Source organism: Salvelinus sp. IW2-2015, linkage group LG7 (genome assembly GCF_002910315.2).
Source record: "Salvelinus sp. IW2-2015 linkage group LG7, ASM291031v2, whole genome shotgun sequence".
Taxonomy (NCBI): domain Eukaryota; kingdom Metazoa; phylum Chordata; class Actinopteri; order Salmoniformes; family Salmonidae; genus Salvelinus; species Salvelinus sp. IW2-2015.
In genome coordinates this window covers 24,404,173-24,546,865 of record NC_036847.1, presented here as the reverse complement: position 1 = coordinate 24,546,865, position 142,693 = coordinate 24,404,173, and the positions used below count along the sequence as shown (strand labels likewise).

Genomic DNA, 142,693 nt, shown 5'->3' with positions numbered 1-142,693 from the left:
ATGGTCAAAGCATAGATCCAATGGTTGTAAAAATGGGGAGAGGTCTGTCCRTAATAAAGAGACGCTCTGATTTTTGGACACCACACTCCACAAAGCAAGTCTTGCAGGCTGTAGTTTTATCTTATCTTGATTATTGTCCAGTCATATAGTCAAATGCTGCAAAGAAAGACCTAGTTAAGATGTAGCTGGCCCAGAACAGAGCCACTTTTGCTCTTTATTGTAATCAGACATGCCACCAGAGGTGTTGAGAACAAATTCAAGGAAACATACAGTATTATACAGAGCCATGAGTGTATGGAACTCCCTTCCATCTTATATAGCGCAAGTGAACAGCAAATCTGGTTTAAAAAAACGAATAAAGCGACACCTCGCGACATGTATGTGTAACTGAACGATACCCTCACACACACACTACATGTTAATGTTTTTAAATGTATATCAATTGTATAGTCTTTAGTCTGTAATGTCTTGTTCGTTATGTGTCGGACCCCAGTAACACTAGCTGTCACCATTGGCGTCGGCTAATGCGGATCGTAATAAATTAAATACAATCAAATCTTCAGCAGCCTATTCAATCGTCCTCAGGGACGAAATCGTAATTTGAGAAATGTCTCAATCTTTCTCTCCTCTTTCTCTATCTCTCTCTCTCTCTCTCTTCTCAGGATGAAAGTTCGGTGAGCAGTGAGGACATGGATATGGCTGAGCCCACGTGGGTCTCTGCTGAGCGTCCCCCTGTCCCTGAGCTCAGTCCCCCCAATGGAGGGATGGTACACAGCCCACAAGCCGCATTGAAAGAGGAAGACGGTAAGCCTTTTCGTGTGTTTGTGTGTGAGAGTGTGTGTGTTTTTGCGTACTGTATGTTTGTTTGTTTACAGTATGTCCCTGTTTCYATTGGTTGAGTGGGATTTGGGATGTACAGTCGTGGCCAAAAGTTTTGAGAATGACACAAATATACATTTTCACAAAGTCTGCTGTCTCAGTTTGTATGATGGCAATTTGCATATACTCCAGAATGTTATGAAGAGTGATCAGATGAATTGCAATTAATTGCAAAGTCCCTCTTTGCCATGCAAATTAACTGAATCCCCCAAAAACATTTCCACTGCATTTCAGCCCTGCCACAAAAGGACCAGCTGACATCAGTTGAGTTGTAGCAGGGAGTTGCGTTCCCTCTTCTCAGAGGCGTGCGTAACAGTCAGTGATTCTCTCGTTAACACAGGTGTGAGTGTTGACGAGGACAAGGCGGAGATCACTCTGTCATGCTGATTGAGTTCGAATAACAAACTGGAAGCTTCAAAAGGAGGGTGGTGTTTGGAATCATTGTTTTTCCTCTGTCAGCCATGGTTACCTGCAAGGAAACACGTGCCGTCATCATTGCTTTGCACAAAAAGGGCTTCACAGGCAAGGATATTGCTGCCAGTAAGATTGCACCTAAATCAACCATTTATCGGATCATCAAGAACTTCAAGGAGAGCGGTTCAATTGTTTTGAAGAAGGCTTCAGGAAGCCCAAGAAAGTCCAGCAAGTGCCAGGACCGTCTCCAAAAGTTGATTCAGCTGCGGGATCGGGGCACCACCAGTACAGAGTATGCCAGTATGCCTGCTGCCATCAGGAATGGCAGCAGGCATGTGTGAGTGCATCTGCACGCACAGTGAGGCGAAGACTTTTGGAGGATGGTCTGGTGTCAAGAAGGGCAGCAAAGAAGCCACTTCTCTCTTGGAAAAACATCAGGGACAGACGGATATTCTGCAAAAGGTACAGGGATTGGACTGCTGAGGACTGGGGTAAAGTCATTTTCTCTGATGAATCCCCTTTCCGATTGTTTGGGGCATTCGGAAAAAAGCTTGTCCGGAGAAGGCAAGGTGAGCGCTACCATCAGTCCTGTGTCATGTAAACAGTAAAGCATCCTGAGACCATTCATGTGTGGGGTTGCTTCTCAGCCAAGGGAGTGGGCTCACTCACAATTTTGCCTAAGAACACAACAATGAATAAAGAATGGTGCCAACACATCCTCCAGTTTGGTGACGAACAATGCCTTTTCCAGCATGATGGAGCACCTTGCCATAAGGCAAAAGTGATAACTACGTGGCTCGGGGAACAAAACATCGATATTTTGGGTCCATGGCCAGGAAACTCCCCAGACCTTAATCCCATTGAGAACTTGTGGTCAATCCTCAAGAGGTGGGTGGACAAACAAAAACCCACAAATTCTGACAAACTCCAAGCATTGATTATGCAAGAATGGGCTGCCATCAGTCAGGTTGTGGCTCAGAAGTTAATTGACAGCATGCCAGGGGGCGGATTGCAGAGGTCTTGAAAAAGAAGGGTCAACACTGCAAATATTGACTCTTTGCATCAACTTCATGTAATTGTCAATAAAAGCCTTTGACACTTATGAAATGCTTGTAATTATACTTCAGTATTCCATAGTAACATCTGACAAAAATATCTAAAGATACTGAAGCAGCAAACTTTGTGAAAATTAATATTTGTGTCATTCTCAAAACTTTTGGCCACGACTGTACGTTAAGCAGGTGTGGGAGAACCATGTACTAGTAGTATAGGATAGGGAGCACTTTGTGCTTCTATTAATGTACTAATCCAACCAAATCCATCATTATGTGTTGTGTTTCACTACCCCACCCCAACCTCAATCATCCCTAATGTCTGAGGGTTCTCCAGCCACCCCCACCTCCATCCATGACTAACTCATGATGGGAAAGTGGACATCCACTAAGAAACTACAGATATTAAAAACTCTAGACAACCAGACACTCTGGTTACCAGTTTGTATTGAATAGTATATTCAAAGTAAAAGTCACAGATTTTGCACTGGCTGGATTCTAGCTAGTCAACACAATAGAAAAAAGCCATATTTACATTTACATTTAAGTCATTTAGCAGACGCTCTTATCCAGAGCGACTTACAAATTGTGCTGAGCCCTCACAGGCTCAGCACAACAATGGAAATGCCTGTGAGAGGGGCCTTTTAGATTTGGATGGGGGAAAGGGAGACTTTGATGGCTTCCCCTGCCTCAAGGAAAAGTTGATGGTAGAAATGAGTCGTCTTCGTGGTTTAACAGCATAACCCCACATTAGTGTTATTTTGACAGATTATTACTGTTCACTTGTACTTTGCATGCCACCCTGTGAGGTTCTGTTTCCCCCTTAGCTTCTCCCCCATTACATCCTCCTCTACCATCCATTCACATCCTCCCCTACCATCCCTTCACATGCTCCCCTACCATCCCATCACATCCTCCCCTACCATCCCATCACATCCTCCCCTACCATCCTAATAGCATCCTCCCCTACATCCACACATTCCTGCCTTACCCATGCCCATCACATCCTGCCCTAGTCATCCTCCCTCACATCCTGCCGATTACCAATGCAGAGTAAACGCGCCAGATTCACTATCCTCCCCTCACCATCCGCTATCACATCTCGCTGCCCGTAGCAACTCGCCATCTCACAGCTCTGCCCTAGCCATCCCACCATGTACACATCCACTCTGGGGCACCCTTCTACATTCCTATCCATCACTGCCTTACATCCATCACATCCTCCCTACCATCCTATCACATCCTGCCTTAACATTCCAATCTACAGCTTTCTGCCCTACCTCCATCACATCCTCCCTACCTCTCCATATCACATCCTGCCTTACCAATCCCATTCACATCCTGCCTAAATAGCCATTCACATCAACAATCCTGCTTACCATCCCATCACATCCTGCCCTACCATCCCGCCTACACCTCCACATCCTCACATCCTTGCTACCATCCCTACTCACATCCTGCCTTACATCCACTACATCCTGCCTTACCCATCCCTCACATCCTCCTTACCATCCATCACATCTCCCCCTACATCCATCCACTCCTGCCCTACCCATCCATCACCTCCTCCCTGCCTTACATCCCAGCGCCATCACCTCATGCCTTACATCCCATCACATCCTCCCCTTACATTCATCATCATCCTGCCCTACATCCCATCACAGTCCTGCCTTACCATCCATCACATCCTGCCTTAACCGCATCCGCTTATCACATCCCTCTCCTACGCACTCCCATCCAACATCCTGGCCTACCCATCCCATTCACATCCTCCCCTAATCCATCACATCTCCCTACCATCCTATCACATCCTCCCCTACCATCCCATCACATCCTGCTTACCCATCCCATCACACATCCTCCCCCTACATCCCATCACATCCTCCCCTACCCATCCTATCACACCTCCCCCTACCATCCATCATACATCTGCTTACCATCAATCACATCCTGCCCTACATCCTATCACATCCTGCTTACCATCTCCTCACACATCTCTCCACATCTTCCACACCATCCATCACATCCTGCCTTACCATCCCATCTATCTCCTGCCATCACTCTTCCAATCCATCACATCCTGCCTACCATCCTATCACATCTCCTTACCACCCATCACAATCCTGCCCTCCCCAATCCCATCACATCCTGCCTTACCATCCCATCACATCCTCCCTACCATCCCATCACATCCTCCCTACCAATCCTATCACATCCTCCCTACCATCCTATCACATCCTGCCTTACCATCCATCACATCCTGCCCTACCATCCATCCAACATCTCCTCTACCATCCCATCACATCCTCCTACCTCATCAATCCTCCCCTACCATCCTATCACATCCTCCCCCTACCATCCTAATCCATATCCTGCTTACCATCCATACAATCTCCTACTCCCATCAATCCTCCTACATCCCATCACATCTCCCCTACCATCCCATCACTTCCTGCCCTACCATCATCCATCCTCTTACATCATCAATCGCCTTACTCCCATCACATCCTGCCCTACATCCCATACATCCTGCTTACATCCATCACATCCTCCCCTACCATCCCATCACATCCTGCCCTACCATCCCATCCATCCTGCTACCATCCCCATCAATCTGCCTTAACCATCCATCACATCCTCCCCTACCATCCCATCACATCCTGCCTTACCATCCTATCACATCCTCCCTACTCCATCCCATACATCCTGCCTTACCATCCCATCACATCCTGCTTACATCCTATCACATCCCCCTACCATCCCACACATCCTCTTACCATCCATCACATCCTGCTTACCATCCCATCACATCCTGCCTTACCATCCCATCACATCCTCCCTACCATCCCCACATCCTGCCTACCATCCTCACATCCCTCCCTCTACTACATCCCATACTCCTCCCCATCCATCATCTGCCTTACCATCCCATCACATCCTCCTACCATCCTCATCTGCTTACCATCCCATCACATCTCAGCCTACCATCCTATCACATCCTGCCTTACCATCCCATCATGTCCTCCTCCTCCTTTCCTCTCTCATCATCTCCATCCCTCTCTCCCCCATTAGAAACACAGCCCTCCACAGTGGCAGACACCCTATTTAGTTTGACAGTTGACCCCAATACCTCCCTCTTCCTATACAAACACTGAGAGCAACAACATATAGGCATGTAATCCACCCCAGCCCTCAACACACACACACACACACAAATAGAGTGATTGCTAAGGATAGAAATGGTTGAGTAAATAAATAAAACACACATTTACTCTTACAAAAACAACTACATTGCACATCCTCACAACACACAAGTCATCTTACTTAATGACAGTTAGCAAAAACCTCAATTTGTAGGATTTGGCAATTCACTATTTTCAAATGGGGGCCGGGAAAAGGAAAATTTTATGAATATAATATCTGGATTTATTGAGACTAATTATGTATTATATCATGCCTCTCTTCTCTCTCTCTCTCTCTCTCTCTCTCTCTCCTTCTCTCTCTCTCTCTCTCTCTCTCTCTCTCTCTCTCTTCTCCTCTCTCTCTCTCTCTCTCTCTCTCTCTCTCTCTCTCCCCGCCTCCCCTCTCTGCTCGCTTTCGCTCCTCTCTTCTCTCTCTATCTCTCTCTCTCTCTCCCCGCCCTCTCTCCCTCTCACGCTCGCTCGCGCTCTCTCTCTCCCTCTTTCTCTTTCAGATGACGACTCTGAGAGTGCCAACGGACTGCCATCCCTGACCCCCCCGGAGGCAATGGTTGTGGGCAGTGTCCCTTCAGATGGTGTGGCTCCATACAGGGAGGTGACTGAGAACGGGGTGAGTGCTCCYCTGGACTTTAGCACCACCACCTCCTCCTCTTCCTCATCAGAGGACCAGCAACCCATCAATCTGACTGACAGACTGCTGCCTGTGGGGAGCCCTGTTGGGATGCCCTACTCAGCTGACCCTACGAGGAAGTCCCCTGGGAAACCAGACTACGGCAACAAGGTAAGAACAGAAAATACATTTGAATATGGCGTGTTGGTGATAGCCACACCAGATGTTTTATTACAACTTGAATGCTGTTTTGTGTCCTTATCTGTGGCAATAGTAACAGTGTTTGTTTCTTTGTGGGTGTTTACAGTCTCCTCAGCACAGCTCCGGAAGCTATGACTCGTTGAAGACAGAACTGAGCATGAGTGCTGAGGACCTGACCTCTGGGCATGCTCAGATCATCGATGATGATGATGACGATCATGACGACCACGATGACAGTGACAAGATCACTGACGCTGAGGGAATGGACCCAGAGAGGCTGAAAGCATTTAATGTAAGAGTATCATCGCAGCTGTCACAACTAAATATATACTTCAAGAAATTGAAGAAATTGTCCTTTATGCAACACAATTTGTCTTCATGCAACCCAAATATCTACAAAGAAGTTAAGTTAGCACTTTTTCAAAATAATATAAATGTCAGAGGGAAAATGTTAAATGGCACTCCTCAACCTTAAGACCATTGTCATGTTATTGTGCATTTTAAATGTTTTTTTGCATTCACTATATCTTCTCATCTCTCCCCCCTCTTTATTTAATCTCGCTCCTTTTCTTTGCACCCTCTTTCATGCTCTACCTCCATGTTTACTCCCCCACTTCTGCTGTTGCTATTTTTGTCTGTTTACACATACCCCTCCCTCTTCCCCCTACTCTACACCCCCTCCTCCTCTCTCCCCTCTACACCTCCCATCATCTCGTCTCCCTTCTAAACCTATCTCCCCCCTCTCCTCCCTTATACACCCCATCCTCCTCTCTCTCCTCCCTTCCCCCCTCTATCTCTACCCTCTCAGATGTTTGTTCGTCTGTTTGTGGATGAGAACCTGGACCGCATGGTGCCCATCTCCAAGCAGCCCAAGGAGAAGATCCAGGCCATCATCGAGTCGTGCAGCCGACAGTTCCCTGAGTTCCAGGAGCGCTCCCGCAAGCGCATCCGCACCTACCTCAAGTCCTGCCGCCGTTTGAAGAAGGTTGGTTTTGAGGTAGGCACTGTTCCCCTCAGTATCCTCCCCATAGTCCCTAACCCCCCTCCCCCTATTTAGTACGAAGGGGGGTTGATTGTAGAGTGGACTTTATTAGTTGCCATATATGACAATGACTTCAAGTGAAATCCCAAGTTCAAGAACATTGGAAAACAGCAGCACACGAACATGCCCAGAGCATCACTTCTAGCTCAGAAGCCCCAAAAGGACAGSACGTCATGGCTGTGCTTCATAACAGACTTCAATCATTGTTAAAAAAAATAATCCTGAAACATTGGCCTATTCTACAAATAGAGCTGATGCTCCAGCCTGGTGTGTTCTCATACAGACGATCAGAGATACGCTGGTCCATTCTTTCCAAAAGCCTTACTATTCAAACTGGGAACTATAAGTGTGGAAGATGTGCTCAATGCAGTGGGGATTTTAGCATGTAAATCTTGATGGGGCAAACAAAATAAAACAATTGGGGATGCCCAATGCYTCCAAAGCCACTACACAACACTGAAACAATACATGAATTGCACTATAACGGTGACAAACTCTGCCCACAAACTGTTAGGGCCTACATAAAGCTGTCCTAACAGCAGAGTCCCAACAGCAGTCCCAACACCTTACCACTGTTACACCTGGCTATCTTGTCTGGCAGTGAAACAGTTCATTCAGCCTAATTTACTGCCTTTTAAAAAAACATAGCTGATATGGCTGACTTGCTTAAACAAATGTGGTTCCTACTGACAATTGAGATACACAAACTATGGCATAAGGGGACGACAAGCGGATAAGAGGCAATCCGTAATTTCGATTAAGACATTAATGAGCGAGCTAGGACGGACGTTGTCAATAAAACTATTTGTTCAACACTTTTGAAATGTACAGCTATAGAATTCAGAACATGGCCGTTCTTACAGTGTTCTCCCTGTACACCAAGTCAGAACCGTAGGATAAATAAAAGGGGGCATATAAGCAGACAATGAAAGCTCTTACAATATTTAATGATTACATTTCTCTAAAACAGGTTATAGGTTAGCTCGTTTTTCCCCAAATTCCCAGTTGTCTTGAACTCACTGAAGTCAGATTTCCCAGTTCCGAGTTAACAGTTGTTTTGAGCGTGGCAGAAATCATGCTGGATTGACAGCATGGCCAATGTTGAATGTTTATCATTTTAAGCTTGGAAAAGAGACCCTTAAACCCAGAATTAGGACCACACATCCTCTCCACTGAATAGCAGGCTAGTGATTGCTTTGCAATGCTTGCAGTTAGCCACGGATTACTTCCGAACCACTCATTGTTGAATTTGCGATTTCCAACTTGTGTAATGTTTATGTTCAATGGTCGATGAGCACGATACGTTTTATCTATAATTTCTCTTAATTATTTCTCTTCATATAACAAGGATTAAAAGGATTTGCCAGTAGATTGTTGACTTAATTCATGATGATGACTGCTAGCTAAGATTTAGAAAGTATGATGTTGATCATAAGTATGATCTTGATCGTAAGATCATTTAGAAAGTATGTCCAATCAAAGCTACTGTAGATATAACGTGATTTGACGTCATTTTATCTGTGGCCAATAACCTTGAGACTTCTTAGATGGGCACTTCTAATGTAACTATATGGCAGCACCCAATGGGCTTGAATTTTGGAGCTCTACCCTTAGATTTTGCTGTGACGTAGAGTCCCAAAGAATGACAGAACACTGAGCCAGTCACGGCGCAACTAGAGAACATTACCAACMCCTACGCTCCGTATTTTCCCCTGGCTGTCCCACCACCACAGAAAGCATTGAGCTAGGCTGAAACACCTGCATTTTGGAGCTGCTTACTCAAGAAAGCAAAAAAGAGACCATGTTTGTATGCAGCTTTATTAACTTAATGATTAAAGATTTTTTTTTTTTACATTGTTTGCAAAGTGATATGTGACACGTATTAATGCCAAAATAACATGCAAAGCCCACCCCCCAAACCCACCCCCCAAAATATATATATTATAGTTTTTKGGGGGGTTGGGTTTGCCTGTTTTGCATGTTATTTTGGCATTAATACGTGTATATATATTTTGGCATTAATACGTGTATATATATTTTCAGTTTGTTTTAGTTTTTTGTAGCTAAAAATGTGGTGCTCAAAACAGAATGACGTGTCACCACTGGTTCAATGTAACAACACTGCAACCTGTAAATACGTCCCACACCCTCTTACTGGCCGAAAGTTCTACTACAGACTGTGCATCAACTGTAACTCTAAGATGCTCTTGATTCTCTAATTTAGAAACATTTTGGAGTGCCGCAGTTTCCCAGTGTTCTTGAACTTGGAATTTCATTTGAAGGGGGTTGATTGTTTGTAGAGACTGGGATGGCCAGGATTTGTAGAAAGCTATCATTTTGTATCTGCCCATGTACAATTTCAAGTTTCATGAACATGCATAAATATACACTAAATTCACTCACACATGAATATTATACTGCACACCCTTAACACTATTGTCTGTGCTGTCAGACACGGCCCACACCCCCACACCTCACCTCTGCCATGGCTGAGAACATTCTCGCTGCTGCTTGTGAAAGTGAGACACGCAACGCTGCCAAGAGGATGCGACTAGATGTCTATCAAGGCCCTGTGAGTGTACATGTATTTGTCACGCCCTGACCTTAGTTCCTTTGTTATGTCTCTATTTTGGTTTGGTCAGGGCGTGAGTTGAGGTGGGCATTCTATGTTTTTGTTCTATGTTTTATATTTCTATGTGTTTGGCCAAGTGTGGTTCTCAATCAGAGGCAGCTGTCTATCGTTGTCTCTGATTGAGAACCATACTTAGGTAGCCTCATCCCACCTGTGTTTTGTGGGTAGTTGTTTCCTGTTTTGTGTTTGCACCTTTCAGAACTGTTTCAGTCGTTCTCTTTGTTATTTTTGTTATTTCAGTGTTCATTAAATAAATATGGACACGTACAACGCTGCACCTTGGTCCTCTCCTTCCAACAGCCGTTACAGTATTTGTGTGTTCACAGCATGTGTGTATTTGTTAATTAATGTTATTTTGGAGTGTGTTCATTTGTGTGTTTGTTTATCCATGACAGTAAATGAAGTCCATGTTCTTCTGTCGGTAACATCATTACCAGTATGTACATACAGTATGTAGCTACAGTAGATTCAAATACTGTATATCTTGCTAAAAATGTACATGTTCTTATTACTATGTGATTTTTCCAATAAGTACAGTGTAATAACTATTGTAGCTACTCCTGTAGGAGGAACCTGCTACTGCTGATAAGAACGGCTCCAGGGACCCAGCCTCAGTTGCCCCCTCAGGCTTCTCCCTGGCTGCCTCAGCCTACTCCCAGTCCCAGGACCCAGCATACACCAACGGCACCAACAGGGGCCTCAACTACAGCTTCCGCAGTTACGGAGCAATGAGCAACAACCTGCCGACCACTGGTGCCACCACCACACAGACCAATGGTAATTAGCTTCTACCTAAGTCCTAGACTGAGATTCAGTTAGAATGTGTTTTTGTACTGTATGTACCTCTATCTATATTAGTGTGATTATTGATTGCCTATATTGTATATCAATAATGTAACATTTTATRTAGGCCTTCTGTATATAAATAATCGGTAACACTTTATTTGGATAGTCCATCTGAAGATGCTCAACAGGGTATCGACAGACTATCAGTCATTTTTTAACGAACTATCTACTAGCCTAACCTTAACCCTTATGCTAACCCTAAACTTAACCCTTACCCTAACCCTAGCCCTAACTCTAACTTTAACCCTTACCCTAATGTTTTTCTCAACCTTACCCTAACCCTAACCTTAGGAAGCAGTTGCTTAGCAACAGCTAGTTTGTTGACAGTATGAGCATCTACAGATGGACTAATCTAATAAATTGTGACCCAGTAATCTTGTGCTTTATTTACTTTATGGGGTTATCACACTTAAAGTACACTATCATTTCTCTCTCCAGGTCCCACTGATCTCAGTATGAAGTCTGTGGCTCCCACATCCTCTTCCTCCAGTTCTAACAGTCACAGTGGTCAGGGTGGAGGTGGGGGAGGTGCCTCGGCTCAGCTCAGCCCCCCTGAGGTCACAGCGGTGAGGCAGCTCATCGCCGGGTACCGAGAGTCTGCTGCCTTCCTGCTCCGATCTGCAGACGAGCTGGAGAACCTGATCCTGCAGCAGAACTGAACCATAACCAGGCCAGACCGGACGAACTATGCCGTGCCAAGACCCGTCTCCCCAGGCTGTCTGTCTGTACTATCACCCTCAGTCAAACACATTCAGACAGACAGACACTTAAGAGTTTAACTGAGTAAAGTGTCAAAGTAAAAACTAGGAGTCAAACTACATCGCGCAATTGGGCCATGTAGATAGTAGATATATGGTCACAGGAACACAAACAATTTACAGAAATATAAAATCCATACATTCACACTAATCTTAGTGCCCAGTTAGCTTTTACATTCCCATAACAAACCTACTCCTCACCCACTTAATTTATACCCCCAGAAACACCGCCAAGTCACCTCCTTCCACGGATTTTCTTTCTAAACTGAGGAGGTATTTGTCAAACATGAATTGCTGCTTCAGATTTGGCATTATGCCACTGCTCTGTTAACCTCAACATTAGTTTTTAAAGTTTGAAGGTTTAGGTATGCAAAGTGTGATCATAGAAAAGGGGGATGTTAAACCTGTAGGGTAAAGTACTGTAATGTGTCCAAACCTACAGGCTTTGGATTGCAGGCAAAAGGTTAATGCTTCTGGGAAAAGTGTGTAACAGGGTGCAACATGGAAGATAATCAGTAAATGCAAGCCAATTTCCACATACTCAGTCTTTTTGTGGGACTTTGTGCAAAGGGAGGTCTTCTTAGCGTACCTCTACCTCCTCCTCATGCTTTTAGTCTCAGCATGATGAGCTAACATGTAAAACATTCCCCAGAGATAGCAGATTTACCACAAACATCCCATAATATTTTGTAAGGCTCCGCTGGGAGCAGTAACGTAATTTGTCAATCAGGAATGCTGTGTAAAAAGAAASTATGTCTCATGGCAGCACTGTAGCTTCATTGTTGTCTGTTCTGAAAGATGCTCTTCTTTATCTGGAACCTCATAACTGAGGCCTTTCATTGACTGGCACCAATCAGACAGATGTGAATAGGACAGAGGACCTGATATACAATGATAGTAGACTTGAGGTCAAATAACCTTTGTTAAGTCATTTGAGATTATTTCAGAGACTAACAGTTTGTGTTGGTTTAAGTCAGTCAGATATGAACAGCATATGGTTGTGTCATAAACTTTGTCTCGTGAACGTCACATGTTCGTCTCATGGAAATGTATGGTGAATGCATTGTGCTCCTTGTAACAGATGTTGGTYTGCTATAGAAAACGATTTCCCTCAAAATCCCACCATATTCTCTCCACCTCAACTCCTTTTTCTTACCGGTCTTTGCATTTCTCATTAGCAGAAATTATGACATAAAACACACTGTTTAAAAAAGAAGCAAAAGACAATCTTGATCATGTGTGATGGCATCACAGTTTACTCAACAGTTCCTTGCTATGGTGTGGGTACTGTATGTGAGAGCAGCACAGAGTACTGTAGCCGTAACATCCTCTATCAACATACTTTGACAGGCCAGTCATTTGAGCACTCTGTCCTAAGTGGTCGTTTTATTGTTGGTAAACGTTGGCATTATTTCTGTTTGTTGTGTAAGTGAAGTGGAGTTGCCCTTTCAAAGCTCTTTAGTAAAAAAAATTGCTCGGTACACTTAAACATTCCAAACAAAGACTAAATATTATTTTAAGTAGTCAACCTGGTCAGCACCTTAAACAGTGCATTAGGAAAGTATTCGGACCCCTTGACTTTTCCACATTTTGTTGCGTTACAGCCTTATTCTAAAATTGATTACATCGTTTCCCCCCCTCAATCTACACTCAATACCTCATAATGGCAAAGTAAAAAACATTTAATTTATTACATATTAAAAACTGAAATATACATTTACATAAGTATTCAGACCCTTTACTCAGTACTTTGTTGAAACACCTTTGGCAGCGATTACAGCCTCAAGTCTTCTTGGGTATGACGCTACAAGCTTGGCACACCTATATTTGGGGAGTTTCTCCCATTCTTCTCTGCAGATCCTCTCAAGCTCGGTCAGGTTGGATGGGGAGCGTTGTTGCACAGCTTTTTTCAGGTCTCTCCAGAGATGTTCAATCGGGTTCAAGTCCGGGCTCTGGCCACTCAAGGACATTCAGAGACTTGTCTCGAAGCCACTCCTGTGTTGTCTTGGCTGTGTGCTGAAGGTCGTTGTCCTGTTGGAACGTGAAACGTCGCCCCAGTCTGAGGTCCTGAGCGTTCTGGAGCAGGTTTTCATCAAGGATCTCTCTGTAATTTTCTCTGTTTATATTTCCTTCGATCCTGACTAGTCTCCCAGTCCCTGCCGCTGAAAAACATCTCCACAGCATCATGCTGCCACYACCATGCTTCACCGGAGGGATTGTGCCAGGTTTCATCCAGATGTGACGCTTGGAATACAGGCCAAAGAGTTAAATCTAGGTTTCATCAGACCAGAGAATCTTGTTTCCAATGGTCAGAGTCCTTTAGGTGCCTTTTGGCAAACTCCAAGTGGGCTGTCATGTGCCTTTTATTGAGGAGTGGTTACCATAAAGGCTTGATTGGTGGAGTGTTGCAGAGATGGATTTCCTTCTGGAAGGTTCTCCCATCTCCACAGAGGAACTCTGGAGCTCTGTCAGAGTGACCATCGAGTTCTTGGTCACCTACCTGACCAAGGCCTTTCTCCCCCGATTGCTCAGTTTGGCTGGGCGGCCAGCTCTAGGAAGAGTCTTGGTGGTTTCAAACTTCTTCCATTTAAGAATGATGGAGGCCACTGTGTTCTTGGGGACCTTCAATGCTGTAAAAAAAATGTTGGTACCCTTCCCCAGATCTGTGCCTCGACACAATCCTGTCTCGGAGCTTTACAGACAATTCCTTCGACCTCATGGCTTTGTTTTTGCTCTGACATGCACTGTCAACTGTGGGACCTTATACAGACAGGTGTGTGCCTTTCCAAATCATGTCCAATCAATTGAATTTACCACAGGTGGACTCCAATCAAGTTGTAGAAACATCTCAAGGATGATCAATGGAAACAGGATACACCTGAGCTCAATTTCTAGTCTCATAGCAAAGGGTCTGAATACTTATGTAAATATATATATTTTTTTTTTTATGTGCTAAAATGTCAAAATACCTGTTTTCGCTTTGTCATTATATAGTATTATGTGTAGACTGATGAGGAACATGTTTTATTTAATCAATTTTAGAATAAGGCTGTAACGTAACAAAATGTGGAAAAAGGGAAAGAGTATGAATACTTTCCGAATGTACTGTAGATTTGTCAGATAATTCATATAAGAGAGGAATACATTTCAGTGTAATTAATAATAAATGATGTCAGCAGCACATATCTACTACATTGCTGTGATGATGATCATTCCAAGAACAGGTCAGTCTAAAATGACATACACAAAATAATCTGTAATTTATTTATGGTCACCATCCATGACAAAATTTGACTTCTTTATCATATTTCAAATGTATAATCTATTGCAAGTTTGGAAGCACTTTACAGCTCAGGATAAAATTACATGGTATATATTTGTAACCGGACATTGTTACAGAACAATCATACTTGATTCACATATTCAATTTACATATTTAAGATACTCATGCCTCACAATGGGTTGATCATGGTGTTCTATGATGAGAGCTGATCTGAGTGTGTGTTTAACTTTTTAGTTTGGATGTCTGTATTGATTTAAATGTACATGATTTTTGTCCACTAAACTGATCATCTTATGGATAACTTATTGTGGAAATCATTATTAAAATGCACAATATTGGGTTTTAAAGTACATGGCAAGGCTCATGCAAGAATCAGCCAATCTCACAGTCTTAACTAAATAACTTCAATCTGAATTTTTACTAGCAACACAAGAAAAGACTGTTTTAAAAGAGAAGTATATTTTGCACGCATCAGACTTCAGACATTTTATTTTAGCTAGACTAGTCAGGCTTTAGAAACTGTTATTTTGAAAAATCATGGGGGCTCAGGCATGTGTACACATTTGAATGCATTTAAAAAGTTAATTTGAATAGACTCATTTGGATTAATCAACTTGATAGCACCTTTTTTCCAAAGAGTGTAGGTATAGCTATCTAGAACATACTGTACGAGAATCCTTTGAAGAATAATTTGTGGTTCCAGGGTAGAACCCGGGTTCTATGTAGAACCTTTTCCCCAGAGGTTTCTACATGGAACCCCAAAAAGTTCTACCTGGAATCAAAAAAGTTTCTCCTATGGGGACAGCCGAAGAACCATTTTAGAACCCTTTTTTCTAAGAGTGTACCCGCTGGGGGACACACTGGCTGAATCAATGTTGTTTCCATGTCATTTCAATGAAATTACGTTKAACCAACGTGGAATAGACGTTGAATTGACATCTGTGCCCAGTGGGTAGGGCTCTGTCCTGATACACTCAAATGTCTTCCATGTCTCCTTCACCTTGCCCCTATTTTACTTTTGGCCAGCCATAAGCTCCAACAGCCATCAGTAAACTGCCATCTACACTTAAATTTACATTTTAGTGATTTAGCAGACGCTCTTATCCAGAACGACTTACAATTAGTGCATTCATCTTAAGATAGCTAGGTTAGACAACAACATATCACAATGCAGATACACATTATGTTATTGATGCTGGGTTGATCTAAATTCACGTTTCTAACGCATCACTTTTCTTTGTGTGTCCAGAAAAGGGTCTCTTCTTAATTTGTCTTAAGACTACAAGCTACATTTCATGTGTGTGCTGCAGTTACTGTGACCAATGAAACGCAACCATTTGTAGACATATTTTATTCCAGTGGATTTCTCGTTGCATTGGCAGGACAATTTAATGTATAGATGTTTTATAAAAATGTAGCGTAAAAGCCCTAGTAACTTGTGGATTGCTGATGTGGTCAGATATATGTATAGCTGTACAAAAGGTTGTAAAAGAAACATTTTAAACCTAAATAATTTTTCTGTGGTGTACAGCACGGTTCCAGAAAATGTATGTGGTTTCAAGTTCAACCCTTGCCTGTTTTAACAGTTGGTGGTGCTCTGTAAAACTTCTATTGTTCTTGATATTATTTTACTTGTTACTTCTCTTGCATTGGCCAGAGACTGTAGTTCTGTGCAGGGGGTTGTAATGTACTGTATACCAATGTGAAGCTTTGTATTTTTTCTTTCTGTTTTTTTGGACTCAGTGAAAGTGTGATGTTTACATGTACAGATTTTTCCAAATACTTTACATTTTTGTCCATGATATTTTCTCACCTACCCTTCCTGTTTATATTTGCTCAGACATTTCTTTAGTGCATTATATCAAATGCAGACAGATGTGACTGCTTTGAAAGGTGGTCAGATGACATTCACATGGTCGAAGTGAGGCTAGACTAAGACAACCAGGTTGGGGTTGGTATCTGGTGATGGCTGATAGCATCAGACTCTTTAGGGATTCAGGAGTGAGAGTGAGCTTCATGCCAGTTCAAAGTGCACCATGAATAGCCTACCTCTGTCTGAGATTTATCAGTAGCATAATGATACACAGATTCCTATTGAACGATTGCAGATAACCCAGCCACCTTTTCCCTTCTGAATAGCCGTGTTTTAACAAGCTTCTGGCGGGTGGAGTCAAAAGGATTCATTAGCATGTAACTCAATCACTGAGCAACATAATATAATGGTAGGAGGATTACAGTAGTTAAAACGTAATGGTAGCCACTCATTCTATGATGATTCTATTGTGATCACATTCCCTGGTTGTTATAAGGTACACTTTGACCTCTCGTAACAGCTCCTCAGTGATGTGATGTAAAAGCCATTCCCCTCTCCTGGTCCTCAAGGGGAAACACAAGAACCTCAGGAAACGCTGAATCTCTGAGTTTATTTTTGTTCCATTATGATATTTACTGATGACAGTAAAGTCTCTCTACCTGTTACCATAACATTTATATGAAACGTTTATCATTGTTTTGTACATTTATCATTGTGATTTAAAAGTGGAGCTTTTTCCAGTACATGTGACTGAATATTTAGATTTTTTTGAAAAGTGTTTATAGGTATAAATATGAATTAATATATGTGAAGCGACTAAAAAGACAAAAGAAAAGGCAGAAACATTTTCATCTGTTTGTTTCATGCAAAGCCGCCCAGGCAGGATATTCTCTGCCTCTTACATATCACTAATGATGAGGGACTTGTTCTTGTTTTGAAATAGCGCTTTTTCAGTGTAACGTCAACGCTACGGTAAAAAATGTTGGTTACCAACAGCAGAATTGCAAGCTTCTCTTCAGAGATGTCAGTAACTGAATAAAACTGAAACTTGGCTACTTTGATTAATTTCTTGGATTGGGAATGTAGTGCAGACAATGTTTGAGAGAGATGGAGAGACAGATATGGAGAGATAGAGTTGGAAAGATGGAGTAACCTTGTGGATAGATGTGCTCTGTTGCCATGGTGAGGCCTTCATTCTCTTTATATAGATACTGTATATAATAACCACAGAATGACCAGGTTACGGATGCAGCTGTACATAATACTTTTCGATGTCACTATCTGAGCTGCTGCACCTCCTGAATGTGCCTATATCCACTGACTCCAACACAGTTATAAAGATTTGTCCATACTCTGTCACATTTACCTTTGCCTTGCCAATCACTTTTTTAAAAATGAGTTGAAGTACATAACTATTCACTGTCTCCTTCCAAGGCCTCAAATACGTTTAAAATGTGTATACTTAATCTGTCGTGTAGAGATAATTATGCAGCATTTCCAGTCCATCCAGCTCTGGAAGCCAGTAGAATGATGATGTCATAAGATGCAAAACATCAAACAACACCTGAGAACGAGGGAACAGAGTAAATGTCTCTCTGCTTTGGGGAAGGTTTTCTGACCGTGTACCACTATGCAAAGAACCGTAGTGACAGCCTAAGTCCACAGGAGTTCAGCAACGAGACAGAATGCAGCAGCAGGGAGACTGAAAGTCCAGTCCATYTAAACTTCAGCAAACCAATAACAGCCACGAGGGCACAGCATAGAACAATGGCMAATTGACAGTAACAGCACTGACTGCAGATTTGTGGGATTTTTTGAGCTTCACAGATGCTTTAAGTGTGCCCATACATACAGCATCTGCTAATAGCCTGTGTGTTTGAGTGAATTACCTCAGTCCAAGTGGACAATCTCTTTGCAATTGACTAAGTTAGTGTGTGTAAAGTTATTATCAGGTGTATCCATTCCAAAGAACTGAGAGTATTCTGCATCATGTGAAGAAATAATGTCAATACTATTTCCCTAAAATGCAATCCTTCATTTAAATTAGAAAATTACTTCATTTCACAGGCCTCTTCAGTTCAAATGGGGTCCTGAGCAATGGCCTAATAAAATAAAGTATTTCAAATCAAATCAAATGTATTTATATAGCCCTTCTTACATCAGCTGATATCTCAAAGTGCTGTACAGAAACCCAGCCTAAAACCCCAAACAGCAAGCAATGCAGGTGTAGAAGCACGGTGGCTAGGAAAAAACTCCCTAGAAAGGCCAAAACCTAGGAAGAAACCTAGAGAGGAACCAGGCTATGAGGGGTGGCCAGTCCTCTTCTGGCTGTGCCGGGTGGAGATTATAACAGAACATGGCCAAGATGTTCAAATGTTCATAAATGACCAGCATGGTCAAATAATAATAATCACAGTAGTTGTCGAGAGTGCAACAAGTCAGCACCTCAGGAGTAAATGTCAGTTGGCTTTTCATAGCCGATCATTAAGAGTATCTCAACCGCTCCTGCTGCTCTAGAGAGTTGAAAACAGCAGGTCTGGGACAGGTAGCACGTCCGTGAACAGGTCAGGGTTCCATAGCCGCGAGCAGAACAGTTGAAACTGGAGCAGCAGCACGGCCAGGTGGACTGGGGACAGCAAGAAGTCATTATGCCAGGTAGTCCTGAGGCATGGTCCTAGGGCTCAGGTCCTCCGAGAGAGAGAAAGAAAGAGAGAGAGAGAGAATTAGAGAGAGCATACTAAATTCACCCAGTACACCGGATAAGACAGGAGAAGTACTCCAGATATAACAGACTGACCCTAGCCCCCCGACACATAAACTACTGCAGCATAAATACTGGAGGCTGAGACAGGAGGGGTCAGGAGACACCGTGGCACCATCCGATGATACCCCGGACAGGGCCAAACAGGCAGGATATAACCCCACCCACTTTGCAAAAGCACAGCCCCCACACCACTAGAGGGATATCTTCAACCACCAACTTACCATCCTGAGACAAGGCCGAGTATAGCCCACAAAGATCTCCGCCACGGCACAACCCAAGGGGGGGGGGGGCGCCAACCCAGACAGGAAGATCACGTCAGTGACTCAACCCACTCAAGTGACGCACCCCTCCTAGGGACGGCATGGAAGAGCACCAGTAAGCCAGTGACTCAGCCCCTGTAATAGGGTTAGAGACAGAGAATCCCAGTGGAGAGAGGGGAACCGGCCAGGCAGAGACAGCARGGGCGGTTCGTTGCTCCAGAGCCTTTCCGTTCACCTTCACACTCCTGGGCCAGACTACACTCAATAATATGACCCACTGAAGAGATGAGTCTTCAGTAAAGACTTAAAGGTTGAGACCGAGTCTGCATCTCTCACATGGGTAGGCAGACCATTCCATAAAAATTGAGCTCTATAGGAGAAAGCCCTGCCTCCAGCTGTTTGCTCAGAAATTCTAGGGACAATTATATTTACATTTAATGGCGACTGAGTAGAGGTTTTGAACGAATAGGTTACATGTTTCTGGCTGCCTACGGTTACATGTCTGGCTAGGATCAAAAAGCAAAAGCAATATCACAATCAGGGCACGGAAATGGACCAAGCATCCAGTTGGAGGGAGAACTTAGTCCTGTCTTGACCTGCCGAGAAGGTACCAGAAGCATGGGCTGGATTTCCCTCTACCATGTTTCACATGCAGCAATGTATCAGACCTCTGATGCTGATTGGGGTTGCGTTATAACTGAATCATAACAGTAACTTGCTTATTCTTAGAAACATATTCTTAGAAACATATTCTTAGAAACATATTATTATAGCGTTATAACACTAACTTACTATTTGTATTACACAACTTATTCTTCAGAGTTTATTCTTTATCACTTTATGCCTCTGAGTTTCCCAGAAACATGTGGAGGTGACCTGAGTGGTAGTTTACTGCCAGGAGCCCTCTGTTGTTGTTGCGTAAAGACGTAACTGAGCTTATCAATCATCAATCACTTCCGGGATCTCTGTGTTTATGTTGAAATTTCACATTGGGACACGTGCAAATACTCAATACATGATCCCAGTGTGTACACATTCTCCCTGCGTTCAGAGATTGGTGGCCCTAGCCACAAACCAACTGAGACAGTGATACAAACAATGTGTTCTTTCCCACTCATAATACTTATAGGTTAGGGGTTTATTCTGTTTAAAGGGTTAAAGGGGAGAACATCCTGACCTTGGCCTTAGCTTTAGCCTTAAACCTAACCCTAACCCCTACCCTAGCTTCATGTCCACATCCCAGTTCCATCCTAACACTAACCTCAAACCTAACTCTAACCCTAGCTTCGTCTCCACATCACAGTTCAACCCTAACACTAACCTCAAGTCTAAGTCTAACCCTAGCTTCGTCTCCACATCCCAGTTCAACCCTAACACTAACCTCAAGTCTAAGTCTAACCCTAGCTTCATGTCTACATCCCAGTTCAACCTAACACTAATCTCAACCCTAACTCTAACCCTAGCTTCGTCTCCACATCCCAGTTCAACCCTAACACTAACCTCAAGTCTAAGTCTAACCCTAGCTTCATGTCTACATCCCAGTTCAACCTAACACTAATCTCAACCCTAACTCTAACCCTAGCTTCATCTCCACATCCCAGTTCAACCCTAACACTAACCTCAAGTCTAAGTCTAACCCTAGCTTCATGTCTACATCCCAGTTCAACCTAACACTAATCTCAACCCTAACTCTAACCCTAGCTTCATGTCTACATCCCAGTTCAACTTTAACCCTCAACCTTAAACCTAACCCTAACAAATCATATCAACATTTATTTGTTACATACACAGTTTAGCAGATATTATAGCGGGTGTAGCAAAATGCTTATGTTACTAGCTTCTAAATATGCAGTAAAATGTCAAACAAGTACACAAATAATTAATACAAAATACAAAAAACACCCAACCAGAGTAATATTAACGCTGTGTCCCACGCCTAATAGACTCCATGTTACTGTAATATTCTGTGTGATGTGGAGAACCCCGACATCCCACATCCCCTCCATTCCTCCACCTCCCAACTCTACTGTGAAAGTTTGGAGGCTGCATTCTAGCTCAGTAGATCTAGTGAGTCACAGCTCAGACTCGGCCAGGCAGCTGCTATAGGTTTGCCCCAGATTCCCCTTATATCACTGAGCCCATGATGAGGGACTGTCTATCCGGGACTACCGGGCCTGCTGCCACACAAGGCCCAACCTGAGACCACATATAAAAATGATATCTGAACCGACTCACCTCTTACCCACTTTACGTAATGTCTGTTTCTCTGTCTGTTTGTCTTTACCTCTCGCCCTTTCATACGGTAGTGAAAGTGATATTTGTGTCTCTCTATCTCTCGACCCCCCCTCTCTCTCTTTCTCACATACTGTGCTCCCCTAAACTTTGAGCAGGGTAACCTACAATATCCTCTGTCCTCTGAGGTAAAATAAGGAGTGCCAGTCACAGCGCATGCTCGGACCATGCGTGTGCTGGATGCGAGATTCCCATGTCTGTAGGTGTGACAGATTTAGAGACTGGAATATAATTAGAAATGCTAAGTCAGGAATAGCAACAGGGAGGGCAGGGGGGAGGAGGGGGCATTGAGTGTATTTGTTGAAGGTTATGGTGTTTGTTGAGGCAATGGTATTTAGGTGCTTAATCTTTAAATCACACATTGACACAGGTCAGGTGCTCTGAACAATCTTTGTCAGTCACATGTTTAGTTTTGTTCCAGGTTATTGTTTTGTTTGAACCCGTTTTAAACTGTTAATAAGGATTGCTCCTACCGTTTTTCTGGCTTGTTATGTTAATTTCCTATGTTCCAGTGGCTGAGTAAGATAAGTTCAAGATTCTGTTCTTAAAGCTCTCCCGGTTGTACAGTGGCTTCTCAAACCTTATTTTTTTCTGTTTAGTTTCACGGTCAGTCTGCAAAACAAAACAGCTACTGTTTTTTGGAGATTGTATATATTTTTACACCGATTTGGTGTTTGGTTAGTCTGGTTCAAGACACATGCACCTGCTCTAATAACTCCGATGTTGACAGATTGTTGATTCCTCTCCAGTTACAGATCTGTCAGCATGGCAAGAACGTGAAAGTGTATTGTGCATGCGCACAGAATATCTTCCATGCATAAATGAAACGCTTAAGCGACCGCAATAACTATTTGGTGCTATACATATCACACTGTGCATCACAACATGTACTGTAGGCTATGTCACAACATGTACTGTAGGCTATGTCACAACATGTACTGTAGGCTATGTCACAACATGTAACATGTACGTACAGTTGAAGTCCGAAGTTTACATACACTTAGGTTGGAGTCGTCAAAACTCGTTTTTCAACCACTCCACAAATTTCTTGTTAACAAACTATAGTTTTGGTAAGTCGGTTAGGACATCTACTTTGTGCATGACACAAGTCATTTTTCCAACAATTGGTTACAGACAGATTATTTCACTTATAATTCACTGTATCACAATTCCAGTTGGCCAGAAGTTTACATATACTAAGTTGACTGTGCCTTTAATCAGCTTGAAAAATTCCAGAAAATGATGTCATGGCTTTAGAAGCTTCTGATAGGCTAATTGATATAATTTGAGTCAATCGTTGGTGTACCTGTGGATGTATTTCAAGGCCTACCTTCAAACTCAGTGTCTCTTTGCTTGACACCATGGGAAAATCAAAAAAAGAAATCAGCCAAGACCTCAGAAAAAAAATTGTAGACCTCCACAAGTCTGGTTCAWCCTTGGGAGCAATTTCCAATCGCCTGAAGGTACCACGTGCATCTGTACAAACAATAGTACGCAAGTATAAACACTTGCGTACTATTGGTGATCCTAACTGACCTAAGACATGGAATTTTTACTAGGATTAAATGTCAGGAACTGTAAAAAACTGAGTTTAAATGTATTTGGCTAAAGTGTATGTAAACTTCTGACTTCAACTATATGTAGCCTGTATGTCACGGCCGTCAAAAGAACTGGACCAAGGTGCAGCGTGGTGAGCATACATATTCCTTTTTATTAGGATGACGCCGACAAAAACAATAAACAATACAAAACAACCGTGAAGCTTAAGGCTAAGTGCCACAAACAACGTTAACTTCCCACAAAGAAAGGAGGGAAAAGGGCTACCTAAGTATGGTTCCCAATCAGAGACAACGATAGACAGCTGTCCCTGATTGAGAACCATACCCGGCCAAAACATAGAAATACAAAATCATAGAAAACAAAAACATAGAATGCCCACCCCAAATCACACCCTGACCAAACCAAATAGAGACATAAAAAGAGGTCAGGGCGTGACACTGTATGTAAGAGCCATGTCTACAGGTCTCTTTTGCTAAATAGATTTTATCTCAATGAGAATAACTTGTATAACTATACAGTAGGTTCAATTAAATGTAACTGGAGTAAACATTGTTGATGACTTCAGTCAGTGTAAAACTAGTAAACTCTTCCCATTAACTCCATGCTTTAATGAACAATCCTGAAAGTGTATTTTATTGGATCCTTGTTGATATAACTAGGTGTTGACTCCACCATGCCAATATGTTGAGATCATAGAAAGACTGTATCAAAAATATAGTTGACATTCACTTTTAACCCCAAGAGGTTGTGCGAAACAATGTTAATGACTGCAATAACGCAGAATGTTCCACAGATGGTTGATCTATATTTCAGAACAGAACAGGTGTAATGTATTATATAAGCCATCGTCTTTATCAATTAGCTGTTGCTAATCACATTGCAGCCTAACCGTGTTAATTCCATTCAGCAAGTACATCAACACTGGCTAGCAGCATGTTGTAATACAGATTCTACACATCAGTAATGACATGAACAAACCTGACAATGGAGTTCTCAGGATTGTTATCAGGTTACATATTGTGGATGCCAGAACTGCTCCTTCTAAAGTCTGTCTATCCCCTTTCATCAGAGCCATGGACACTTCACATGTTCAATATAGTGGCTATGAGTTATAGGAATATTCACGCTTGTTATAGAAAGTAAGTTATTATAAACTACACTTTCTCACTAACTAGGCTAATCAGGTGAAATAACTAGAGAGCAATTTCTGCCCTAAACTTTTCTGTGTGTAAAGTTTATATAAACAAAAATATTAACAAAAAATATATAAAATAAAATATTTAGGGACTTATTTAATATAATTCAAGAAAAAAGTATGAAATACTTTGATTTATTTAACAGCAAAAAGCATGATATCAGACAGACACTGGGGGGGGGRRAAATTGTTTGGCTTTTTTAGTCTTTAATTATAAAAAGATAGAATATATTACTTATAAACAAAGAGGGAGGAAAAGCAGCCCCCATCACTAAAAGGTAAAAAAAAGTAGTCTCCGCTGCCTCCATCTCCATGGGGTGGTGAGGAGTGGGATGTTGGGTGTTGAGGAGAAGGAATTAGGAGGGTGGTGGCCTCCCATGTTCCATCTTCCCAGAGTCGCTGCTTTCACTGAGCTGCCTCTTCAACACCATCTCCCTGGCAATACAAGTCACCCGACCGTTGTTCACCGTGTATGTTCCACTCCTGCAACAAGAGGGAAATATTGTTTAGACAGAGGTACATGGCTACAATTAGGCCTAACAACTGGTTACTCAAAATTAGACATTTTACAAAGAAAGGAGAAATCAAGCACAACATTTAAACCATGCATGGATTTGATTAATTTATGTGACTCTTAGGTTAGTGAACTCACTTCTGTTCAGATCCAACCATGCTGCCAGGCTGGTTCTGTTTGTTTGCAAAGAAGAAAGAAGACCACCAGTGACCAGAGTCCTGTCTCTGCAGACCTAAGAAAAATAATACAAAAGGAAGATTAGGAACCTGGTCAGATCAAGTTGCACAGAGAGATATAGGATATGTTCCTAATTAAAGGCATTTGTCAGAGTGAGAGTTGTCTGAAATGGCACCCTTTTCCTTACATAGTGCACTACATTTGACCAGGGCCCTTGGTAGTGCACTATATAGAGAATAGGGTGCCATTTCAGAGGCACCGTTGCAGTTATCTGATCATCTGTACCTGGGGGGTGTGGAATGACTTCGCCAGCGTACTCAGAACTGCCACAAGAGCTATTGCTAGAGGTGGATCCTATGCGCCTTCTGTAGTAATCATGGGTGGCGATGAGAGAGCCGGTAGATGGAATTGCTGCCATTTTCTTCAACCTTTCCTTCAAAAACGCTCAAAGATGGAAGATGGGAAACCTTAGGGAGAGAGAGGAAAGGAGAGAGAAGAATGGGTTATTACGAGTGTGGAAACAGGAACCTTGCAAGTAGAGGCAAGTGATACTGGGATGAGCCAAATAATATTGTCTATGAATGCTGCATGCTAGATCTCACTGAATGGGCCATAACACAACATCCTGAACATAGACAAAAAGCTGTGCAAAAGCCTTTGCGCAAATTGACGACCTATTTCATGATTACTAGCATTATCCATTAACAGAAGCATATCATTAGCCTATTATAGGCAGGTCTCAATGTTGGCTTAGAGAGGTCAACAGTTGAGAGTCTGATTTCAACACCATGTTCTGAAAATAACTGGACAGTGCGGGGCTGGGGTTTGCAGGTATAATGTCCCAACTTCCGGGAACCTAGCCAGGAAACAGAGTGCTGTGTACCGGCTAGGTGCGTGGCAGGGCTCAACACTGGGGCTAGCCGCTACAGGACCTCTAAGGTACTGACTAAGCCACTCGAAAAACAGAATATAGCGGTAAGCAGGACTATACAGGAATCAAAAACCTTTTTCTAAGAGAAAGGTTGCCAACAGTTCAACTGTGGTAATCACTCACACTGACATCTCAAACACTGCAGTGGAATGAAACATGCCAAAAATGTGATTTTACTCCCCAACCAAACTACATTACTATAAGCAAAAGTGAATAGTTTACTGAGAAGCAACCTCATGATTACATGTTCGATGCTAAGTCAGTTCTATCATGTCCGAACCGGTCCAAACAGGACAGAAGCTCTTGTCCAGATGGCTGGGGATTGCCAGCCTAATTCTCGTCTGTGCTACATAGGCAGTTGCAAATAAAACATCTCAAGGATAAACCAATTCCCTTCGCACAGTGGAAAAATAAAGTTTAAATAAATGTTTACTGCTGTGGGGCACATTAGATGTGTGTGAATATGCATCCGCATTACACATTATATTCATACTGTTTTACTGTATTCTAGTCAAGGCTCAACCTTTATAACTACTGCTGTACACACCTTTTATATTCATGTACTGTCCAAACTGTATATACATATATATTTATATTCCGGACTCTGACATTGCTCATTCTGATATTTTTTTATGTGTGTATATTGTTAGGTATTAGTGCACTGTTGAAGATAGAAGCATAAGCGTTTCGCTGCACCTGTGATTACATCTGCAAAGTATATGTACAGACCAATAAAATTAGATTTAATTCATGCCAACAGGGTCTGTGCTATCCCAGGTTCCTTGGGATGTCCCTACCCTATTGAAGTTGAAATGTAAAATGGTTAAAGTAAGGGTTAAGGTTAGGTTATGGTTAAGGTTAGGGTAGGGGTTAGGGTTTAGAGTAGGGAGGTCCCAAGGATCCTAGGGAGCAAAGACAATGCCAGCAGGGGACCAATACAATATAACCTCACGTGCAGTACAATAAATGACAGTGGCACTGGCAGGTGCATAATAAACAACAGACTATCCAGATAAAATGTAGATGCAAAGAGACTAAAACATCAGCAGTCAAAATCCACATACCACATACCTATTACATTATTAAAGACAATGTGAAATGTGAATTTGTAATGATTTGTGCCAGGACAATAAATACAATATCATTTAGTACCATAGCTCTTTCTTTAATAGGTTAATATATAGGATTGGAAATACATTGTCCATTAATAGAAATAATAGGTTATACAATTGACATTGAAGATGGCATAGTCAGAGGCCCATATTGTTTGCCTTAATCTAAAAGCAATCAAATCAATCTTACCTTTTTACTGGGCGTTTGGTGATGCTGAAAAACAACAAAGGATTGAGGATGAGGGTCGGTTGGCAAAGATCAGTGAATTACACTAAAGGACTATTATTGCCCATTTGTGGGTATATTCTCTGAAAGGACCCTTCAAGGTCTTTATGGTGTCGTTATTGTAGGAATAGGCAGGCTACTGAAGAGCGAAAGGCAGGTAGCTTTATACAGTGCAGAATATGACGCCTACTGGACGAGCTGCTCATGGGCGTGGACAGGGCACTTTTATACAGCGTTTGCACTAGGCAAGGCAAGCACAAACATGCGTTGCAATCAATGAAATCACAATCATTTGGTTGCAATGCCCTTGCCACGTCAATTCTGTGGAAACAATAAACAACACGAAGAACTGATTATAAGTCAGCGAACTTTAACCCAGTGAATGTTCTGATTCATTGTTTTAATTTGGTTTTCTAGCTATGGCGTGGAATGAATCATAACTCTAGCAGAACATATGCCATGATGTCATTATCAGAATKTATTATTTTCAGTGCTTGTAAGTTGTTTGGAATCAGACAAGTGTAACAATTGTTCCTAAAAGAACTGTATAATATCTTCGGAATTTCAAGGTTAAAAACTATATTGTAATCAATTATTTTAACCTTCCCTGGTGGTCTAGTGGTTAGGATTCGGCGCTCTCACCGCCGCGGCCCGGGTTCGATTCCCGGTCAGGGAACACATTTTTCTTTGACACAAATGTTCACTTATTGCTGTGAAACAGCAATAATCATGTTTATGTATCTCGTTATGCTAACCGTAAGTTATGTTATCCAAAATCATTACACATGAGACCAGACCACATATAATACGTTTTAATAAAAAATTCTCAAAGTACAAAAATACTTCACTGTACATTTGGGATTGTTATGTTCTTAGAATGCAGTAGCAGGATATAAGCTAACAATAATATTTTCCTTCAATCAACAGGACAATATAAATAGCTGGATATTGGAAATACTATTTACCATTTTAAATTAATGAATGGTTGGAACCAACACTGACAAAGCTATACAAAATGCATTACTCCTATCTCACAAGTGAAGCTACATCCTATAAAATTGTAGAAAAACATTTGTACCTTGATGACATTCAATTCACAGTATGACATTTTAAATCTCTCCCACATCAACAAAAAAGTTAAATATCTCTGCATAGCCCACATGGAATCGATAGAAACTGTATTTGGTAATTTATTCATTCATCAACATCCTACAAATGTTTAATGTCTGATGGGATAGTGTGGACAATGACATCAGGTGAAAGTGATTAAGGGAGTATACTGTAATAAGATTACAGATGGAAGAGGGAAAATTAGGTGGATTATGTTAGAAGGAACCACTGTTCTGAGATGGGCTTCTACCAAACCCAGAGACATTTCCGTCATTCCCTCGACTCCCGGACACCTTGTTCTATGTGAGAGACAGGAAACAGTAGAGAGATGAGGAATTGAATATCAAAGACGAGACAATACAATATTTTCTGTTCTTTGTGTTTGTTTGTGATTGTGAGAGAACACAGACACTAACCTTCACGCTTCCCACCATGTCTTCAAAGGACTTGAATGTATTGGAATGTCTAAGGCAGAAAGAATGATCTCTAAAACAATGGAAATCACTTTGAGGTACAGTACCATTTCAGGTTAAACGATTCACTGAAAGATAAATCAAACTAAATTTAACTTTAAATTAAACTTTTTTTACTTGCAGCATTAATGTAATTCTAATCTCGTTCACCAGAGTCTTCCTCCCCAAGCGCTGTTCGCAATTAGCCTGGGGACGAGGTTAATATCATTCAAATGTCATTCACCGCCTATGGAGGTACTGCAGGAAGTAGTAGTAGGGCAGAATTTCAGGGATGTCAGAGAGTGAAACAGGCGTGCACAGTGTCTTACCTCATACTCATAGCAGGCACACTGATGGAGTGGCCCAAGGAGGGGCTGGTGTTTAAGAGAGCAGAAAGAGAGACAAAGAGAGATGAGTAAGAGCAGTACAGCATGTAGTAGGGCAGGCCTACAGCAGTACAGCATGTAGTAGAGCAGGCCTACAGCAGTACAACGTGTAGTAGGGTAGGCCTACAGCAGTACAGCATGTAGTGGGGCAGGTCTACAGCAGTACAGCATGTAGTGGGGGCAGGTCTACAGCAGTACAGCATGTAGTGGGGCAGGTCTACAGCAGTACAACATGTAGTGGGGCAGACCTACAGCAGTACAGCATGTAGTAGGGCAGGTCTACAGCATGTAGTAGGGCAGGTCTACAGCAGTACAGCATGTAGTAGGGCAGGTCTACAGCAGTACAGCATGTAGTAGGGAAGGCCTACAGCGGTACAGCATGAAGTAGGGCAGGCCTACAATAGTACAGCATGTGAGCAAGAACAATAGATAATATCAGTAGCAGCTTAATTAGGTGAAGGGTGAAAGGTCAGCAACATTAACGTGCTTCTATCAGCAGTTCACTCAGGTCTAAACGAATGCAACACTTCACTCAGTAGTTAGTTAGTTATAGTTAACTAGTTAGTTAGTTAGTTTAGGTAGTTCACTCAGGTCTAAGGTAATATAGTATTGCAGGGCCGAGGAGCCTGGATCCCGAGGCTAAAGCTAATGCAACAGTTTGAGAATACATCACATCGAAATCAAGATGTTTCATCATCACAAAGCTTCAGAGGTGAGACAATCTGGTGCAGTAGGCTGGAGGCCAAGGCACTCCTACTATCCTTACCGAGGTGGGCTTGGCAAAGGCAGTGCTCTATCCGGTAAGTGTGCAGCGTCACAGGAAAGAGATGGGGATAGAGAGATGGGTCAGATACAGTAATCAAGAGGCCACATGGAGGTGTAAATTGGCAGTGCGCTGTATGAGTGTGTGTGTGTGNGTGTGTGTGTGTGTGTGTGTGTGTGTGTGTGTGTGTGTGTGTGTGTGTGTGTGTGTGTGTTTGTGTATGTCTGTCTGTGGGTTTGTGTGTGCTTGCCATTAATGGAAAGCAAAAATGCATGACATCGGTAGCTACCCTTTACACAGGCTCCATTTAAAGGCCTTGTAGGAACAGTACAGTAGATAAACAGATATTGTTGCCAACTAAAACAGGCTGATCTGATTGGATTAAGGCTGTTGTTTTCTCCCTGGCATTCATAAACAAGTCCAAAAGAAGAAACCTTTGTCCTCAACAAATGTGTCCTGTGAAGATGAACTGCATGAAAATAGCTGAATATACAGTATTTAGCTGGATTAAAAAGATGGATGGATAATTCAACGGATTAAGAAAAGAGATTACGAATATGAAGGGTGGCCCCAATGGTGGACGGATGAGTTTTAGAGGGGGTAAAGGAAGATGGAAAGAATGGGAGGATGTATGGGAGGATAATAAAAGAGTCAAGGGAAGGCTGAAAGGTACCTCATTTCTCCCAGTCTCTTTGTGATGGCCACACCCATTGTGGACATGGCAGCAGTGCTGATCTGTCCTGCATGAGAAATAGTGTCATGGGTCATCTTATACCTAGAGACACAGAGAGGGAGAGAGTGTTGACTATATGAAGTGACAGGAGTTTTTTTTATTGTTGAAAAGGGCAATTCACAATCTCTATGTCACTGAGGTACTGTGTTCAATTACCCAATAAGTGGTATTCTATTCATATTTGTATATCGACCACATCCTCACATTCCACTTTTGTGTCTCCTCCCATTCCTTAAAGTAGATTTAGAATTGGAACAACAAAAAGGGAAATCTCTGAGACAACGTCACAGTGACGAGCTCCGTGTAGCAAACAGCAGCAGCAGGACAAAGGGAGTGAACATGGATGGACATTTACATTTTAGTTATTTAGCAGACGCTCTTATCCGGAGTGACTTACAGTAGTGAGTGCATACATTTTTCGTACATCATCTTCACCCCCGTCCTAGTGCATATAGCCAGATATCCCCACCCCCTCTGTTTTCACCAAATGAAGTGCTTCCTCCCTGGCCAGGCTAGCCTGTTGTGTTAATGCTACTGCCAGTGTTAAGACAGGCTATTAGACAGGCTATTAACAGGCATCTGATCCTAGTTGACCTTAAAATCCCATCAGCTGTCCCCACATATTACTTGTTAGTTGACATGTGAGAACAACAACACTTTCGGAAAACCCCATCTTGGTTAAATCAACATATAGTATATAATGCATATGAAGGATGTAAACATAGTAACCACTCACGCGTTAGATTGGCTGATGTCCTCCAGAGTAGCTGAGGCGGTCAGATATCTGTAAAAATAGAGGTAGATTATCATCACGGCTCCATCTTGGAGAACACTAAGTACCAAACATGAGTGTGCCTTTCAGGAGTACCCAGCAACTATCACATCAGGCTAAAACAGGGTGCTGACGTTGCATGCTTTTCCACAACATTCTGCCAGAAATAATAATAGCTACAATAGCTGCTTTGGCAGGCATGGTTGTTGTTTGACCTTTGCCCAACTTTTACTCACATTAGGTCAGAGTCAAAACCTCCCTGGTTCATTTGCAAAGGCTCTTCATTAGTTTTAAATCTATTCACAGTTTTGGAATGCCTTCAATTCTGATACTATTCTGATGCTATATCTGATGTACTATTGTCAAGCTCTTTCTAATACCTCAGGTTACTTTAAGAAATGTTTCTGGTGGTGGTGATGGTGTATAGGTGGTTGAAACAACGTGACATCATGATGGCATCTCACAGGAAGTACTTACATGTTGGAGGTTTGGACTTCATGCCAGCCTTTGGACATGTTCTGTTTAATCTCACTGAAGGGGCCCATACCCAGCTGCCTCTTGATGTCCACCGCATATTTCTCTTTGGCCAAGAGCACCTGCCGCAATGTCTGCATCTCATCCTCTGTCTGAGCAGAACAAAATGACAGAAAAGTTTACCTTCAAGGAACCAGAGGTAATAATAATTGTATTGGAAATTAATCTATGACTTGTCTTTTTCCATTCATTTGGGTACGGTGCTAAATCAAATCTTTACAAAGTATTATCCTAAGAGACACATTCATCATACATGAGTATGACAATGTTTGACAACATGAAGAATGGGACAAAATGGCAACGTTGGACAGACACAGAGGGAATATTACCTTTGCTAGCTCCATCTTTAAATCATCCTCATCCTCCTCTGATAAACCGTTAGTCAGACCATTTCTTGATATTCCAATGGAAATGTTCCTTGGTGAAACATTCCCCCCACTGCAACCTTTTAAAGGAGTATAGATGTTACTGTCTGAGATGCAAACCATAGATGCTTGGGCATACATTTTCGATCAGTTGTTGACATTAATTACAGTAGCTACTGGCCATTCAAACATACAGTTCATCTTCATGAAGTAAATCATCTTCATGAAGTAAATAATACATTCATGTAGTCTAGTCAAGGACAGGCTGAAAATGTCCTGAACAAATGTGTAGCTACATCATGTAGGGCAGCCACTGTGTTGACCCAGTACGTTGTACTCATTTTCGTCCAGTGCGCTGTCCATGTTAAGGAATTATATGGCTACCTGTAGATCTAACAATAACATTGCGTGTGGCCAATCACGCATAGCAGTAGAGGCTAGGTAGTCTAATATAAAGTATTGTATCTACCCGCGTGATTCTGAGTAGTATGTCAGTTGGTAATTAAACAATTGAACAATCTAGACTTAGTAAATGAAATGCAACCGACTTACCTTGCCTATTCATGATCAGCAGACGTATGAAAAACTCAGTTTCACCCGGTACGTRTTTTCCGTGTTCAAGCTAACGTTGCTCTTGCTAAATGGAGTCCAATCCCTACTCGTCGATACTAGATCTCTCAAATGCTTCTCTATGCTCAAATTCAGTCTCACGCAATGGTTTACATGTCTAAGCCATTTACAGAAAAGCGAAGAAAACACTATAATGTAGTCTTATTGGAAAAGTAATGTTGTTTATTCAAGAGGAAAAAGCAACCTGTAATTATGAGAATGAGAGTTAATCTTCCGCACGTGAGAGTGTGTGATAATGGGGAGTGCGCTCCGGTTAGGTAAACAAATAATAGGTATTTGTATACAGAAGATGCGCCACATTGATCATCGATGCTATTTTACAGTATAAGCTACTTTCCCAATTCATGTTGTAAGAACGTTGCTGCTAATGCGGATCTTTGCTAAAACTGCTAAAACGCAATTTTGGCACCTGTGCAGACTGCTGGATCTTTGGGAAAATATCCATCAGGTGGTAAAATGAGTGAGGGCGCGAAACAGAGGATTCCACAGCACGGGCTCTGTCTCCATCTACTGGCAAAATTAATGCACCAAGCCGCCTTTCATGTTCTAGTGTAGGCTTATTTGAAGGTCCCGGTAGGCCTACGAGAATATTATATTTGCAGCATACTTGTAGAAGCATGAGAATTTAAATGATAAAGAAAACAACAGTACATGTTCAGGAACATTTATTTAACAACAGCAGATCAATGACCCACTTTGTTTTCTTTCACACACACATTACCATGCTACAACATAAAGGTCCAGATTTATACGTAATATTTAAGTGTATGTACAACAGACCTTAACCATTAAACCATGCGTTGCAAAATTTAATGGCCACATCAACAACAAAAAACATACCATTTATAACTATAGCCGTTCATCATCAAAACATGACAAAATAAGTTAACTTAAATAAAATGAATTTCACAAAATTACTATATCACTATCATTATACTATATACTATGTCGTCTGTATCGATACATTTTTATGGAACTATTTCCTGATCATTGGTTCAGTAGTTTTTTGAACTCACATTGCATTCAGCTCATTTAACAATTAGCATTTTCCAACATCTCAATAAATAAGCGATAACAGGTAGGTATATCTATGGGGCGGTTTCTGAGGAGGGCACAGCAAACACTGTAAAAGGACCACACATGTCAAACAACCATACCATCAAAAGCAGAGGGCAGATGAGAGGAGCTCAGACATCCATTGTAAACCATTGAAACATAATTGGCATTAATGAAACAAACAAATTATGATAATGGCARGTTATGCATTAGTTACACTTTACATATATTTAGTTGTATATATTTATATTAAAAACATAAATCTATTCTGGTTATAGGATAARAGCTGCCTGTGGTAGTGCTAGCCCACTGATGAAATTACTTATGACCTAAGAAAGTACCAATATCGACACTCAAAATTCAATGATGGTAAAAAGAAATTAACACAGCATTGGACAATTACAACACTTCTGAATTCCCTTCAACAGAATTATAAAAAACAAGATGATAATATTCTTCAAATGCTCCCAACTTTTCCCTACACCCATACAGTAGTCTTTTTCATCACATCTAAACATAAATTAACAGTGCCTGGAATGAAAATATGTCCCCCTCTAAATTGGATCAGGTCATGGTCCTTGGCTTAGACAGTGTGGGGTAACACTCTGAACCACAAGAAAATTACGCACAGGTAAAACATAAAATAACTGGATATTGAGAACAACCACTCAAATGTGCAGAGAAGTGTTGCTCAGAGATGTCTGGGTCACATCCCAACAATCCAACGGGACTGCGGGTGGCACAGTGGCAAGTAAAACTAAACAAAATATACATGACTACATATGTTAACAAACCTATGTATGATATTTATCTTCTGGTGTTAGTCAGTTCTTCGATGCAGGGAAGTCAGGGGCAAGATTACAAGCATTCAATTCGGATTTTAGGGGCAGGACAAAGCAATGCTTCCTTCACACAAGAACAGACCAAACCAAGCCAATTAAATTCAAGACCCACCAAATGTTAAGAAAGCAATGTCACCATCAGTATTTCATGATATTGCTGTCATAAAATGCAGCTTGTGTGCCCTGCCCTCCCTTTCCACCCTTCTACACGCACAGATCTCAGCACAATATAACCACAATGCAATGGGAAGGGCACAAACACAGGTAAACAGGAGTCCAAATCTATGGGTTTAAGTGGCTAAAGGAAAGGAGCTATATGTTTATAACTGGCATCAGCTGATGGCAATTCTAAACTGAGAATTGTGTAGCTCTATTTTGAATGTTTAATGATGACGTCATGCAGCAAAGACAATGAACAGAAACACCTCACTATCCACAACCTCCCTGAGCCGAACCTCTCTTATCAGTGAGCAAAAACATAAAGTAAACTGTACCCCAAATGAATCACACTCACATGTGCAGCAACAGTATGATTTTTTCTCTCTCAAATGAAGACAATKATTTATTTATCTCAAAACAGTGCATGCTACACAATGACATGAAATATGGATAGGGGACTGTGGGGTTGGAGGATTGTGAGGTCAAAGGCCAAAGAATATGAAAGAACAAACGGAAGGGAAGCAAACGTTTTCTTTCTCTTTCTTCCTACATTGAGGCGGGAGTGGACCACTCTGGAGCGGGTGGAAAGGGGAGGTGTATCTTAAAGAGTTCTGTATGTGGGCCACGCTCACTCCTCCATCTCCTCTCCAGGACTTGGCTCTCTTAGTGAAGTTTAAACAGATTGCCCTTCTCGTTCATCCTTTTAAGGTGGAGCAGGGTAGCAGGCAGGGCCACAGGCCAGGACAGGGGTGGGGTTTAGTTGAAGCCCATGTCGGTCTGATAGGTAGAATGGTGACCATCTGACGTCAACTGGGTGGTCTCTGTCGCTGATGGCTGCACCAAGATTGCTTCACCACCAGCCTCTGTCAGAGAGAGAGCGACACACACACACACAAGGTAAGATATACATGGTCAGTAATGATGGCACTCCATAGTAAATGACCATGCAATTGAAACAAGTCAATGGTCAGTGATGAAGTGATTTGTGTTCATGCAGAAACATGTTTCTTACACAATAAGCAGTCGATCTCACCTCTCTCATCAGACTGCATCTGGGCCTCCAGGTCCTCAGGGGACACATAGAAGTCAGGCTCCTGGCCCTCTGGAGGCCGCGGTTTACACTTCCCACAGCAGCAGTTACAGCAGCAACACAGGCAACAGCAGAAGTAGCAGCCAGTRGCCAGGCCACAGAACACAAACAAGGCCTGCAGAGAGAAAACAAGGCAGTGTGTGAGTGTTGTGAGTGTGAGAGAGAGGTGTAAGAGTGATCAAGAGACTGTGGCAAGATAAAACAATAACAATCAAGGAAAACAGTGTTAGAGAGGCTTTGTTTTGTTTTTACAGGGTTTGTGTTATAAAATATGCCATTTAATCTTTAACACAAAGTCAATTCTACATGTCGACCCCCCCACCTCCCTATGGCACCTCGCAGTCTCACCTTAGCCCACCAGCTGGACAGGACAAAGTAGGTGTTCACGTTCTCCTCGCCAAACTGCTCAGCCACGTACAGTCCCAGGGAGCCGTACTTGTCATAGATGTTCCGCTTGGTGGGGTCATTCAGAATGGCATGGGCATTGTTGATCTCCTTAAACTTGTCAGAAGCTTCCGGGTTATCTGGGTTCTTATCAGGGTGGAATTTCAATGCAAGTTTTCTAAGAACACATAAGAGTGAGAATCAGATAGTACCAATTAACAAAACATAAGACTATATTTATATGTGGCACAACTCTAGAAAATAATGTGGCTATATTTTTATTGATGAGTATTACAGTTTTTCCCAATTGCTAAAACACAATTTTGCAAACTAGGCTGGTTTTATCAAAATACTTAACACAATTCACAAAACCACACACCCAAACGGCAAAATACCTCATATATCCTGCAAAATGAAGCACTGCAACCAAAACTACATATAGCATTATCAAAATCAAACGTTTGCACGAAATGGCACACACTTCATTCATATTACCAGATTTTTGTCTAACCAACTACACACTGTTGGGCATAATGAAAAGCCCTCTCATCTTTAGTATGCTTTGCCATAATACTAAAATAGTTCAAATTGTAGAAAATTCTTCAGATGCACAGAAATATTTGCAGATACACACACATGCTGTTGAAACATTTAWTTTTTTTATTTTTCACCAAACAAGTCCGTGCAAAACATATGCACAGCAGATATATTTACATTGGACTGAACAAAAATATGCTCACAAAAAAACAGTAAACTGAAAAAGAAAATTGCAGAAAAAATGTGCAGAAAAAATATATAGAAAAAAAGAGGCAAGAAAAATAATTAGGCAGCATCTTGCCGCACAGCTGGGTCTGGCCACAACGCCTCGTCCACATCACAGGCAATATCTTCCCTTGCCAGACATCGAGGGAAGAAGCGCCTTGAGTGCCTTATCCATCCCTGAATCGCACCCACATCAATCTCATCACATGCCTCTTCCATAGCCTGCACAAGAGGCATGCGCACAAAGGGCTGCCGGTCGTATACCTTCCACCGCCATGCCGAAAATAACTCTTCTATGGGGTTCAGAAATGGTGAGTATGGTGGGAGGTATTGCACGAGAAATGGTGGGTGGTCAGCAAACCAGTTTTGGACTGGGGCTGCACGATGAAAGCTTACGTTGTCCCATACTACAACGTACCSGGTTCTTTGATGGTCTGCATCATTCATACGCTCTGGTGGTATGAGAATGTTGTGGAGTATGTCCAGAAATGTGAGAATATGGGCTGTGTTGTATGGTCCAAGGTTGGCATGACGGTGGAGGACACCATGCGTATTGGAGATGGCAGCGCACATTGTGATGTTCCCACCACGTTGGCCAGGAACATCTATAATGGCTCTGTGGCCAATGACGTTTCTCCCGTCTTCTGGTCTTTGCTAGGTTGAACCCAGCCTCATCTATAAAGATGAACTCATGTGGGATTGCATGAGCATCCATTTCCAGTACTCCCTGAAAACAAAGAACAAAAGCAGTCAATATGGTGTTATCCAGTACACTGGGAAACAATGTTGCGTGTAGTGTACTGCAGTCAATATTGTACTTACATCCACATATGCTCGTCTGACCTCTTTGTTTCTTTGAGAGTTTCTCTCAAACGGCACCTTATAAAGTTGTTTCATTCTGATTTGGTTTCGCTTGAGAATGCGAGCCAATGTGGACAGACTGACTCGTTGAATGWTGTTGAATATGGTGTTGTCTTGGATGATGTGGCTTTGAATTTCTCATAATCTGATTTCATTATTTTCCAAAACCAAGTTTACAATGGCAGCTTCCTGTACCCCGGTGAACATTTGGCCCCTTCCTCCACCATGGTTGCGTCTCTCAGTCCTTTAGAAAAACAAAAAAACTAAAATATAGGGCTTGGACAATGCAGCCTAAAGATATATCCCCCACAGTAGAGTAAATTCTACAGGAAATTTGTGCAGTTAGTGTATGACATCAGCCATTCATGAAGTAAACAGGTGTCACCCAACTGATACACTATGACATGGGGTGTACTACATAGTGTGAAAGAAATTTTGGTTACATACCTGTACTCCAGTCTAAATGTCCGGATGACACAGGCGACAGTAAAACGTCTCAAGTTGGGCTGCAGCCTCTCGCATTGTCAGCCCATGGTTGATGACATGATCAACTAAGGTTGCTCTGATTTCATTTGAAAGTTGTTGTCTTCTTTGGCCATGAACTCCTCTACCAGCTCTACCCCTACCCCTACCTCTCACTCTTCCTCCCCCCTCTCATTCTCACCCTCCCTCTTCCTCTTCCTCTCTCTGCAATGGCTTCCATTGTTGTTGTAAAACAAAAGGTGCTCAACTGTGGTCTTTTCATAGTGCTTACTTCCTGATTGAAGTGGTAACAATTAACCATTGGGGTGTTTGGCCAGGTGGCACATGTATTGGCCAATTAGCTCATGTAGTGTCATTTTGAATGGCAGTGTTTTACAAATACAAAAAGGAACTCGCACATCTGAGCAATCTTATTTGCAGGTGCATGGCATCAATTGAACAACAAGTGTTTTGAAATGGCAAACATGTGACTTTATGTCAGATTGTTGTGTCTTATGCAGAGAACTGTGTGCAGTGCATTTAAAAAGTGCCATTTTGAATTGCAAAATGTGTATAAAGCAGAAAATGTGTTTAGACTTTTGGAGACTTGAGAAGAGGTTTTGCTCTCTGTGCGTCAGTTTAAATAATTGTGCTGTGCATGTCATTTTAGTGTGTAGTATAACTGCTACAGTAAGTGGCTGCGMCTCTCTGACTGACCTGTAGGATTTCTTGATATCGTCGGGAGTGGCTAGCTTGTCAATGCCAAGCACAATGTAGAGTGATTCACCAGAGGTGGAGAGTGAGCGCTGCCTCGCCTGTTCTTGTGCTGCCATGATGCCTCACGTCCTTCACAATCTGAACACATAGAAAAGGAAGAATTGCACATGTTTATTTACCAATGAGTCATCATTACACTATTATTCAGCCTATAGCACCCTGTGTGTTGACTGAAGCAGTGTATTTTTCATTCTCACAAATATGTGGTTCTGCCCCAAATTCACTAAATACTCCCACACTCCAGGAATCTATTGCACACCTTATATCCCTACCGCCACTCCAAAATGGTGCACTCTCAGCAGGGTTCCTACCCTGTAAGAGGAAAGAGTAGAGTAAATCATCTCGCTGTGAGCCTAGATGCCCTCTCCCTTTCGACAACAGATCAGACAACCTAGTCACATATTCTTACTGTATATCTATTGGGTTTCTACTTAGAATAGGCCTACAAATGTCAGGATCCTGTAGCTATAACTAAATCAATAACAAATTCACTTACATGAGATATGAGTGTTGTCATTCTCAGTCACTCAGTGTCTAATTGAGAACTGAGGTCTCACACAATTCACTGATATTAATTGCAATGTGTACCCTTCGGGGGTCTCTTTTCAAAGTAGCTACTCTGTCAACTCTCTCACTGTCAATTGTTTGGATTGTTGATAGGAAATCTGTAAGAAGTTAACGACAAATCACAAACATCAAGATGCTACAGCTTCAGACTGCACAAGGGCATACAGCATTCAGAGAACCCCAAGGGCCTACAGCATTCAGAAAACGTCAAGGACCTTCTGCAGTGATGGTAAGGCCAAAATGCTTAATTTTGAGCATTTTCCATCATAGGCCTGTCCCTGAATAAAAAAATYGGATCCTACATTTAATTGGATCCTACATTTCAAGTAATTAGTGTAAATGGTGAGACTTTATGTGATGTGGTCCTGGGGAGGAGAATCGTTATTGACTTCCAAGGAAGCAGCTGACCATAGATAGGCTAGATTTATTGAGATGGCGCACTAGCCGTAAAATACCCTTTCTTTAACCTCCAGACAAACTATTACATTTTTTAGTCAATGACACTAATGACTGACCAAACAACAAATTGTCACAAAAATCGACTTTTGCAAAATGTCAAAACCCGTAAGCTCTGAGGCTGTTAAAATCCGTACACTATAACGCTGTTCAAATAAATGGAATACATGATCATCATTCATGGAATGTCCGTTTGCTATAAGGACAACTAGAATATTATGATATATATTCTGGATTATTTTTGAATCTGTAGCCTAAATGCGATGCTTGGAGCGATTAGTCTATGTAGCTGCATCAGCAGCAGCACTGCGCAGCATCCATGTTGGTTTGTTGCTGGCCTTCTCTAAATGCAAGACAGGACTCGTTCAAATCAGCAGTAATTTTCAAGGGCAAGGGAGAATAGGTTTAAAAAATAAACAATCCACATCAATGCTTACCTCTTGAAGTCGGCTTTGATGCGCTGTATATGGAAATGATCCAGAGAGATATAATAACGGTGTCTGATTATGGTTTCATCCCAGAGAACCGCGCGTACCCACCAAACCCAACCATGGACAGCTGCAGCAGTATATTGGCCCCGCCCCCGACCACCTTCCAATCGACCTGCGCGCCGCACGATCATTGATTGGGATGCCCCTCAGCCTTATTACTGCATTATAAACTAATGTTTACTAAACATAAATAAACATAGCTACAACGGGATGAAGTCATTTGCTTTTGAAGGAATTTTGTAGAGATGTAATACAGTAAAGTAGGCCTAGGTGATTCTCAACCAGATACCCCCTCAGAGAAAACCCTAGTATGCCTACTTTTGCAAAAAAAATAGAAGTGTTGAAACTGCAGTAAAAGTGCAGCAACTGTAGTCGACTGTGGTATTTTGAATGCAGTAATTGCAGAATAATTGCAGATATACTGCACTCTAACTGCAGTTATATACATCTGACTGCAATCTTTTTTCGTCAAAGTACCCTAAGAAGTAATACCTGTCTTTGCTTAACTTCATTTTCACATTGCGTTAATTCCACAGAACATACTTTCGAGTTACACCAAGGTATATACAATGAGGTGAAACGTTTAGAACCTTGCAGCCCAATTCTACAAGACATAAAATATCTGTTCCACAAAATACATTTCTATTTGAAAGTTTTTGCAACGTTGAACTCTTCTGAACAGACCCCATCACTGCTACTGTTCCTTGGTAACCATGACATCATTCCACTGGCCAATCGTAGTTATGTTTCCCCAAATCACGTTCAGTTGTCGTGATTCACGCGAGAGAGCTTGAAGCAACTACACATCCGTAGTCGATTGTTACAGGTATATTTAATTGAACAATAAAGCTGACTACTATATTTGATAGCGATAATATATATTATTATGTATCGTATTGTACTCTTCGCTCATGTTAAAATTACATGTTGGTGGGTGATGCACCAACAAGCTAACGTTAGCTAGCCATCTAGCTAGTATCAACACAACAAATAACGATAGTTAGCGAGCTAATTTCAGACTAAATGTTTTGGTGTGTGAGACCAGAATATTCGCTCTGTTCCTCGCAAAAATGGTAGATATGATATCATTGTTAATAGCCAGCTAACCTTTCGAAATTAAAGGATTTAGTTAGCTACATAGCAAACGTTGTTTTGTTCTTCTAACACCACTCGACCACACCGAGGTAAAGTTGGTTTTATATTCACACATTCGGACATTCATCATAAGCCATTTAACGTTACACATGTAAAAATCAATAACTAATTCACCGTTTGTCACAGAAACATCAAACTAGGTATGATTTATTCTATAAATGTATAGCATACTTTTACAACCTTTTTTTTTTTGTCGTTGAAAAATTCCAGTTTTGATTTGATAGAAATACATAAAATCTATAAAATGTAATTTAAAGAAGTATAAATCAATAAGTAATTCACCGTTTGTCACAGAATCATCAAACTAGGTATGATTTTTTTCTATAAATGTCTAGTATACTTTTACAACCTTTGATTTGAATAAACATTCCAGTTCTGATTTGACAGAAATACATTAACATCTATAAAATGCCATTTAAAGCTATATAAATCAATAACGTTTWCACTGATTATGACAGAATCATCAAGCAAAGTATGATATTTTCTATAAATGTCTAGCATACTTTTACAACYTTTGTTTTGAGGAGAAATTCCAGTTTTGATTTGATATAAATACATAAAATCTATAAAATTATATTTAAAACTGTATAAATCAATAACTAATTCACCATTTGTCACAGAAACATCAAACTATGTATGATTTATTCTATAAATGTCTAGCATACTTTAAAAAAACGTTGTTTTGAGTAAAAATTCCAGTTTTGATTTGATAGAGGGCATGTAGTACGTCTAGAGGGCGTGTGGTCAAAGTTCTAACGAGTCTGTTATACCCTATTAGAAATTCTGCATCTTCAGTCATTAAATTAGATTACAGGAAAAAACTACAGGATGAAGGGGTCAGGCCTTACTAACAAAGAAGACAGGTGGATGGATCAAGAGGACCAAGACAACCAAGAGGATCAACATGGACATTCCACAATGGAGATAAGGAAAACTAAGAGTGAACCATAACATACACTACCGTTCAAAAGTTTGGGGTCACTCAACTGGCAGCTTCATTAAATAGTACCCGCAAAACACCAGTCTCAACGTCAACAGTGAAAAGGTGACTCCGGGATGCTAGGCAGAGTTGCAAAGAAAAAGCCATCTCTCTCTGTCCAGTGTCTGTGTTCTTTTACCCATCTTAATCTTTTATTTTTATTGGCCAGTCTGAGATATGGCTTTTTCTTTGCAACTGCCTAGAAGGCCAGCATCCCGGAGTCGCCTCTTCACTGTTGTCATTGAGACTGGTGTTTTGCGGGTACTAATTAATGAAGCTGCCAGTTGAGGACTTGTGAGGCGTCTGTTTCTCAAACTAGACAGTCAAATGTACTTGTTCTCTTGCTCAGTCGTGCACCTGGGCCTCCCGCTTCTCTTTCTATTCTGGTTAGAGCCAGTTTGCGCTGTTCTGTGAAGGGAGAAGTACACAGCGTTGCACGAGATCTTCAGTTTCTTGGCAATTTCACGCATGGAATAGCCTTCATTTCTCAGAACAAGAGTAGACTGACGAGTTTCAGAAGAAAGTACTTTGTTTCTGGACATTTTGAGCCTGTAATCGAACCCACAAATGCTGATGCTCCAGATACTCAACTAGTCTAAAGAATGCCAGTTTTATTGCYTCTTTAATCAGAACAACAGTTTTCAGCTGTACTAWCATAATTACAAAAGGGTTTTTAATGATYAATTAGCCTTTTAAAATGATAAACTTGGATTAGCTAACACAATGTGCCATTGGAACACAGGAGTGATGGTTGCTGATAATGGTCCTCTGTACGCCTATGTAGATATTCCATAAAAAATCTGCCGTTTCCAGCTACAATAGTCATTTACAACATTAACAATGTCTACACTGTATTTCTGATCAATTTGATGTTATTTTAATGGACAAAAAAWTTGCTTTTCAAAAACAAGRACATTTCTAAGTGACCACAAACTTTTGAACGGTAGTGTATGTTATGGTTCACTCTAAGTTTTCCTTATCTCCATTGTGGAATGTCCATGTTGATCCTCTTGGTTGTCTTGGTAATCTTGATCCATCCACCTGTCTTCTTTGTTAGTCAGACCTGACCCCTTCATCCTGTAGTTTTTTTCTATAATTTAATTTAATATGACTGAAGATGCAGAATTTTATGTCAGGCCCCTTCTAATAGTGTATAACAGACTCGTTAGAACTTTGACCACACTCCTTCTAGACAGACTACATGTCCTCTATCAAATCAAAACTWGAATTTTTCAAAATTCAAAAACAAAAAACAAAAGTTGTAAAATATACATTTATAGAATAAATCATACATAGTTTGATATTTTTGTGACAAACTGTGAATTAGTTATTGATTTATACAGTTTAAAATGGAATATGATAGATTTTTTGTATTTCTATCAAGTCAAAACTGGAATTTTTACTCAAAACATACATTTATAGAATAAATCATATCTAGTTTGATGATTCTGTGACATGGTTAATTAGTTATTGATTTTTACATTTGTAAATGGCTTTTAGCGAATGTCTGATGAGTGTCTGAATGTGTGAATATAAAACCAAATTTACCTCAGCCTCGACCACAGTCACTCTCGACATGTCGGTGCAATTACTACTTGGTAGCTAACACATTTTTTTATTCAAACTTCGCAGGATCCCAATGTCAATGATGAATTATGCGGAAAAGTCAGAAGATATTACTAAAGATGAATGGATGGACAAACTGAACAATGTACACATACAGAGGGCGGACATGAACCGGCTCATTATGAATTACCTTGTGACAGGTATTCCACGATTCACACTTTTGTGTCAGTTGCTGCTAAAACAACCTCCAATCTGAGCCGCTCTATCCCAGTTAACCGTTCTGAATCTTCAGCTTGTCTCTACTTACAGAAGCAGAATCCGACATTTTTCCTTGATCTATCCGGTTGATTTTTCTTGTGATTTTGATGGTCTCACTCTTGTCTGTGTTTGTGCAGAGGGGTTTAAAGAGGCAGCCGAGAAGTTTCGGATGGAGTCTGGGATCGAGCCCAGTGTGGACCTGGACTCTCTGGATGAGAGGATAAAGATTAGAGAGCTGATCCTGAAGGGACAGATACAGGAGGCCATCGCACTCATCAACAGCTTACACCCAGAGCTGCTTGACACCAAGCGCTACCTGTACTTTCACCTGCAGGTACGGATGCCCTCAGGGGATTGATTTAGGATCAGAGCTTGTCCAAGACAACAACATCTATTGTGGATGTCCATTGCCCACACCAAAACACCTGATAAAACGTATATTTAATTTGTTTGCCAGTAGCATACCACCCTGCATCCAACTGCTGGCTTGCTTCTGAAGCTAAGCAGTGTTGGTCCTGGTCAGTCCCTGGATGGGAGACCAGATGCTGCTGGAAGTGGTGTTGGAGGGCCAGKAGGAGGCACTCTTTCCTCTGGTCTAAAAAAATATCCTAATGCCCTAGGGCAGTGATTGGGGACATTACCCTGTGTAGGGTGCAGTCTTTCATATGGGATGTTAAACAGGTGTCCTGACTCTCTGTGGTCACTAAAGATTAAAGGTCGACTTATGATTTTTCAACACCGATACCGATTATTGGAGGACCAAAAAAARGCCGATACCGATTAATCGGCCGATTCTTTAAAATGTATTTGTAATAATGACAATTACAACAATACTGAATGAACACATATTTTAACTTAATATAATACATCAATAATATCAATTTAGCCTCAAATAAATAATGAAACATGTTCAATTTGGTTTAAAGAATGCAAAAACAAAGTGTTGGAGAAGAAAGTAAAAGTGGAATATGTGCCATGTAAGAAAGCTAACGTTTAAGTTCCTTGCTCAGAACATGAGAACATATGAAAGCTGGTGGTTCCTTTTATTCCCAGGTAAGAAGTTTTAGGTTGTAGTTATTATAGGAATTATAGGACTATTTCTCTCCATACGATTTGTATTTCATATACCTTTGACTATTGGCTGTTCTTATAGGCACTTTAGTATTGCCAGTGTAACAGTATAGCTTCCATCCCTCTCCTCGCCGCTACCTGGGCTCGAACCAGGAACACATCGACAACAGCCACCCTCGAAGCAGCGTTACCCATGCAGAGTAAGGGGAAAAACTACTCCAAGTCTCAGAGCGAGTGACGTTTGAAACGCTATTAGCGCGCACCCCGCTAACTAGCTAGCCATTTCAGATCGGTTACACCAGCCTAATCTCGGGAGTTGATAGGCTTGAAGTCATAAACAGCGCAATGCTTCAAGCATTGCGAAGAGCTGCTGGCAAAACGCTGGCAAAAGTGCTGTTTGAATGAATGCTTACGAGCCTGCTGGTGCCTACCATCGCTCAGTCAGACTGCTCTATCAAATCATAGACTTAATTATAACATAATAACACACAGAAATACGAGCCTTAGGTCATTAATATGGTCGAATCCGGAAACTATCATCTCGAAAACAAAACGTTTATTCTTTCAGTGAAATACAGAACCGTTCCGTATTTTATCTAACRGGTGGCATCCATAAGTCTAAATATTCCTGTTACATTGCACAACCTTCAATGTTATGTCATAATTACGTAAAATTCTGGCAAATTAGTTCGCAATGAGCCAGGCGGCCCAAACTGTTGTATATACCCTGACTCTGCGTGCAATGAACGCAAGAGAAGTGACACAATTTCACCTGGTTAATATTGCCTGCTAACCTGGATTTCTTTTAGCTAAATATGCAGGTTTAAAAATATATATTTCTGTGTATTGATTTTAAGAAAGGCATTGACGTTTATGGTTAGGTACACGTTGGAGCAACGACAGTCCTTTTTCGCGAATGCGCACTGCATCGATTATATGCAATGTTTTTTATAAGATAAGTTTAATGCCTAGCAAATTACCTTGGCTTCTTACTGCATTCGCGTACAGGCGGGCTCCTCATGAGGCAGGTGGTTAGAGTGTTGGACTAGTTAACCGTAAGGTTGCAGATTGAATCCCTGAGCTGACAAGAAAATCTGTCGTTCTGCCCCTGAACAAGGCAGTTAACCCACCGTTTCTAGGCCGTCATTGAAAATAAGAATGTGTTCTTAACTGACTTGCCTAGTTAAATAAAGGTGTAAAATAAAATATAAAAAAATCGGCGTCCAAAATTACCGATTTCGGATTGTTACGAAAACTTGATATCGGCCCTAATTAATCAGCCATTCCGATTAATCGGCCGACCTCTACTAAAGATCCCATGGCACTTATTGTAAGAGTACAGGTGTTAACCCCAGTGTTCTGGCTGAAATTCCCAATCTGACCCTCATACCACCTAATCATCCCCAGCTTCCAATTGGCTCATTCATCCCCCCTCTCCCCTGTAACTATTCCCCAGGTCATTGCTGTAAATGACAATATGTTCTCAGTCAACATAAAAAGTCCCTCTCCATTTCTTCCCTCCTTCCCCTTTTCCTCTTTGTAGCAACAGCACTTGATTGAGTTAATCAGGCTGCAGGAGACAGAGTCTGCGTTGGAGTTTGCCCAGACACAGCTGGCAGAGCAGGGGGAGGAGAGCCGTGAGTGCCTGACAGAGATGGAGAGGACGCTGGCTCTTCTTGCCTTCGACAACCCGGAAGAGTCGCCCTTTGGAGACCTGCTTAACATGATGCAGCGACAGAAGGTGTGTCTGTGTGTGTGGCCTATCATCTGTATAATTGTTTATTAGGCTATTATAAACTGGGTGGTTCGAACCCTGAATTCTGATTGGCTGACAGCTGTGGTATATGAGACCGTATACCACTGGTATGACAAAACATTTCTAATTACGTTGGTAACAAGTTTATAATAGCAATAAGGCACCTCAGGGGTTTGTGGTATATGACCAATATACCACGGCTAAGGGCTGTATCCGGGCACTCCGCGTTGCGTCGTGCTTAAGAACAGCCCACAGCCATGGTATATTGGCCATATACCRCGCCCCTTCGTGCCTTATTGCTTAACTATAGCCTCTTTACACTACACTAGCTTGACGACGCATACTAGATCCACGACACATACAGTGCCCTCCGTAATTATTAAGAGAGTGAAGCATTTTTTCTTCTTTTGTCTCTACTCCAAAAATCAAACAATGACTATGAGATTAAAGTGCAGACTCTCAGCTTTAATTTGAGTGTATTTTCATCCATATCGGGTGAACCGTTTAGAAATTACAGCACTTGTTGTACATAGTTCCCCCATTTTAGGGGAGGAAAATTCACTTATGTGTATTAAAGTAGTAAAAAAAGTTAAGTATTTGGTCCCATATTCATAGCACGCAATAACTACATCAAGCTTGTGACTGAAATTTGGTGGATCCATTTGCTGTTTGTTTTGTGCCCAATAGAAATGAATGGTAAATAATAATGTATTGTGCATTTTGGAGTCACTTTTATTGTAATAAGAATAGAATATGTTTCTATTTTTGGGGGGGTATGATATTTGTGTGTCTAACTTTCTCTCACTCATCATTMATCTTTTTTTTTCTTTTTTTCTCACCTTTATTTAACCAGGTAGGCTAGTTGAGAACAAGTTCTCATTTACAACTGCGACCTGGCCAAGATAAAGCAAAGCAGTGCGACACAAACAACAACACAGAGTTACACATGGAATAAACAAACATACAGTCAATAATACAATAGAAAAAGTCTATATACAATGTGTGCAAATGAGGCAGGACAACGGAGGTAAGGCAATATATAGGCCATAGTGGCGAAATAATTACAATATAGAAATTAAACACTGGAGTGATAGATGTGCAGAAGATGAGTGTGCAAGTAGAGATACTGGGGTGCAAAGGAGCAAAATAAATAACAGTATGGCAATGGGGTAGTTGGATGGGCTATTTACAGATGAGCTATGTACAGGTGCAGTGATCTGTGAGCTGCTCTGACAGCTGGTGCTTAAAGCTAGTGAGGGAGATATGAGTCTCCAGCTTCAGTGATTTTTGCTGTTCGGAACGAACAGTCATTGGCAGCAGAGAACTGGAAGGAAAGGCGGCCGAAGGAGGAATTGGCTTTGGGGGTGACCAGTGAAATATACCTGCTGGAGCACGTGCTACGGATGGGTGCTGCTATGGTGACCAGTGAGCTGAGATAAGGCGGGGCTTTACCTAGCAAAGACTTATAGATGACCTGGAGCCAGTGGGTTTGGCGACGAATATGAAGCGAGGGCCAGCCAACGAGAGCATACAGGTCGCAGTGGTGGGTAGTATATGGGGCTTTGGTGACAAAACGGATGGCACTGTGATAGACTGCATCCAATTTGCTGAGTAGAGTGTTGGAGGCTATTTTGTAAATGACATCGACAAAGTAAAGGATCGGTAGGATAGTCAGTTTTACGAGGGTATTTTTTGGCAGCATGAGTGAAGGCTGCTTTGTTTGCGAAATAGGAAGCCAGTTCTAGATTTAATTTTGGATTGGAGATGCTTACTGTGAGTCTGGAAGGAGAGTTTACAGTCTAACAAGACACCTAGGTATTTGTAGTTGTCCACATATTCTAAGTCAGAACCGTCCAGAGTAGTGATGCTGGACGTGCGGGCAGGTGTGGGCAGCGATCGGTTGAAGAGCATGCATTTAGTTGTACTTATGTTTAAGAGCAGTTGGAGGCCACGGAAGGAGAGTTGTATGGCACTGAAGCTCATCTGGAGGTTTGTTAACACAGTGTCCAAAGAAGGACCAGAAGTATACAGAATGGTGTCGTCAGCCTAGAGGTGGATCAGAGAATCACCAGCAGCAAGAGCGACATTATTGATGTATACAGAGAAAAGAGTCGGCCCGAGGTTGAACCCTGTGGCACCCCCATAGAGACTGCCAGAGGTCTGGACAACAGGCCCTCCAATTTGAGAAACCAAGGCTGTTGATTCATTCAGGATTATCCGTAATCATGGTAGCATCCACATTAATGTAGAAGTGTTTCSAAACATTCTATTCTTATTTACAATAAAGGTGACTCCAAAATGCACAATTCATTATTTACCATAAATTTCTATTGGGCACAAAATAATCTGAAACACAACCAAAAATAAACAGCAAATGCATCCAACAAATTTGTAGAGTCACAAGCTTGATGTAGTCATTGTGTGCTATGAATATGGGACCAAATACTAAACTGTTTACTTCTTTAATACACATATAAGTGAATTTGTCCCAATACTTTTCCTCCCCTAAAATGGGGGCACTATGTACAACAAGTGCTGTAATTTCTAAACGGTTCACCCAATATGGATGAAAATATGCTMAAATTAACGCTGACAGTCTGCACTTCATAGTCGTTGTTTGATTTTGAATCTAACTTTTTGAAGTATTGAGCCTAAAGAAGAAGGAACAAAAAGAAAACGCTATCCCGATAATTACAGAGCGATTTGATGCTAGATAAAGAGACGGATCTAGCATCAAATCGCTCTTTCCCAAGCCACCTCCATAGGTAGTGTGGGACACGTGTACACCAAATACCCCCCTCTGAGTGGTATAGTGTAAAGACAATGGCTCTCTGATGCCACATGCCCCTGCAAGAATTACCTTAATTCCAGGAGACAGCGTTTTTCTTGTTAGCCAAATTGAAAATGAAATGCTTTTAAAATGTCCACACATTTGTGAATCATTGCATTAATCAAGTGTGCAACATTATGTGCAATATGGTTTAGATCCTTATTTTGTTTGTCTATATACTATGGTATTTATAGTATGCTAATCGCTGCAAACACACATGAGGCAGGAATGTGGCTTTGGCCACACCACATCCAAGGTTAATGTAAAGATACTGTAAACAGATAAGATGCAAATCTGATGTTGAAGTGTCAGCTCTTACTACACATATTTTACTAATGTAAAGAAAGAGCCTTAATGTGCATGAGTAAAAGGGTCTCTTTTTGGGGGTGTTCTATGTGTGACTGTATTCCTGTAATTTCAACACCTTTCTTTCCTTTCTCAATGCTCTTCAGGTGTGGAGTGAGGTGAACCAGGCTGTGCTGGACTATGAGAACAGGGAGTCAACACCCAAACTGGCCAAGCTACTCAAGCTGCTGTTATGGGCTCAGAACGAGCTGGACCAGAAGAAAGTCAAATACCCCAAAATGACAGACCTCAGCAAAGGCACTATTGAGGATCCCAAGTGAAATGAACGAGCAGGGACATGGACTACCACACTTCCTTTCTCCTATTTATAAGCAGTCGACTGGGTGATAACGTAATAATAACATATATTATATACCAATATAAATACTTTTTTCATGTTGAATATATGAAAGGACTTAATTGATTGTGCAAACAGTATATGGCTGTATTTTAAAAAGTGACAACTGCTATGATGATATAAACATTCAACAGAGTACCCACATTTATAGACATTTTGAAAGACAAATTTAAATTACTGGTTTATATTTGATTACCTGAAAATAAGTATTATTCACTTTTACTTGAGTATCATGGTGAGTTCTGAGTATCATTTTGTTTTATTTGTTTTTAAGTCACTGGGTTGCCACGCTGAGTTTGGGAGTTATGATTTTATACATATAAGGTAGAGTTTAAGACTAAATTGGGCTCATGTGTAAAGGAAAGAGAGGAATAGGCTATACGCCACTTTTTCTAGATAAAGAGTTTGGATTAAGTGGAAACTGTTACCCAGCCTTTTATCTACTGTACTTTGATAGGTTATAACCGGTAATCTGGTATTACCCTGTCTACTGCTGGATGAAATTATTGCTTACATGGAAATACGGGTTTCTTTTAAATGGTTGGCTGAGTTTACATTCCCTTCTGTCTTTGAAAGACACATGTAGCTCAGCCTTGTATTGTTTGTTTGTTTTGTTGAGGGTTGAAACGTTGTAGATGGTGGAAACCTTGACCTTTCACAGTAGAAGGGCTGTACTTATTTCTCTCCTACGGGAGTAGAGAGAAGTTAGGTACACATGACCAGTTTGCTATTAAGAGTTAGTTACCAGTTAGAATTTTTACATTTACTGCCCAGATGCATGTATTGTAATGTTGTTGAATTGGTTAAGGTCATTACAGAAGCACTCATGCCTTGTTTATGTTATGTGGGAGTTTAAATATTTGTTTATTTTGTACCTGCTGCTAAATGTCCAGTCTTCATTTCATACAACTTTTTATTGTACTGTAAGACAATGTGATCATAGAGACTACAGATAACTCCCCTCTTATTATTGGACGTTTTTGAGGTAATATTTGCAGATATGGAAATAAACAATTATTTTGAGTGACAGTTTTATTGAAATACGGCCTTATACAGTAGGTAATGTATGACAATCCATTAAGAGCATTGTTTCCTGCATTGTGTAGCCTTGCTGCTCAGGTTCATTTATTTATTGTGAATGTGCAATTTCGGCATAGAATGGATGATTAGTATGTCACCAGTTGAAGCATTGGCTCACTACTGCAGTAGTCGTGGAATCTGAGGGCGCGTTCTAAATTGTAAACCCTGCCATCACACATTGTTGATTGGCTGCCGCTATTTACAAACTAGACGAGATGGAACGCGTTATGTGTTGCACTGATTGCAAGAAACCAGTCAGCCAGCCAGCCAAGCTCAGTCAGAGATATGCATGTTTCATGTTGCCCACTAGTTTTACCTGTCCAGCTTGTTTGCCAAGGCTGTGTCCGTATTTTCTTTAATCAAAGCGCACGTTTCCCGACGAAATCTACGTGTAGAGCGGTGGACGGTGAATTTGAAAATACACCCGACATTGAATGGCATTGTGGCAAATATTTGGTGAAACTAACCATAACTTTGAAGTTCCCGGGAAAAATCTTCCTAACAAAGTATTCGCACACAATCGTTCGGGGGGAGAGGAACAACAGCGGCAGACTGCGATATGGCCCAGGTAAGGAGTTGTAATTCTGCTTTCGGTGCTTTGCCTATGGCAGAAGCTGAAAATGTTAGATTTGAAAACTTCTTCACTGTAGCGGTTACGTGGTGAAAATAGACATGTCAAGCAATGTTTTTTTTTATAATACGTGAAAGTCTCAAAGTATTTGGTATTTAAATATACAGTCCTGGCCAAAAGTTTTGAGAATGACACAAATATTAATTTCCACAAAGGTTGCTGCTTCAGTGTCTTTAGATATTTTTGTCAGATGTAATTATGGAATACTGAAGTATAACAAACATTTCATAAGTGTCAAAGGCTTTTATTGACAATTACATGAAGTTGATGCAAAGAGACAATATTTGAAGTGTTGACCCTTTTTCAAGACCTCTGCAATCCGCCCTGGCATGCTGTCAATTAACTTCTGGGCCACATCCTCATTCTTGCATAATCAATGCTTGGAGTTTGTCAGAATTTGTGGGGTTTTGTTTGTCCACCCGCCTCTTGAGGATTGACCACAAGTTCTCAATGGGATTAAGATCTGGGGAGTTTCCTGGCCTTGGACCCAAAATATCAATGTTTTGTTCCCCGAGCCACTTAGTTATCACTTTTGCTTTATGGCAAGGTGCTCCATCAGGCTGGAAAAGGCATTGTTCGTCACCAAACTGTTCCTGGATGGTTGGGAGAAGTTGCTCTCGGAGAATGTGTTGGCACCATTCTTTATTCATGGCTGTGTTCTTAGGCAAAATTGTGAGTGAGCCCACTCCCTTGGCTGAGAAGCAACCCCACACATGAATGGTCTCAGGATGCTTTACTGTTGGCATGACACAGGACTGATGGTAGCRCTCACCTTGTCTTCTCCGGACAAGATTTTTTTTCCGGATGCCCCAAACAATCGGAAAGGGGATTCATCAGAGAAAATTACTTTACCCCAGTCCTCAGCATTCCAATCCCTGTACCGTTTGCAGAATATCAGTCTGTCCCTGATGTTTTTCCTGGAGATAAGTGTCTTCTTTGCTGCCCTTCTTGACACCAGGCCATCCTCCAAAAGTCTTCGCCTCACTGTGCGTGCAGATGCACTCACACCTGCCTGCTGACATTCCTGAGCAAGCTCTGTACTGGTGATGCCCCGATCCCGCAGCTGAATAAACTTTGAGACGATCCTGGCACTTGCTGGACTTTCTTGGGCGCCCTGAAGCCTTCTTCACAACAATTGAACCGCTCTCCTTGAAGTTCTTGATGATCAGATAAATGGTTGATTTAGTTGCAATCTTACTGGCAGCAATATCCTTACCTGTGGAGCCCTTTTTGTGCAAAGCAATGATGACGGCACGTGTTTCCTTGCAGGTAACCATGGTTGACAGAGGAAGAACAATGATTCCAAGCCACCCCCCTCCTTTTGAAGCTTCCAGTTTGTTATTCGAACTCAATCAGCATGACAGAGTGATCTCCAGYCTTGTCCTTGTCAACACACACACCTGTGTTAACGAGAGAATCACTGACATGATGTCAGCTGGTCCTTTTGTGGCAGGGCTGAAATGCAGTGGAAATGTTTTTAGTKGATTCAGTTCATTTGCATGGCAAAGAGGGACTTTGCAATTAATGGCAATTCATCTGATCACTCTTCATAACATTCTGGAGTATATGCAAATTGCCATCATACAAACTGAGGCAGCAGACTTTGTGAAAATGTATATTTGTGTCATTCTCAAAACTTTTGGCCACGACTGTACATATATATTTATATATATTTAAGTAATAAGCCCCGAGGAGGTGTGGTATATGGCCAATATACCACAGCTAAGGGCCGTTCTTAGAACGACACAATGCGGACTGCCTGGACACAGCCCTTAACCGTGGTATATTGGCCATATATCACAAACCCCCGAGGTGCCTTATTGCTATTATAAACTGGTTACCAACAATTAGAGCAGTAAAAATAAATGTTTTGTCATACCCATGGTATACGGTCTGATATAACATGGCTCTCAGTCAATCAGCATTCAGGACTCAAACCACACAGTTTTTAAATATATATAAATTATTTTGATTTGCTTATATTAAGCAAACCAGATGGCACCATTTTCTTGTTATTTTAATTTACGGATAGCCAGGGGCACACTCCAACACTCAGGCATAATTTACAAAGGGAAGCATGTCTATTTAGTGAGTATTTTTACTTAAGTACTTTACACCACTGGGTTCAATATGTGTTTCGGTAGCCTGGTTCCAGATCTGTTTGTGTGATCATGTCAACTCCCTGTCATTCCAGTGACAAGGAGCTGACAGGATAACACAAACATATCTGGGACCAGGCTAGAGTTTCTGTGTGTTCACAACATTCACAATGGTTGTAGAAGCTCCAGTGTGAAAGTAGATTTAGATCTTGGTCACACTTTCAATTAATTTGCACATATTTGTAGTGTTTTACTGCTCTATGTAACTTAACAGAAGTATCTAATATTGAACTAGATCCCTGTTTGTCTTTAAATTAGACATCACATAAAATATTATAAAAAATATTTTAGCTTGCTTTGTCTGCTGAAACTTTTATCCAATGCTGGTGGCTTCATTAAGGCACTTCACGTGATGTAGTCAGAAAAACTGGTTTGCTGTCTTCTCTACTGATACATAGTGCTATTTGCTATTTGTGCTTTTTGAGGTTGGTTCAGATTCAATAATTTTTTTAAACACCCTGAAACTACTTCCTACGGCTATGCTCTATGTCACCTCACGGTCTGCATTATTCTTGAGTAGAATAAATAACCTCAGACCAAGACAAGTAAATGACCAATGGATTATGGTAATTGTAGTTAATTACCACATTTTTATGCGCTAAACTATGCAGAATATTGGCCTGTTGGAAACTACAACTCCCTACTACATCGCACAGTTCAGGCTGGATCTTTATCTCTAGAGAAACTATGCGATGTGCGCATTGAGTTCACAGAAGAAAAAAATTGTTGAGCGAAATGGAATTCAAATCATTCAGCTGATGTCGGTCAGTTGTTGTTTAAAAGTTGTTTTAAAAAACGAAAAATAACTGACATTTTGGTTAATCGCTCAGCACTACTGATACATGATGTAGGGGATGAAATGATAATAGGCCAATTATCTGGTTTTTACATATAGTGTAATGTAGATTATCAGTATTATCATCCATCATTACCTCTCCCTCTCTTTCTTGCTATTTGCTTCCAGGCCATTGGCTCAAAAGTGGACGGTGATGCTCTTCTTGGGCACGTGTCTCCTCTACTGTGCCAGGATGGCCATGCCAATCTGTGCTGTCAACATGGCCACCACATTTGGCTGGAGCAAGACGCAGTCGGGTGTGGTAATGGGGGGCTTCTTCTGGGGTTACTGCTTCACTCAGGTGCTGGGAGGTCATGTCAGCGACAGGTGGGTCAACCTCTGGTGGTCTGAATGAGAGAAACAATGGCTACCTATTGGGATTGGGATTTGTATTATTTGATCTTGAGTGATTGCCTGTTATATAATGTCCATGTTAGAAGCTGGAAATCACCTTTCTTGTGTGCTGTGAAGACTGCTCTGACTCTGCTCATGATTGTTTGTTTTGCCAGAATTGGTGGTGAACGGGTCCTACTTCTTGCCACTACGTCCTGGGCTTCCATTACAGCATGCACCCCTCTGTTGGCGCAACTGGGCATCAGTTCCCTCACCTCCATGACGGTGGCCAGATTCCTTATGGGGCTATTACAAGGTGAGAGGGTGGAAACAGAGAAAGTCTCCACCCTCTGTCTCCTCTTTTGGAATGGTTTGGTAACTTTGATAACAGCTGCTTTCCCTCAGGTGTCCACTACCCCTCTTTGGCCAGTCTTTGTTCCCAACGAGTAGATGAAGGGGAAAGAGGCTTTCTGATGAGTACCATGGGCAGTGGCTCTTATATGGGGTAAGTTATACATGTAATAACTGAACACAGGTCTCTAATTATACCAACACCCATCTCTGATTTATAATTTAATCATACATAGCTTTATCTGAAATATGTTCTAAATGCTTCTTCCTCATTGTGCTTCTATGCTTGTGAGTCAGAACACTGATGGTGGGAGGACTGGGGTCCGTGATGTTGGAACGCTATGGCTGGGAGAGTGTGTTCTATGGCGCTGGTCTGCTCTCGGGACTGTGGTCATTGACTGTGTGGAGATTTCTACTGAGAGGTACTCTAGGGTAGCAATATAATAATCTATAGAACTGGTGCTTTGTGCATGAATATATTTTGTTTTAAAGTATCAAAAAATGTGCATTGGATGTGTTGTATGTAATAGTTGTTTCATTGAATTAAGTGGTTGTTCTAGGTTCTAGATTTCATATGAGGTAGGCTTCTATAATATATTTCTAGTTTGAAAGTATCTACAAAATGTAATGCATGTATTATACATGTTAGTTGTTTCACTGAATGATGTGGTTGTTATGTACGATTCATGAGGTTGGCTGCTATAATCATACTGCTTTATATGGTAATGTATGTGTCGGTTGCAGGTCAAATGAACACAATCCAAGTGCTGTCAAGCCATGGATCCAGTTCGGGTCTGTCAAAGAAACGCTGGCTAAAAATGTTCAAACAGCCCTCTGTGTGGTACAGCTCAATTTTTTGCATATGTTGATTTTGGATGTAATACAGTATGGCACGTGGATGTTATGCAAATGTTTTGCAACTTCTTGTTTTTACCTTGATGTTGCCTGCTTGCCTGGCTCTACTGCTTTTTTTGTCTCTTGTTCTCCCTCTTTCACATCTCTTCAGTGCCATGGTCTTTGCTCACCTATGCTTCAGCAGTACTTGTTACACATTGATGTCATGGCTACCAACCTTTTTCAAAGATACATATCCGCACGCCAAGGTATTACACCTTTATCTCTTCAGCCACTTTCTTTACCTTATCCAAAACGCATGTCCTACCTATACTGGCCTTCTTCACCCAAAATAATAAATAGTGTAACCATTGCAGTTTAGTGTAATCTGTATTGTAACTCATACTTCTAATATATGTTATTCCAGGGATGGGTGTGTAACGTAATTCCATGGTTGGTTGCAATCGCATCTGCGCTCTTTGGAGGCATAATTTCGGATCACCTCATTCAGCAGGGTATAAGAATGACAGATTAGAGTACAACATTTGTTTGTTTTGCTGCTTCCTTAGTAAGTTAGTAACAGTCTGTTTTTTGTTCTAGGATTTCGAACATCATCTGTTAGGAAGATGATGCAGGTAAGCTTACCTGGTTTAGAATCGCTAACTTATTTTCTTGTGTAACTGAACCCAATATTCAGTGGTTTGTGGACAGAGAGAAAGTACAGGTATGCATAAGAGAGTTGTTCAGACAGGTTAGAGCTCCCCATTTTCATGCCAGACAAGGCAATCAGACATATCCTTGGGGCTCAGGCAATTATTTCCCCTGACTAACATACAGTGATGTCTGAAATTATTGACACCCTTGAAAAAGATTAGCAATAATGACTGTATAAAATTAATAATGAAAAAAAAAAACAGTAAAAAAATTATATTAATTTAAACTAATACATTTGCTCAGAGAAAGATAATACTTTTTTCTCTCAAAAAGGTAGGGGTCAAAATTATTGACACCCTTAAAGATTCTTATAAATAAAGTAGTCAAAGTTTAGTATTTGGTCCCATATTCCTAGCACGCAATGACTACATCAAGCTTGTGACTCTACAAACTTGTTGGGTGCTTTTGCAGTTAGTTTCGGTTGTTTCAGATTATTTTGTACCCAATAGAAAGTAATTTAAAAAATGTATTGTGTCATTTTAGAGTCACTTTTATGGAAAATAAGAATAAAATGTTTCAAACACTTCTACATTAATGTGGATGATACCATGATTATGGATAATCCTGAATGAATCGTGAATAATGATGATTGAGAAATACAGAGGGTCAAAGATCATACCCCCAAGACATTATCAATAACAGGGGATGTTAGCATGTCTTATCTGTGACCCTCTGTAACTTTCTCACGATTCATTCAGGATTATCCGTAATCATGCTATCATCCACATTAATGTATAAGTGTTCAGACATGTTTTATAATTTTGTACAAAAGTGACTCATTAATGACATTAAACATAATTTACCATTCATTTCTATCGGGCACAAAATAATTTGAAACAAGATCAAAACGAACTGCAAATGCATCCAACAAGTAGAGTAGAGTCACAAGCTTGATGTAGTCATTGCGTGCTAGGAATATGCTACCAAATACTGAACTTTTGACTACTTTACTTTAAGGATGTCAATCATTTTGATCCCTATGTTTTTGAGAAGAAATATATAATTTCCCTTTTTTGCATACAATATAGCTCAGTATTTGAATGATGTATTTTATACAGTCATTATTRCTCATCTTTGTCAAGGATCTCAATAATTTTGTATCTGACGTAACAGGATTAGTTACAGTTCAGTGGCTTGCGAAAGTTTTCACCCCCATTGGCATTTTTCCTATTTTGTTGCCTTACAACCTGGAATTGACATGGACTTTTGGGGGTTTGTATCATTTGATTTACACAGCATGTATACCACTTTGAAGATGCAAATATTTTTTTCTTGTGAAACAAAGAAGAAATAAGATTTTAAAAAACGGAAAACTTGAGCATGCATAACTATTCACCCCCCCAAAGTCAATACTTTATAGAGCCACCTTTTGCAGCAATTACAGCTGCAAATCTCTTGGGGTATGTCTCTATAAACTTGGCACATCTAGCCACTGGGATTTTTGCCTATTCTTCATGGCAAAACTGTTCCAGCTCCTTCAAGTTGGATGGGTTCCACTGGTGTACAGCAATCTTTAAGTCATACCACAGATTCTCAATTGGATTGAGGTCTGGGCTTTGACTAGGCCAATCCAAGACATTGAAATGTATCCCTTTAAACCACTCGAGTGTTACTTTAGCAGTATTCTCAGGGTCATTGTCCTGCTGGAAGGTGAACCTCCATCCCAGTCTCAAATCTCTGGAAGACCAAAACAGGTTTCCCTCAAGAGTGTCCCTGTATTTATCGGCATCCATCATTCCTTAAATTCTGACCAGTTTCCCAGTCCCTGCCGATGAAAAACATGGTGGTGTTGGATGGTGTTCTCGGGGTGTGAGAGTTGTTGGATTTGCGCCAAACATAGCGTTTTGCTTGATTGCCAAAAAGCAACATTTTTGTCTCATCTGACCAGAGAACCTTMTTCCATATGTTTGGGGAGTCTCCCAAATGCCTTTTGGCGAACACCAAACGTGTTTGCTTATTTTTTTCTTTAAGCAATGGCATATTTTCTGGCCACTCTTAGGTAAAGCCCAGTTCTGTGGAGTGTACGGCTTAAAGTGGTCCTATGGACAGATACTCCAATCTCTTCTGTGGAGCTACGCAGCTCCTTCAGGGTTATCTTTGGTCTCTTTGTTRCCTCTCTGATTAATGCCCTCCTTGCATGTTCGATGAGTTTTGGTGGGTGGCACTGTCGTGTCTTTGACTATGCCAGATTGATTGCTATGACATGCTATTCTATAAAATAATTTCTCCGGTATCAATATTACCTGATTGAACTAATCATGTAAATATTAATTAACTAGAGAGGGACACCACGAAAGAATATTTATAGAGCTGTTATCTTTCGAATAAACTCTTAAAGATTTTGTAATATTTTACTAAATAACAGTCACATTAATCGTCATTTTATTCAGTCTCATCTGAAGGTTGTAAGTCCTTGATTGTCTGCAAGAATCCTGGCTAACAAGTTGAATCAGCAATACAAAATTGGGTTTAATTATTTATTTACTAAATACCTAACTAATCACACAGAATCACACATATACAATTAAATCATAACTTGATCACAAATTACGTCATACAGAAAACGTCCCTAGCGGGCGGAATAGATATGACAGTTTGTTACACAAAGAAAAGGGGCTGAGTCTTAGTGAAAGAGCGGGAGACGGGAACATAGGCGAGCTGTGCTCTCGTAAATATCGTATCTTATGCATTCTAAATTACCGCCCATTTTGAGAAGGAAAATGCAATACATATTTACTCTGAGCTGCGCTTCAGTAGGTTGGTGGTAGATGGAAGGCCGTATCGACAACCCGAGTCCTCTGTCCATTGGAGAACGTCTCTGGTAGTCACGGGATACGTTGTAGTAACGTTGTGGGTAGTAGACGGGATACCCGGAGTGTCCTTCCTAACCTGCGTTTGTAGCAGCTGTTGCCAAMTCAACGGCTAGGAGATATCACTTCTGTAGTGAACACGAGTTCAAAGTTCATACCATTCACAATCAAAGTCCATGCTGATGTTGGCCTAGTTCTGTAGTTATTGTCTGAACCATCTTGACATCGGATCGTCATCCAAAATGTACCTGGAACAGCATGTTACCTTCTGGGAAAATGGCTTTTATAGTGGAGGAGAGGGGTGTGTCTGAAAAGTCTATTACCCAGGTCTCTTCACAGGGGCGGGCCCCTGGTTGAGCAGAGGAAAACTTATGAAAGCACAGATCTCTCATTTGGAAGCTAAAATTACATTTCATCTCTTCACAAATAATCTCATATTCAAACATTTGAATTAAACAACAATTCCATGTGAATCCGATACCTCTGACGTTTAGACTTTTCACAGTAGAGTTTGTCATTCTATCATTGATGAGAATGTGTCAGCGGGCAACCGAACTGACATAATATACCTTAAGTACCACCGCATATGTTCAGTTGGTTGGATTGCCAGAATATAGTTCATTTCCCCCCAACTTCTGATGTTACCCAGAATCTCTATGTTAACCCATGGGTTTCCTTATGTCACATCAGTTATAGTGGGGAGAGAGAAAAAGGGGGAAGGAGGTATTTATGACTGTCGTAAACCTACCCCCAACCCAACGTCATGACAGCACTCTCTTGGCAGGTTTGTTGTGGTGCCATATTATTTCCATTACTTTATAATGGATTTAATGGTGCTCCGTGGGATGTTCAAAGTTTTGGATATTTTTTTATAACCCAACTCTGATCTGTACTTCTCCCCCACTTTGTCCCTGACCTGTTTGGAGAGCTCCTTGGTCTTCATGGTGCTGCTTGCTTGATGGTGCCCGTTGCTTAGTGGTGTTGCAGACTCTGGGGCCTTTCAGAACAGGTGTATATTTACTGAGATCATGTGACATATCATGTGACACTTAGATTGCACACAGGTGGACTTTATTTAACTAATTATGTGACTTCTGAAGGTAATTGGTTGCAACAGATCTTATTTAGGGGCTTCATAGCAAAGGGGGTGAATATATACAGTTGAAGTCGGAAGTTGATATACACTTAAGTTGGAGTCATTAAAACTCGTTTTTCAACCACTCCACAAATTTCTTGTTAACAAACTATGGATTTGGCAAGTCGGTTAGGACATCTACTTTGTGCATGACACAAGTCATTTTTCCAACAATTGTTTACAGACAGATTATTTAACTTATAATTCACTGTATCACAATTCCAGTGGGTCAGAAGTTTACATACACTAAGTTGACAGTGCCGTTAAACAGCTTGGAAAATTCCAGAAAAATATGTCATGCTTTAGAAGCTTCTGATAAGCTAATTGACATAATTTGAGTCAATTTGAAGTGTACCTGTGGATGTATTTCAAGGCCTACCTTCAAACTCAGTGACTCTTTGCTTTACATCATGGGAAAATCAAAAGATATCAGCCAAGACCTCAGAAAATAAATTGTAGACCTCCACAAGTCTTGTTCATCCTTGGAAGCAATTTCCAAACTCCTGAAGGTACCACGTTCATCTGTACAAACAATAGTATGCAAGTATAAACACCATGGGACCACRCAGCCGTCATACTGCTCAGGAAGGAGACGCGTTCTGTCTCCTAGAGATGAATGTACTTTGGTGCACCAAGTGCAAATCAATCCTAGGACAAAAGCAAAGGACCTTGTGAAGATGCTGGAGGAAATGGGTACAAAAGTATCTATATCCACAGACAAAGATCGTACTTTTTGGAGAAATGCCCTCTGGTCTGATGAAACAAAAATAGAACTGTTTGGCCATAATGACCATCGTTATGTTTGGAGGAAAAAAAGGGGATGCTTGCAAGCCGAAGAACACCATCCCAACCGTGAAGCACGGGGTGGCAGCATCATGTTGTGGGGGTGCTTTTGCTGCAGGAGGGAGTGGTGCACTTCACAAAATAGTTGTCATCATGAGCATAAGGACAACAAAGTCCAGGTATTGGAGTGGCCATCACAAAGCCCTGACCTCAATCCCGTAGAAAATTTGTGGCAGAGAACTGAAAAAGTGTGTGCGAGCAAGGAGGCCTACAAACCTGACCCAGTTACACCAGCTCTTTCAGGAGGAATGGGACAATTCACCCAACTTATTGTGGGAAGCTTGTGGTAGGCTACCCGAAACTTTGACCCAAGTTAAACAATTTAAAGGCAATGCTACCAAATACTAATTGAGTGTATGTAAACTTAACACCCACTGGGAATGTGATGAAAGAAATAAAAGCTGAAATAAATCATTCTCTATTATTCTGACATTTCACTTTCTTAAAATAAAGTGGTGATCCTAACTGACCTAAGACAGGGAATTTTTACGAGGATTAAATGTCAGGAATTGTGAAAATCTGAGTTTAAATGTACTTGGCTAAGGTGTATGTAATCTTCCGACTTCAACTGTATGCATGCACCACTTTTCCGGGGGGGGTTTTATATAATTTTTTGAAACAAGTAATTTTTTAAATTTCACTTCACCAATTTGGACTATTTTGTGTATGTCCATTACATGAAATAAAAATACAAATCCATTTAAATTACAGGTTGTAATGCAACAAAATAGGAAAATGCCAAGGGGGATGAATACCTTTGCAAGGCACTGTATCTCTTGAAATGGGGAATTTAAAGTTAAAGTGGCACTCCAGTCTATTTTTCACCTTCTTTATCACCTGATTTACTTTACAAAAGGTAAGTCATGACATAGCACAAGTGGGGGGTGTGCTTTTCCTCTTTAGTTTTCTATTGTTCCTCAAGCAAGGGTGAGGCTGATGACATCACAGATTCCCATCAAAATGCCTTACTCCCTTGAAGTTTGCATTTGTGTCTAAAAAACACAATTTTGTTCAAAACATTTTTTTTTTACCCTTCAATGTGTGTAGTTTACTGTCTTTATACTTTGGTTATCGCTTTTCAACAGTAAATGTTCACAAATCGCTAGAGGACATCTTTAAATAAGTCGATCAGTGTGTTTCTCTCTCTCATACAGTTCATGTCCATGGGTGTGTCCAGTGTGTTCCTCCTGCTACTCTGCAGGCCACTCTCATTCCCTTCTGCTGTGATCTTTGTCTCCGCTGCTGTGGGCCTGGCCACCTTCAACAGCAGGTGTGTTTCTGTGTGTGTTCATGTAACATTATTCAATCCACATAATAGAGGTACTGTATACCCGTATTACTGGATGAGAAGGGTAACTTCTCATCCAGTAATAGAGTTATTAGTATACTAACCCATTGCCATTGTCCCCATGCGCTAGTGGTGTGTCTGTGAATGTACAGGACCTTGCCCCATCGTGTGCTGGAGCCTTGTTTGGTCAGTTTGTTTTTACAATTTTAAACTTGAACCTTTATTTAACTAGGCAAGTCAGTTAAGAACAAATTCTTATTTACAATGATGGCCTACACCTGCCAAACCCGGACGTCGCTGGACCAATTTGGCCGGTGTAGGCCGTCATTGTAAATTAGAATTTATCTTAACTGGACACTGTCAGTGTCTTTGGGTATCATTGTCTTCCCATTCCATTTGTTCCATTTTGATTGACAAACAAATATTTTGTTCCCAAAAATGTATATATTATTTTCTCCACAGGATTTATGAATATGTGTGGGGCTTTCACAGGTAGGTATTAGATATCAATCCCCCATGTATACTGTACATCAGAATGATATAATGCTCACGGTTAAGTGTATTATAGGCCTATGTACTGTATTTGACTGTGTAAATGAGACCAGTTTGTGTATCCCACAGGTCTGGTGCTGGTCTATGTTTCTGGATACCTGATTGAGGTCACAGCTTCCTGGGGTTATGTGTTCTCACTCATCGCAATGGTGAATACCATAGGCCTCGGAGTATTCCTCATGTTTGGAGAAGCCAACCGTGTGGACTTGTGGAATTTGTCCGAAGTCACTCGTGTATGACCCACACAAAGACACCTCCAATAACTTAAAAATGGTTTGTGAAGAGGATTGTAGGCCTAACTACAATAGGCCTATGAAAAAATGACCTGTTTCTGACATGTTTTAAATTATGCCTTCGTGCACCAGGTCTGAGAATAAGATGGTTTAAAATATTTATAATTCTATGTTGCTTCACTTGGTAGAACTTTGAAAACATTATCTATTGTCCCTGAAATTGAAAAGCGAAACAAGACAACAGTAAACATGTCATCCCCCACGAATGATGCAGCGACCTCCATTGGGCCAATTGAGATATCTTGTGTGACTAACACATTTTAGTTGACCACAGATTAGCTTTTATATATCTAACAATGAAAATAAATGTCTTCAAAAATGGAAGGCAGTTAGCCTGGGTACCAGTCCAGGTCTTGACATTCAGGTAAATTTGCCAGTGGCACACCGGGCCAGTACCAAGTGAAAACTACCTGCCTGAATTTTTAAATAACTGACCCAGGCCAAGATATCAGGAAAGGTAAGTTATGCACACAGAATTTAAATCTGGGTGATTTCACGTTTAATTTACAGTTTGGGCAAATACCTTATATTATAKCCAACCATAAAATCTGATATTTATTTACACTGATTGTTTGGAAAACAAAAGGAAAACCATGCCCCCTCTCAATGATGACATATAGCCTATATTAAACCATTTAAAATGTAATATTCACCTCTAGAAATTAGCCTAGTAASATATTGATGAAAAGCAATATCTTTAGATGGTCCATATGATCAGGCAGGTGTGCTATTTTAGCAATAAGCATGATCACCTGTCTGACGCAGCATCAAGGCTATATGGCTGAAGCATGGGGTTGCTCCTCTGCATGGTTTACCCCAAAGGGCTAATCATTAGCTATGTCACAGACTAAATATGATCTTGTTGCTTGTATAATGTCTTTAAAAAAAACTCCCACTGGCATTCATAAAATCATGTAATTGTTATGTTTATAAATTGTGTGAATTGTACAGTTAATAGAGGCCTACGTAAACACATGCGAATGGCTGACGCGCTTCCCGCAGTTACTTTTTTAAATTGTCATTACAGATACAAAAGATTGTAAAACGCTGCCAATTGGGGTTGAGAAATAAATTATAACCCTGTAACGCTGGGATCCCGCTCTTTTCAATAATTTCCATCAAAACGGTTGTATTTTCCAGAGATTGCATTTAAGATTGTTGCGCAGAGACTGGGTTTATTAGAACAGATTTATTTCTGCGCAGCAATCAAAGGTGTCCAGAGTTCTGCGCTCTTGCCACCTGACAGTTGATATTCAACTAATAAATAAACGACATTGCTCATGAACAGCTTCGGGAATTAATCAGATTTWAAAAAAATTATATAGGCCTAGACTACAGCATAGAATTATTACAATATTGATTTTTGTATTTAACCAACAAGTGATTTGTGTAAATAGGCTAATGTTCATGTATTGACAAGCAAGCAGCTCCATAGTGTAGGCCTACATGGTCCGTGGACCTTACATAAACCTTTATTTGCTAATAATGACATCGCTATGTCTGATATGAAAAAAGATTGAAAGCTGGAGGACTTTTGAATGGCGTGCGGATGTTCAACTATGAATTGATGGGCTTCCCGCCTCCACTCAGGCGGGTGTATCCAGGAAGTTGAGGCAGGGCGTCACTCGAGATGGACAGGGAATGCTTTGACATTATTGACACCGCTTGGAAGCAGGTTGATAACAAGTGTGAAGCGTCAGCTGTTGGGAAGATTGTGAATGTATGAATACAAGTAGCCTATATAGCCTATATATTTTTTGAAAATGGTCAGCTGTTGGGAAGATTGTGAATGTATGAATACAAGTAGCCTATATAGCCTATATATTTTTTGAAAATGTAGTCTACTGTCCCAAGCGGGCCATATGAAAGCTTGATTAACTGGCCAGGTCAGCCGGTAGCCCTAAATGTCGAGCTTTGCAGTCTCTAGCTAAACCACTCCTTATATAGTTCATACTCCATGTCATGTGCCAAATAACAAGACAGATTTTGTGCCGAGTTATCCCTCTCACTTAGCCTATTCCTCTCTGGGGTGACTCACAAATATCAGTTAATTACTATAGCTCCCGCCTTGGGCCAATTAGTGTAATTTTGTAAATGCCAGATTTCAATGGCAAAACGCATAATTCACCCACCTTTCGTAAACATCGGGCCAGTGCTGTCCAAGATATCGCGTGTGACTAACAGATGGAGACCGATCCACAATCCCTCCCCGATTTCACCTTGGGGCAGGGGCGAAAATCTGATATCAACCTTGGAGGGGACAATTACATTACATTTTCTCAAGAGCAATTCCTGAGGGGGACACCAAAAGTAGTGCTGTAACACATAGCCTACGTTGTAATATGTWAAATGTATATTGAGGAACCATAATTCCTACAACTGAATAATTGATAGGTACAGTAGTTAACTGAAGGGTTTAACCAACTTGTTCAAATGTTTAAATCATTATAATACTACTATTAATAATAGTTATAGCATTGCTCCTAACCAGTCCAGTATGTATGCAGGTATTCGTACTTACAACTAGCAATATCAAGAAAGGCCAGTAGGTAGCAATGGTACTGTACACTGTATGGGTGTAGTTTTCATAAATACAATGAACATGKTGTGATCTCATCTAAAATAATCTCCATTGAGAACCATCACAAAGTTAGTCTCCGTATTGAATTGACCTTTTAATTTGACTTTTTCTGATACATTTATATAGTCATTAAATGTGCCACTGGCCTGAGTCTACTACAATATCTTTACAAGAACAAAAAGCTTAAAATAAGTACAGTTCTAAAAGCAAAATAACTACTTCAATGAAAAACCCAAATAAATCAAACAAAATATCCTTCAGTCAGTGTCTCAACTCTTCAAACAGCAGCTATGGACAAGTATGTCGCACAAAGTATGCAATTTTAAATAAAATAACATGAAATAAATCTTTGTAAGTGTACTGTCGTGTACTGTCATGTACTAAAAACTACTCTCCTCTAGGCTGCTTAGTACCCGCTCATACTGCCCTAGCACAGCTCTAATAGCAGTATTCCGCACAGTCCACCTTGTTGGACATAGGGGTTTCCGGGTGGGCAGATGTGTTTCTTTGGACGTGGCAATTGATTCAAACATGCTCTTAAACTTTCCTGACTGGCCATAGAGGACACCTAACTGATGGACCCAAGAAAGGGAATCCCGGATCAGTGGGGAGGCTGAGCAGCCAGCCTGTGTAATCAGATTTACACAGTGTGCTCCACAATGGACATAGAGGGCTAATGGCTGCTGCTTCTCACAATTGCCTGTGCACCTGTGTATTTCCTGCCATGTTTGAGGCACCATCGTAACTCTGCCCACGTAAGCCAGACATGGGCAAATTGAGCCTCAACAACACTTCAGTTGCCACTTTCGCAATGCCCTCGCCTGTTGTCTCCGACACCCTGTATAGCCCAATAAACTCCTCGTGAGGGACAAGGTCATGGGTCAACATAATGCAAAAAGACACTCTCCTTGTTCAGCACCAGAGACATCTTGAGTACCATCAACAATTAATAAAAAATTGTACAATCGGAAGAGACCTAATCTCAGCTGCAATGCCTCGAATGATTGTATTGGCCATGATGTTCAGAATTTCATTCTGTGCTTTGGGGCCTCTTGAACATCAACACTCTGTTGGCAAGAGTTTGCGGTTCAAAAATTGTGGGGTGGGCTGATATGGTTTTGTGCCATCACTGAGGTAACTGGACAATGCTGTGCCACTGTCCCTATACTGGTGCTGCTGGCAACAAGGGTGACACCTGGTCCTGCCGTGGCTGTGACATTGTCTCTGAAGTCTCTCTCCCTGGCTCTTTCCCTTTCACCACCCTCACAGACTCAGTCTGTCTCCTAGAAAAAGAATAAGGTTTTGCCGTATCCTAACTACCGGTACCCAAAACTACACAATTAATCACAACAGCAATACCATTGCCATAAACAAATCTTAGTTTAGTCATCAGTTAAGTTGAGAGCGGGGGTAATCAGGCATTTTCCAATTAATGTCCCTATTTTACAAGTAAAAAAATTGAGAACTTTCATAATGTTGCCAAACAAAGCTCAACAAACTTACCTGAGACTCCCTGTCTCTGCCAGTCTGTTCCCTGCCTATCTGTCCCCAGCTCTGCTGTCTGTGTGCCATCTGTTGCCTGCTCTGCCTAATGACATCATTGTGAAACATTCCATTAGCATTTCACTTCTTTCTTATGAACATTTTATCAACTCGTCTTTGAGATATTAGGCTACTAGAGTTCTTACTTTGCGTTTTGTGTGTACTGAAAAATACTCTGATGTCCGTCTTTTTACTTTTTTCTGCCATTTTCTACCTGGCTGGCTGGCCGGTCTAGCTGCACACACACACATTTACACAACATATGCTACAACCTTTTCTAATTTTAATATAGTTTGTTTCATATTGGCTGGCTTCCAACAATAGCTGAATTTGTAAAGCTAGCGAGCACCAATTCCGTTTCTGTGGTGTTTGCCTATAATCTTAAAAACAAAAAAAGGTGAAATAAAATAAATGTAAAAAAGTTCACTAGCGACAATTTAGCTTTTGCAACGAGACCATTAAATATATTTAAGACAATGGTATAAGAGAGTGTAGTTCTGTTCAGTTTGGACTTCAGTTTATAGCTAACCTTATCACAGGGACTTTGAAGCACTAAAGCTGCATGCTGATCTTGGAATAAATTGACGATAGCAAAGATTCCATCTTTGATGACGCCACATTAATGGAATAGGTACTAGCTAGCTTGCTAGTTAATGTTTGCTTTAGTTTGCGCGCTAGCTCTGCAAATTCAGCTAGTGTGTGAACCCTGCCAACATAAAAATGTAAACATTGCTATGGCGCGATTGACTGGATTAACCTCACGTCAGTTACGTACATGTGCCTTTCGGACAGTAGATACGAACCCTCTATTACCTTGCCAGCTAAAGAACTGGCAGTGGATCAAACCATTGTGAGGCAAAGGGCGGGGTGGTCGCAATCTTTTGAAACTTAAAAAGGCGCTATTAAGTGTCTATAATCAGCACAACTGCTTTCATTGCGTATTATTAATATTATTGAAATTACATAGTTATGTTTACAGTGATAGATTGGGGGGGACAAATCATATTTTTCCCAGGATGGGGGGGTCGTGTCCCCCCCGTCCCCCCTGGGATTTCCGCCTATGCCTTGGGGGACAATAAACAGAGCTAGTAAAAAGCAACTTTACGAGCATCAGTGCAGTTTCAGCACCATAGCCAGTGGAGAGTGGCTATGGTGATGACAAATCAGCAGTTGCGACACGTCATTCAGGGCCACCTGTTTTGAGCCCCACCTGTTTAGCCACCTGTTTTTTTATATATCTACCGTAGATTTGATGGGACTGATCATGTCAACATCATACTTTCAAATTCTTAGCTAGCAAGCTAGACAAGCAGTCATCATCATGAATCAAGTCGACAATGTACTGGCAAATCCTTTCAAGCCTTGTCATATGAAGAGAAAGTATAGCTAAAACGTAGCTATTGGACATAAACAATACACAACAAGTTGGAAATCGCAAATTCAACAATAAGTGGTTTGGAAGGAATCAGTTGCTATCTGCAAGCGTTTCAAAGCAATCATGAGCCTGCTATTCAGTGGAGTCGGTGTTGTCCAAGTCTGTGTTTAAGGATCAATTTTCCAAGTTTAAAAGGATAAACATTCACATGCAACACCATGGGCCAGAAAGGGTTGAATACATTGGCCATGCTGTCAATACAGCATGACTTCTGCCGAGTTCAAAACAACTGGAAACTTGGAACTGGGAAATCTCAGACTTCAGTGAGTTCAAGACAACTGGGACCTCGGAAAAAAACGAGCTCCAACTGGGAAAATACGTTTTGAACGGTCATCCAACTTAGAATTCCAGGTTGGGAACTCCGGCCTCTTTCTAGAGCTCCGACCTGAAGATCACTGATGTCATGATTCAACTTTGTTTTTTTCCGAGGACCCAGTTGTCTTGAAAGCACTATAAATCCAGAGAATGCCAGACTTTGATGACACGGTTTGATGACAAAATTTGCCACAAGAAGGACCGCAGCACCACCTTCCTGTTCAAGTGAGCATAGCACAAGGTCAGTCCAAAAATGTATTGTATGCTGCTGCATAAATTATGTAATATGTCAGGGAGATATGTATACTGTAGCTAAGAAAGTAATACTAAGGCTACTAACAGCTTACTACACAACATACACTATGTGCCTCACACTAATCATTTGGCTCCTTTCACCCTCATATAGCCTATAGCCTGTTTAAGAGAAATGTAATCATCTAATTTCGTAAGAGATTTCATTGTCCCCTTTATTTATCAWACGATTCTGACTTGGTGTACAGGTATAATACTGTAAGAACGGTCCATGTTCTGAATTCTGTCGCTGTACATTTCAAAAGTGCTGAACAAATAGTTATATTGACTATATCCGACTGAGTTCGATCATTGTCTTAATCGAAATTACGGATTGTCTCTTATCCCATAGTTTGTACATCTCAATTGTCACTAGAAGCCACATTTGTGTAAGCAAGTCAGCCATATCATCTATGTTTTTTTAAATGGCTGTAAATGAAGCTGAATTAACTGTTTTGCTGCCAGACAAGGCTCCGCTGATAGCCAGGTGTAGCAGTGGTAAGGATTCACTCCATGGAGCTGAAAAGTAAGCTCTCCTGTTAGGACAGCTTTATGTAGGCCCTAACAGTTGTGGGCACTAATTGTCACCGTTATAATGCAATTACTGTATTGTTTAGTTGTGTTGTGTAGTGGCTTTGCTGGCATTCATCTACAACCCCCCCCCCCCCCCCCCACACTAAAAATAACATGCTAAAATTGCAACTGCAAATCAGATATTATGTATTATGGAAACACTGGAAGTGAACAGTATGTTGGTTAAAATTTCTTTCTGCATTACTTTACTGCAGAAATATCCAAGGTGTGTCCTATTCTCAAATATGAATAGATCATCATGATTAGGCAATTCTCATTTGCTGTGATGAAGCTGAATGATGTCTGTGTGTACTGCTGCTGTGCAGTGTGAAATATTGTGCAGGTTTAGTGGGGCGGCTGATTTATTGTGCAATAATGCCCCATTCTGCAAAATGTCAACTGCTCAATTCAAAAACATTTCGCTGATGAGAATCTGGTCGGTTTATGGTGGGGGGAGTTTGACCCTGTCCTGTCCATGACGTCAAGCTTCCTCGATCTAATCCTCGAGCATTGCATTCAATAAGCAGACGTCTTGGATGGGAAGAAGATAAGGAAATCCTGCTAGATTGGTTCAGAGATGGTGAAAACAAAACAAGTGGACAACTGTTTCGGAAAATCAAGGTTACTATGTAGGGCAAATGTATTTCAACCGGTGTCCTTTCTCGCTTTATGCGGTATCACGGCTGGAGCGGTGCTGATGATGCGGACGCCTGATGCCTGGACCATTGTTTTAGGCCTAGCCTGTTAAATGTAGGCTATTCTATAGCCAAATACGGACAACATTTCATAGGCTTATGGCTACTACTACATCATTCTTCTGATCCAAGGGTGTACATTGACAGTGAGTTCTTGTTTGAAAAAATAACTTGCTAATAGGAGTCAGTGCGTCAGATATGGAAACGAATGGATGCTTCTGTTGATAATGCTTCTGGAATGATAGTGGCTCCCTGTTGAAACTGGACCAATGTGTATGGACACTGATCGGTGTTTTTTTCTGACACTGTGGATCCATATGAGATAGGATTCTAGGCTATACCTACATCAAATACATTTTAACAGCGTGCGCCAAATGCTATATCGACGTTGTTGTGTAGATATGCCTTTGTGATCCGATTCAACTTTACATTCCTGACGAAAAGGTAATGAGGTAATGGTGATCTGGAAACGGTCTTGCTTGTGTTTATTGGCCTTATTCCAGGGAATCAATTAATCTGTAATCTAGGTACATTTATAGGGAAAATTTGGATTACCGCTTTTCGTGTTCACGGCAGACCTTGATTTAATAACAATACAATTAAGGCACGCGGTGAATGCCAAGAGAGGAATCACCTTAACGTCGATCCAAATCATTAAAGTAATTGTATTTTTAGGCAATAACAAATATCAACGTAGTTAGCCTACAGTGGTGAGAAACCTAGCCTACTGCAACTATGAGCTCTTGGGATGAAACACTGGACAAATAGGTAAAGGTAAGGTCAAATTTGACCTCCCTATTTTAAGTAAACAGATAGCCTTGGTTTGATGTGCTGTGAATTATGTACAGTTCTGTTTGTTTGTTAAATAATAAAGACGTTTTGGGGTTTGGACTATGCCATTGGTTTCAGCAGAGAAATGTTTTTGACCCAGGTGTGATACAGTTGAAGTCGGGAGTTTACATAAACTTAGGTTGGAGTCATTAAAACTCGTTTTTCAACCACCCCACAAATTTCTTGTTAACAAACTATAGTTTTGGCAAGTCGGTTAGGACATCTACTTTGTGCATGACACAAGTAATTTTTCCAACAATTAACAATTTCCAACTAATTTACATAATTTGAGTCAATTGGAGGTGTGCCTGTGGATGTATTTCAAGGCCTACCTTCAAACTCAGTGCCTCTTTGCATGACATCATGTGAAAATCAAAATAAATCAACCTTTTATTTATTTAATTTCACCTTCATTTAACCAGGTAGGCTAGTTGAGAACAAGTTCTCATTTACAACTGTGACCTAGCAACCTAGACCTCAGAAAAACATTGTAGACCTCCACAAGTCTGGTTCATCCTTGGGAGAAATGTTGTGGGGGTGCTTTGCTGCAGGAGGGACTGGTGCACTTCACAAAATAGATGGCATCATGAGGGAGGGAAATTATGTGGATATATTGAAGCAACATCTCAAGACATCAGTCAGGAAGTTCAAGCTTGGTCGCAAATGGGTCTTCCAAATGGACAATGACCCCAAGCATACTTCCAAAGTGGCAAAATGGCTTAATGACAACAAAGTCAAGGTATTGGAGTGGCCATSACAAAGCCCYGACCTCAATCCTATAGAAAATTTGTGGGCAGAACTGAAGAAGTATGTGCGAGCAAGGAGGCCTACAAACCTGACTCAGTTACACCAGCTCTTTCAGGAGGAATGGGACTAATTCACCCAACTTATTGTGGGAAGCTTGTGGTAGGCTACCCGAAACGTTTGACCCAAGTTTAACAATTTAAAGGCAACGCTACCAAATACTAATTGAGTGTATGTAAACTTGACCCACTGGGAATGTGATGAAAGAAATAAAAGCTGAAATAAATCATTCTCTATTATTCTGACATTTCACTTTCTTAAAATAAAGTGGTGATCCTAACTTACCCAAGACAGGGAATTTTTACAAGGATTTAATGTCAGAAACTGTGAAAAACTAAGTTTAAATGTATTTGGCTAAGGTGTATGTAAACTTTTGACTTCAACCGTATGTCAACATCCAGTATACTTTAGGCACCACTCTCTCTTATCTAAAAGAATAAGAACGGGTTTCCCCCCAAAGGGAAACAGGGTTACAAAGGGAAACATACTTAGATGCAGACGTGATACCTTTCACTCACAATGGAACAAACCAAAAACACTTACAACAGATAGTATACCTTTAATAATGACCATGATCAAATCTAAGAATGTGATAGTGACCTTTGATACAATGCATATTTAATTCAGGAGTGACTTAAACCTTTGTTTTCTACATTTATTTTCTTAAAATGTTCATATATTATCATGAATYACTTCCAATACCATTATATAAATCTGACTCCCTCAATAATCACACTCCCTCTCATTCTTTCACACTTGCATACGGACATACACAGTACAGCAAGCCCCCCAAAAATTAAGGAAATCACACAGATACCATGAAGACCATTCTCTGGGTTTTCATACACTTGACATTAAATCAGTAACATTAATTATAAGGATACACATKTCAGGCGTTCTCAATTAGCTTTGCCAGTACATTAAAGCTTAACATTTCTGAGGATGAAGTGGAAGGGTTATAGAGAGAAAAATATCAACATTTTAATTCTGTATGAAAATGACAAGGCGCAGAAACAAAATGACAGGCCAATCTTGAATTTAAAAGCAGTACATGCTACATTTTGTCCCCAAAATGACTTAAACAGGGACCCCCATTGTTGGAATGACAGGGAACAGAGAATTGTAAAAGATATGATAAAGGAAAGACATTATTTAAAATAAGGGAAAAGACAATCGTATTGTCCGGCTAAGAACCTGAACTGAGTATGTTTGCATTTCCACCCCATCAAAAACAAAGAGGGACCTCCCTTGAGGGGATGTTCTAGACATCTTTCCTTTGAATCTTTTTGCTGACACACTTGAGGTACAGTAGAGCAAATATCATTTAATTGACAGTGTTGTCAGTAAGAAATGTTAAGGCTCCACTCTGAAAAAATGTATGAAAACATCTCTTCTTCCACATASTTTGTCACAACAGTGATAAGCCAAGTGATACATTTTTAAACTTTCACTTTATCCATAATATCAATCATTTGCAGAAGCTTTTTGGATAGACAATCTTCTACCATCCACAAACCACCCTCAGATGGACAAGGGCAAAACAGAACACTTCTTCTGATTATGCAAAATAAAACTGTTCCATGTAGTTATCAAACATTTGTCAAGATTCTGTTGTCACGTTCACTCTTCCTAAATCAGAACAAGCAATACAAGCACTTAAAGTTTCTCCAACACTCACACCACAAGTTGAACAGTCACTGAATATCAGCAGCATGTTTTTTTTAAAGACGTGCAGATATTTGTTAATCATAATTAAGGATGTGCGTGTGGGGGTATAACAAATAGGAGACCAGGGTTAAAATACAAAATAAAGAACACTAAAAATGATGAAGCAATTTGATCTGTGCGCACAACTTGTAGACTGGGAACCAGACCAGGAGCAAGGTGGCTCAAAGTTTGATGTGGGCCAAAGTCATCAAAATTAAATAGAAAAAGAAATTTAAGTTAGAAATTTCTTTATGTCCTCTTGWTTTTTTATGATCTAAATTTCAATATGTCCATCCAAGTACAACCGTTGATCAAGCTATAAGGAGTAGTCTTCTATTGTGGTTTACTTCGGTTTTGGTGTTCCTTGGTTGGGGAGGGGAAGAAAAAACAAAATGGTTACCATTAGAAAACTGTTAATAAATTAATAATCTTCCACCCCACAACCATGGTATATTATTCCCTTAGAGACAGTGTAGAATGTCGATGGCCAGAAGCCAAATAGAAGTGACATTTTAGAAAAGTTTCTTTACCTGATCAAGTCGGGACCCTCGCTGTATTGGAATTGGCTCATAGGTCTGTTGAAAGAGAAGAGGAATTTCGTTATGGTTACACCTCCTGCACAAAACGCAATAAAATGGCAGCAAATACAAAACAGTAGACATTTCGCTGTGATAGGACAAAATAAGAAATACAAACTCAGGTTTGCATCCCTATGTAAAGGAGATGTTTGTTCTGGTTTATGGATCATTACAAACATTGACGAAACCCATCCTTAATTAATGATCAGTTCAGGATCTTTGCGATCAACAGGAGACTAATGATTGATTACCTTTCTGACAACCTCCTCTTCCTCCTGTCTCTTCTCATAGTGGGAGAAGTCATCAAAGATGGAGGTGGTGTGTTTGAAGCCCACAATGATCTTCAGCACTTGCTTGGCCTTCTCCAGAGGGACCTCCTGAGTGTCCCTAGAGTTGGTCACCGGCTTGTTGTCGTTGTTCTCCAGCCTGATGTGCCTCAGCTGGCTATTGGGCACGTCCTTCACAAACAGCCAGTCCACGTCAAACTTGCCTTTCCACTTGTCCTGCGCCCAGACGCCAGCACTGGTGCCATAATCCACGGGCGAGAGCATCTCTGCCACGCCGCAGAAGTGCCCACTCCCATTAACACTGAACAGCAGATAGACAGGGCCTTTGGCACTGATGGCACGAAAGGCTGAGTCCAGACGCTTGTTGCCGTGCTCTGTGCTGCACCAGATGGAGTACTTTATGGAGCGGTGGATGTCGTCCTCAGAGTAGCTCTTGATGATGAACACGCGGCCGTTCTTCAGGTTCCAGTCAAACTCCTTAGGGTTGTAGCTGTGGGCAGCCCTCAGCTTCTCCAGTACAGGGTGGTTCTCTAGACCTGAGCCAGAACCTGGAGGAACACCCCCTCCATTCCCAACACCCCCGCCACTAGAGGAACCGCTGCTGTCCATGCTGCCCCCTCCGTAGCCCGGATTACGGTTGCGCGGGGCAACCCAGCGGGTCTGAGGGGGCGGGCCTATGTTGTGGTTCTGGTATGACTGTGGAGGGGGCGGGCCCATGGTCATCTGCTGCACAAGGGACTGGGCAGATTGAATGGACTGCTGAGGGGGAGGGGGGAGCCCGTGGGGAAGGTGGGCATGGCTATGAGAGTGGAGCTGCTGATGTTGGTGGTGGGGGGGCAGCGGAGGGGCCACTTTGCTTATAGGCCCCTTGTTATCCCATGTCCCAATGTCCATGTTGTGTTTGATGGGCGGTGGTGGCAGAGCTCCCCCCATGGGCATGCCTGGCTTGGCCTTGGCCTTCAGCAGCTGTGGCTTGGCTGGTTTGCTGGCAATAGCGGCCCAGGACGTGGGCTTAGGAGGGGGCATGCCAATTGGTGTTCCACCGTTGCCTGTAACAACAGCCTGAGCTACAGCACCACTACCGCCGATCACAGAACTCACGCTCTTCACACCTGAGCCACTGCCAGACACATCCCCACCCATCTTCAGCCCCAGCATCCCTTGTTCAAGGCTGTTCATACCTGGTGCCTTGCTCAGAGTGTCACTGTGGAACCCTGTTTGGCCATCAGGGACTAGTGTGCCCCCCAGGGAGCTGGGAGGGTAGCTGTAGCTGCCCCCATAGGCTGAACTCTGAGTCTGCTGGCCTTGAGACCCACTGGTACCCCAGGCAGAGAAGGCCGGGTTCTCAGGGAAAAAGTTAAATCTATGCGGGTAGATGCTGCTGCCAAGCCCCCCAGGCTGGCCAAACACAGTGTCATGCATGAAGTGGTGGTCTCCATTGCTGAGGGGCGCATAAGGAGTCAGGTAAGGGATAGGGGGGTCGCCACCGGTGGACCAAGGGGCCTCGCTAAGAGGGTAGGGAAATCCAATGGAGGGGGCATAGTAGCTGGACAGGTAAGGGTCAGTCATGGATTGGTAGCTGTTGTTCTAGAAAACAGAAAAGGAGTGTAAGTACAATTTGTTTTTTAAATCCTGACACATTAAACTAGATGTCAACAACATGACCTACCACCACCAATACTCCAATGACCGTTAGCTTATACCCCAACAACCCTGATTTTAAGACTTAAAAGGGTATGCGTGCAGTACTTAGACATCACACATCATCTGTAATGATGTCAATGGAGTAATAATATCTGCTAACAAGGTAGCCAAGAAAACATCCATCCTCCTGTGAGACAGTATTGATTTGTGGTCCTCCCCTRCAGCCAAGTTGAAAAATATTCTATCATGACAAAGATACACACCATTATTTCAAAAGTCACTCACCTGATTGGATTGGCCAGTGAGATAGGGCTCAAAGTCATTATCATGGACAGTTTCCTTCTGGTGGAGTGAGCCATTTTGCACTGAAACCGGAAAGACTGATAGTAGGGTTATTTATCATTGTCAAATCAAATTGTATTTGTCACATGCTTCTTAAACAACAGGTGCAGACTAACAGTGAAATGCGTACTTAACAATACAGACAAACACACAAGTCTCCCTCCTTAATTCACCAAAAAACAAGACATGATTATTGTATGCCTGCCCGAGAAGACCATAGAAATCTGATGTTAGCAATGTTGTTCTGTAGTACTGCAACACTTGCATAACAAGGCATCACTGAAATCATGTCAAAGAATCTGGTGTGTTGACCGTTAGCTAGACTATTTGCGAGAGAAAATTATACTTGGGTCATATAACCGGGGTTACTTCAGTAAACCTCCGGTAGCAGCTGCAGTGCATTCAGAAAGTATTAAGACCCCTTGACTTTTTCCACATTTTGTTATGTTACAGGCTTATTCTAAAATTGATTAAATCATTTCCCCCCCCCCAATCTACACAATACCCCTATAATGACAAAGCGAAAACCGTTTTTTAGAAATGTTTGCAATATATACATAAAAAAACAGAAATAGCTTTTTTACATAAGTATTCAGACCTTTGCTATGAGACTCTATATTAAGCTCAGGTGCATCCTTTTTCCATTGATCATCCTTGAGATATTTCTACAACTTGATTGGAGTTCACCTGTGGTAAATTCAATTGATTGGACATGATTTGGAAAGACACACACCTGTCTATGTAAGGTCCCACAGTTGACAGTGCATGTCAGAGCAAAAACCAAGCCATATGGTCGAAGGAATTGTCTGTAGAGTTCCGAGACAGGATTGTGTCGAGGCACAGATCTGGGGAAGGGTACCCCAAAAAAATTCTGCAGTATTGAAGGTCCCCAAGAACACAGTGGCCACTTCCATTCTTAAATGGAAGTTTGGAACCACCAAAACTCTTTCTACAGCTGGCCGCCCAGCCAAACTGACCCATCGGGCGAGAAGGGTCTTGGTCAGGGAGGTGACCAAGAACCCGATGGTCACTCTGACAGAGCTCCAGAGTTCCTCTGTGGAGATGGTAGAACCTTCCAGAAGGACAACCATCTCTGCAGCACTCCACCAATTAGGCCTTTATAGTAGAGTGGCCAGAAAAGGCAACTAAAAACTCCCAGACCATGAGAAACAAATTCTCTGGTCTGATGAAATCAAGATTGAACTCTTTGGCCTGAATGCCAAGCGTCACATGTGGAGGAAACCTGCCACCATCCCTACAGTGAAGCATGGTGATGGCTGTATCATGCTGGGGGGGATATTTTTTTGCGGGGGGGGGCTGGGAGACTAGTACGAATCGAGCGTAAGATTGACGGGGAAATGTACATAGAGATCCTTGATGAAAACCTGCTCCAGACCACTCAGGACCTCAGACTGGGGCGAAGGTTTACCTTCCACAAGGACAACGACACTAAGCACACAGCCAAGACAAAGCAGGAGTGACTTTGGGACAAGTCTCTGAATGTCCTTGAGTGGCCCAGCCTAAGCCCAGACTTGAACCAGCGACACTCCCCATCAAACCTGACAGAGCTTGAGAGGATCTGCAGAGAAGAATGGGASAAACTCCCCAAATACAGGTGTGCCAAGCTTGTAGCGTCATACCCAATAAGACATGAGGATGTAATCGCTGCCAAAAGGTGCTTCAACAAAGTATTGAGTAAAGGGTGTGAATACTTATGTAAATGTGATAATTCCAGGGTTTTTGTTGCAAAAATGCCTAAAATACTGGTTTTGCTTTGTCATTATGGGGTATTGTGYGTGGATTGAGGGAATAAATAAGAKWACATAAATTATGATCTTTCCTACACAGATGATAATAAAACTGCCTGATGATCTTCTGAATTTCCCAATATGTTTGATGCATTTCAGTCACTTAAAACCATACTTCTTTCAAATTAAAATACTGTAAAATGCACTGTCAGACTGATTTGTAAGACTGTCATAGCCCCAATTAAAAAGGTAAACATGGTCCATTGATTACATCACCTTTTTACATGGTGGGGTCGCGATTTTTTGTATTTATATCAAAATAGGGTAGCAGGCCAAAAAGGTTTGGGAACCCCTGCCCTAGCACGACTTGACTTCATCTTTGACCAATGTTACTGTATTGCAAGATCCAGTATTGTATTTACACCGCAGGTGCATTGTTGGCAACTCATGTCTGTGCTCGCGACCCGCCACCGGCTGAGCAGTCATCGTCTAGCAAAGCTACTATAACGTTAGCTACAGTGCTCTTACCTTTAGCGTCTTGTCCTTTTGAATTCTTCAGTCCCGTGTAATTGGTTTAAATGTAAAAAATAAAAAAACATTTTAGCATTCTACTTTCTACCCAAAAATACACGCGCACTGAAAATTAGAAGTTCGCTTAGCTACATTAGCTGGCTAGCTAACTACAGATATAAGGCTCAATCTTTGACATAGCGTTAGCACATATGAAAGGGGTTAGTTAACATAATATTGGGCGTCGTTAATTCTGAAAACGACTTGCTAGCGCTGGTTAACCACTTTTGCAACAGATTAAAGTTTTCCTAACAATAATCGGAAATGCAGACTTTTAGCAAACCACATTGCTAAATGCTAACTACCTAACCATTACTCCATTTGAGTAAACGTTAGCTAGCTAGTTGGTAGCATCGCATCTCTCAGCAATGGAAACAAGGATGGATTGGACGCATAACCCCTTTTATCAAATTTAAAGGCCTTCTTGACGCTGAATGGATATCTTCCCGGCAAATACAGCCTGCCTACCTGAGGGTCAATACTTGTTGCAGACATAATTCATGAAGCAAGCCACTGGATTTGTGTAGAAGCCTTTCAATTAGACGTCTGTTCTCTCAAAAACTACGTTTTCTTCGGATCCCAGTAGAGTAACGTTAGCTAGCTTGCTAAAAGCACGTTTTTTAAATTCTAGATACTACGTTACAGTCAGTAGCAAGCTAGCTCCACTGTTCAATTCTGCCAGTCCCCATGCGTTTACTTAAATCCAATTTGGAGCTGTTCCGAAGGGTCCACTGTTAAGAGTTTATTTGAGCTTCCCCCCCTCCACCAAATTTCATTTACTGTGCTTTGATGGCCCTATTCACTTCCCCCACTGGCAGGTTCATCCGGGGTCTAAATGAAGGGGATTGACGTCAGCGGCACAACAGGCGCGGTGCGTCAAAGAACCAAACGTCGGAAGTAAATCATCTTCAATGGGAGCACCGCGGTAGTCGCGTTTCAATATCGACTGTGATTTTAACCTTCTGCCGCGATGACGAGCCAGCGCGCTAACCAATCGAACGGAAGAGTGATGGGGAACGTCCAGAAACGGGCAGAATTATTTGGGGCTCAATCTACTATATTCAAGGTAAAGCTTTGATTATCAAATAAAAACGTGCTAGAGAAATAACTCTATTGCAATTTAGATATACATTACGATATTATCTTGACGACTGCAAGTCACTTGAGTAGGCTTACGTGTGCACCAAAGGCATGGGATAGTCTACAATCCAGGCTTCATCTAGATATGTTAGTGCCATTGAATGAATTTAAAATGTTGATAGAAGACTGTTACAGAGGATTGTAAATGCTTCTTTTAGGCAGAATCATGTTGTATTGTATTGTTGTATGTTTTAATTATGTAATGTATTGATTGTTGCTGCCTTCTTGGCCAGGTCTCCCTTGAAAAAGAGACTCTGGGTCTCAATGGGCTTTTCCTGGTTAAATAAAGGTTAAACACAAAAATATTTTTTTAAAGTACTATGAGACAAAGTGTGAAACAGTGCAGTGAAGCAATTTAGTGAGTTGTTTCCTTTCACACTTTTAAAATTAKGCAATTATTCTGTTGTGTTTCTCTAATTGACCGACAAACACTTTGTTGTAAGTGCTTAATAGAGATACTGTATCATAGGCTCTGAGTACACTACAGCCCTGAAATACTTATATCATATTCTGATTTGATGGACTGGACTCTGAGTTGAAAAGATTTGAGCAAATATTGAATAATATTGAGTGATACTCACTGACCAACTCAATGATTAACATTGGGTTGGTAGCCTAGTGGTTAGCGGCAGGTAGCCAAACCGAAAGTTTGCAAGATCGAATCCCTGAGCTGGCAAGGTAAAAATCTGTCGTTCTGCCCCTGAACAAGGCAGTTAACCCACTGTTCCTAGGCCGTCAGTGAGAATAAGAATTTGTTCTAAACTGACCTATCTTGTAAAATATAAAAAAAATATGATTTTTATCAGTAGTAAGGAAAGTAAATTAGTAATATGACACTAACAAAACACATTGCACACATTAGCTAAAAGACAAGTGCTGTTTATTTCAACAAAATCCACTTAAAGATACATTCAGAACTTTTTTCCAGCAGTGACATCTACATTCAGAAGAAATTCAGAGGTAGGCCTAGGAGATGCTTCCTGACTATATCTTTAAGATTTTTGATTTTTACATGAACCACTGACGTTAACTTATTTCTATCACAATATTGAAGATTATTTACTAAATGTCTTTATTTTCCTCTGGTGCCTGGAATCAGTACATTCTCATGTATGAACTACTGTACTGTACTGTACTGTACTGTACTGTACTGTACTGTCACAACACATCACAACACAACACACACACACACACACACACACACACCACACACACACACACACACACACACACACACACACACACACACACACACACACACACACACACACACACAGAGAAGAGCACACACAGACGGACACACAGGACAGACGCCTTCACATACACTACCGTTCAAAAGTTTGGGGTCACTTAGAAATGTCATTGTTTTTGTCCATTAAAATAACATCACATTTATCAGAAATACAGTGTGGATATTGTTAATGTTGTAAATGGCTATTGTAGCTGGAAATGGCAGATTTTTATGGAATATCTAATTGCAAAAGGGTTTTCTAATGATCAATTAGCCTTTTAAAAACTGTGTTCCAACGTGCCATTGGAACACAGGAGTGATGGTTGCTGATAATGGGCCTCTGTACGCCTATGTAGATATTCCCCCAAAAAAACTGCAGTTTCCAGCTACAATAGTCATTTACAACATTAACAATGTCTACACTGTACTTCTGATCAATTTGATGTTATTTTAATGGATGCAAAAATGGCTTTTCTTTCAAAAACAAGGACATTTCTAAGTGACCCCAAACTTTTGAACGGTAGTGTAGGTCCAAATCCTAAATTGAAATCTGTAGACATAACTTTGATAATTTGCACGTGACTGTAATTTTCGTGCAAATCTCTCATTAACATCAATGTAGGACACACAATTATATGATTCAGTCCATATTCAACTGTTTGCATAAATGCTTATTTTTACAGAGTGCCATTATGTCATAATACAACAAATACTATTTCCTGTACACTGATACATGTTATGTCAGAAGTATCAGTAGTGTTTTGAGTGTACCTGTTTTGACCTAGCCTGGGTGCCAGTCTGTTTCTGCTCTCTTGCCAACTAGGAATAGTAATGCCAAACAACTTGACAATGACAATGGAGCAGGCAAAAACACAAACAGATCTGCAGAGGTGTAAAGTAACTAATTACAACTACTCTCATTACTATAATTGAGTAGCTTTTCCAAGTACTTGTACTTTTTTTGGTATTTTTTCAAAGTCAGTAATTTTACTTCTACTTGAGTAAAATGTTATATAAGAAACAGTACTTCTACTTGAGTAGGTGAGTGAGTGAGTAACAAGTAACGAAGGGGTGATGAATGGGTGTAGGATTAGACATGTTTATTTCTGGAGTCTGAAGTATATTGAAGTCTGTCAACTTTATTGTTTAGGCACTTTATTTTGTATTGCTTTTTAAAATCATAAATACACTTTAAATGTTTGCTTTATTTTCTAATATTAATAGTATTATTTTGACAAATCCTTAGTTTTTTTTACATGCAGATGTGCCTTGTTGCACTGAACTTAGTTCCTAGTTCCTTGCACTGAACATTCATTTCCTCTCTTTCTTTTTAAATGTAATTCATGGAAAAGATCATGTGTAACAACTTTCAGGTAACCTTAGCGAAATTAGCTAAGTATCAAGTCAATGTTTTTATTTGAAAAGTCACTTCTTTATTTTTACTTACTTTAATTTTATTTTAAATGAGCTACTTTTTTACTTTTACTTGAGTAGTTTTTTTACACCAGTAATTTGACATCTACTTGAATAAAATGTCATTAAACTAACAGTGCTTCTACTTACTCAAGTAAGTATATAAATATTTCGGTACTCTTTCCACCTTTGCAGATCTGGGATTAAGCTAGTATTGACCATCATTGCATTAAACAGAGAACTCATGCTGGTTTACTCTAGTATGCATTAAGAGTGCTGGTAGGCAGAGGAATTATATTTTGTGAGCATTGTGGGAATGTCTTCTGTTTCACTGACTGGATATATCCCACTCTCTTGTACCTCTTCTGCCCTCCTTGCCTGTCAGTCATTTTCAACCCACTTGCAACCTTTACTTATAGTCTGTAAAACAAAACATGATGGCGAGATAATAAGGTAACTGCACAGTCTCACACAGAAACATATTGAATACACTTAGAAAAGAAGGTGCTACCTAGTACCTACGGTAAAAAGGTTATTCGGTTGTCCCTATAGGACAACCCTTTGAGTAACCCTTTYGGTTCCAGGTAGAACCCTTTTCGGGTAAAATGTAGAACCCATTCCACAGAGGGTTCTATCTGGAACCCTAAAGGGTTCTCCTATGGGGACAGATGAAGAACCCTTTTGGAACCCTTTTTTCTAAGAGTGTACTACAATATCAAATATGTGCCAACGCACCCCCACAGACACACACGCACGTTTGTATGGTCTGGAACGACACTGTGTGTGCCGAATATGTATGATTTTGTTCCCCCTGAGAAAGTAATGGTACATACAGCCCAATTCTGAACACTGTAAGTACAACTGCGATGGTTTAGGTGGATATTATAAACTGGGTGGTTCGAGCCCTGAATGCTGATTGGCTGAAAGCCATGGTATATCAGACCGTATACCACAGGTATAACAAAAATGTTGTTGTACTGCTCTAATTATGTTGGTAACCAGTTTATAATAGCAATAAGGCACCTCAGGGGTTTGTGGTATTTTGCCAATAGACCACGGCTAAGGGCTGTATCCAGGCACTCCACGTTGCGTCGTGCTTAAGAACAGCCCTTAGCCGTGGTATATTGGCCATATATCCCACCCCCTCGGGCTTTATTGGTTAAATTAACCCCACCAATGAAATTAACTGAAAAATATATTTTTTTAACAGAATTATATGAATAAATATATAATGATGCAACACTAACTTGATCAATGTACTTTTTCTATGGAATCTTCTCTTTTAACCTCTAGACAGTTTGAACCAACTCATAATTAAAAGGGTATAAATTATTACAATAACTAAAAAGTGGGGGGGAAGGAAAAAAAGAGGCATTGACAGTATTACATTTATGTGCCTGTGACTTAATGCTTTAGTATCTGTTCTAGTTTGTGTGTTTTCCTGTTTGTTGTGACCACGTGTAAAATGCACTTTGAAAATTCACATACAGCTGTCCTCCTCTGTGAAGGTGCTGACCACATAGCAGGCGTAGGCAAATCCCAAGAACTGTAGGCACAAACACAGAGACCACAAGTTCAACATTACATTACAATGAAGAACAAAGCATAGATACGTTCTGAATTTATTTCTGAGAGGGAGAGGGAGAGAAATGGGTGGGGAGGTGGACAGACAGAGACAGCAAGGCAGCAGCTCTGGGAACCTGGCTCTGGAAATGACAGCCTCTTCTCATCATCAGCTTTTCAGCTCCTTCAAGCACCTGCCACGGAACTCCCACTGACATGCTGATGGACTCTCTTTTTCTTCCTCACCTTCCTTCCAGCCCTACTCTGCTTCCTCTCTTCCTCTTCCTCTTGCCTTACCCTTGCTCTCTACATCTGTGGTCTGTTCTCAATGCGATTTAGATGTAGTTACACTGGAATCTGTCAGAATTGTGAATGAATAGAATGTCATTGTGGATCCATTTGGGTGTTTCAGTGAGAGTGTTACAAAATACATATTCTGGGTGAACTCTGGGGAGTGTTGACAGTTGAATTCTGGTGAGAAATGTTTAACATTTTATAATGTTACAGGTTTTTTCATCTCTCCTGAGAGAGAGAACTCACAGAGATTAGGATTTGTACGATGCAGTGTAGGACCTCTATGTATTGATATTCCAGCCAGCATCCCAGAGCAGAGATTAGTTCTGGGCTCTCCAGACTCTGCCATCTAGTGGCAGGAAGGTCCCTGTCATCACAGCCTGGACTGTTGTCTTTCCACCATGAACGGTGTGAGGATACACCCAGAGAAAGCAGGTCGCTCTCCTGTAGTGACACAGCATATGGGTTGTTCATGATAACATGTTTATGGTATATAATTGTTTTTGGCAAAAAAGAGACTGATTGATTCAATGCCAAAAGAACACACAATTCAAGGTGTGGCAAAAATATTAGGCTAGTTGATAGTGGGTCTGAATATTAGTGACCAATACCTTGGAAAGGCCTCCCAGGTCCAAGTAGAGACAGCTCACAAAGACATTCCATGCCACCCATAGTAATGTCCACAGCAGGTACTGAGGGATGAACATATATTTGATGAGCATTTTAGACACATACAGTACATTCGGAAAGTATTCAGACCCCTTGACTTTTTCCACATTTTGTTACGTTACAGCCTTATTCTAAAATTGATTTAAAAAAAAATGTCCTCATCAATCTACACAGGTTTTTAGAAACAGAAATACCTTATTTATTTAAGTAACCAGACCCTTTGCTATGACACTCAAAATTGAGCTCAGGTKCACCCTGTTGCCATTGACAATCCTTGAGATGTTTCTACAACTTGATTGGAGTCCACCAGTGGAAAATTCAATTGATTGGACATGATTTGAAAAGGCACACACCTGTCTATATAAGGTCCCACAGTTGACAGTGCATGCCACAGCAAAAACCAAGCCATGAGGTCAAAGGAATTGTCCGTAGAGCTCCGAGACAGGATTGTTTCGAGGCACAGAGTTCCTCTGTGGAGATGGGAGAACCTTCCAGAAGGAAAACCATCTCTGCAGCATTCCACCAATCAGGCCTTTATGGTAGAGTGGCCAGACGGAAGCCACTCCTCAGCAAAAGGCACCTGACAGCCCGCTTTGAGTTTGACAAAATGCACCTATCCGACCATGAGAAACACGATTCTCTGGTCTGATGAAAGCAAGATTGAACTCTTTGGCCTGAATGCCAAGCATCACGTCTGGAGGAAATCTGGCACCATTCCTACGGTGAAGCATGGTGGTGACAGCATCATGCTGTGGGGATGTTTTTCAGTGGCAGGGACTGAGAGATTAGTCAGGATCGAGGGAAAGATGAAAGGAGCAAAGTGCAGAGAGATCCTTGATGAAAACCTACTCCAGAGCGCTCAGGAACTCAGACTGGGGTGAAGGTTCACCTTCCAACAGGACAACGACACTAAGCACACAGCCAAGACAACGCATGAGTGTGGTTCAACAAAAAATTGTAAAGAGTTTTTACTTTTTCATTATGGAGTATTGTGTGTAGATTGATGAGGGAGAAAAAAATATTTAATCCATTTTAGAATAAGCCTGTAAGGTAACAAAATGTGGAAAAAGTCAAAAGGACTGAATACTTTCCGAATGCACTGTAATGTGTATCTATTTATATGGCGGCAAATCACTATACAAGACAGAATTGAAACAGTGGCCAACRCTATTCCACAATAGTTATACAAATGGCTTTGCCTTCAACACAGTTCCATTCTCTATGAAGAATTGACACATTTCATTGAATTATCCATGTTGATTACAAGGTGGGGGCAGATTAACACAAAAGTAGTGTGGCCTAGATGTGACTTACTAGAACAACATAGCGTGGTCTGTACTGAATGGTGCCAAAGAGGCCGAGGATAACCATGATTATTTGCAGGAAGTTGACCATGATGGGAGCCCACTGGTACCCAAGGAAGTCAAAAGCCTGCCTCTCCAATGCTGTCATCTGGGATGTGAAAGGGAGAGAGTAGGAGGGGCAGAAAGAGATGGTGGGTTAAGAATCTCTATGACGTGAATTATGCATGAGGAAGCATCTTATCAAGTCATCCACTCACTGCTTCCAGACTCTCCAGAAATTCTCATCTAAACAGTTGGTTCTGAATTGATGGATGGTGGTGTTAAACGGTCATCTCTCCTACAAAGCATTCACTAGACTCATTTTTTCCCATGCTGACTGCTCTCTCTGGGTTGTCAAGGTAACTGAGCCACGGGGGACAAAGCATGTTGCATGGAGAGGGGAAGAGCAGGGATATGAGTTCTGTCCTCTGAGGTCGCCCTTCTCCATCACTCAAAAGGGGGGCAGGGTGGGAAGAAAGAGCAGGGACAAAGTCTGAGGTTCAGACAGAGTGGGGGTTGGCTCCCTTTCCCCATCGGCAACTCATACTAGCAAGATAAACATGAAMATGTTGTACTCTAAAACACACAATAAATTAGCATGAATACAAAAATCTTAGCTAGATAAAAATGTATATTAACTGATGTTTGATTGACCCATAATATTTATATTATATTAATAGAACTTACATATGTTTTTCTCAGAACACAAATATAGGCTATGTGTCCAACTATTAGGCTACATCATTTTACTACAACATATTTTTATTCAATTTAGTTGGATATGGAAATGTTAAGACTCTTTGACTTGGGGTTCGTGAGTCGTGGGAACTAGCTATAATGTACAAATGTTTATATCTAAAATTGTAAAATTTGCCTACTTCCTTTCCTCATTCTGAAAATATTATCAATATCAGTATACAATTTCAACAACATCAGCCAGCGGAAGTGGCAGTAATCATTCAAGAGAAGAAGTAAAGCAAGGCAATGGTAGCAGGTGTGTTTTGAAAGTATGTATACAGTAGATAGCATCATCACAGAATAATGATCTCACCAATTGGAGAGTGCAGAAGAAGATCAGCATACATCGTCCTGAACAGCACCCCATTATCTCTCTGCGTAAACAGGTTTCAAATACGCGAATCGAAACCGCAATATGACTTTTAATAAATTCAGAGGGGCAAATTGAATAGTCCTATATCCAAACAAGCTCTCTGGTGCGGGGACGTGTTGTGGTTTGCGGAGGTGGAATTAAACTGGCCGAGATGAAAAACACGTAAGGTCTGTGTTACAACGAGGGGGAGGGTAGGGGGCATAGTAATAGCCCTACTCCAATGCTTCGGTAGGTGTGGCGCTAAGAACGCTTGGACTACTAGTGTAAAACGCCAGCATGTGGTGGTGCTGGTGTAAGGGACAATACACGTTGAGTAGACCCAGACAAAATGGTCTCCGTGATATTTTCTCAAATACAGGACAAACATATATTGGTCCATTCTTACCCCCCAAATTGTTAACTTTCACGCAACCCTCATCTGTGGTCACTTACAAACATTCCGTAGGCCTAGAGGAACCCACTGGTTCACACATTGTGGACCGTGGAAGTAGACGCCTACTAGAAATGGAAGTCAAACTCATGTAGTCTATAAACCAAACAGGGAAACCGGAGCACAGGGAAACCTGCGCACGTCATTGTGCGTGTGTTTGGTTGATGCTGAAGGACAGCTGCACTCAATAGGCCGGGTTGGAATCAGTGATGAGGGCACACTTTTTCATATGGCTTTTATTTTATGCTCCAGCTTCTAGTGACCTGTGACACAGTAAAATAGGCTCCGGAATAATAGGCCTATTCGTTTTAATCCAGTGATGTATACCACATTAGCCTGACCAACCAACCTTTTTTTAGCCATCCTTGGTGATTACAAATCAATACCACTCACCACATTAGTATTACACATTTATTAGTAGTCTACACCAGTGGTGTAAAGTACTGAAGTAAAAATACTTTAAAGTAGTACTTAAGTAGTTTTTTGGGGTATCTGTACTTTACTTTACTATTTATATTTTTGAAAAGTTTTACTTTTACTCCACTACATTCCTAAAGAAAATAATGAAATTTTTACTCCATACATTTTCTCTTACACTCAAAAGTACTCGTTACATTTTAAATGCTCAGGGGGACAGAAAATGGTCCAATTCACACACTTATCAAGAGGACATCCCGGGTGAATCCCTAATGCCTCTGATCTGGCGGATTCACTAAACACAAATTATTTGTTTGAAAAATATGTTGGAGTGTTGAAGTGTGCCCCTGGCTATCCATACATTTTCAAAACAAGAACATTTAGCCGTCTGGTTTGCTTAATATAAGGAATTTGTAATTATTCGTACTTTTCCTTTTGATACTTAAGTATATTCAAAACCAAATACTTTTAGACTTTTACTCAAGTATTATTTTACTGGGTAACTTTCACTTTTACTTGAGTCATTTTCTATTAAGGTATCTTTACTTTTACTCAAGTATGACAATTGGGTACTTTTTCCGCAGCTGGTTTACACATGGTCATCTATTTCAGCACAGGCGTCCACATCTGTATGATGACTTAGATATTAAATATTATTCCAGTCTCCATTGCGTTCATTCGCTTCCCGGTCCTTCCGAGGGATGGCGCTAGATGGAAACAAAAGACTAATAATTGGGGTTCTCAAATTATCTCCGTCACATGGTTCTACCATTGAGCTGAGCGAGGAATAGAGTGTAGAGAGATAGATGGAGGGGGTTTGAGAAACTGTGGAGGAAAATCTGACAGTTCGATACAACACAGGTGATACAGTGGAAAATAGTTAATCTGTCTGCTTGCTTTGCTTTTCCCTTTGGAAACGGTTCGCATTCACAGGGGGTGGACGGAGGTGTCAAAAAATGCCAAACGCAATGATGCATTATGCTCATGTTTTCTCACACACAAGAAACTCCGGTTATCGCCTTTAATTGATTATGCTAGTGGGGAGTGGATGGTCCGAGTGGAAGCAGAATTTGAAGGAACCGACCAAGGTGGATGCTGCGCGCCGTCGCGCATCCCGAATCGCTGAGCTGAGTGAGTATGGTATTAGCTCCTGGCACAATGCTCTGCCTTAAGCATGTCTGTCAGCCTGTGAGAAATTATCATATATATACATCATTAGATTCTAGATGCTTTTGCTGACATACATTTGATTAGCCTTTTCACATTTTGCCATTTGATCATTGATTGGTCAGCTTATTATATAGCATTGCGCGATTTTTTCCTTTGTGTTGTTCACAGGCTCCGTAACCATAATTTCTAGTGGTCATACATACAGTACAGCAGACACGTGTGCAACAGCCACAATGTCGCTGCACTGCTTGGCTTTTGTGATTCGACGTCTAATTAACCGATTTATCAGAGGACCTGGATGCGAGCAATATGTACACGTTTATGTGTAGCCTACGTTGATATCGTATGCTYAGCATTCAAGAAGCCTCTGTGAATCATGAAAGATAATTAACATTAGACCGATACAATTACTGTCTTCTGCCCCCTCCCCTCCTTCAAAAAGGGGTAATGGGGGTCTGTCTTTGTCGTGTGAGTTGCAAGCTGCTGACCTCAGGGACGCAAGCAACACCGGCGTTGTGCGCTCATTTTCACTTTGATCTTGACATGTTTTTCAAATGCTTTAATTATGGAGAGAACCATAGACTAAGGGGTAAACGAATAGAGATCACCAAGTTTAGTCAGACTGTGAATGAAACCACACACACACCACTGCATCGATTTTAACCTTTTTGGGGATGGCATTCTTTGACAAATGCCTTGGCACTGCCAAATTCGCCTTGCGTGATCTATCTGTTCACACCGTCACCTCTGTCATGGCCAGTGTCATGGTGTGCCATGCCTGCTCGGTGTTTGGGCTCTAACCTGTTGTCTCTGGAACCACCGCAGTTTGAGCTGTCGGGGTTCTCCATGTTAAAACCCAGCCTATGAGAGTTTTGTGGTTGGTGCAGGCAAGGGCGCGAATCATTATACGGGCACATAGCAGACTACTGGACTGATGGTTAGGAAGCGTTTAACACCCTCCTCTCTATACGCACGCGCGTGTAGCGTACGTGTGTTGCTTACTTGTGGAGAATACATATGTTTGAGCCTGCTACAGGATAAAATGTATCAAAGGAGAAATGTGGTTTGGGATTTGCTTTTGTCAGCTGTATAAGGTCAGCTTATTATTACAAATTAATCTCAGTTGGAGTTCAGAGACATGGAGGTGGAGAAGAACCACAGGGCCAGTATATAAGCAGCTTCCTGTAGCCTATGAAGTCTTTATGGCCCCCAATACTCACACATATGCATGGATGAAAACATGCAACTGAGAATGCTCTCACAGACAATATTCTCCCTCACTCAGGGCTAAAATGGTTCATCGTTATTGCAAGCAAGCATTTGACCTCTTTCACATCATCACAGGATCATACATCTCTTTCTTTCTCTCACACATGCACACACACACAGACCCATGGGTTTTGAATTGTGGGGAAATTGTGCTCTGTGGTGTGTGTGTGTGTGTGTGTGGGTGTGTGTGTGTGTGTGTGTGTGTGTGTGTGTGGTGTGTGTGTTGTGTGTGTGTGTGTGTGGTGTGTGTGTGTGTGTGTGTGACTGGAATGACTCAGATATAAGGTGGGTCTGCTCTCTCCCAATTGTATGATCAGAATTGAAGCAGATGAGCTGCTATGCTTGCTGTGGCAGGGGGACACAGGACATAGAGAGAATAGAGACAATGAAATCTGTTGGCATTATGGTGTGTGTGTGTGTGTGTGTGTGTGTGTGTGTGTGTGTGTGTGTGTGTGTGTGTGTGTGTGTGTGTGAAAGGTTTTGATGATGTGATGGATAAGCAGATTACTGACCACCAGTAAAATGCATTAATTTGGCATCATACTATGTCTCTAGGGGACGTTCATCATGTGATCATGTTTTGGTGTATTGATTGACTGTATTGGTAAACAATAAGGCTGATCAATGGGAATTCTACTGGAACGTTAGGCTACCTAAAGTTTCCAGAAACATTCCCAGTTGGATGCACTGAGGTTTAGCCACTTAACACAATTACCTCTGTCCACTCACTGTTCTTGACACCCGAAAGAAGTGTCAGAACTGCCATTAGCAGTATTTTGGAGACCACACAAATGACTTGGAACCCCCAGACATTACAAATGTCTCTTTTTTGATACATGTATTCTCTTTGTGTGTATACTCCTTAGGGTAACCCTAGCCTACCAACTCTAAGGTGTTGCTGTTACTCCTCTAATTGTCTATGGATTATATTACTGGAGCATTGCATGCTTCAGTTGGTCTTTCATATTCGTTTTAAACTAAAGGAACATCCTGTAATAATTTATTTCCCTGTGCTCAACTGATAGCATAGAAATCACCCAGAGAGAGGTGGAGAGAGGGAGTGCTGACATGTTTTAATTACTGGAGCCCTAGATTTGAGGCAGAGGAAGATCTGTTTGTATGGGCCTGGGGTTTATGAAGGATGTTCCAGTTACTCGCTTCTCCCACACAGTTTTTTTTTTGTTTCTTTCACTGACTTCTGCATTCTCTGTCTGTCTGTCTGTCTGTCTGTCTGTCTGTCTGTCTGTCTGTCTGTCTGTCTGTCTGATCTCCTTCTTGGCTATAACAAGCAAATCACAGAATGTGAGTCTCTTTACTAGGATAAAAAGGATCCTGTGAATACATGAATGTTTCTATGCCAAATAATTAGAAAATTATTCAGTTGTTGTTGTATTGTATTGGTAGAAAAAGATTTATTAGTGACTTTGGTTTTGTTTTGAAGAGTGGGCCTTTGCAACCAGCCATGAGGGGGCAATCTTTACTGCATATGATGCTTAAGGGCTGATGGTAGGTTAACAAGCACAGCCACCTTTTTTAAGATTTCAATCCCAGTACCTTATACCCCTCAGATCCCGTCTTCACAAAACAGATGAGCATGGAGATACAGGCATAAATACATAATGTAGGCATAAAGAGGTGCGTCAAAATACTCTAAAAACTTGCCTCTATGGCCTCTCAAGGACCCACACCATATGTCCTCACCTTAGCTCACTGATACCCCGACATCATGGCAGTCACTACACTTACACCCAGACAGGTAGGGCAACCCAAGGGGATGTCTAGAGTGAGGGATATGGGGAAGGACCAGATTAGAAGAAGATTGAACATTTACAGTTAGYGGTTTAAATGCGTGGTAGAGTGCCATAGGATGAGGGGATTTTATCTGGCTGGGGAGAGGGTCTTTGTTTAGCAGAGGAGCCTCTGGTTGAGGGCCATTTGACTGCTCTGCTCAGAGCGCAACGTCCAATTGGTTGGTTTAGAGAAAGAGCTCTAGGGCCAGAGATTACACTGCAGTGCTGAGGCGTCATTCTGCCTAAGAACCTAGGGGAAACGCAAAGAGAGAGAGAAAGAGAAAGAGACTGGAAATGACAGCCTCTTCTCATCATCAGCTTTTCAGCTCCTTCAAGCACCTGCCACGGAACTCCCACTGACATGCTGATGGCCTCTCTTTTTCTTCCTCACCTTCCTTCCAGCCCTACTCTGCTTCCTCTCTTCCTCTTGCCTCACCCTTGCTCTCTACATCTGTGGTCTGTTCTTAATGCGATTTAGATGTAGTTACACTGGAATCTGTCAGAATTGTGAATGAATAGAATGTCATTGTGGATCCATTTGGGTGTTTCAGGATATTCTGGTGAGTGTTACAAAATACATATTCTGGGTGAACTCTGGGGAGAGTGTTGACAGTTGAATTCTGGTGAGAAATGTTTTACATTTTATAATGTTACAGTTTTTTTCACCTCCTGTCTTTAACACTTTTATGACACGTTTTACACACAATATACAATATATAAGTACGTCCATTAAGTAGTAACGTAACGCAGAAGTGTGATAAAGCATGATTCCTGCCTCAATGTATTGCCAAAAGAGCTGTATGTAGGGGTTGACAGTTGCTCTAGTGTAGCAAAATATATTTTATTAATAAACTATATTAACATATATCAACCAGAGATTTAATTGCGAGCGTTCGTGCTCTGTTGAAAGCACTCTGTGTCGTTCTTGTGAGAACAGCTGAAGGCGGTTTGGATGAAACCATATTTTTGGAGGAATCAGAACATTGTCTCCCTTATCATTTACAATGTTGACATGTGCCCTAACAGCACTGTACAGACCACCACCACACCACACTGCAATGGTAAGGCTAAAGCTAATTTAACGGAGCTGTTTCAGCCATTTTGGATCACCACACTAGTATGCTAATGAGCTACAATACAAACCATGTTAGTGCATACCAAATTGGCTCATTGGTCCCATAGCCACTGAATTGATCTGACCACCATTGACACTCTTCTGGCTAAAATTAAAACAAAGTGTGTGCATTCCACTGGTTATCTACTCCCAATCCCAAAGAGGATATAAGATAAATGCTTCAAAGATACAGTATCAACACTTGGCAGAAGCATGCATACAGTATCTGTTGGTGATGATATTCCCTGTCAGGAATTTCCATATGTTGGGAATTTCCACATGTTGGGAATCCCCCATCCCCCACACACCTCCCCACCTGTTTCCTCTATACTGGAACAGGATTCAGTGCAGAGCTCTCTGTTTGTAGGAGACAATTTATGTGTGTGTGTGTGTGTGTGTGTGTGTGTGTGTGTGTGTGTGTGTGTGTGTGTGTGGTGTGTGTGTGTGTGTGTGTGTGTGTGTGTGTGTGTGTGTGTGTGTGTGTGTGTGTGTGTGTGTGTGTGTGTGTGTGTGAGGGAGGGAGAGAGAGAGAGAGAGAGAAGGAAATAGGAGTAACCTAGTAGGAGTTAATTGAAGAGGGGAAAAGCACCTGTGAAACTGGACATACTGTTCCTACTAATTATCTAGCAGCTGGTTTGAACCAGTGTTCGAGAGGAGATGGGGGTGGTGGGGCCTAAAACAATGTTGTACTGTTAACAAGGACAGCAAGGCATATTATACTGTACCTCAGCATGCTGTGTGTCCTGAGGATTTAAATGTCAAATGTTTTTCATGCCATGTTATGGCACTCCATAGTTAGCATTAATATATTCAGAGGCACAGATGTCCCAATAGCCACATGCAGAGGCAAAGTTGATCCTCTCTCACCCCCCGCCTCTTTCCTTCCATGTACTAATTGAGACCGTACCTACTCAGCCTCAACTGTTGTTCAACAAGAGGCTATGATATGCTCTGGGGAAGTCATGAAAGTTGAGGGTATAGAGACTTTAGACTCTACTGTAGACCAGAGTGGGATAAGTCATATGAATCCTAACGTTTGAAGAGTGTTACAGTATATTCTCCAATAAATATATCTGCGAGAAGATGTTTAGGAACCTGTTTCAAAATAGGCTAGTACCTTGATGGTTGCTGGTTCAAACCATTGGTGGTGAATATTTTTTCTTCTGTAAATATGTAGTTCAATAAGTAAATAATTAGTAAACCTTGAAGAGTGTCCCTGGACAGTTATATCAGAGACACATCTGCATATCTGATGTTCCTTGGAGATTTGGAGGGCATCATTAAACAATCCTGATAAGAACTTGTCCTCATTGTTTCAACCAAACTGCCTACCTAAAACATCTCTTTCACTGAGAGAGGAAAAAGCTTGGAGGACAAAAAAAAAATCGAAGAAAATATGGTTTCCTCTGTTCTCTGTCTTCTCTTTGGTTTTGGAATAAGATAACAATGTGGGCCTCCTCTGTCTGTTCCTGTGTCTGTCTGTATTGCAGAAATTTTAGCTTCGCTGTGACTCATTGACTCTGCAATATTTACAGTGTTTTGAACAAATGTTTAAAAACTTAGGAAAATTATGATAATTACAGAGGTGAAGAATTATATTACACTTAAACAAACCAATATATCAGAATATCTTCAACTGGTGTCTCAGGGATGATTGATATCTGTGTGTGGAGGAAATGTCCTGGTAAGGATGGTCCCTGTGTAGACTGAAGACTAAGTGTATGGTTTAGACTACACTGTGTTCGTTTCAAAGACATAAGTCCAGCACAAATTTGAATCTGGATATCAACTCCATTGCTGGGACTGATATTCATCAAGAACTATGGGCTCTTTSGACACTACAGGGTAGCGACCTGATGTTTTTGGATCTGTCAGAAAGCAATGGGGAAAAAATGGCCCAAATCCTTAACAAGCCCAAAGGAAGATAAAGAGGCCACAGGGTAAATGACAGTCAATGGAGGGGAAGAGAGACAGAAAAGAGAAGGACAAAGAAAATTAGTGGCAGAAATGCTATGGTTGACCTTTTTGTATATTCCTGTCTTTCTTTTGTTTGTTATTGGTGCAACTAGAGCAATAGAAGCAACTGTTGTGTCATAACATGTTCTCCATTTATTTGAATTATATGTTTGCCCCAAACCCCATTTTAATTCTGTGTTCTTAAATAAGACCAGCTGATATGTATGACAAACAACCCATCTCTTTCCTCTCCTTCTCCATCTCGGCAGATCCCAGGGAGGTTGTGGTGTGCATGTGTGTGGTGAGTGTGTGGTTGTGAGAGAGAGAGCGCCAGCGCTCCCACATGGCCTCCATGCAGGACGGGCTGAACTTCACGTCTCCTACCTACGGCAAGGTCCTGCTGCTGGGTGCCATCGCTGCTGCCTCAGCCTTCATCGTCACCATCCTCATCGTGGTGCTCTGTGTGGGCTGCCAGAGGTGAGATGAGTTAATGTGCATGATCATGTGCACACATGGATATACACACTTTTATGAGTAACGGAGTTAAGACCTCTTGGGGCACGGATCCCTTTAGCGGGATCATTTTCATCAACAACCGCTGAATTGCAGAGCGCCAAATAAATAAATAAATAAAAAATAAATATTTAATTTCATGAAATCACAAGTGCAATATAGCAAAACACAGYTTAGCTTGTTGTTAATCCACCTGTCGTGTCAGATTTTTAAAATATGCTTTACAGCGAAAGCAATCCAAGCGTTTGTGTGAGTTTATCGATCACTAGACAAAACATTACAAACACCTAGCAGCAATGTAGATTGGTCACGAAAGTCAGAAAAGCAATAAAATTAATCGCTTACCTTTGATGATCTTCGGATGTTTGCACTCACGAGACTCCCAGTTACACAAGAAATGTTTATTTTGTTCGATAAAGATTATTTTTATATCAAATAACCTCCATTTGTTTGGCGCGTTATGTTCAGGCTGAGGCAGGTCATGAAGGGCAGACGAAAATTCCAAATAGTATCTGTAAAGTTCGTAGAAACATGTCAAATGTTTTTATAATCAATCCTCAGGTTGTTTTTAACATAAATAATCGATAATATTTCAACCGGACGGTAAACTATTCAATACAATAGAGAAAGAAAATGTTGAGCTACCAATTTCGCGCACAATAACTAATCAAAGAACACCTGGCTATCTACTGACGCGATTTGATAAATCTCGCTCATTTTTCAGAATAAAAGCTTGAAACTATGTCTAAAGCCTGTTCACAACCTGTGGAAGCCATTGGAAAAGGAATCTGGTTGATATCCCTTTAAATGGAGGATAGGCAGGCAATGGAACAGGGATCTTTTTAAAAATAAGAGGCACTTACGGGTTGGATTTCCTTAGGTTTTTGCCTGCAAAATCAGTTCTGTTATACTCACAGACAATATTTTGACAGTTTTGGAAACTTTAGAGTGTTTTCTATCCTAATCTGTCAATTATATGCATATTCTAGCATCTGGGCCTGAGAAATAGGCCGTTTACATTGGGAATGTTCTTTTTCCAAACATAAAAATTCTGCCTCCTAGCGCCAAGAAGTTGAACGTACTGTAAACTCAGTCCACAGCTAGTTTGTAATTTTGCCGATGGAGCTATCGAATTAGATATCTTTTGATAGTTCAAATGGTCGGTACGTTGTCAAGGAGGATGGTTACGTGTGCTAGCAAGGCAGAGGTCCTGGGTTCGAGCCTCTCGGTCTGAGCCAAATCGGAAGGAAGTGGTATTCGCTTAGCAAGCAGCGTGACGTCCGTAACACCCGTACGAATGCACGCACACGCACGGACACAACTGTTTGCATGTTTATAATACATTAACTGTTGTGTTTAATATAGGAAGGGAAAGACGCATAATGTCTCCAGTGAAAGTGGGAAACACAGGTTGATGGACATGGTGAGTCGTAGAGATCACTCCAATAACCACATTTAACACTTTAGGTAAAACATGGATACATTTAGCATTCACAAGCAATTGATAAAAACATTTGTCTGTTTGTGTGTTGTTAGAGTATACTCAGGCAGTCAAAGCTGCGTTCCATCAGCAAGTCGGACGGTGAGATGAACAAGCTAAACTGCAATGGCAAAAGTGAGTAGAACTCTTAGGCATAAGAGTGTCACTGTTCAGCTCAGTTTGTAGAAATATTCACCACATAACAAACAATGATCCTTACCACTTTTACAAGGCTTTTTTTCATATACTGTAGGTGAAAGAATGCCAACCTTTCTGGTTTCCATGTGTCCTGCAGAGTCATCTAAAAAGAACCGTCCGTCTAGCATGGACCTCCTGCCCAGCCGCCGGTCCAACTCCGACCTCCGCTCCGGGGGAAGGACGCTACCCCAGATCCCCTCTGGCACCGGAGAGGACGGGGAGCACACCTACTCTGAGGTAGGTCAACGCTCCTCCCCGAAGCGTGGCCCTGATAACAACCTCTACGCCATAGTGGGCAGGGCCGGAGAGACCGACACCCCAGCCCCTCCGGCCGTCCCAGCCAACACCCCTGCTCCCCCTGATCTAGATGGGGATGGTTTGAATGAACCGCTCCCCGAGCCTGAGCCCATGCCCCAGGCTATGGCTCATCCGCAACCCCCGGAGACGACTGCAGAGTATGCCTGCGTCCGGAAGCTCCGGAAGGTGGACAAGGCTGTCCCCCAGAAGAGAGACAGCGGGACCGATATGGGGGAGGCACCGGTGCCGCCTCCCCGCCAYGCCCCACCATCACACCCTGCCCCGCCTCCGCCACACCCTCACAGCATGAAGATGCCCCGGAAAAACGTGGATGCTTTCAAGCTGCCCACCTTCCCCAAGGTTGGTAGAGAAATGGCTGATGGTACAGAATGATAAAGATAAAGTTTGTTCATGTAGGAAGTCCTTGCCAAAGTCAGACCTTGACGAAGGCAATGTGTTCAGAAATGTTGATTCATTTCACTGCATTTTTCTGCCTATTTGTATGTGTCCTTGCAGTTCCCTACATGTATTACTAAAGGCTGTATTTGTGTGTGTTTATGTGTTTTGTAAAGAGAGCAATGAAAGTCGATTTCTCCTGATGCCTCTTTGCAGCTCAAGCAATTCTGTTAAGAGCTAAACATTTAATTGTAATGTTTAGAGCCAAATGAAATGCATTTATATGTCTGTTTGCACACATTTCCTCTCTCACGGCCCATTTTAAAACCTCTTAAGGATCGGACTCTTTTTTTCAATTTGCGCCTAAAGTGACATACCCAAATATAACTGCCTGTAGCTCAAGACCTGAAGCAAGGATATGATATTCTTGATACCATTTGAAAGGAAACACTTTGAAGTTTGTGGAAACGTGAAATGAATGTAGGATAATATAACACATTAGATTTGGTAAAAGATAATACGAACACAAAAATATGCGTTTTCTATTTTAAAAAAAGAGAAAGGCTATATATCCAGATAGGAGTTTATGTGTAATTTAGATATTGGCCACCAGATAACAGCAGTGAGTGTGCAAAGTTTCAGACTGATCCAGTGAAGCATTACATTACTACACAATTTTTTTTATCAAGTCTGCCAGGAGTTTGCCCAAATGTGCCCGAATTGGTCAATTGATACATTTTCAAGTACATAACTATAGAGAACATACAAAAATGCTATGATAATAAAAATGTTAAGTTTACACACATCCAGGAATGTCAAACATGATGGATAATTACCTTCCCTTCAGAAAAAACACTAACCTTCACACATCTACAGTTGATGTCGGAAGTTTACATACACTTAGGTTGGAGTCATTAAAACTTGTTTTTCAACTACTCCACAAATGTATTGTTAACAAACTATAGTTCTGGAAAGTCAGTTAGGACATCTACTTTGTGCATGACACAAGTCATTTTCCAACAATTGTTTACAGACAGATTATTTCACTGTGTCACAATTCCAGTGGGCCAGAAGTTTACATACACTAAGTTGACTATGCCTTTAGACAGCTYGGAAAATTACAGGAAATTATGTCATGGCTTTAGAAGCTTCTGATAGGCTAATTGACATAATTTGAGTCAATTGGAGGCGTACCTGTGGATGTATTTCAAGGCTTACCTTCAAACTCAGTGCCTCTTTGCTTGACATCATGGGAAAATCAAAAGAAATCAGACCTCAGAAAAACAATTGTAGACCTCCACAAGTCTGGTTCATCCTTGGGAGAAATTTCCAAACGTCTGAAGGTACCACGTTCATCTGTACAAACAATAGTACGCAACTATAAACACCATGGGACCACACAGCCGTCATAGTGCTCAGGAAGGAGATGCATTCTGTCTCCTAGAGATGAACGTACTTTGGTGTGAACAGTGCAAATCAATCCCAGAACAACAGTAAAGGACCTTGTGAAGATGCTGGAGGAAACGGGTACAAAAGTATCTATATCCACAGTAAAACGAGTCCTATATCGACATAACCTGAAAGGCCACTCAGCAAGGAAGAAGCCACTGCTCCAAAACCGCCATAAAAAAGCCAGACTACGGTTTGCAACTGCACATGGGGACAAAGATCGTACTTTTTGGAGAAATGTCCTCTGGTCTGATGAAACAAAAATAGAACTGTTTGGCCATAATGACAATCGTTATGTTTGGAGGAGAAAAGGGGGGCTTGCAAGCCGAAGAACACTATCCCAACTGTGAAGCACGGGGGTGGCAGCATCATGTTGTGAGGGTGCTTTGCTGCCGGAGGGACTGGTGCACTTCACAAAATGGCATCATAAGGAAGGAAAATGATGTGGATATATTGAAGCGACATCTCAAGACATCAGTCAGGAAGTTCAAGCTTGGTCGCAAATGGGTCTTCCAAATGGACAATGACCCCAAGCATACTTCCAAAGTTGTGGCAAAATGGCTTAAGGACAACAAAGTCAAGGTATTTGAGTGGCCATCACAAAGCCCTGACCTCAATCCTAAAGAAAATTTGTGGGCAGAACTGAAAAATTGTGTGCGAGCAAGGAGGCCTACAAACCTGACTCAGTTATACCAGCTCTGTCAGGAGGAATGGGCCAAAATTCACCCAACTTATTGTGGGAAGCTTGTGGAAGGCTACCTGAAACGTTTGACCCAAGTTCAACAATTTTAAAGGCAATGCTACCAAAAACTAACTGAGTGTATGTAAACTTCTGACCCACTGGGAATGTGATGAAAGAAATAAAAGCTGAAGAGACACCATTTGAATATAAAAATAGATTTTATCAAACAAAACTATGGTACATTTTATCTCTGGGACTCTCAGGGTGACAAATCAGAGCAAGATTACGGAATGTAAGTACATTATTTACCTTCAGAGGTGAATGTATCAAACCAGCCGTGATGAAAGTGTTTTGTTGTTGTGCACTCTCCTCAAAAAATAGCATCGCATTTTTTCACTGTAATAGCTAGTGTAAATTGCACTGGTGTAAAGTACTTAAGTAAAAATACTTTAAAGTACTACTTAAGTATTTTTTGGGGGTATCTGTACTTTACTTTACTATTTATATTTTTGATTACTTTTACTTTTACTTCACTACATTCTTTAAGAAAATATTGTACTTTTTACTCCATACATTTTCCTTGACACCCAAAAGTACATTTTGAAATCTTAGAAGGACAGAAAAATKGTCCAAATCATGCACTTATCAACAGAACATCCCTGGTCATCCCTACTGTCTCTGATCTGGCGGACTCACTAAACGCACATGTTTCGTTTGTAAATTATGTCTGAATGTTGGAGTGTGCCCATGGCTGTCCTAAATGGTGCCGTCTACTTTGYTTTATATAATGTATTTAAAATGACTTATAATTTTACTTTTGATACTTATATCACGTATATTTTAGCAGTTACATTTACATTTACTTTTTATACTTAAGTATATTTTAAACCAAATACTTTTAGACTTTTACTCAAATAGAATTTTACTGGGTGACTTTTACTTTTACTTGAGTCATTTTCTATCAAGGTATATTTACTTTTACTCAAGTATGACAATTGGGTACTTTTTCCACCACTGGTAAACTGGACACTGCAGTTAGACTAACAAGAATTTAAGCTTTCTGCCCATATAAGACATGTCTATGTCCTGGAAAGTTGGCTTTTACTTACAATGTCATTCTAGTCACATTAGCGCACGTTAGCAACAACCGTCCCGGTTTGGGACACCAATCCCGTATAGGTTTAAAAACCTCTTGGCGCACGAATCCCTTTTACGGGATCATTTTCGTAAACAACCGCTGAATTGCAGAGCGCCAAATTCAAAAAATAATACAAAAAATATTTATTTTCATGAAATCACAAGTGAAATATACCAAAACACAGCTTAGCTTGTTGTTAATCCACCTATCGTGTCAGATTTTGAAAATATGCTTTACAGCGAAAGCAATCCAAGCGTTTGTGAGTTTATCGATCACTAGACAAAACAGTAAGAACACCTAGCAGCCATGTAGATTGGTCACGAAAGCCAGAAAAGCAATAAAATTCATCGCTTACCTTTGATGATCTTCGGATGTTTGCACTCACGAGACTCCCAGTTACACAATAAATGTTATTTTTGTTCGATAAAGATGATTTTTATAACCAAACACCTCCATTTGGTTTGCGTGTTATGTTCAGAAAACCACAGGCTCGTTCCGGTCGTGAAGGGCAGACGAAAATTCCAAAAAGTATCCGTAATGTTCGTAGAAACATGTCAAACGTTTTTTATAATCAATCCTCAGGTTGTTTTTAACATACATAATCGATAATATTTCAACCGGACGGTAAACTATTCAATACTACAGAGAAAGAAAATGTCGAGCTACATCTCTCGCGCGCAGGAACTAATCAAAGGACACCTGACGCGTTTTGATAAATCTCGCTAATTTTTTCAAGATAAAAGCTTGAAACTATGTCTAAAGCCTGTTCACAGCCTGAGGAAGCCATTGGAAAATGAATCTGGTTGATACCCCTTTAAATGGAGATTAGGCAGGCAATGAAACAGGGATTTTTCCAAATAAAAGGCACTTCCGGGTTGGATTTCCTCAGGTTTTCGCCTGCAAAATCAGTTSTGTTATACTCACAGACAATATTTTGACAGTTTTGGAAACTTTAGAGTGTTTTCTATCCTACTCTGTCAATTATATGCATATTCTAGTATCCGGACCTGAGAAATAGGCAGCTTACAATGGGAACGTTATCCAAACATAAAAATTCTGCCCCCTAGACTTGTATACTCCTTAACAGAGGGGAGCAAAAAGKGATTTTGAACAGTAAGCCTGAAACATAACTTTTCATTACAGTCCGCCAAGTATTGTACAAAAGCATTGTTTTATTTGTTTTATTTTTGTGTTTCATCTTAATCATATGTGAAGTTGACAACCTATTCATACTGTTCTCTGATTGGCTGGCAGGAGGCAGTGTTCATGGGTAATGGAGAGCAGTACATATGGAAGCCTCCAGAGGATGATGACATCACCATGCTCCAAAACAAACCGTTAGGCCCTCTGAGTCCTCACAGTGGAGAGAACATACAGCCTTCCACTGCTATGGTGAGTATGTATGTCATTACAAAGTACTGTATGTGTGTATGGTGTTTATCAGTTTGATTAGTACTGAGGGTTGTTCTGTGCTGTGTGGTTTACAGGTTGCAGAGATGTACTCCAAGGTATGCAAACCAGGCAAGAAGAAGAGAACTGTTCCTGCGTCTCCTCCAGCAAACATTGGCTTCCGGACCTTGGGGCGTGGTGACCGGGACCGGGAGCGAGATGGTGGGTTCAGTGTGGTGGTCAAGCCCCAGACCTGGGCCCCGCAGGAGGGGAAACCCGTCAGAGGAGCCTCTGCCACTCTGGAAGACCACTGTTATGAGTCCATCGAGACGGGGGAGGAGTGCGACTCCACTTATGAGCCTATGGAAGGTGGTGGCGGTTGGAAGCGAGTTGGAGGAACCGAACGGCCTCCCAACACCTGCGCCACACTCAGGCCCAGGAGGAAGAAATCCCATCAGCCCTTGCAGCAGCAGCAGCCTCCCCCGCCGCCGCCCACACAGCAGACCCCCAAGTTACAGCACCTTCCAGCCAAAGCCCTGCTGCTGCCCGGGGAGAACCTGTACGAGAGCATTGGGGAACTGAAGCAGGGCGGAACTGCCAACTCCAGCACCACTACCATCTTCACCTTCAACGACGGCATGGAGATGTATGTCACTGGGCTCTAAGGCTGTGACCTACCTGACCTCTTACCTCCTTCCCAGCATTTAAAAAGACCACGGTCGGGAAGAGCTGGTTGAGCCCCTCTCATCCTCACTCACACATACTGTCTACATTACAGTCATAACTTCCTGCCTTTCAGAGCCTAGGGCAAAAGGGTTGGTCAGTGGTTAACGGGCTGAAGAGAAAGTCCTTTGCTGGCTCAAACAACCAATCTTGAATCCAAAGGTAGTGATGAGAAATGAGCACAAAACTATTACAGAGAAATCTGTAGGATGGTAGCACTATTTTAACAATGTGCACAGCACAATTAGTGGGAAAATTGCCTAAATTCTTCCCCCATTTTAGTGGGTAAAATCATAGAAATAAACTCAGCAAAAAAAGAAACGTCATCACTGTCAACTGCGTTTATTTTCAGCAAACGTGTAAATATTTGAATGAACATAACAAGGTTCAACAACTGAGACATAAACTGAACAAGTTCCACAGATATGTGACTAACAGAAATGTAATAATATGTCCCTGAACAAGGGGGGTCAAAATCAAAAGTAACAGTCAGTATCTGGTGTGGCCACCAGCTGCATTAAGTACTGCAGTGCATCTCCTCCTCATGGACTGTACCAGATTTGCCAGTTCTTGCTGTGAGATGTTACCCCACTCTTCCACCAAGGCACCTGCAAGTTCCCAGACATTTCTGGGGGGGAATGGCCCAGCCCTCAACAGGTCCCAGATGTGCTCAATGGGATTGAGATCCGGGCTCTTCGCTGGCCATGGCAGAACACTGACATTCCTGTCTTGCAGGAAATCACGCACAGAACGAGCAGTATGGCTGATGGCATTGTCATGCTGGAGGGTCATGTCAGGATTAGCCTGCAGCCTTAGCCACATGAGGGAGGAGGATGTCTTCCCTGTAACGCACAGCGTTGAGATTGCCTGCAATGACAACAAGCTCAGTTCGATGATGCTGTGACACACCGCCCCAGACCATGACGGACCCTCCACCTCCAAATCGATCTCGCTCCAGAGTACAGGCCTTGGTGTAACGCTCATTCCTTCGACGATAAACACAAATCCGACCATCACCCCTGGTGAGACAAAACCGCGACTCGTCAGTGAAGAGTCCAGCGATGGTGGGTTTGTGCCCATAGGCGACGTTGTTGCCAGTAATGTCTGGTGGGGACCTGCCTTACAACAGGCCTACAAGCCCTCAGTCCAGCCTCTCTGGACCCTGGAGGGATTGTGCGTTCCTGGTGTAACTCGGGCAGTTGTTATTGCCATCATGTACCTGTCCCGCAGGTGTGATGTTCGGATGTACCGATCCTGTGCAGGTGTTGTTACACGTGGTCTGCCATTGCGAGGACGATCAGCTGTTCGTCCTGTCTCCCTGTAGCGCTGTCTTAGGCGTCTCACAGTCCGGACATTGCAATTTGTTGCCCTGGCCACTTCTGAAGTCCTCATGCCTCCTTGCAGCATGCCTAAGGAACGTTCACGCAGATGAGCAGGGACCCTGGGCATCTTTCTTTTGGTGTTTTTCAGAGTCAGTAGAAAGGCCTCTTTAGTGTCCTAAGTTTTCATAACTGTGACCTTAATTGCCTAGTGTTAGTGTCTTAACGACTGTTCCACAGGTGCATGTTCATTAATTGTTTATGGTTCATTGAACAAGCATAGGAAACAGTGTTTAAACCCTATACAATGAATATCTGTGAAGTTATTTGGATTTTTACGAATTATCTTTGAAAGACAGGGTCCTGAAAAAGGGACGTTTCTTTTTTTGCTGAGTTTATAATTCATTTCCATGGTTAAAACAGTGTTATTGTACTGGCAATTCTGGAGCCCTAGTTTACGAACGAGCACAACTTTCAGTTTTCTCCCTATGTAGCACTTAGTCTGTTTATGGCAGACCTTTCCCCCAAGTTGGTCGATGTGTGATTCAGGAAGGAATTAAAATAATAATATAAAATAAATTAATATTAATCAAAGGACTTGAAAGCTCAGGGACAAAGAGTCAAATTATGAGAGAATAATTAACTAAATTGCAAAAATGTTGGCATTCTTCCTAAAAAAAACTACGAATTTTTACCATATTCACAGATAAAAATACCAGATATTTTTCCCTTTTCATTTGTTACATATCACATGGACTGTCTCCACTACCATCTGTAAATTAAGTGTTTTACTTCAGTTTTACTGTTTTTACTTGTCAATCCTTTTCCTGCACTTTGCCTGCTTAATGTTGCATGCTAAAAAAACTCTAACAAAAATCAAGCACTGTCATGTGGTACCGAAGAACATTTATTTTGTTTTTTTTACTGATTGTTTGGTTGTTATGTTGCTTTGTTTCTCTTAGAGAGCACAATGTCATTCTAATTCAGGATAGCTTTGGCTACTAGGAATCTCTGGCAATCGTTACTCTCAAGTTGGTCACTGCCTTCGTCTTCAACACAGAGAGGAAAGGATACTACTATCTGAACCACAGGGGCCATATCATGTCAAGGGKACATACTGGTGAAGTCTACACAAATCTAATAGCTCCATCCTCAGTCTCAAAACTGTGGCTCAATCAAGATACTGCTTCAGCCTCACGATGGTGATTTCACCCTCCTAACCTTTGAACGCAGGTGGAGTATTCATTAACAGACTCTCTGTAGCGATCTCATCACTACACTGATGAACATTTTTATGTCCTCTCAATTGCCAGTGATATCCTAAATGAAAATAAAAAATTCAGCTGTGCAGTGACAACAAATGATAACGATACAACAGAGATATTGTAAAGGAGCGTATCTGAAGTATAACACAAAATGTAATCTCAACCTGGACACTAAGGAACTTCATTTGACCAAATATACCCAGCACATAATGTGGTTATTATTCTGTATGTTGATGCAATGTGTACGTGAGTATGTTACAAAAAGAGAAAGAATAATAAATATATCATTGGTGTCAAGAAATCTATCTTTTACTATTTATGTTTGGCTGTATTTTTGGAATGACTTATCTGGTGACAAAATTGCAAAGCAATGAAACAATGTGAATTTTGATGTTTTATTTTATTTTCCCAAGCCATTTAAGTTATGGTGTGTTATTTGAAAAGCCCAGCTAAGTTTTATGTGGCAGCTAATGTTGTGTGTTTGCTAATCAGACTACAGGGTCTTGTACTCGAAGCGTGTAATTAAGTGCTAAAAATGCAAAAGATTGTAATGTTTTATATCAAGATTACTATTCATGAAAATGTCAGTCAAGTTTATACTTTTGTAATAAAGTGGCACTTTGAAAAATTGTTTTCTCTAAGCTTCACTTAAAAATATATATAATCTAAACATGTACCTCATGTGCCTTTTATTAGACGGGATTAACTCCCCCAGAAGGTAATAATTATTTGTCCAACCATGCCAGCTAACTTCACTAGACCACAGCACAGTCTAAAGCTGTCCCTCCATTGAACTCTTTGTCATATGCGCTGTTCATGATATGCGCTGTTCATGATCTGTTAAGATATTATAACTATTACAACATCATGATCAAAGCATTGCCATATAATAAAGACACAAATCAAGCACAGGCTGGGTTTAGACAGGAATCCCAATTCTGATATTCTTTCTACTAATTGGTCTTTTGACAAATCACACCAGATATTTTTCGAAGCTGATCTGATTGGTCAAAAGATTAATTACTGAGAAAAAAAAGATCAGAATTGGGCTGCCTGTCTAAAAGCAGCCATAGTAGGCAAAATAATATAAATCAAAATCAAACTGCTCCTGAAACCAAAGGCAGCTCTGAAAAACATTGGTGGTGACTAATGGAAGACAAACGTTCTACAATCGGGCTACAGATTTATCACAGGAAAACATGATTTAATTGGCTATTAAGGCATTAAGAAAGTTGGATGCATTCAAGTAGATGTTTATAATTTTTGTACACTTATTTTACCAGGTAAATTGACTGAGAACACATTCTCATTTACACCAACGACCTGGGGGATAGTTAAAGAGGAGAGGAGGGGGGTGAATGAGCCAATTGGAAGCTGGGGATGATTAGGTGGCCATGATGGTATGAGAGCTAGATTGGGGATTTAAGTAGATGTAAGTAAGGGTGACTGTTTCCTAAATGATAATCTGACATTCACTTTATTCCATAATTACACTCTAATAACACATGCATTTCCCAGAGATAAATGTTCAAATGTGGCGGCATGTGTGTGTGTGTGCGTGCGTACAGAAGGGTCTGCGTCTGACTAGCTGGAGAAAAAAATAGGTCACCCTTAAAACAAAACGCTTACAGTCAACATCGCAACCGTCTGCTGAATTTTCATTGGTGGGCTTGTCTCCATAGTAACAGGTTAACCTTGAGGCAGTAGTCACATGGGCAGGCGAGTCTTGTGCTGTCTTGGAGAATGCAACATGCATTGCATGACATCCATGATCACAGCCACCTACTCTGTGAGGGCTATCACAGAGAAATATTGTGATTATAAATAAACAAATTCCCCACAAAACAATGTTCTCTCATAACTCTAAATGTAGGCTATGCTTGTCAGAGGTAGAAAATATAATGTATACAACATTCATACATATGTGTGTACTATGTTAGGTAAAAATGACTACAATAAACGTAACGTATTAATGTATGTCACACCCTAAAAAATTGGGGTAAGATAGATACAAAGATATCTAATATTTGGCATTTAGCATCAAACATCAGCACATGTCATGATCTCTTTGTTCAGGTGAAGATCATTCTCGATTAATTGCTAGTGACTGTTCTCTCAATCATGGGTGGAGGATTCAATACCATTTCAACTCAACACCTTTCAAATTGCAATACCTTTTCAAATACTTGAAAATAATGGGCAATTTCCAGTACATGATTTGTAATTTCACTCAATAAAAGGAATGGACCAATTGCAGACCGTCATATGATTTCTAGTGTGGTTTGAGTATCTGGGTGCACACACACAACATGGCAACACAGCAACTAAAATTGAACAATGCTTCCCCCTACAGGTTAGGAAGCTTCACTACCAAACTTTCAATAATCTATTTAATATAAAATTGCCAAGATAGCATAGCAATTGTCAAGATGTCGAGGTTAGGAAGCTTCACTACCAAACTTTCAATAATCTATTTAATATAAAATTGCCAAGATAGCATAGCAATTGTCAAGATAGCATCCTCTTCAGAAGGGATGAAACTGATTCAGTTTCATGTAGCCCCATATATAAACATGTTCTGCTTGAGCAGTCCAGAACTGAACAATACAACTGTATAAATAGAACAATAATCCCTCCATTTAAATCTTGTAATATGTACCATAAAATAGAATACAAAATGTCTTGCTGTACATAAATGGGAGTAATGTCTTGTTTATAGAGAACCATTTGTTGTGTCTGTCTATAGCAGCTAAATGGAATCTGACTGGTGTTGCTGGTTAATCATGCCCTTAACTAGCCTTGTTAAACCAGCCTGATTATCACAAATTCACAGTATGGTTTCACAAGGCTAGCCTTTAACCTTGTGTTTCACAGAATCACGTTCATGTTTGTTGTTTGGGGCGCTCCTGTTCCTCATCGTCACTCCAGCCTGATGATCCACCATCTGTCCCAAAGTAGCGGTCCCCAAAGTCCCCTGTATTGACAGAAAACACAGAAATATAGAGTTAAATGACATGGAGCAACACATCAGACATCACCGCGAAGAGCACATTACTGAGATGGATTACAGAAAAGTGTAGTCATTGAAGCAGAATTCTAATTAAATAGGCCAATCAACATTACTGACTTCCCACTGGGCAAAAACTGGTTGAATCAACTTGGAAAACTAAATGGATATGCAAAAAGTCATCAATGTAAGGGCATTTCATATTTTCTTTTCTTTCACCCAACTTTTAACCTAAATCCAATGACATGGTGAAATGTTTTATTGATTTCACATTGAATTCACATTAGTTGACAACTCAACCAAATGTATATCAAAACTAAACGTTGAACTGACGTCTGCGCTCAGTGGGTTACAACAGGAGGGAGTGGTTTGTACTAGTGTATGGGGTAAGACATGTTAGCTATATCAATGCCAAACCCACCAATCCCAGGAATGACTTGCAGGAAGTCATCAACACTCTTGTCCACAGCTGTGGTGATGATTTTGACCTTGGGGAAGGCGTAGGCCACCGAGTGCACCCCCAACTCTGCCATGAGCAGAGAGACCAGCGCAATGTTCTCCTCCTGCACCTCATGGTCCTGCATGGACACATCAAAACACATTTAGTGCTATGGCCATCACTTTAAAACCCAGCCATTTAGTATGGTTAGTAATATCATAGAAATACAACTACTAATTATAATTCTATGGTTATTATAGCAATGAGTGATTAATCCTGAAGACAGGGGCTCTCTGTTATTATGGGATGGGGATGTCCATTACTGCCCCCTTACCAATAGGACCCGTACAGCCATCATGGCTGCAGCGCCTGTAGACACAGTGCTGTCCATTAGAATGACATGGTCTTCGCTGATGTCTTTTGGCAGACGCAGGTAATGCAACTGGACAGGGATGAAGGAGAAACAGGGTTACCACAGAGATACGGTCAGGAAGAGGAGGCAGATCTTGTTACTAGGGAGACACCCAGTGAGGTGGATATACGGTAAGTGTGACTTTTCTAAATAGGACCACTTCTCCTCTCTTCAGCCAATAAAGATCTATTATATTCTGTTACTTTCTAAAGTACCTCTGGTTCTCCTGAGTCCAGGTTGGTCTGGATGAGGATCTTSCCGATGCGGACATCCTTACACACAGCCCTCAGAGCAGGCTCCATGGTCTCCCCTGCCCGCAGGATAGACACACCTGTGATCTGGGGGGAGGAGGATGGAGCTTCAGCATGGTGACAAACACACAAAATCCATACTACTAGAAAGGAATACCAAACATAGTGCAGGGAAACAGGAGTAGTGTCAATGACTGTACAGTACCCACCCCTTTTCCACTGAAGCTTCTCTTCCCATCATACTCCTGGCCCTGTGGGGTCTGTACCGTACATGGCTGTTACATGATACAATAGGGATGAAGTTAGCGACATTATGTCTAATCATATATAACAAAATAACATATTACAGTAGAATACACTATAAACATTGGTAAATAATGTCCACATACCTGAGAGGGCAGGAATGTTAGAGCATGTTCAATAAGGAGGCGCATCAACCTCTTGGAGTAGAAGATGAACTCGTCTCGACTGGTCTCCTGATTCCTGGATTACACAAATTAGTTGAAGGAGAATGAGAAAAAAAAGAAGTGTGTGTTGATTCTAGACTGGCTCTATTTGAACGTGATCTGACCTGATGATGGTATGCAGGCCTTTAACCTGAGGCGTACCCTCCAACACACTGAGGGTCTGGGGGAGGGGCTGAGTCTGCTGGGCCGAGGCCAGGACCGCCCTGGAGGAAACAATACAAAGGAGAATACATTTGAATAGGTGACAATGACTAGACACTGTTCTGCTCTCCCACTAGKTCTTCAATAAAAGGAGTCCATGTAGTCACCCTGAGACACCTGGTGGGGGTATTGTGAATAACACCACTACAAAAACTCAAATACGGGGGAGGGAGTGAGGAGGTGTAAGATGTGTAAGCCTACCTGACACTGAGCTCACGCTGCACAACGAGAGAGAGAAAGAGACAGGGAGAGAGATCGAGACAGAATGTACAAGAAGGTGAATGAAACAGAGAGAGAGAGAGCGAGAGAGAGAAAAAGAAAGAGCGAGAAAGGCAAAGAGATGTCAGTCACTCATCCCCTCACAATACCTCTACAGATACTCTAGCATTCTGCCACTGTGTGGCACCATCTTCTCATGCACTGCAGCTCAGAAATATTAAGAACACATTCCTGATATTGAGTTGCACCCACCCCCTCTTTGCCCCCAGAACAGCCTCAATTCGTCAGGGCATGGACTTTACAAGGTTTCGAAAGCGTACCACAGGGATGCTGGCCCATGTTGACTCCAATGCATCCCACAGTTGTGTCAAGTTGGCTGTTCTTTGGGTGGTGGAACATTCTTGATACAAGGGAAACTGTTGAGCGTGAAAAACCCAGCAGCGTTGCAGTTCTTGACACAAACCGGTGCGCCTGGCATCAACTACCATACCCAGTTCAAAGGCACTTAAATCTCTTGTCTTGACCATTCACACTCTGAATGGCACACATACACAATCCATGTCTCAATTGTCTCAAGGCTTAAAAATCCTACTTTAACCTGTCTCCTCCCCTTCATCTACACTGATTGAAGTGGATTTAACGAATTTAAGTGACATCAATCAAGGGATTATAGCTTTCACCTGGATTCACCTGGTCAGTCTGTCATGGAAAGAGCAGGTGTTCTTAATGTTTTGTACGCTCAGTGTATATACAGTCTACTGAGTATAGTGTTCTGTTGCTCACCCACCTCCTCCATCTGCTTGTGGACATGCTGGACAATCAGGTCAATGGCCACCATGTTACCACCACCTGGCAGAGGGAATCATATTTTCACTTAGAAACAACATATTTTAATTTGGAGAGAAACATTTCAGTAGCTCAAATGGCTACCTCATAATTAACAATATCTGCACAGAATATCAGCTACGAAACAATAGTATATCAGCAGGATATATATGCCTTCATATTGGTATTAGCTGCCAATGGCTAACAAATATTATATTGAGATCGGCAGATGCCAAAATGCAGAATGCAGAAATATTGCACTTTTGACCTTTCTAACGGGTAGTGCTCCATCTCTCACCTCGTGGCACAACGATGTCTGCCAGTCGAATGTAGGGTTCAATGTACTGCTCAAACGCAGGCTTCACAAACTTGTTGTACTGCTTGATGACCCCCTCGATGTCCCGCCCGCGCTCTGTGATGTCCCTGCGAAGCCGACGTACCAGCCGGATGTCTGAGTCAGTGTCCACAAAGATCTTCATGTCTAGGAGCTGGAGACAAACAGAGCAGCAATATAGCACTATGTTCCTGTACCTTGCAGTCACAGATGACTCAACTGATTCAGTAAAGAAGTCATAAACATGTGATGATCATACAGCCTTACCTCCAAAAGCTCTTTGTCTGCAAAGGACATGATCCCCTCAAAGATGACCACACTTGCACCATACACAGTTTTCTACACAGGGAAGAGACAGACACAACAGAAATGCTCAGAACTGCAACAGCTGCCAGTTATACCCTTCTTCTGTTTATTTACGGTGGATAAATATATCAGGAGAATCTAGAATTCTCCCTTGGTACATGGCCATTCGGTTCTGCACTCACCCAGTCTTTCTGTCTGCCGTGTGTAGTGAAGTCATACACTGGGATCTTCACGCTCTTGCCCTGTTTGAGTCTCTTAACGGTGGCAACTAGCAGCTCAAAGTCAAACGCCCCTGGGTGGTCAAAGTTGTAGTCGTTACTGGTTGCCAGGGTCTGCTCCTCAGGGGTCAGAACCTAGGGGGTACAGGAGAGCAAACTTCAGGGAAGGATGGACACAGAAACACAATGGGATCTTTCATAGGGTAAAGGGAAAAGGTGAACGTGTAAAAACAAAAAGTTGTAATGCTGCCTACTCATGTAGTGTGTGCTCATGTAGGTTACTTTCTAAATGTAATCCATTACAGTTACTAGTTACCTGTCCAAAATTGTAATTAGTAATGTAACTTTTGGATTACCCAAACTCAGTAACGTAATCTGAATACTTTCATTTACTTTCGGATTACTATCCCTTTAAGAGGCAGTAGAAGAAAACAGACTTGTGGTCAGACTTGCTCAGGTGGAACAAACCTAAACTTGTGCCTTTTTTCATGCTGAATTGAATGTCATTGAGAAAAGGTGTCATAATGTATTTTTTCAGAAACATCCTTTCTGTATTTAAATCTAATCTATGAAGTAATCAACATATTTTTCAAAAGTATCTGTAATCTGTTTACAATTTGTTGCTGGTAACGTAACTGATTAAAGTGATTTTTTTTTGTAATCAGATTACATGTAACCGATTACATGTAGTCAGTTACTCCCCAACCCTGTGTGTGTGTGTGTGTGTGTGTGTGTGTGTGTGTGTGTGTGTGTGTGTGTGTGTGTGTGTGTGTGTGTGTGTGTGTGTGTGTGTGTGTGTTGTCTCTTATACACATCTAGATGTGTATAAGAGACAGGTGTGTGTGTGTGTGTGTGTGTGTGTGTGCGTGTGTGTGTGCGTGTGTGTGTGCGTGATTGCGTTTATGTGTGCATGTGTGTGTGTGCTTGCATGTTGAGTCCATGGGTTAGGGGCATGTTGTTCCCTGGTGTTCTATAAACAGACATGATGGAAGGAAGAAGGGAGGGAGGGGGAGGGGATTACCCAGGCTGTGGACAGTCTCTTCCTCATGTGCTTCACATGTGATTAACATCATTAAGAGGGAGGGATTGTGGGTAAGCTCATTCATACAGTATCACGAAGGTGTCTGTCAACAAGTCTGTTGTGAGGAACGGAGAGGTACTCCCCTTAACCTACAGTAGCATGTCCAGATGCTAAATCTCAAGCAAGCCAAATGAATGCCAGTCTCTCACCTTGTAGAAGGAGTCCATGGACAACAGCACTACCCAGGGGACATCCAGAGCCTCAATGATCTTATTGGCCACCGTGGTCTTCCCTGAAGCACTGCCCCCACACAACCCTGCACAGACAAACACACATGTATGTTTAAGTACAACAACAAGTCATACAATAAGGAAAGACCATTACAACACTCCACATACAACATAAAAAATTCACAATTAACACTACATACACTGACAATTAAATAAGGCATACACCCATAACGGTTGTACCGATGACGAAGGCCTCTTTGGACTGTGCACCGTGCTCATCATACCAGGGGGGTCTGCCGGCTGTGTAAATGGTGCGTGTGCCGGTGCGAAGCAGGGGAGGCTCTGTCTTAGTCTGGGATGTGCTTTTCCTGCGTGGAGCCGTGATAGGAGAGCCAGGCAGGAGCCGATCTAACGAGTCTTCCCCACTACCACTGTGAAACAACAATCATCATATCATCATTAACCTGTTATTAACATAGAGCTTTGGGTACAATTACAGTACAAGAAAAAGGAGGGACGTTTTTTAGGAGTGTTATAAAGTACTATAATGGTCCCTTTCGTAGGTAACGTCACTGATAAGGTTTATACCAACACCGTCACACCCTTGTTTACTATCAAGCTCAACTGAAGGTTAAAAACCAGCTTAGCGGTTACATCAGACTCTAAATACAAATTTAGTACTGTTTAGGCTCCACTAAAGCCCCAACATAAAAATCTTGATTTGTTTCAACATATGTTTTTGGTAGATAGATCCTGCATTTCCCTGTACCTCTCATCATCAGTATGTCTCAACTGACATGGGATGGAACAACTCATAACAACTCCCTCAACACACACAGGCTTCCACAGCCCTGTCTGTGTTTTCTTAGTGCTCACACACAGGCAGCATCCATTCCAATAAGCATGCACCACTATGTAAACAGACCACTTACCTGCGGGTCGTCATGGACCAGCAGCCTGAGATTCTGGCTCCAGTGTATGCAGGCAGAGTCATATCTGCAGCGAAACAGGGAGGGCTGGCTGCTCCAGCTCAGGCCCAACAGTTACAGTACTCACTACAGTACTCACTACTAACACAGTAGAGCTCACACAGGCTAACGCTTACTGAGGCAGCAAACGTGGTCAAAGTTAACCCCCATAGAAAAGAGATTACAATCCACCTGGCGGACTTTAGAGGGAGACCTGTTTTACAATCTACCCACTGAATCTAGCCTCTCTCTTAGGTTCCTCTTCTCCTATCTCTTCCCTAATCTCAGCTCAGACCAGAGTAAGGAAAATGTCACCAATTCTCTCCTTTTACCTCTCCACTTTCACCTCCCTCCCTTGTCTAAGTGTGTTTAAGAGGATCACAGAGTTGGTGACTGTTATTAATAGAGGCCTGTTTACACCAAGACGCCCTCTGCTGATCTTCCTCTTCACGTGCATAGTCTCACAAGTGAGCCAGACCTCTCAGTACCGTATTAGAATGGCTGGAGTAAGTCGAGGCTACCAAGTGCAATGCTCCAAGAGGAAGGGCGTGCAGGCATAGTACTGCAGGGTGATCATGCTCCCAAGTGTGACCTGTTTGCACCAGGACGTCCTCTGCTGATCTTCATCTCCTATGCTGATCCTGACAGAGATGTTCCCAAATCTGTTTGGCAAGAATTAGCAAAACAGCACAAACAGATCTGGGACCAGGCTAAGACAGAGATATCCTGCAGGGCAATCATGTTCCCAAGTGTTTGTCTGATTACGACTCTGTCTCTAACCTGCGCTCAGTTGCTGTTTTATCATATTTGTCACAGTTTTTCCTTGCACAATGCCAGGGCACTGCATTTCATTCAGCATGTGTCCATTGATGGCACAAATTTGTTTTACCATTGTGTAGGCTACCTAGTTATTACTATAACAAACTACATACACTCAAATACTACACTTTTAGCAGATACATACTGAGAGCAGAGCAATGCAATAGCGTCATTCTGTTGTGTTCTGTGCTAGATCCAAGGCAGATGTCCATTATTAGACTGATCCTATTACGCGACTGCTTGGTGACATACTTTATTGGCGACGGCAGAGCAGCTGACACACAGCATTAAAATTATCATTGGTAAATGATCAAACTTGATATCCGACTCAGTTAACCGGTATTTGAATTCAATGTATAAAACTTCAACATTCTATGAATCCCAACTTGACTGTGTGTTTATGCGCAGGTGGGACGTTACAGCTAAGCAAGCCACTGTGAGCTCTGGGAGGTCAAATGATGCCGTAGTAAATTAGGCTACAACGAAAGGCATAAATGCAATGCAGTGCTCAGCACATAGTCATATATTTCAGACTTCGTTTAAACAACATCAGCTAATACAAGGTATAAGAATGAAATAGTCTATGCTGTAAGAACCAGTACCTGTCTGAGCGCGATGACATTTTCTTCCCGCTGCACTCAGCTTCCTCTCGCCCTCTTTGGTGCCGGCTGGTGGACAGCGCCATGTATTCAAGAGGATTGTGGGTAATGTGGTTGATCTTCACCAGTAGTGGATTGGAGTCACAGAAAAATCATGTAGGCCATTGTTAAATACATAATACATTTTTATTTGTCTGAAATAAGGAGCCCTTCCCCATAAATGTATTTCACAACAATCTATCAAATTTACAATTAAGCCCCAAATTAGAGTACTCTATAGGATACTTCCAAGAGGAACCATTGTGACAAAAATATATAATTCACAACAAACCTTGCACAGCTGTATGGTTAAAACATAAAATAACATAAAAATAGGCAACAAGACAAAAACAGCCAATCTGACATGAAGCCTTTAATAACATCCTTTAATTTCAAATCACAGATAGAACTGTCCCTTTAGTTGATGGAAAACCAATATCCAACTTTTCAAAGTTGGGGCTGTGCTCTATTGATCACAGTTCTGTATGTATATTTGGGAGTGTTCCATCTCCCCCGGTTCTGTATGTATATTTGGGAGTGTTCCATCTCCCCCTGTTCTGTATGTGTATTTGGGAGTGTTCCATCTCCCCCGGTTCTGTATGTATATTTGGGAGTGTTCCATCTCCCCCGGTTCTGTATGTATATTTGGGAGTGTTCCATCTCCCCGGTCTGTATGTTATTTGGGAGTGTTCCATCTCCCCCGGTTCTGTATGTATATTTTGGGAGTGTTCCATCTCCCCCGGTTCTGTATGTATATTTGGGAAGTGTTCATCTCCCCCCGGTTCTGTATGTATATTTGGGAGTGTTCCATCTCCCCCGGTTCTGTATGTATATTTGGGAGTGTTCCATCTCCCCCGGTTCTGTCTGAGTTGGATATGGCATGTGATCATCTCATGTGTCCTCGTCAGAGTTAATAGTTTCCATGTGGTTCACATTACAGTCCTAGTTTCTGACTGGTGTACAGACTCCCTGCTTGTACATGGTTGAAGTGCTCTATAATCTTTCCAGTTTTCACTGTAAACAACCCAGTCAGAAATGGAATGTTATGTTACGATAGATTTCCAAAGGAGCCACCTGTTACAAGAGAAAGGCAAGGAGAGAAAATAGGAACTGTTAGAAAAGCATTCAAATGTTATCTGTAATTTACACACACGCACGCACACACACACACACACACCTCTGCTAAGGAGCTGCAGGTTTCGTCCCTCCTCTTGCATATGCAGTTGAAGCACCTGCTGTAGGAGCTCCTGCCTCAGTGTCTCTTGCACCAAGCCCATCCTCTCCAGCTTCTCTCCATTCAGACGCAACAGAGCACGGCCTGACAGGGAACAGAGAGAGGAGGCTGTCATTAAGTGATTCAACTGTCACTACTCATACACACCCACACCTACTGTATTGTGTATTTTACTAGCATTTTCTGACGATGAATTATGTTTTTTCTGCTAGTGCACTTGTATCCACCCACACCTGCTGTATTCCAATCTCATTGCATGATTATTAATGAATGTTTTTGTGCTAGTGCACTTGTACCCTTTGATACCTGTATTGGGTAAAGAGTATTACAAGCATAGTTATTCAACTAACTCTACTCTGCCAGCCATCCATGCTTACTGTATTTTAGCCTCCTTTTATGATTGTAAATTATGATTTTGGGTTAGTGCACTTGTATCTACTCAAACCAACTGTATTTTACTATGATTCTGTAATTATGAATGATGTTCTTTGTGCCAGTAATACACGTGTCCTAGTTGATACCTGTGATGGCGTGATGAGAGAAGGCCTCTACGTAGGTCAGGTAGTTGTGAGGACAGTGTTTCTTCAACCACCTGCAGACGTCCTGCTGAGTCCATAACACCACAGGCCGGATCAGACTAGGCTGGGTGGGGCTGGTGTGGTAGATTCCATAGGAGTCGCCTGAACGGCGCTGAAATACACCCAAGCACACACACCGAATATTTTTTTCTGCAATGTCATATTTCCTTTTCTGGCCCTCTACTGCTTCCATTATCTCTCAGACCCCTCCCCTCCCATTTAAGTGATGTATTTTAACCTTGAGTGCCTCAAGGGATGACAACCTCACCACGTCAGTTAGACTAGCACATCCTTCATCCATCAAAACATCTGTTCAAACACCCAGGGGTCTTTCTTTCTTCTGGTCACCAAGGACCACTTTCATGATCTTAGCCACACAGATATAATGCATGACAATGCAGTTGCCAGGAATATAGTGATGGGAGTGACTTTCCTTCAGTGGTGGACAAAGTACCCAATTGTCAAGTAAAGATACCTTCATAGAAAATGACTCAAGTAAAAGTGAAAGTCACCCATACTACTTGAGTATCAAAAGTAAAAGTATAAATAATTTCTAATTACTTGTATAAAGCAAACCAGATTGCACAATTCTCTTGTTTTTAAAATGTATCGATAGCCAGGGGCACACTCCAACACTCAGACATCATTTACAAACAAAACATTTGTGTTTAGTTGGGTTGTTCTCTTGATAAGTGTTTAAATTGACCATGTTCCTGTCCTGCTAAGCATTAAAAATGTAATAAGTACTTTTGGGTGTCAGGGAAAATRTATGGAGTAAAAAAGTACAGTATTTTCTTTAGGAATGTAGTGAAGTAAAAGTAAAAGTTGTCAAAAATATAAATTGTAAGTACATATACCCCAAAAAACGACATAAGTAGTACTTTAAAGTATTTTAAAGTATTTTAACTTAAGTACTTTACACCACTGCCATCCTTTACTTAACTCATGTTCATACCACTTTAGCTTATCTCTGCAACCACAGCATTTCTGGCAAAGTCATGCAAAAGCTAATAAGCCCTCGTTAACATACACACGCACGCACACACACACACACACACACACACACACACACACACACACACACACACACACACACACACCATGCAGCTGTGGGTGTCAAGTTTCACATTTTATTAGTCATATCTACGGGATACATATGGTATACAACATCTAACGAAATGCTTACTGCAGGTTCCTTCTCGACAACGCAACAATAAGAAATAATATAAGATAAGAATACAAACAAAGTCAACGGCTCAGTATAAACATTTTAGCATCAGTATAATACAGGAAGGCACACTTTATAGTCCAATATTTACACGTGTTTCAGGGAAGAGGGGATTGGGGGCAATGTGTTTAAATTGAGGAGCTTAATAAGAGTCTGGTAGCAGCAGTTGTGATGTGTGTGTAGCATGAATATACACTACATGGCCAGAAATATGTGGACAACCCTTCAAATTAGTGGATTCGGCTATTTCAGCCAAACCCGTTGCTGACAGGTTTATAAAATCGAGGACACCGCCATGCAATCTCCATAGACAAACATTGGCAGTAGAATTGCCTGTATTGAAGGGCTCAGTGACTTTCAACATGGCACCGTCATAGGATGCCACTTTTCCAACAAGTCAGTTCGTCAAATTTCTGCCCTACTAGAGCTGCCTCGGTCAAGTGTAAGGGCTGTTATTGTGACGTGGAAACATCTAGGAGCAACAACGGCTCAGGCGTGAAGTGGTAGGTCACACAAGCTCACAGAACGAGACCGCTGAGTGCTGAAGCGCGTAGCATGTAAAAACTGGAGCGATGGACTCTGGAGCAGTGGAAAAGCATTCTCTAGAGTGATGAATCATGCTTCACCATCTAGCAGTCCGACGGATTAATGTGGGTTTGGCAGCTGCCAGGGGAACGATACCTGCCCGAATGCATCGTGCCAGCTGTAAAGTTTGGTGGAGGAGGAATAATTGTCTGGGGCTGTTTTMATGGTTTGGGCTAGGCCCCTTTGTTCCAGTGAAGGGAACTCTTAACACTACAGCATACAATTACATTCTAGACGATTCTATGCTTCCAACTTTGTGGCAACAGTTCGAGGAAGGCCCTTTCCTGGTTCAGCGTGACAATGCCCTCGTGCGCAAAGCGAGGTCTATATAGAAATGGTTTGTCAAGATTGGTGTGGAAGAACTAGCATCACTACTCTGGACGGTTCTGACTTAGAATATGTGGACAAATATAAATACCTGTGTCTGGCTAGACTGTAAACTCTCCTTCCAGACTCACATTAAGCATCTCCAATCCAAAGTTAAATCTCGAATCGGCTTCCTATTTCACAACAAAGCCTCCTTCACTCATGCTGCCAAACATACCCTCGTAAAACTGACTATCCTACCGATCTTTGACTTCGGCGATGTCATTTACAAAATAGCCTCCAACACTCTACTCAGCAAATTAGATGCAGTCTATCACAGTGCCATCCGTTTTGTCACCAAAGCCACATATGCTACCTGTATTAGAGGCCGACCGATTAATCGGAATGGCCGATTAATTAGGGCCGATTTCAAGTTTTCATAACAATCGGAAATCKGTATTTTTGGACATCGATTTGGCCGATTTCTTATTATTTTTTAATTTGATTTTTTTACACCTTTATTTAACTAGGCAAGTCAGTTAAGAACACATTCTTATTTTCAATGACGGCCTAGGAAAGATGGGTTAACTGCCTTGTTCAGGGGCAGAACGACAGATTTTTACCTTGTCAGCTCGGGGATTCGTTTTTGCAACCTTCCGGTTACTAGTCCAATGCTCTAACCACCTGCCTTACATTGCACTCCACGAGGAGCCTGCGTGGCAGGCTGACTACCAGTTACGCGAGGGCAGCAAGAAGCCAAGGTAAGTTGCTAGCTAGCATTAAACTTATCTTATTAAAAAACAATCAATCTTAACATAATCACTAGTTAACTACACATGGTTGATGATATTACTAGTTTATCTAGCGTTTCCTGCGTTGCATATAATCGATGCGGTGCCTGTTAATTTCTCATCGAATCACAGCCTACTTGATTTAGCACTGTCGTTGCACCAAACCTAACCATAAACATCAATGCCTTTCTTTCAAATCAATACACAAGTATATATTTTCAAACCTGCATATTTAGTTAATAGTGCCTGCTAACATGAATTTCTTATAATTAGGGAAATTGTGTCACTTCTCTTGCGTTCCGTGCAAACAGTCAGGGTATATGCAGCAGTTTGGGCTGCCTGTCTCGTTGCGAACTGTGTGAAGTCCATTTATTCCTAACAAAGACCGTAATTCATTTGCCAGAATTGTACATAATTATGACATAACATTGAAGGTTGTACAATGTAACAGCAATATTTAGACTTAGGGATGCCACCCGTTAGATAAAATACGGGACGGTTCCATATTTCCCTGAAAGAATAAACGTTTTGTTTTCGAAATGATAGTTTCCCGGATTCGACCATATCAATGACCAAAGGCTCATATTTCTGTGTGTTATTATGTTATAATTAAGTCTATGATTTGATATTTGATAGAGCAGTCTGACTGAGCGATGGTAGGCAGCAGCAGGCTCGTAAGCATTCATTCAAACAGCACATTCGTGCGTTTGACAGCAGCTCTTCGCAGTGCTTCAAGCATTGAGCTGTTTATGACTTCAAGCCTRTCAACTCCCGAGATTAGGCTGGTGTAACCGATGTGAAATGGCTAGCTAGTTAGCGGGGTACGCGCTAATAGCGTTTCAATCAGTGACGTCACTTGCTCTGAGACTTGGAATAGTTGTTCCCCTTGCTCTGCAAGGGCCACGGCTTTTGTGGAGCGATTGGTAATGATGCTTCGAGGGTGGCTGTTGTCGATGTGTTCTTGGTTCGAGCCCAGGTAGGGGCGAGGAGAGGGACGGAAGCTATACTGTTATACTGACAATACTAAAGTGCCTATAAGAACATCCAATAGTCATAGGTATATGAAATACAAATGGTATAATAGAGAGAAATAGTCCTATAATTCCTATAATAACTACAACCTAAAACTTCTTACCTAGGAATATTGAAGACTCATGTTAAAAGGAACCACCAGCTTTCATATGTTCTCATGTTCTGAGCAAGGAACTTAAACGTTAGCTTTTTTACATGGCACATATTGCACTTTTACTTTCTTCTCCAACACTTTGTTTTTGCATTATTTAAACCAAATTGAACATGTTTCATTAATTATTTGAGGCTAAATTGATTCAGTATTGTTGTAATTGTCATTATTACAAATAAATTAAAAAAATCGGCAGATTAATCGGTATCGGCTTTTTGTGAGTCCCCTAATAATCGGTATCGGTATCGGCGTTGACAAATCATAATTGGTCGACCTCTAACCTGTATGCTCTCGTTGGCTGGTCCTCGCTACATATTCGTCGCCAAACTCACTGGCTCCAGGTCATCTATAAGTCCTTGCTAGGTAAAGCTCTGCCTTATCTCAGCTCACTGGTCACCATAGCAACACCCACCTGTAGCACGCGCTCCAGCAGGTATATTTCACTGGTCATCCCCAAAGCCAACACCTCCTTTGGCCGCCTTTCCTTCCAGTTCTCTGCTGCCAATGACTGGAACAAATTGCAAAAATCACTGAAGTTGGAGACTTATATCTCCCTCACGAACTTTAAGCGTCAGCTGTCAGAGCAGCCTACCGATCGCTGCAGCTGTACACAGCCCATCTGTAAATAGCCCATCCAACCAACTACCTACCTCCCCCATCCCCATATTTGTTTTTGTTTTTCTGCTCTTTTGCACACCAGTATTTCAACTTGCACATCCTCATCTGCACATGTATCACTCCAGTGTAAATTGCTAAATTGTAATTACTTTGCCACTATTGGCCTATTTATTGCCTTACCTCCTTACTTAATTTGCACACACTGTATACAGATTTTTCTATTGTGTTATCGACCGTACGATTGTTTATCCCATGTGTAACTCTGTGTTGTTTTTTTTCGCACTGCTTTGCTTTATCTTGGCCAGGTCTCAGTTGTAAATGAGAACTTGTTCTCAACTGGCCTACCTGGTTAAATAAAGGTGAAATATATATATATTTTTTTAAATGCTCTCGTGGCTGAATGGAAGACCCCGCAGCAATGTTCCAACATCTAGTGAAAAGACTTCCCAGAAGAGTGGAGGCTGTTATAGCAGAAAAGGGTGGACCAACTCCATATTAATGCCCATGATTTTGGAATGAGATGTTCGATGAGCAACTTTTGGTCTTGTAGTGTATATGTGTGTGTGTGTACTGTATGTCTGTGTGGGTGTGTGCATGAGCAGCTGGTCAGTCCAGTTCAWGTGTTCAGCAGTCTGATGACTTGTTGATATAAACTGTCTCTGAGACTGTTGGTATCAGACCTCATGTTCCGATACCGCCTGCCCGACAGTAATGTTATTGTTCTTACATTATCATATATACACACTAAACCCATCACTAATGAAGCCTATCATATAAAAGGTCCACCTGCAGATCAAACGCAGACATTCATCTGAAACTATAAGATCAGGGAACATAGTTCTGTGAGCAATGAGCATCAGCATCAAACCAGAGTGCATGTGGGTCAGTCTTATCCCAATACCAAATTCCTTCATTTGGAATCTCAGCAGGATATGGGTGACTAATCAAATGAAGCCTTTGATCATTCATTCAATTTAAAAATCAATGAATGCAGTGTTCTCTCCTTTTCTGCTCTGCTCTTCTTCTCCAGTGTAGAGCAGCCCCACTTAAAGTTCAAAAGGTTTGAACTCAACATGCTAGTGCTACACCCCTTGGCCTGAATTTGGCCAGCAACAAACAAAAACAAATAAGCTCTCTCCCTGCATTTTTTATCACAGACATTCATGATACAATATTATGTAATGCATTGCAGTGATCGTGAAAGACACAAAGCACGAAGCATATGCATGCATGCATGGAAGGGGAAGGGAAGTATCTCTGTCATCAACCCACATTTGTAGGGTACTCGGAAACCGCAATGTATAGCAGAAATTCCTTCATTCATTGGTAAAAAAAAACAGGCACATTGAAATTGCAATAACACGATTTAAAAGTCAATTAAAAAAACACAAATGGTTCACTGCGCTGTAATACCACGTAAAGGGAATACTATAATATATCAGATAGGGTGCTAGTGGGTAACTACCCCCCCCCTAAGAACATGTCTAATTGCTGACACAAAAGAGCAACGTCTGGGRAAAAAATTGGTATGTGGATGAAGGTCATGCTTAGGCGAATAAACTATAAAGGTAAAAAAATGGCTACAGTTGACACTTTTTCAGTTATTTCATGAAATGTTGTTTTCAAAAAAGGGCCTTTTTTTAATACCGGGTGTAACTGCCCCCCCCCGTAGAAGAGTATGGCATAGGGTTTCACAGAAGTGTGTTAAAATCCATTTAATCAGTTTTATTTAGAAATTCTTTAGTAAGTAATACTTCAAGTCTAGTTGTCTTATTTTAATGATTTCAATAAAATATGGGGGGGAAATGGTGTTACACATGTCACCATTAATAACTGCACTATGAGGAGATGTGATGTAAAGTCCCTCTTTTTAACTCATTACTTTTCTTTGTTCTTTCTTTGCTGCTCATTTTCTATACAATACATTATGTACAACTGCACTAAATATGATTTGAATAATGCAAGATTTTAAATCCTTACAGTCTTTAAAATGACATTCAGGAGCAAAAGGTTTTCAATGGTTGTTTTTTAAAATTTGTAATATAATATTGGAATGGAATATAAATAATAATGGAATAATGGAATATAAATAATAACATTAAATAACATTGGAATATAACATTTAATAACAATAACTTAACTAATTAACTCAGTGTAACATTGATGTGGCAACTCTCTTATGCTCTGCTATTGCACGATTCAAATTTGTACCTGTAGGTCACAAATAAAGCTATCCCCAGTAAAATTGGAGCACAACTCACGAGCCCACCTACTCCACTGCTCACACCTAATCCAGTCCCCACCTGTGACTGAAAACAAGGGGAGAGATGCCCCATGGGCTAGTTACCCCCTATTACCCTACCATTAATTGAACCTGGCACCAGGAACCAAGAACCAGGACCCCACCCTCCTCCAAATCGTAGAGCTATGGCCCAGTACACATAAAATTGATAGACATGCTTTGTTATAAAATATATCTGCCAGAGCACATACTGTAAGGTTCACCACAGCCATTAGATGTCATACAGTATATTGCCCATTTTAGATCTCAGTCCACAGACAAAGGCTGGTGYTTCTGTACATAGGAAGGACAGCAGTTCTTTTTAAAATTATAAAAGGCTGGAGAGTCTGAGTGCCCCATAGCCCTCTGGGTAAACAGCATCTTCCATTCTCCACGAACAAAGTGCTGCTCGTGTTGGAACAATGGATAAAGTCCATTGCATTTGTCATATAATATTTTTATATTTTGTCTTTGTGAAGAGAGAAGCTTTTGTGTTGGTAAATTACACAGGGCCAGAGAGAAGCTTACATACACGTCAATTAATAATTGAAAAAGACTGATCTGAGAGGAATAATAACCCATGAAGCTCTTTCCTTTTTAAAAATGTACATGTGCATCTAGAATAGGCCTACCAATTAGAGATGTAGTGGATGACTAGAAGCAGATACAGCATAAAAAGGCAGCCATTAGCATCATGGCAAGTGTTCCATATAAAAGACAATGAAAGGGTGTGAAAGAAAGGTTGTCTGTTTTTAATCAGAACTCTTTTTATTGATTTGAAAACATCTGATCTGTGATTATGATCTGATATGCTGAAATAGAGATCTAAAATAGTTGAGGTACTCCACCTGATATTTCTCTGTCCCAGGCTGTTGGAGCAGCTTCACTGTCCGGCCCCCTGCTGTTTTCTGACCCCGCCCGTCATGCCAAGTCAGGTTCCCTCCCGTCCGTCGACTCAGGTGGTTGAAGTCCTCCGGCAGCGCTCTGTATTCCACAGCAGGCCGGCAGAAACTGAAACTGGAGGCCGCTAGAAGAGTAAAAGAGACAAATACAGTTTTGATTTGAGCAATAGGATTTGACTATAACAGTGGCAGTAAAGTCACAGGCTTGTGGTGCTTGAAATTCTCTCACTGACTGTGCTGTAATTTGCACTAAAAATGACATGTGAAATCTGGAAAAATATAATATGCCAAAGAATTGTAAAATCCTGGGTGCCTTCTCATTGAGAGATGGTCTCAACCATCATTACTAGGTGTTTTTCCAGGCAGACCAAGCAGGTGTTATAATGGCTGAGCCATTAAACTGAGTCATTATGAGCTGATGTTCAAAGGAACTTCAACTTTTACCCAGATAGCTCCCAGGCATTTCTGGCAACTCCACATGACTACTGCATATAAATCAGTCGCTCATCATTATGGTTAGTTACTGGCAGACACACACCCTATCCCATTCTACAGGCAGGAAGTGTCTTTTCAGTATCATAATGAAGGGAAAAGGTGCTAGCTAGAGTAAACACACCATTACTGCAGCATAACCTGGCAACCAGCCACAGGTAATTACTAATTAATGTGCCAGATTGGGTTGATTTTCTGGATGTGTTGGAAGTGATGTTTTGAGTAGTGTGTGTGTGATGTTCATTCAAATGTTTCTTTAATTGACACAGGTTTAGTTTAAATGAGGACAGAACACGAGACAGTAGAGGAGAGCGAGAGAGGAGATGAAAGGGTATATTTTGGTCCTTTTGCTTGTGCCCCTCCTCTGCATCATCCAGTATCCCCCTTATTCCAGACCCCCAACAGAGCCAAGGTTCGCAAAGGCAGCTCGTTATCAAGCCAAGCCATATGAATGCCACTGGTGGAGAACATTTCATAATGGACATCACCCTTCGATATCAACCCTCTAGTCTAGGTCTTCAGCATGGGGCATGGGTGTATGTTTCTTCATGCCACTTAGAAAAGTAACTTCAATAAAAATACACTAGAAGTGTTTGAAAACATCGAATCTGAGATGTAGCCAATCTTCAGTGAACAACTGGTTCATTCATAAGATTTCAAAATAGGCGTTAAATTGTAAGGAATGGGTTATATGGCCAGTGATCACTGTAAGCAAATTGACCCTAATCCGTCACCCTTAATCGCTATCAATTTCAGCACCACGCCGTCCGGACAGCGGTTTCTGTTTGTGCTGCATAACAATTCCACCTAAATTCTGAAATCTAAAACCCAAAATAAGCAGGGGAAGCGGTCATGCAAGTTCAGCAAAACTAATGCTACACTGCGCACTTGTTTAGCTTAACCTGGCTTTACCGATAATAGAAAGTATATCACAAGAGAAGATAGGGGATGATCCGTCTATTGAGATGTCCGCATGCACGACTATTGGATCTCAATTACCGTCCACAGCCATGCCGTTTCACCTTTCCCCGTGACAGCACTAGTAAAAGTATCCAACAGGTAATCCTCGGTTTGTGAACTCCTCCGTGCCGTCAAAGTATACACTGGCAGTATGGGCTAATAATTAGCAGACCGTGAGAGGATCGTGAAAGTTACCGCCACTCAGGTGCCACTGCCAGTAGACAACTCGACATGTCGTGAGTYCATCGGTTATATCCAGGGTTGAATGGAGGAATTAACACATACAGCGTTCAAATAGGCTGCCAAATGTCAAAATTGACACTGGAAGCGTTTCACTAAGTAAAAAAATAAACACAGATACGCTCTAGCGCAAGCTCTTATCAGATGGTGCAGCTAATAGTGTCCTGTCCTGGGTGAAGTTATGAGTCTCTTTCGGTGCGGAATGTCCCAATGATGTTGGCTGACTGGTTCTGTCAGTGCGGAGCTACTGCATGTATGTGTGGTTCATCTCGTCATGAGAATCACGCGCGCGGCTTTTTCTCAAGAGCCAGCATGAGCGGTCTCAAAGTGCTGCCCAGAGCCCTGTAATTAGCGCAGCCAGTGGAGAGACTTTGAACACCGGCTGATGAAAAGCCAGCGCAAGACTCACACGCTAGAGGCAAAATAGAATAGAGAACATGCAGCATAAGGGATCCATCCTCCTGCCTTTATTTACTAAAGAAAAGTAGCCAGAGCTCTGGGGATCCTGGGGGCCATACATTTCACCAAGATGACATCCATGGTGGAGCCTCAGAACAAAGATAGCCAAGGGGAAACCCAAGGCTTTAGGCAGTGGCCCTTACTGTAAATAAGAAGTCAAAAGGTAAAATAAGGGGTGCTTATATTTGTCCTGATTCACACATGTACAAGTGTGTGGTGAAATAGTAATGTGTTTTTAGCATATCCCACTTCCCCTAAGACACCCTTGGAGAGTGGGGTCATGGCATGGGATCAGTTTGACAGTTTGACAGATCATCAGGCTGCTAACTGTCAACAGAGTTGACATGTTACACCAGTGAAAAACCATGTGGCTTTTAGTGAACTACGTCTGTTCTACCCATTCTACTTCTATATAATTGATGGTTGGATACAACCATTAGTAATGGTTGTATCCAACCATCAATTATATAGAAGTAGAATATTGGATATTAAAAAAGTTTTTTTTTTTTAACCTTTACTGAACTAGGCAAGTCAGTTAAGAACAAATTCTTATTTACAATAACGGCCTACCCCGGCCAAACACTAACCGCTGGGCCAATTGTGTGCCGCCCTATGAGACTCCCAATCACGGCCAGTTGTGATACAGCCTGGAATCGAACCAAGGTCTGTAGTGACGCCTCTAGCACTGAGATGCAGTGCCTTAGACCGCTGCGCCACTCGGGAGCCCATTGATGGTAAATCCCAGAATACCTGCTGGACCAATCAGCCCCACAAACCACACGTGGGACATACTAACCCAGTGACAACAAACAGCTGATTCCTTTAGATCTAATTACCAGGGCATGGGCACATGACTTCTCGGGGTGTAGGCCTAKCATTGTTGCTATGACAACATGACTATCTATGAAGCAGCAGATACTTTAGGGGGCACATAGGGGCTAATGTATTAGCATGGGCACATTTGGCCTGGTAAGAGGCCTAAAATATGAAAGGGAACTGGAGGGAACATCAAAAAGCCTGGGATATTAACAGTAGGTTAAGGCTGGTCTGCAGAGGACCAGCCTTTTGTTTCTTGGTGTATCAATGGATAATGATTAATTCTCCAACAGTTTCAAATGCAAATGATTAAAGACATGGTCCACTAACAACCCATTTGGCCTAGAGGCTCAGCACACAATAAGAATGGACAAACTTTTTCTCTCTGAAGGAAAAATAATACTTTGGCACATTATTATTAGATATTTTTTATTAACTTGTATTTATTCAGGGGAACCCAACTGAGACCATTGTCTCATTTACAATGGTGCCCTGAGGACAAAAATTACATAAATACAGCAACAACAAAAAATATAACAAAACTACAAGACAGCTATAAATAAATTACATCAGGTTATTACTACAAGTTATAAAATAATAAATTGAAACAATTTCACACTTTAGTGAACTAATTTAACAATAGTTTTAAACTGCATTATTGGCACCAGGCAATTCAGGTGTAATTTGTTTTGTAAGGTATTCAATAACTGTGGTGCATTTAAACTAAAGGCGGATTTACCAAACATTGTGGAGACTAGCAGGATTATCAAGCTTCTCTAAATGGTTTCACTACACCAGGGGCAGAGCCTCAAACATTGTTCTCATCTATGGAAAGGTCAAACACCCATTGCTACAGACCCAGCAGGTTCTGCTATGAAATTGAACTTTCATGACAGTCTCTTGTTCCCATTGACTAGCAATAATAGTAGTAGGACTGAGTGAGAGGTGTTCTGTAAGTGCAGGTAGGTATTGCCTATCTTCAGATGTGGACACAGAGCCATGAGGCCTGATTAACACAAACACACCGAACTTCTCACATGGGTGTGGGTGTGCCACAAGCTATTGCTTCCCCATGTGGCCATTAAATGAGGTCTGCTCTTATCAACATTTGTCCTACATCAATATTATCTCATAATGAATGAATACCAAGATAATGTGATTAATAACCCAGACATAGTATATGTGCAAAACACAGCTCTGTCATACATAGACAATAATACTGAACACAAACATTTTCCCTTTTAAAGCATGATAGTGGTACTTAGTGTTGGTAGTGATGGGGATCCTTCCGGAAGCGGCAGAGGAAACACAGGCCTACACAAATGAAAGTGTACACTCAAACAAACAACTGAAAAAGAGAGCTGCAGATAATTCCCGAACCTAGAATAATCTCTCTGCACTAAAATACAATCTCATTAGTGTACAATTGATGGGGGTTTTCCTGCATGTAAAATGATTAAGGTTATGTTGTTATTGTCAGTAACATACTTTTTATGATGTAATTTGATGGATGATTCCCAGTTAAACACTGTCACACTCTTCTTCAGACACAATAACCTTGGTGAAACATAGAAAACATAAACCTCACTTTAAAGAGTTTACAGGCAGGCTCAGAATGTAGAAGTCTGGTGTCAATAGTAAACAGTCAGAAAGAGAAAGAGAGCAGGGTAATTTAAAAAATGTGGGTACGCACACACATGCACACACACGCACACACACACACACACACACTCCATTCTATCTATTCACTGGCGACTCCACACAGAAAAGTGTGTGGCAGGTAAATTAGACCTCTTCTTTTTCATGATGATAGGTATGTGAACATTCTAAATCTGAAGTGAGCGTTACGATGGGGAGGTGAGCAGAGGCGTCGAGCCTGGAACAGCTGTTACATTGTGATGTCAGTCGGTGCCATTTCTGGTGGAGTAGCCTGCACTACTAGAATAAAGGTGTGCTTGTGTTGCATGACTAGTCCAGGACCAAACCTAGCTCCTGTGTTTCGGAGTATGTTAGGTCCTGCCTATGGAACAATGAGGACTTGTTTACAGATCAAATGGTGGAGTAGCTTGGAGCTAAGGGATTGGAAACACACTTATACACCAAATATGCGTGCGCGCACACACACACACACACACACACACACACACACACACACACACACACACACACACACACACACACACACACACACACACACACACACACACACAAAGTTCTATTATTGTGCATCAGCAGGTGACAGGGAGTTCCCAGGTAAAGAAGGTGGGACCAGGCACAAACAGGAGACAGGAAATGACCCTTTAACTAGGGCCAATCAAAAGCCAGCTCTGAAATAATGGACACAATGTTAGTCCTGTTCCTGACAGACTGCAGGCTAACTAGGTCCAGCTAATAAATCATTCCTGGGTTAGAAACAGTCCACAGCAATATGTTAACATGGTTTTCCCATATTTCCTCACTATAAATACACAAATGAATGGGTGCTTTTAACCTAAATAACCACAAAGTAAGCCCAGGGGCTTGACTCCTGGGTAAGACCAATGACCGCAAAATTCCAAAATGTTGTATTTTAACCCATCACGTCTCCAAAACAGGCACATGTCTCACTGGTATGTAGTCTACCTGATGAGTCACACTTTCTCTAAAAGCAAACTCTCTACACTTCACAAATAGAAATGTGTACGATTTAGGGGACTCAGGTTATTGAGAACGTATATGTACATGGCTTGTAGGACTACATTATGTATGTGTAGCTGATAGACGCACACACACACTACATGTTTATGTATTTAAATGTATGTCCATCGTAAAGTCTTTTGTCTGTAATGTATTTTTCATTATATGTCAGACCCTAGTAAGACTAGCTGTCACCATTGGTGTCGGCTGATGGGGATCCTAATAAATCACATCTACATCTAAATCATTCCACCTGTGATATACCCACTAACTAGCCACCTCACTCGGCACTGATGCACTGAACAAACACAGATGCTGTGGTTGAGTGTTGAGTATGTGGGTTCTCTGGGGGAGGAGGTACAGAGGGGTGGGTGTGTTTCAACACAGGCTAGTTGTTTGTCTTTGTTCCTGGTTGGTCCTGTTGGTTTGCCGTTAGGTCTGGGTGGGGTGTGGGTGTGAGAGTGGAGTGAGAGACCAGCTGTGTAGCAGTAGCCATGTTTCATAGATGTGTCCAGTGCTGGGTAGAGTAGAGTGGTGGGTAGAATATACTCTGTCTATGAAGCCTATGAAATGGCCAGAGCAGGGGAAATGCCAACTGCCATGCTTCATTTACATCATTAGCTGTTTGTTTTGTTTTGCAAATGTGCTGTGTTGATCGGAACAGAAAAAGTGCTTACTGGTTATTACGTAAGGGTGACAGGGTGTTCTGATGTCCCCTTAGTAGTAGCCTAAAATTCAAGGGCATAACCCACGACATAACCCTGACCATAGAGATACATTCAATTACGTGTTGCATTTAATTCCTTGACCCTGACTGTCTCTTCAGCTGACCTTTTACTCATTGAGATAATCATACTATTAGACATGGGTCATTTAGGCTAAGATCAAGTAACTCATATAATATCCATAACATAACGGATTCCGAAAAATAGATATCGCCTCAGTGCCCTGTTATTAGTTACAACCTAAGACAGTAGCTGTGTATGTTGGGTAAAGGATCGGCGACTGTTTGTCCGACCCTGTTAATCTAGAGGTGTATTATATCATAATGCGTGACGAAGTAGCAGCAGCCACAGTAATGGTGGTAACCTATTCATGGTAGCACTGTTATATGGTATTAATGAGCATTTACACATATGGGGGACTCAGGCCTCTCCCTCCAGTCTCACACTTGTGTTACTTTCAGGAGGGCAATGTGGGAGGGGGGTATGCAAATAATGCCAGAGGGTGCTCCCTATTAGGGTCCAACAGCAGCCCTTTTAGCTCACTGTGGACTGTTGTCACCCCGACAGAGAGTCATAGCCACAGACTGCACCAGGACCACATTAATAGACTGGCTCTTGACTTGGCTTTTCCTAAGTGCTGAAGAACTCTCTCTCTCTGTGACAACCTTTTTCCATGTCTTCTTCTCATGAATGGAATCTGGTTACTAAGAATGAAGTCTTTGCTTTAGAATTGAATGTTTTCTAATTCTGTGAGGTATTTTTAGTGAGATGCTGGCATCTCAACTATACATCCTTTTTACATTTGTCTGATGCCATTGAAAAATCAAGTATGATTCCCCCCAAGCGGAGTTGAAACGTGACTTTGAGGCAGACCTACTTTTTCTTTAAAAGCTATACTGCCATTGTTTCTGTCTTCAGGCAGCAGTTCTTACATTTTATTTTTCGTCTACCTTTCCTTGAGTGGGAGCAACGATGCACATTGCAGTGGCATTACCTCCCATCCTCCTCCTGTCAGTCATTCTGTCTCTGGCTGATGCCAAGTTCTACAGACCCTCCCAGTACATCCTCTACAAGACTGGGCCCAATCTTCATCCCTATGTCCATGGGAAGCCCACCAGCAGGCTCAAGTGAGTACTCATTCTGAACATAAACTGGGCTGTTCCCTCTAGGGAGGTGGCGCTGGACATTAGCTCCGCTTTTGATGCTCAGTTAAAGCTGGTTATCTTACTGTGTAGCAGTCTGTTTGTTTTTGTTTTCATTTTAATATCTAAGCCAGTTAGAAATGCAAGAGGGCTTTTAGGTTTAGAAAAAGGTGCAAGTTTAAGAATCTTATCCAAAGTGTGTGATCTCATTCTCTCATTCTTTTCTCTCTGACAGAAACCACTGTGCCTATGTTGTTGAGAAGACTGTTTCATTCACCATGCAGGATGGGGTAGCTCCTTATGTCAAAGCTCAGTATAACAAGTGTGCCTGGGGTCAGAAGTGTCCAACCCTCATGTGAGTTCATCTTCATAATTGATACTACACGATATAACTATTACAGATTGTATCATAAATAGGCCTACGGCCTCCACAATTACTACTGTTATTGCTACATCTACAACGAGGACTACTGCTGTAAAACTGCTGTAAAAACAACCAGTATTATTAGTTCTACTGCTCTTGCCATATGAAAAGGGTATGAAAACAGCATTCACAGGTGTCAGCTTGGTAGTTGCTTGTGCTTATGTTGTTTCTTTCATTAACCCTCAGATATCATGTGATGTACAAGCCTGTCTATAAAGTTGCACATAAGACTCTCACTGAGCTGGAATGGCACTGCTGTCCAGGATACTCTGGCTATGGCTGCATGGAGGGACCCCCAGCCTACCAACACCCAATTAAGGCGATGCCTCCATTCAAGGGCCCACCATTCAAAGGCCCACTCATTAAAGGAAACCCCTGGAGTCAGAGCAAGGGCCATCCTCCCATGAAATCGTACCCAATGCTTACCAAGGGCCCTCCCATGAAGGGACCTCCTCCTATGAAGTCATACCCAGTGAAAGCAAAAGGCCCTCCTCCCAGCAACGTGAAGTCCTACCTTATACGTCCCTTTGGGCCTCCTCTGACCCACCCCTCCTACCGAGGGTCATCTTCCAAGCCTTACACCTTTGGGCCACAGCACCACCACCAACCAGACCACCATGAGGGTCCAGACTATCACCAGCCTGAACTAGACCACCAGGGGCAAGACCACCAACAGCCTGAACTAGACCACCAGGGGTCAGACTATCACCATCCTGAACTAGACCACCAGGGGTCAGACCACCACCAGCCTGAACCAGACCACCAGGGGTCAGACCACCACCAGCCTGAACCAGACCACCAGAGGCCAGACCCCCACCAGCCTGAACCAGACCACCAGGGGTCAGACCCCCACCAGCCTGAACCAGACCACCAGGGGTCAGACCCCCACCAGCCTGAACTAGACCACCAGGGGCCAGACCATCACCAGCCTGAACTAGACCACCAGGGGCCAGACCACCACCAGCCTGAACCAGACCACCACTGGCCAGACCACCACGCGCCGGACCATCACCAGCCTGAACCAGACCAGGAGGGGCCAAACCACCAGGAGCCAGACCACCAAGAGCTAGACCATCACCAGCCTGAACCAGATCTGGAGCCAACCAATCACCAGCAGCCTGGACCAGATCATCCTGATCACCCAGACCTCACTGATCATCCTTTTCAGTCAGAGTTGGAGCCTGTCACTGATGAAACAGCTCCCCCTGCTGGCAGCCAAGAAATCGATGGTGAGACTGGGAGTGTTATTCCAATGCATATTCTGTACTGCAACACAACATAAATATTACATTCAATATTAATAAGATTCTAATATTGTGTCCTCTACTGCTGGCTTTAAAGTTAATATCTATATGTATCTAGAGTGCTTAACTGTCCTGAAATTCCATTGATTTTGGCAACATTCTTCAAAGACTTAACATCCTTAAAATGAGCATTTATTCTTAAATTACATTTTCTCTCGCTCTCTCCCTGTACTCTTGTGAGTATGATTGTGTATGTAACATTCTTCTCCCCTCTGTAGGCCAGCCTCTGGACACAGTGGACAGTGAGTCTACTGAGCGTCTGGACCGGATGGAGGAAGACGTGCGGAGGCTGTCCCAGGGTCTGGAGACGCTTAGGGGGGCGGTGAACGGACTCGAGGATGGCCTGCGCGCCTCACTATGGGAGGACGCCAACAGGATGCTCTCCGCCCTGCTGTCTGCAGCACCAAGCCCTGTCCCCGCTCTGTCCTCTTCCCCCCACTCCACTGTAGGCTTTGCAGACATCCCTGGAGGAGACCCTGATGCAGAGGGGCTGGATGGGGGCCAGGCTTTACCAAGGTTGGGCGAGCTGACAAGGAGGGTTGAGGAGCTCCGGACTGAGCTACAGGCCAAGGCTGCTGAGCTGGAGGAGCTGAGAGGCAGTGTGATCAGGAATGACGGAACCCTCAAGAAGATGTCAGGCGGTGCAGATAGCTTGACAAGGGCCGAAGCGAGAGACAGCCAGAAGGCAATGGAGGATCTGGTGGATGCCAAGCTTGGCGGGGCCTGGACGGAGATCCTGGGGGAGTTTGAGAAGCGTGTCGAGAGTGCAGAGAGCCGCTGTGGGGAGAGGGCCAGGGAGGTGAGTCGACAGTGCCACAGGGAGCAGCAGGAGAGACAGGATCTGATGGAGCTGGCCCTGGAGGTCAGTGCCACTGGGCTTAGGAAGGAGCTTGGATACCTGCAGACTCAGATCCAGGGACATGACCTGACAGAGGGCTGCTGTGGTAGAGTCACTGGCCTAGGTGAGAGGGTGCATCTGCTGGAACAGTTGGTGGCAGGCCTCAACCAGTCCCAGGGGCACCTGAGAGTGGAGCTGGGTGGGCACAAGGACCATGTAGAGGCAATGCTGGAGGGGCGGCTGGAGGACGTGGAGGCCAAGCTCAACCTGACTGAATGTGGAAAGGTCAAGGGTGGGAGCGCTAGCAGCAGTGGTAGTGGTGGGGTCCAGGGCAGTAGCTCAGAGGGAGAGGTCGGGGCAGGCAGCCTGGAGACTCGTCTGGAGGGGAAGCTGAAGGCTCTGGAGGGTCGTCTGCTGACAGCATTGGGGGATCTGGAGAATGCTACGGCCCCTGCCTTGCTGGAGGGCCATGTCGTGCCCACGCTGGAGACAGAGGTGGAGTCCCTCAGGAGGAGGCTGGAGGTGGACATGGACAGAGTGCAGAAACAGCTGAGCGGCCTGGAACTACTCTGCAACTCCTCCTCTCAGCCCATTCTCCAGGGAGACGAAGCCACATCAAACACTCATAGGGTGGAGGAGGATAAGACAGGAGTAGGAGAGGAGAAGGGTCTCCTGGACATGGAGAATAACCGTCTGAACAGTCTTAATGTCACCCTGCAGAGCCTCCTGACCAGACTGTCCCAGAGGGAAGACCCCCAGGAGGGAGAGGAGGGGAGCTCAGTCCAGGGTGAAATCATGCTGCTCAAGTTCAACGCCCGTTCCATGAACCTCACCCTGAAGGGCCTGAAGGACTCTGTAGGGTTGGTGGTCCAGGATGTGGGGCGCGCCAACACCACCTGGCAGGAGCGGGAAGAGCGCCTGGCCCAGCAGGTGAAGGGTGTGGTGCAGCTTTTGGGGCGCCAGGCCTCCATGTTGGGGGTGGGTGAGAAGAGGCTGACCCGGATGAAGGGAGAGCTCCAGGAGCTGAGGAGGCGGCTGGCCGGGGAGGTGCAGGGCTGCCGCTCCACTGCGCTTGGAGTCCAAAAGGAGGTGGTGGAGGTGGGGGGCCGCGTGGCCAGCGTGGAGGGCCAGTGTAAGGGCTTCAGTCACCTGGCCAAGGATCTGGAGAGGATCAGGGCGGAGTTGGAGAGGCAGTCAGATGGATACCTGTCCCAGGTCAACGGTACCCTCACTAATCACGCTCACCAGCTGTCTGAGCTGAGGCAGGAACTCAGGAACTGCACGTGGAATGCAGAGCCCACCCAGCAGAGCCTGTACCTCCTAGAGCCAGAACAGTTAAGAGAAGACCAGTAACCTGTCATGAAATCTATTACCGTAAGAGGGAGGCCAGAGTTCTGTACTGAGTGATAATGGACAATTATCTTGAGCCCCAAAGGACTGGTGGGTGAGCTGGAGACGGTAGAAACAAACAGGCAATGTTTCAACCCACTGGCGTGGCATAGATKATTTTTTATAGAATGTTGTTTAGCAAAATGTTTTATATTGACACTTTTATATAGATTTTTTTTTACTGTTGTTTAGTAGGCATATGAGTTTACAGGTATCCAAGATACTACGTTTTTATTTTGTATGATTATTGTCTTTTGTATTTTACATTTTGTATAAAACCTTACAAGTTCTTTATGATCTGCATTCCTCTTGCTGTTAAAGTATTGTCTGTATAATAAAGAGGCGTTATGTCACTGTTGCTAGTCTGAAATGTATATAAGAATAAGTAATACTTTGACAACAGTAAATACAAAGATGTCAGTGAGTGAACACAATAGCAAAAGCATGACATATTAGGCCACATCTAAAGCCACCAGAGGGCAACAGAGAGGCATTAGATTCCTCTGTCACCGCACATTGAGAATAATCTGAGCAGAATCAAGTATGGACAAATCAGTCTGTCTGGTTTATTACACATATTGGAAAAGCCCGTTGACACTGAACGATCACTTGCACCTTCAATCTCATCCATATGTGGAATGTAAAATACAAGATGTAGTTGCTTATACACTGAATATATTATTCAATCAAGATATTGAATTAAACCACCAATACCCCCTCATAAACACGTGGTGTATGACTCTTCTGAATGTATATAATATATATGAAATTAGACTAAAAGCATCATCAGGGTGAGGACTAGACATACACTAGAGACTGTTGACTATCTGCCAGACATCCTGTCTCCCACTAATTCACTCATTCTGTTCTCCAAGCACATCTCTGATCGGTCATTTATGACGCCCATAGGTGACCTTCCTACTAACCCCCACTTATCAGTCCCTGTTCCCCAATGGACATCTCACCAAATGCCGGATTTGTGTGAGATGAACTGCTGTTGTGTTAAATGGTTTTGGACACAGATGTGGAGAATGGTGGTGCATTGTAATTGATCGATGCCTGGGAGAGAGAGGAGAGAAAAAAACAAGACAGAGATAGGAAATGTAGGAGGCTAGACTGGGTGCTGAAGGATAGAGTCATCTGCATGCACGCAACAGCACTATGGTTAGTTGTACCCAGAGGGGCCCTGCCGCATGTTATCACCTTCAGACCATTCTCTTAGGCACCCCCTCCTCTCTCTCTCCCGCATAACTGTCCTTTTCTCTCTCACTACTTAATTCATCCATTTTCTCTCTCGCCCCTTGTCCCTCTCTGTCCCTTTGTCTGTCCCTCCCTCTCTCACTTTCTCCCCCTTCTCTCTCTCTTTCTCCGCCCTCCGCCCTCTCTCTCTCTTTCTCTCTCTCTCCGTCTACCCACTATGCACTGATCAGGTCTGTTTCAACCCGGGTAGTTGGACTGTAAATTATCACTAATCTGTTGAATTTGGCCCTCAGACAGAGTCCTTCCTACAGTTCACTGTCTCTATTTTAGACTCCTAACGCCCTATGTTGTGGCAAACACACGGTCATTATGTTAATCAATTAACAGGAGGCGATGCTGGCATAAAGACAGAGGACATAGAGGAGTCACATCTGACTGTGGAGCAATGATTTCAGGAACCTGAACTGCTTCACCTGGTAGCCTCTGAGCACAGACAGCTAATGAGTAAATAAATAATTGGCTACATAAAAATGGTGGTAAACTGTGATGAAGGGTCATAAATGTCAGATCAGATCAGGAACAAAGCCACAAATCTCTAAAGTTTCTAATTTTAAATGGACTTTGTTGGTTGTTTCACAAACCCTAACACATTCTCTGATAGCATGCATGGACCTAT

General features: G+C 41.7%; 12 protein-coding genes and 1 non-coding gene across 19 annotated transcripts in view; 6 read left to right on the top strand and 7 right to left on the bottom strand.

The window, feature by feature from the left end:
• Positions 1–16,348, top strand: part of LOC111966653 (nucleolar protein 4-like) — a 45,415-nt gene extending 29,067 nt beyond the window's left edge. Inside the window, exons 5-11 of the mRNA XM_023991508.2 lie at positions 663–804; positions 6,040–6,326; positions 6,463–6,648; positions 7,165–7,353; positions 9,851–9,970; positions 10,597–10,807; positions 11,315–16,348. Coding sequence (XP_023847276.1) covers positions 663–804; positions 6,040–6,326; positions 6,463–6,648; positions 7,165–7,353; positions 9,851–9,970; positions 10,597–10,807; positions 11,315–11,535 — 1,356 coding nt within the window. The 3' untranslated portion in view covers positions 11,536–16,348. The remainder of the gene's footprint in view (positions 1–662; positions 805–6,039; positions 6,327–6,462; positions 6,649–7,164; positions 7,354–9,850; positions 9,971–10,596; positions 10,808–11,314) is intronic.
• A 7,389-nt stretch (positions 16,349–23,737) lies between these two features.
• Positions 23,738–27,949, bottom strand: LOC111966675 (pancreatic progenitor cell differentiation and proliferation factor). The gene is made up of 4 exons (XM_023991544.2): positions 27,726–27,949; positions 25,778–25,959; positions 25,454–25,547; positions 23,738–25,284 (listed from the first exon to the last, which is right to left on the bottom strand). The coding sequence occupies exons 2-4, from the start codon at positions 25,908–25,910 to the stop codon at positions 25,158–25,160; spliced, it is 354 nt and encodes a 117-aa protein (XP_023847312.1). The 5' UTR covers positions 25,911–25,959; positions 27,726–27,949; the 3' UTR covers positions 23,738–25,157.
• Positions 27,950–28,365: 416 nt separating this feature from the next.
• Positions 28,366–28,437, top strand: trnae-cuc (transfer RNA glutamic acid (anticodon CUC)). The gene has a single exon. It is a non-coding gene; the product is annotated as a tRNA-Glu (tRNA).
• Positions 28,438–28,557: 120 nt separating this feature from the next.
• On the bottom strand, positions 28,558–33,978 carry LOC111966666 (tumor protein D54-like). 2 transcript variants are annotated; one of them, XR_002877672.2, is made up of 10 exons: positions 33,429–33,978; positions 32,841–32,956; positions 32,455–32,603; positions 31,942–31,989; positions 31,146–31,247; positions 30,476–30,502; positions 29,653–29,697; positions 29,462–29,530; positions 29,288–29,336; positions 29,130–29,170 (listed from the first exon to the last, which is right to left on the bottom strand). XR_002877672.2 is itself a non-coding variant. In XM_023991528.2 (9 exons), the coding sequence occupies exons 1-9, from the start codon at positions 33,439–33,441 to the stop codon at positions 29,087–29,089; spliced, it is 633 nt and encodes a 210-aa protein (XP_023847296.1). In that variant the 5' UTR covers positions 33,442–33,978; the 3' UTR covers positions 28,558–29,086. The 2 variants fall into 2 exon arrangements, 1 of the variants encoding a protein (XP_023847296.1); XM_023991528.2 differs by lacking the exon at positions 29,462–29,530 and having other exon boundaries at positions 28,558–29,170.
• Positions 33,979–35,949: 1,971 nt separating this feature from the next.
• On the bottom strand, positions 35,950–41,501 carry LOC111966667 (dnaJ homolog subfamily C member 5). 3 transcript variants are annotated; one of them, XM_023991531.2, is made up of 6 exons: positions 41,360–41,501; positions 40,159–40,211; positions 39,840–39,977; positions 37,002–37,215; positions 36,576–36,768; positions 35,950–36,426 (listed from the first exon to the last, which is right to left on the bottom strand). In XM_023991531.2, coding segments are annotated over exons 3-6 (525 nt in total). In that variant the 5' UTR covers positions 39,956–39,977; positions 40,159–40,211; positions 41,360–41,501; the 3' UTR covers positions 35,950–36,424. The 3 variants fall into 3 exon arrangements, with proteins under 3 accessions (XP_023847299.1, XP_023847297.1, XP_023847298.1); XM_023991529.2 differs by having other exon boundaries at positions 36,597–36,768; positions 41,360–41,500; XM_023991530.2 differs by lacking the exon at positions 40,159–40,211 and having other exon boundaries at positions 36,597–36,768; positions 41,360–41,500.
• A 662-nt stretch (positions 41,502–42,163) lies between these two features.
• On the top strand, positions 42,164–52,760 carry LOC111966665 (glucose-induced degradation protein 8-B homolog). Of its 2 annotated transcripts, none has more exons than XM_023991527.1 (5): positions 42,164–42,239; positions 45,180–45,313; positions 45,509–45,705; positions 47,986–48,183; positions 51,481–52,760. In XM_023991527.1, exons 2-5 carry the CDS (start codon positions 45,187–45,189, stop codon positions 51,652–51,654), a joined length of 696 nt encoding a protein of 231 aa, XP_023847295.1. In that variant the 5' UTR covers positions 42,164–42,239; positions 45,180–45,186; the 3' UTR covers positions 51,655–52,760. The 2 variants fall into 2 exon arrangements, with proteins under 2 accessions (XP_023847295.1, XP_023847294.1); XM_023991526.2 differs by having other exon boundaries at positions 42,219–42,597.
• Positions 52,761–53,072: 312 nt separating this feature from the next.
• Positions 53,073–66,874, top strand: LOC111966661 (voltage-gated purine nucleotide uniporter SLC17A9). The gene is made up of 13 exons (XM_023991519.1): positions 53,073–53,379; positions 56,566–56,763; positions 56,946–57,085; positions 57,175–57,274; positions 57,418–57,542; positions 57,865–57,961; positions 58,127–58,223; positions 58,382–58,469; positions 58,555–58,589; positions 64,611–64,726; positions 64,875–64,930; positions 65,207–65,236; positions 65,366–66,874. Exons 1-13 carry the CDS (start codon positions 53,246–53,248, stop codon positions 65,533–65,535), a joined length of 1,386 nt encoding a protein of 461 aa, XP_023847287.1. The 5' UTR covers positions 53,073–53,245; the 3' UTR covers positions 65,536–66,874.
• Positions 66,875–75,195: 8,321 nt separating this feature from the next.
• LOC111966654 (YTH domain-containing family protein 1) lies at positions 75,196–82,366 on the bottom strand. Of its 2 annotated transcripts, none has more exons than XM_023991509.3 (6): positions 82,001–82,366; positions 81,491–81,515; positions 79,158–79,252; positions 77,193–78,815; positions 76,894–76,938; positions 75,196–76,726 (listed from the first exon to the last, which is right to left on the bottom strand). In XM_023991509.3, exons 1-6 carry the CDS (start codon positions 82,025–82,027, stop codon positions 76,697–76,699), a joined length of 1,845 nt encoding a protein of 614 aa, XP_023847277.1. In that variant the 5' UTR covers positions 82,028–82,366; the 3' UTR covers positions 75,196–76,696. The 2 variants fall into 2 exon arrangements, with proteins under 2 accessions (XP_023847277.1, XP_023847278.1); XM_023991510.2 differs by having other exon boundaries at positions 79,158–79,237.
• A 1,518-nt stretch (positions 82,367–83,884) lies between these two features.
• LOC111966671 (sodium/potassium-transporting ATPase subunit beta-1-interacting protein 3-like) lies at positions 83,885–90,498 on the bottom strand. The gene is made up of 6 exons (XM_023991539.2): positions 90,237–90,498; positions 89,157–89,294; positions 87,785–87,865; positions 87,420–87,617; positions 86,805–86,862; positions 83,885–85,736 (listed from the first exon to the last, which is right to left on the bottom strand). Exons 1-6 carry the CDS (start codon positions 90,288–90,290, stop codon positions 85,726–85,728), a joined length of 540 nt encoding a protein of 179 aa, XP_023847307.1. The 5' UTR covers positions 90,291–90,498; the 3' UTR covers positions 83,885–85,725.
• A 1,385-nt stretch (positions 90,499–91,883) lies between these two features.
• On the top strand, positions 91,884–109,921 carry LOC111966660 (phosphoprotein associated with glycosphingolipid-enriched microdomains 1-like). Its single transcript, XM_023991518.2, has 7 exons — positions 91,884–92,274; positions 98,712–98,919; positions 100,321–100,378; positions 100,492–100,570; positions 100,731–101,290; positions 105,850–105,987; positions 106,083–109,921. Exons 2-7 carry the CDS (start codon positions 98,786–98,788, stop codon positions 106,647–106,649), a joined length of 1,536 nt encoding a protein of 511 aa, XP_023847286.1. The 5' UTR covers positions 91,884–92,274; positions 98,712–98,785; the 3' UTR covers positions 106,650–109,921.
• Positions 109,922–110,749: 828 nt separating this feature from the next.
• On the bottom strand, positions 110,750–119,693 carry uckl1a (uridine-cytidine kinase 1-like 1a). 2 transcript variants are annotated; one of them, XM_023991513.2, is made up of 15 exons: positions 119,611–119,693; positions 117,462–117,652; positions 117,201–117,307; positions 115,935–116,105; positions 115,714–115,785; positions 115,411–115,600; positions 115,075–115,136; positions 114,270–114,286; positions 113,972–114,070; positions 113,790–113,883; positions 113,610–113,675; positions 113,365–113,487; positions 113,072–113,179; positions 112,720–112,876; positions 110,750–112,265 (listed from the first exon to the last, which is right to left on the bottom strand). In XM_023991513.2, exons 1-15 carry the CDS (start codon positions 119,691–119,693, stop codon positions 112,174–112,176), a joined length of 1,632 nt encoding a protein of 543 aa, XP_023847281.2. In that variant the 3' UTR covers positions 110,750–112,173. The 2 variants fall into 2 exon arrangements, with proteins under 2 accessions (XP_023847281.2, XP_023847280.1); XM_023991512.2 differs by lacking the exon at positions 119,611–119,693 and adding an exon at positions 118,154–119,215.
• Positions 119,694–119,809: 116 nt separating this feature from the next.
• On the bottom strand, positions 119,810–131,291 carry LOC111966672 (sterile alpha motif domain-containing protein 10-like). The gene is made up of 5 exons (XM_023991540.2): positions 130,844–131,291; positions 129,299–129,477; positions 121,402–121,570; positions 120,824–120,964; positions 119,810–120,720 (listed from the first exon to the last, which is right to left on the bottom strand). Exons 1-5 carry the CDS (start codon positions 130,854–130,856, stop codon positions 120,695–120,697), a joined length of 528 nt encoding a protein of 175 aa, XP_023847308.1. The 5' UTR covers positions 130,857–131,291; the 3' UTR covers positions 119,810–120,694.
• Positions 131,292–136,280: 4,989 nt separating this feature from the next.
• Positions 136,281–141,175, top strand: LOC111966959 (EMILIN-3-like). Its single transcript, XM_023991893.1, has 4 exons — positions 136,281–136,847; positions 137,098–137,217; positions 137,473–138,515; positions 138,809–141,175. Exons 1-4 carry the CDS (start codon positions 136,693–136,695, stop codon positions 140,779–140,781), a joined length of 3,291 nt encoding a protein of 1,096 aa, XP_023847661.1. The 5' UTR covers positions 136,281–136,692; the 3' UTR covers positions 140,782–141,175.
• The last annotated feature ends 1,518 nt before the right edge of the window (positions 141,176–142,693 follow it).

Coding starts and splice junctions, on each gene's coding strand:
- LOC111966675 (XM_023991544.2), bottom strand. CDS start 25,910: ATGGCAGCAATTCCATCTACCGGCTCTCTCATCGCCACCCATGATTAC. Junction 25,548..25,777: donor AGTCATTCCACACCCCCCAG/GTACAGATGATC, acceptor TATTTTTCTTAG/GTCTGCAGAGACAGGACTCT. Junction 25,285..25,453: donor ATGGTTGGATCTGAACAGAA/GTGAGTTCACTA, acceptor CTCTTGTTGCAG/GAGTGGAACATACACGGTGA.
- LOC111966666 (XM_023991528.2), bottom strand. Junction 31,990..32,454: donor GAAGTCCAAACCTCCAACAT/GTAAGTACTTCC, acceptor CTATTTTTACAG/ATATCTGACCGCCTCAGCTA. Junction 31,248..31,941: donor GACATCAGCCAATCTAACGC/GTGAGTGGTTAC, acceptor CTGTGTCTCTAG/GTATAAGATGACCCATGACA.
- LOC111966665 (XM_023991527.1), top strand. CDS start 45,187: ATGTCAATGATGAATTATGCGGAAAAGTCAGAAGATATTACTAAAGAT. Junction 45,314..45,508: donor TATGAATTACCTTGTGACAG/GTATTCCACGAT, acceptor GTGTTTGTGCAG/AGGGGTTTAAAGAGGCAGCC. Junction 45,706..47,985: donor ACCTGTACTTTCACCTGCAG/GTACGGATGCCC, acceptor TCCTCTTTGTAG/CAACAGCACTTGATTGAGTT.
- LOC111966661 (XM_023991519.1), top strand. CDS start 53,246: ATGGCATTGTGGCAAATATTTGGTGAAACTAACCATAACTTTGAAGTT. Junction 57,275..57,417: donor GGCAGTGGCTCTTATATGGG/GTAAGTTATACA, acceptor CTTGTGAGTCAG/AACACTGATGGTGGGAGGAC. Junction 58,224..58,381: donor ATACATATCCGCACGCCAAG/GTATTACACCTT, acceptor ATGTTATTCCAG/GGATGGGTGTGTAACGTAAT.
- LOC111966654 (XM_023991509.3), bottom strand. CDS start 82,027: ATGTCTGCAACAAGTATTGACCCTCAG. Junction 78,816..79,157: donor TCACTGGCCAATCCAATCAG/GTGAGTGACTTT, acceptor TCTGTTTTCTAG/AACAACAGCTACCAATCCAT. Junction 76,939..77,192: donor AAGAGGAGGTTGTCAGAAAG/GTAATCAATCAT, acceptor CTCTTTCAACAG/ACCTATGAGCCAATTCCAAT.
- LOC111966671 (XM_023991539.2), bottom strand. CDS start 90,290: ATGGGGTGCTGTTCAGGACGATGTATGCTGATCTTCTTCTGCACTCTC. Junction 89,295..90,236: donor TCTTCTGCACTCTCCAATTG/GTGAGATCATTA, acceptor TTCACATCCCAG/ATGACAGCATTGGAGAGGCA. Junction 87,866..89,156: donor GACCACGCTATGTTGTTCTA/GTAAGTCACATC, acceptor TTCATCCCTCAG/TACCTGCTGTGGACATTACT.
- LOC111966672 (XM_023991540.2), bottom strand. Junction 120,965..121,401: donor CTCTCATCACGCCATCACAG/GTATCAACTAGG, acceptor GTTCCCTGTCAG/GCCGTGCTCTGTTGCGTCTG. Junction 120,721..120,823: donor CCTGCAGCTCCTTAGCAGAG/GTGTGTGTGTGT, acceptor CTCTTGTAACAG/GTGGCTCCTTTGGAAATCTA.
- LOC111966959 (XM_023991893.1), top strand. CDS start 136,693: ATGCACATTGCAGTGGCATTACCTCCCATCCTCCTCCTGTCAGTCATT. Junction 136,848..137,097: donor AAGCCCACCAGCAGGCTCAA/GTGAGTACTCAT, acceptor TCTCTCTGACAG/AAACCACTGTGCCTATGTTG. Junction 138,516..138,808: donor TGGCAGCCAAGAAATCGATG/GTGAGACTGGGA, acceptor TCCCCTCTGTAG/GCCAGCCTCTGGACACAGTG.